The sequence below is a fragment of the Phalacrocorax carbo genome, chromosome 5, assembly GCF_963921805.1.
Source record: "Phalacrocorax carbo chromosome 5, bPhaCar2.1, whole genome shotgun sequence".
Taxonomy (NCBI): Eukaryota; Metazoa; Chordata; class Aves; order Suliformes; family Phalacrocoracidae; genus Phalacrocorax; species Phalacrocorax carbo.
The window spans coordinates 22,155,833-22,269,344 of record NC_087517.1 but is presented as its reverse complement, the minus strand read 5'-3'; the positions used below and the strand labels follow the sequence as shown (position 1 = coordinate 22,269,344).

At 38.9% G+C, this 113,512-nt stretch overlaps 1 protein-coding gene across 1 annotated transcript; it reads left to right on the top strand.

The window, feature by feature from the left end:
• The first annotated feature begins 3,726 nt into the window (after nucleotides 1-3,726).
• Nucleotides 3,727-109,213, top strand: STK39 (serine/threonine kinase 39). The gene is made up of 17 exons (XM_064451515.1): nucleotides 3,727-4,123; nucleotides 26,736-26,848; nucleotides 31,820-31,928; nucleotides 33,261-33,402; nucleotides 35,540-35,595; nucleotides 40,560-40,669; nucleotides 40,774-40,875; nucleotides 41,056-41,189; nucleotides 44,535-44,583; nucleotides 44,690-44,755; nucleotides 65,199-65,321; nucleotides 65,445-65,477; nucleotides 67,415-67,482; nucleotides 85,621-85,673; nucleotides 87,567-87,635; nucleotides 103,520-103,584; nucleotides 107,723-109,213. Exons 1-17 carry the CDS (start codon nucleotides 4,003-4,005, stop codon nucleotides 107,795-107,797), a joined length of 1,488 nt encoding a protein of 495 aa, XP_064307585.1. The 5' UTR covers nucleotides 3,727-4,002; the 3' UTR covers nucleotides 107,798-109,213.
• The last annotated feature ends 4,299 nt before the right edge of the window (nucleotides 109,214-113,512 follow it).

The following is a 113,512-nucleotide window of genomic DNA, read 5'->3' as shown; positions in this document are numbered from 1 at the left end:
TGGCATGTATTACAGCACTGACTGTACTTACCAGAAAGGCAATGGAAGTTCCTATTACAAGGACCAGTAACAGCTTGGGGTATGGCATATAAGGAAATAATTAAAAAGGCCTATTTGACTATATAACAATAAACTCTAGCTTCATGGTTACTGGTTCAACAATCATTAATATCCAGAACACAAAATCTTCCTACCTGAGTTTAATGAGTGAATTCACTGAGTGGAACAGCTTGCAATGGTTTACAAGGAGGGAGGTAAGAAAAGAGACAAAGGCATCAAGGGCTTCAACCTAGGAAAAAAATAAAAGTGGTTTGCTTTGTAAGGTCACTATGCTCTGGTAGACATTAACTTTAGTGAGACTTAGCTAGAACACAGCTGAGTGACTTCTGAATCAAAGGTTTTCCATGTATTAAGTAAGATGCTTTCTGTCATGTGAATTGCCAAAAAAGATTCTCATGTCTTCTGTGCGAGCAGAAACTAACCTAAGTTGGAAGCTTTTATGAAAGCAAGCATCCTCATGACAATAACGGGCATGCTACCTATTTAAGTCTATTCACTAGAAGAGAAAAGGAGGTTGAAAGCATTAGTCCACTCCCATTAGCACCAGCTGCTGCTGTGTCGCCTTCATATCTCATGATGTTTTTTAAAGCACAGCCACCCCTCACCGCTACCAAATTACTGACTTTCAGACCTTATGTATATAATTGCAGACAGCTGTGCTACACCATGTGATGGTCATAACTGCAATACTAGCCCAGTTTTCAGGAGAAAGGATGGTTTTACTTCACTTGTTTCCCTGAGGTAGATGTGACAGTAGAAAGAATAGTTCCTTCTCACTCTGGTTTAGTCTATGCTAGGTTATATGGCTATTTAGGTTGCATCTACTGCCTTTCTACTCAGAAAAAAGGGAGTGGGGTTGATGCTATCCCTTGTACATGCTACTGGTATATGTACCACTGCTTATGAACTCCAGTCCTCATGCTTGTCCTTGACTTTATATAGGTATGTTTATATATAAAGCTAATTGGTCTGAAATGTGATTGCAAGCACCAATATTATTCTTGTCTAAATCCATCGAACCTAGAAATGAAGTCTGAGTAATTTTGCTCTGAACTTCCTTCCCCCACCTGCAGAGGATACTGCTGGGGATTATCAAAAGATCTGAGCATTGGCTTAACTCTTCTCACAAGGTGGCCTACAAGGTTTTCAGTATTGCCAGTTTTATTTGTAGCCTAGCTATGTAAAGCCTTTTTTTTGCTTTGGAATCAATCATCTGGTGACTGGACTCAGTGACCCAGACAATCTCTTAGAGCCCTCTGTCTTCAAGCACTAGGCAAGGCCAAACCATGTTCAGACAGGGCTGTTCTGAACTGTCTTCAATTTGGAGAACAGTGATTTTAAGTGAGCCCTAGCTCTTTCTCTGGAATCTCCAAAATCTGCAGATTGCTATTCTTTTTTAATGTCTGAAAAGTTTTGTGGAAAAACCACTGCCTGTATTGCTTTGAACAGCAGACCTTTCAGTACTGCAGGGCCCTTCTCCTATGTCTCCAGCAGGGGACCTGCTTTTCAAAGGCAGCTTGGCCTACTGGCATAGACCAGCAGCCTCAAGGTCTTGCTGTTGCTTTCTTTTCTATTATCTTACCCGACTCTCAGGCTCTGATATTTTTCTGGAGTTGTACCCTGGATGCATGGAACATTTCCCACAGGTCCCACTGTTTATGAAATTGCCATCCTGTAAAGTTCTCCCCATAAAAGCTGCTCATTTCAACAAATGGCAGAGTGCAGGTACGCTCTAGAAATTCCCAAAGTTGCAGGATTAGTGGGGAAAACTGGGGCAATAATTGGGACAAAAATTACTATAATGGTATCAGATGTAAGCCAGCAGTTTAGATAATGATATAACAAGAGCATCACATACATTCATAGCTCAGGAACTAAAACCACCCCCTGCCACCACCCGCAACAACTGAGTACAGATGGAGAACTTGGCTGTTTTCCATCAACAGCGAGTAACCCATTTTTCCTGTGCTGATTGATTTGGCCTGTGCTGTTGCTGTCTTACTTTTTTTTTTTTTTTTTTCATGGTGTTGCTGGCAGAAAGGTCTCCTCTACTAACAACAAGTTTGTCTAGCCTTGGCATTAAGCTTAATACTGAATGACAATTTAATACTTCCTCTTCCAAGTCTTGCTGACCTTTAGTTTGTGGCAGATAATTTCTAATGTGTGTATATGAAAATATTTTAATCACCTAGCTTTTAAAAAACTAGATTGAGAGACACCACTAGTTAGGCACAAAAATGTGCAATATTTTTTCTACTATTAGCTTTTCTACACTGAGCTTAATAGTTGTATGTGAGAAAATGGAAATTCACTGCACAAATTACTCCACATCTGCAAGTTGCTTATACACCTTCTGATGAAACGTTAAGCAGTGGTGAGGAGTTTATGCTTCATTCAGCCTTCTCAGCAACACAGCAAAACAGAAGTAACTTGCCTTCTGTTTTGGAATAACATTCTATTAACTGAAAGTCCTCATTGAATAAGCTACACAAAAAACTTTAGTTAGCAAAAGAGGGTTATCCTGAACTGAAGTAGGACTGAATAAAGTATCTAGCAGGTTGTGCTATGTGTATCTTTTTATGACTTTAAATCACACTTCAACATACTTCCTAACAATTTGAGATTCAGTTCTGCTTTTCCATCTTTGAAAGCTTTCCTGCTTACATATTTTCATTATTAGTTCTAATTACCTTAAATTCCTGCTGTAGTAGGAAGTGAGATTTTAAAACCTATGGAAATCTTTTTGTACTACTCTTCCAAATCTCCATAAATCTTAAAATACAAAGCAATCAAAGTAGGAATAAGACTGTAGACTGCAAAAATAGCTATTTTCTAAATTATTTCATACTAAGTAAAATCTTGCTGATATTATACAGTGACAATAAGAGGGTGGAAAAACTAAAAAATTAATTCTGTACTAATACTAACAGCAAAGTTTCACCTAAATACAGATTATTATTTTTTTTAATCTCATCTTGTATAATGGCAAGTAGTAGAGAAGTTTAGTTATGATTCTTGTCTTGACCGTTTGTTTAAATCACTTGATTCTGGTTAGCCAAGGGGAACATTTCTTAACTGTGCACAGTCCTTGGTGGCACAAGCTGAGGCAATGCGGTGCAGCTCTGCTACCCTCCCTGGAAAAGGCCACTCGTGTCAAGGGGTGACTTAACCACTTTGCAGGACTGGAGCCCTCATTGCTAATGAGCACAAGTGTATTTTTCACATCCTCAAATTTAAACCCAAGTAACCTCGCAGCAGCAGCGCTCTTGGCAGGAACACTTGTACGCTTGAGAGCTGTGCTCCAGAGATGCCTGGGCGCCTATGGTACCGGCCTAACAGGTGCCTTCCCGCATCCCCGCCGAGCGATGTGGCTTTCCTTCGGGCCCTCCCCCGGCCCCCGCGCTCAGCCCGGCAGCCGCCCAGGGCCCCGCTGGCAGGGCCGTGGCCAGCACAGGCTCAGCCTGCCGCCCTTCACAGACCCCGCAGTGCCTCCAGCCGCGGGGAGCGTCACACGGCTCGGCGGGATGAGCGGGGAAGGAAGATGGCCGGAGACGCGACCCGCCGGCAGGTTACGCGGCGCTGGGGGAGGCGGCGAGCCCCCAGGGTTAGCGGTGCGACCGCCGCCTCCCGCGGGACGTCTCCGCCGGGAGCCCGCGCTTCTCCCTCAGGCGGAGGGGGACGGCCGCCGCGCTCCGCCGGCGCCGCGCACCGGCACCGGCCGAGGTCAGCCAGGCCCGGCAGCCACTCTCCCTCTCCTCTCAGCGGCGCGGGGCGAGCGACCGGGGCCGGCGGCGGCGCCCGCCTCTGCCTCCTCCCCCTCGGTGCCCTGCCTCCTCCCTCCGCCGGGCGGCCGGCTGCGCGGGGAGGGAGCGCGGCCGAAAGGTGTTGCTAGAAGGGAAGTTTAAAGAAGGTCGTCGGGTTCCTGGGCGCTCCGGCAGCATCATGGCGGAGCAGGGCGAGTCGCCGGTCCACGTCCAGCAGCCCCAGCCGGCGCCTGCGCCCGCCGCCCCAGCCGTCGGCTGGCCCATCTGCAGGGACGCCTACGAGCTGCAGGAGGTTATCGGTCAGTGGAGCTGGGGAGCGGGGAGGGCGGCGGGGGGCGCCGCAGGGCGGAGGCAGGGGATGCCGCGGTGGCCGGCCGGCTCCGGGCCTAGCGGCGCTCATCCTCCCGCAAGCTGGGGCTCGCTCACTGCGGCGGGTGCGCCCGGCACTGCAGTGGCGCCGCCGCCGGCTGCTGCAAACTTTATCCGCCCGGCAACGGGCGGGCGGCCCCGGGGGGCGGCGGCTCCTTCTAGAACCCGCCGCGCCCCGCCCGGTGCGGCCCGGCGGGTGCCGCTGCCGCCCCGCTGCCCTGCGGTGCATCGTCATCCCTTGCACCGGTGGCAGCCGCCGCCTGAGCCCTGTCTTGCTGGTTTGCGCTGGGACCCCCCGCAACTCCGCAGACGCGCTCTCTGTGCTTGTGCGTGCGTGTGTGTGAGCGTGTGCATACGTGTATGTGTCTGTGTCTGTCCGTGGATGCACACGTGTGCATGCATCCGCTTAGATTACTCTGCATTTTTCCGGTGGTTTCATGGGGGAGGTAAATCTCACCCCTAGATCTGCTACTATCGTGGTGACTTCCTTTTAATGTTTTGTTTTGTTTTGTTTTTTAACATATTTTTAAACCCCTTCCTCTTCTCCCTCGCTGGTTAATCGTGCCCCCGGGCCAGCTCCCCGCGCCGGGCGGTGGCACAGAAGGCCAGCGGGGGATTACAGCTTCGTTTCGCCCCAGCCAACCTGCTTTTGTCCCGGTTTGCCGTGTGAGGTTCAGCCCGCCTGCCGCCCATGTCCCTGTGGGTAGTGGGCTTTCTGGTGGTGCGCTTCAGCACTTTGTTCACGTGTCCAGCTAATGCAGATCAGATGTGTTCAGTCTTCATCCCCTATATTTGGATTGGATTATTTTGAATTTTACTGTGTGAAAAGGTGACTTGTTAACAGTATGTGTGATGGAAAGTTTTTTGTCTCCTGACCTAGATGTTGCTTGTTGCTAATGAACTACCTTGGGAAAACTTGCTTTTATTTGTATGTAGCATTTTAAACCTCCAGTAAATACTGCAGGTGGCAAAGGCCAGCTCTAAGACTGATTGCTGTTCCTCATGAAGGGGGCCACTTCAGTGAAAAAAAATCCAGGACTCTTGCCTGTTGATGCTGTTGGGTTATCTTCAGTATTCAGTACCCACTGCTAATCGTTGTCAGGCCGATGACAATCAGAACTACCCGTTATTGATCTGGGTTGCAAGTTGTGCGTACTTTGCTTTGTCGTTAAGCTTTTTATTTTCCACAGGCAGAAGAACAAAATAGTTGAGAAAAGTACTTCTGCCTTAAAATGGGATGGCTTTCTGTTGACCCAGGTGGTGCCTTTGTATTTCTGTTTGCATTTCCTAGGCTGTGAAAAGAGACTAAGGAGAGGTGAGGGTTCCGGTATTGGGGCCCCTGGAGGTGGCTAGCCTGGACCAGGCTGGTGCTCAGCATCAAGCGCGTGCTGCCAGCGGAGGCCCCCCGCATGGGCTTACTGGCCAGAGGACTTTGTCTTAACTCGGTCTGGGAATGGATCTAAATTAGCCAAATGGAAGTAATTCTTCTATTTTTGCTGAGGAGCAAATCCCTCTTCTAAGGTAAAAAAGGCCCCAGAGGTGTTGGATTAATCCTTGTCTAGGGTGTGATATGAGTCATCTGAGTTATTTAAATAGTAGTTATTTGCTGTTGCAGTACCTGTAGAATGCCTGGGTGAGAGTTTCATTTAGAAACTCTTTTTCATTTTTTCCTTTCCACTTTAAAAGCTTGTATCTTTTGATATGTAGAATGTATTTCTAAATGTTTATATATAAGCATACATCCATTCTTCAGGTGGATGCTAAATTGGAATAGCAAATGCCTATCTGCAGAGAAACTTTATTGCTAGTTACCTACTGGTGCTATTAAAAGTTGATATTACTTCTTTAACTAAAGTCTAGTGAGGAAATTAAGGTCAGGTTATATTGAATCAGATTCTTGGACACACTGAACTTGTCTGATTTCAACTGAACTTTTGCTAAGCTTAGGTTGCTTACGTGACTGTCTCTCAAACTCACTGAGATTTATTTTGTACCATTGACTTTAAAATCTTTTGCTTAGTCAAATATGTTTTTTTTATTAACACCTTGTATTTTTTGCCTTAACTTATAGGAGACTCACTATGAGGTTAAATTTAGTCTCAATACTATGAAAAATAATAAAAAACCAAACAAGGAGACACCACCCCACTTTCTCCAAAAAAACCCTGCTTATTTGACCAAATGTGGACATAATTTTGGAGATGTTGGACGAATGTTGTTGCTTTTAATGAACCTAGTGAGGGACTCTTAAAGCATCTTTTTATTACCTGAGGGAGGGAAGAATGATATGGTTGAACTTGCTTCAGTGGCAATTTATATTGCTTTGCATTGTGAATGTGAGTAGCTACCACTTGCTGAAACAGAGCCCTTCACCTCTGGAAAGCACTACATACCTCTCCCGGAGGAGCTGGGTAGTGTCTTTGGGACAGGTTCAGTTACAACAGCCCTTTGCCAGTTAAATGAGAAAAATAACATATTGAAGCGTCTTTGTGGACTTAGGAGGAGGAAAGATGCACAGGGGACAGTACACCAGGATGGTTTATCACAACACTTCCCAACATAATAGGCTTACTATTGTACGGTAACTAAAACACAGATGCAGAATGACTTCAATGGCCTGTTTTAGGGAGCATTTAAAAGTTTTGGTGATCATAAAATGAAAATCATTGTTAGTTGTGTGTGGGCTGTCTTCATCCTGTGGATTTAGTAGGTTGGAGAAGTTCTGCTCTTTTTCTGTGGAGAATGTGAAATTTTCTTATTGCTCATCTGTTTCTAGCCAAACGCTGTTTTGAAGACCAAGGCCACATGATGTGGTTTTCAAGTGGTACAGCTTTTTTTCCTTCTCTGTCTGTTGCTTCCTTTGTGATGGTTGGGAGATTCAAGTGCCTGTTAAAGAGAAAATACTGGCTTTAAGGAGTGCTTCTAATGAGATGTTATTCCATGTTTGCTTTATTTTTAAGGTGGATAGCCAGTTCTTTGTAAACTCTTGGTGTGTGGTTTCGTGATGCATTTAATCTACTCTAACAGGCAGCTGTTGAAAGGATCGCATTGATCTGACAAAGAACTAGTTCTTCTGCCGGGTTAGTTTTCTGTTGGATCAGGTTCCCTGTTTGGCTTGCTGCATGACTGCATGATTGATAGATTTGATGCAAGGAAGAGGCTCCTCTTATTATTGCCTATACACAAATCTTTTCTGGAGCAGGAAGAAAATGTCAACATGTAGGTTAGAGAGTTAAGAGAAGAGGAAATTCTTACATTAATTTAGATTGATATGGGCTGTCCATACACAGATCCATTTGGAAGTTAGAAGGGGATTCCTAACTTGGGACTGGAGGATCCAAAGCAACCTTCCTGTAGCAGTTACAGAGATAAGAACTGTAATTGCTATTAAGGGAGAGCCAGATTTAATTTAGTGAAGACACAGGAGGTCTCTTTCTTTGATTTTAATGCATTAGGTTAAAATGTGTAGTGGATTTTAATGTATGTACTTGGGGTTTTTTGTAAGGTGGATATGACAGATTAAAAAAAAAAGCTAATAAAAGCAATACTGTGAGAGGTTTGGGTTTATAACCAAGTATTCTGAAAAAAATAACTGAAATAGATTTCTCTGAATTTATATCACTTACATATGCAAGGCTTTTTCCTCCTCAGAAGCAATAGAAACCTTCACAGAACAAACATTTAAATGATAACATAAAAACCTGAAAATTGAGTAGTGTTAAAATTGTACCTTTCATATGAAGGTACATCACATGGACAAGACAAAGCAGCATTAGATCTAGGTGGTTTTTTGCCAGGTTTTTTTTTTGTGTGTTTGGGTTTTTTGGGGTTCTTTGGTTGTTTTGTTTTTAAAAAGATTTCTTAAATTGGTGTGAACAAGTGGTTTTGCCTTGTTGTCGGAAAACTACATTGGAGTTGATGCTCTTCTGCTAGGTGTAACTTAATGTTTGTCACCCTGCATTGATAATTGAGGAAGGAAGGTTCTGTTATGGAGTAGTGGATTATCTCATGATTAGGCTGGGTTATAGCTTTCATTATAAAATTATATTTTTATCTTGCCTGCTGCAACTGGCTTGGAAAATTAATTTGGCTAGAAAACAGCCAGAATTAATTGGAAAATAAAGGGTTACTGCTACATGATGGATTATCTATATTGGCTGCAACTAATTAAAGACGTTACCTTAGTTGAACTGAGGCTTTCATCCAGTTTTGCCTTCCTAGTGCTGAGCTCAAAAATATCTTGTGGTTTATTGCCTCATAAGGCACAGTGTTGCTAAGTCAAATGTGTTGGGATTTTGAGTAGAACAGGTTACTGTTCGAGACTGTTCTGCTGATTTTATAGTTCTTATTGTAAGCAGCCTGTGAGCCACTCTCATGTTAATGGCTCTGGGGTCTTTGTGGTGTTTCTGTGGAATGCTATTTAATTTTTTTTCCCCCTCCCTGCTGCATGTATGTCACTGGCTCTTTGTCTGACAGAGAATAGACTCTCCTATATTTGTGGTTATCAGAGATCTCTGACTCTATAGAGAGGTCTCTGATGATGATGCTCAGGGACTGATGTTCAAGTCTGTAAGCATGGTGTACACTGTTTTGAAAAGCCTCTGTACAGTTAGAGGTAAGGTTACAGTTCTGTGTTGTTCTGTTAACCAGATGCTTGTGTCTCATTCACACTTTCCAAAATTTCTTACCCCTGTGCTTAATTAGGGTTGTTTTTTTGAGTGGAAAAAAACAGTAGAGGGGCTTTCTTTTCCAGTAGCTTTTATGTATATGCTGCAAATTAGATTGGACTGTGCTCAGTGAAATACCACACCATAGCTATGGTAAACTTTGCTTTTTTCTCTTGCAGAGATTTTTTTCCAAACCCCCTGTAATTCTTGGATAAGAAGCTGCATAATTTGATCAGTAATACTTAACACTACCTAACATCTTTATACTAAAACTTTGTGTGAAAAGAAAGATGTGCCTGCCTTAATTCTGCTCCAAAGCAAATTCTATTCCTTACCAATCTTAAAAGTTACCACAGCAGCCTAAGCATATTGTACATGCACATATTAAATACAACCTTCATAACATTAATCATAACCTAATACAGCTGTAGCTTGACAGGAAGGGTTTATTATTTTGTAAATTTGTTAATTTGTTTGGGAAATAATTGGTCAAGATTTCTGTCAGCTAATAACCATTTGAAGAAACTGTAGCAGTGTTAAATCCCCATTTAGTATTTATATAAGGAGTGGCTTTTAATTCAGCTGTCAGAGTAAAGATGGTCATGGTGCAATTTAAAAATACCTTGTAGAACACTCGCAGTGCTGTGCTGCTAATGAGGCTGTGCAGAGCTCTCAGTTGTTAATTATTCGCCTTGTCTCTACATGATAGTAATAACGCTGGGGAAGGGAGCTCTGTCATGGGTTTTTTTTGAAGGAAAATGAACTTTCTGCATTAGAAATACCCAGATTGGAGACAAGGCTGTAGTTTTCATTGCTTCAAAGAGGTTAGGCTTTGTAAGTGATCCAATGATCAAACTTCGTTATATAATTCAGTGACTTTTTAAAACTTTTAACTCATGCAATTGGAATTCAGAATTGTCAGAAAGAAGAGTAATTATATTTTATAAGAACCTGAATGGTGTGAAAATAAAGATGATTATGCGCAACTTGCTTTGGGTTTGTCGTGATTGCAAATAACCAGCAAATAAAGCTTTTAAAGTTAATTTGTTAACTGGGAGGGTAAGGGAGCATGTAATCAACACATCAGGCAGTTGACTGGTGTGTAATGATAATTTACAGAAAATATGCTGTGCTTTCCTGCTCTTGGAATCTGTCTACCTCCTTTATGCTTAGCCCTTCTGTCCTTATGCTTTCTCTCTCCCTCTGTCCAAGTTCTTCCTACAAGTAAGGACCAAATTCTCAGAGACCTGTGAAGTTCTGGCTCCCCAGGAGTTGCCTGAGTGCTGGAAGAGTAGCAGTTCTGCTTGTGAGCATGTGGAAATTTGAAGGGATTGCATGATTTTGATTCTCACTAAGCCTTACAACAACAAGGCTTTGCATCTTCGAAGTGGGACCACTGCTTGTGACCAGACTTGTAAGGGTACTTTGATAGCAGGGGCCAAGCTCCGACCTGGGAGAGCAATTTTAGGTTGTATCATGTGTTGCTCTGAAACAACATTAGAACTGTTCTATTTTTTTTTTTTTTCTTTCAGTGGAGAATCACTTTCCCTTAGGTCAGAGACAAATTTGTGGTGTTCTGGTTTTTTTTTTTTTCCAGAATCTGCTTGTCAGATGGAGCTTCTCTTTGTTAGATAGAAACAAAACCACATCTGTACTGTCTGGCTTGAGAGCCAAACACTGCGAGTTCTCCATGCCAAGGAGATGTGGGTGGCTGATATAGTGGCTACATGTGTAGGTCATGTTTAATTTTTGTGTGACCCTTTGGTTCTTTCTCTGTTCCCTCTTGCCCCCTTCCAAAATATTCCAGAACTATAAGGCAGCACTAGATAGAAGCTGGTTTTGTTTCCAGCAATAATAGCAATTTTTGGCATTTAAAGAATGGACTGTAAAAACCAAGTTAAGTTAGTTACTCTTGTTAACTTCTTGGGTTTGCTGAAGTCATGGGATACTGCTAGAGTAGCAGCAGCAGAGGAGCAATCTACTTGTAGACCTTGGAAGATAAGTATGTCACTAGGAGATTACTGGTGCTCAAAATTAAAAGTGAGATTTTTTAAAAAACTTTTCTTTTGCCCCTAAAGGAAGTAACGCTTGACAGAAGTTGATACTGGTTACCGTGTGCAAATAAATAATTAGCTTTTTTGAATTAGTGGATTTTTACTTATTTCTGTCTTTTGCATCACAGCTTTCCTGGTAGGATGAAATCCTGATGGCTCTGCTTGATTTCACTGTTTCTTGCTAAGTTTGAAGGTCTTTGGGTGTGCATAAGGGTTGCACAGTTGAAGCTTGTGGGTGTAAGAATGTTATCATCCAGCAGTGGCAGAATGAAGCAATGCCGGTATGAAATCCTTGAGAGAAGAATTGGCTTTAAAACTTTTCTTCTTCCTTCTTATGTCAGTTTTCACATGCACTGTACTAGGTTCTCTGGGGTTGTGTGATCAACTCTGTAATTAGAGCAACCAGTACATGTTGAATGCTTGTCTCTTGCCTTCTTCCACAGGGTTTGGCTGCTGTCCTCCTCCCTTGCCTACCCTAGGGTCCAGTGGTGGCGATGCAGCTCTTCCTTCTCTCTGCTACTAGCTTCCTCCTGCACAGTGCTTCTGGCTGGAGACCACATGTGCCTGGGGAACTAGACACTTTCCTTTCCCCCACCCCTCCACCCCCCCCAACCCTGGGAGAGAAAACGTGGTAATGAGAAAAACTGGGGAGAGTATACATGGAGAAACAAGCAATTCCAGGATACCTGACAGTGCAGGAGCAACCTGATTTTTCCTGAAACCTCTGTCAAGTCAGAGTTACTTTATTAGAGTTGGTTGCCTTTTGGGAGAGAATAGATAGTTGGGGGATGGCAGTAAAGGGGCTGAAGCTTAGTCTTAATGGAGAAGTGTGCATTCTTCCAGGCATTTAGGTAGACTTCAGTTGACTGGTAACTGTTTTGTAGCAAGCTTCCATGGCAGTGGTGAGATGCTGACAATGCTGATGAAGGTGGTGGGTTTTTAGAGTCCCTCTGAACAATTCTCAGGTGTGATTTTCCAGGGTTGCTGTTCGTGAGAGTCCTGCAGCTTGCTCCCGAGAAAAGCTCAGTGAAAAGTTTGAACAGTGTCATTCATTCTTTAGCTGAAGTATTAAGTTTGTGGCAGTGATGGAGTTAATATTTCCAGTCCTTTGCCCTTAGGTATTTGGCTAGGTATGTGACTTTACTCAACAGTTTGGTGAAACCCCAGTATGGTAAATTAGCTGTCTCCATTAATCCTTTGTCTTTAGGTTTAACAATTCCTGAATTGTTTTATTAGCCTCTTTATTCCTGTGGTTGTCTAACTGCCTCTGAGGTATTCTGATCAGAAGTAAAATGTGAGTGAAATATGACGATGTCCTGTAAGGCTGATGTAATGATTATGTTACATAGCTTTTAAGCTGAACTGTGCTAATGCACTCAACGAGAAATGACAACTAGAAAAAGACTAGAAGTTTGAAGGTTTTCTGTGTTCCTAGTAATGCTTTCAGAAGTAGTGTGAACTTAAAACACATGATCTTGAAGGTGAAAATCGATGTTGAGTGTCTGAGGGTTTTCCTAATACCTGTAAGCAAACTATGTGCCAAGTATACCTGCTTCAGAGTAGTGGTACAAAATTAGTTAATTTAACAGACCAGAAAAATGTTGTGTATTTACTTATTGATCATGGTTTCTGTCCTGTAGGAGTAATATGGACAAGATCATAAGCTTGAGCTATTGCTTTTAGGCTTCTGAGAAGAAACACATGCAGAAGGATCACCATTCAGTTCTAAAGTTGCTTTTCACTTGTTTGCTTTGAAGACATTTTATTACAGGGACTGAATTTAAACTTATAATTTGTTCCTGTTAGTGTCTTCTGCTTCCAGCCTCTGAGCCACTTCAGACTAATAACAGGAACTTCTTTAGAATTCGATTAGAATCACCTGATGAAAATTCAGTGATAAGATAGCATTTATATTGCTCCAGCTCTTCATTGTTTCAGGAGAATCAGGATGAGAAATAGGTATGTTTTTTGTTTTTAGTGTGTGGGCCATGATGGACTCAAAATTCTAGCAGGCACCTTCTGTTGGGGTGAACTAGCTGAATGCTTTGTAGCTCAACATCACAGTATTAATTAGAGATATTCATGACAGTGCAGTAGCAATACCGCCTTTGTTTTCATAGATTGCTGTTCTTCATTCTCGGAAGAGAATGATGCACTATGTGATGACATCTGGAAGGCTTGGAAAATATTGCATTCACGGTATTAGATTGTTCCAAGTGTTTACTTTCAAACTAAATGAGAAACAATAAAATATGCCTGCTAAATCAACACCAGCATTTGTTTATAGTGCTACTTCAGAAATGAACAGTAATTCTCTCTTAATAGTTTTTTTTCTAGGCAGGAAACCTGGTTCAGCATAGAAAATCTTCAATTTATCCTACTTGTATAAGGTGAAGTGGAGTTAAGCAGAGTTCCGTGGAGTTCATATAATACCCTAGTAAGGTAACTTTTCATCCCACGATGAATACCAGGTACCAAGTTCTTGCATAGTTATGCAGACCCATTTCCAGTATGAGTTTTGCCTTCAGATACGAGGATTTGTATGCGTATTGAAAATGGTTTCTGTATTGATGATGAGACAAGGAAAATTAAATTATCACAATCCATGTTTCTTTTCTGAAAATATTTTAACTACAAATTAGATCTTGCAGTTTATCTTAGTGGGGCCATGTAGCATAATAGAGGATTTAAAGATTATAGTAGAACATGTAATAGGAAAGGTGTTTTGTTTTTATTCTGTATTTTATTAGGAAGAACTGACTCTGTATTAGAAGAGTGCTGGAGAAAGAACTCGTTTCTTTACATCTGTGAACTTTGAAGTAAATGCTTTATTTCTGAGGCAGTGTCATGTACCTGTATTTGGTATGATAAGATGGCATTGCTGTTGTAGAGCATGATTCAAATTAACTGCTAGGTTTACTTTTTTCTTCCTTAATAGAAAAAGGAAATATATTTGAATTTTTTTCCTTAGATCTTTGTGTGTAGACAGCTGTAGCTCAAAATAGCTGTTTCTTCCAGATATGTTGTTCAGAGTTTGTTACTGTAGGGCTTTTCTTCATGGTATTCTGAAAACTCCCATCTGAATGAGGTTTGAACAGGCAGGTAAGAAGGAGGTGGGAAACAGTAGAAACCTTAGCCCTGCTGGTCATGTCTCAGCCTGGACAAACTAATCCTGTTCAGGGAGTCTCTCTTAAAGATTTTCCTCAGTTTTGTACTTCAGGCGTGAGCCTGCAAAACTTCAGGGTGTCCCTGGCCACAGAAATAATTAAGGGACTGGAGCATCTTCCATTTGAGGCTGAGAGCTGGGACTATGTGGTCTGGAGAAAAGACGACACGGGGATCTTATCAATATGTACAAATGAAGAAGAGGGAAGCCAGAGTCTTCTCAGTAGTGCCTGCTGACAGAAGAGGCAGTAGACACAAACTGAAAATGACAAATCTCAACCTTAGCACAAGAAAACTTTGACTGTGAGGGTGATCAAACACTACAAGAGGTTGCCTGGAGAGTTTGGAGTCTCCATCCACAGAGGTACTCAAAACCTGTCCGGGCAACCTGCTTTAGCTGACCCTGTTGGAGCAGGGGGACTGGACTAGATGATCTCTAGCTTAATCTAAATGATCCTATGAGTCCATGGTTTGGAATAATTTTTGGTGGTATCTTTGTGTGAAACAGCAGAAAAATAGTTGGCTGGGGCTTTGTTCTTTCAAAGAGCATCTTAAATTTAGGAAGCAACTGTGACAAGAGTTCCTGCTAAAAGAAAGGCAGATTTGGAGAATATTTGTGGCTTACAAATTAGTTCCACATCGGAATTTCATTAGTGTCTCATTTGTGCCTATGTCTATAAGTTTCTGGTGAAATGGAAGCAGATAAGGGGAGTGAATCAGTTAATGTTGAGGCCTCGACAGTGTGTTTGAATTTGGAGTTTTACTTTGAACAAGATACACACTAGTCTGTGGGCCAAACATTCTAGCTGTCCTTGGTTTTTTTTGAAAATATCTGAAGACTGGTCTGAACCATTATGTCTTTCAGGGGTTAGAGCATATTTCTGCTGGAGCAGAACTTCCAGTTCAGGTTCCTCCAAAAGGAGTTTATTTTGCACGCACAAGAGCTGCTCTGCAAAGCAAACTAAAGCTCTGTGAGGAAGAACAAGGAGAGGATATTCACTTCAAAACTGCCCTGTTTGCTCTAAAGCAAAATGCATATGTACAGGTGACCAAATAGTACTAAGTGCAGGTTGGTGCTCTTTTTTGAATTTCCCTCTAACTTCAATTACGTCATCCTCTTGTTGGTTATTTTTCTGTTTCTTTCTACTCTCTTGAGATTTTTAATTTCTCGTGTGTCTGATGGGCGGCTTTGCCTGTGAGTTAAGAACTGCATCCTGATACATGTATTTCTAAATTGTATTGCTGGTCTTTTTAATACTTGAAGTATTACTGTTAAGATTTTCCTGTGAAACTCTTGTGTTGACTGTTCACTCTAGGATAAAACTGTAGACCTTTGAAACAACAAATTTGGAGACAAAATTTTTAAGGGAAGAATGGTGTCAGCTTTCCCTTTCTCTTATCTCTGGATAAGCTTCTTTGGTTTAAATGGATATTTATCACCCAATATTCTTTTGTTGTGCAGCTGACTGAATGATAAGGAAGTTTATTTTAGCAACTTTTCACATGAATGTAGAAGAAAAGCTACTTTTTTTGGTGCCTGTTTCTGAATGAAGTGTTTATGCTTCTTCAGGTCAATGAAGGAAAAATGAAATTCCCCCACTGGTATGCTTTCTGGAGGGCTAATTACAGGAGGATCTCTGATTTCCTGTAGAAACACCCTCTTCTGCAAAAGTCCTGGAGAGACTGCTTTTTCTTTTTGATAACAGATAGTTTGAAATCAGTGATTTTTTTTTTTTTAAAAGGTATTTTAAAAAGTATATTATAAGCAATAATGTAAAAAATAGACTTTTGGATTAACCTGGTAAGAATGAATTTATTATTCTCCCAAAATGTGAGCAAAATTCACCTAGTTTCATCAAACCCTGTAAAAACAGAAACCGTCAAGACCTCTTCCGCATACTTCAGGATTTGTTTTTGTTTTTGTTTTCTTTTCTCCTGTGTAACACTGTATGAATGACAAGAAAAAGTTTAAATTCAAAAGAAAAATGTGAAACCTGTTGGGTAATTGATGTAGTCTTTGACCTAACAACAGCTATTAAAACAGCAAGAAACTGTCTCTGTTTTACACGGTTCTTCTTTTGTATGGCTTTTGTTTCTGTGGATTTGATGGCAAGGTTTTGGTACAACTGTAAGTAAAAAAAAACAAAACCAACGAACAAACAAAAAAAACCCAAATAAAGAGGTTTATGTTATTACCTGAAAGTATGACCTACATTGTGAGGATGAATGGATAATAACACAACAGACTTTGTAACACATTCGTATCCTTCACTTCAGCTCTTTTTCATGACTTTTCTTGGGAAAATGCAGAATGAATAGGGATTTGTTTAATTTGTTCTCATCAGGTACAGTGCATCCACACTTATCACACGACAGCCCCAACATGACTGTACAACAGGAACTGACTCCTGTCTGCAGTGTGCCAGCCGGGTAGCTGTACTGTACATGCTGCAAGAACAGCAGAAGTGTGGGTGAAAAAGCCTGCTGCAAGTTCTTTGGCAGCTACTTTTTTTGCTGCTTCTTCCCTAATAAATTTGTGTTGTGAGTGAAGTTGGATTCTTATGTGTTTGCAGGAAGCCAGTGCAGGTCTGATTACAAACTACTGTTAACTGGAGAAGGGCTGAGGTGCTTCAGTGCTTTTCTTCCCCCTCCCCTCTTGTGAGCTACTTTAACAGATAATAATACGTCTTACATATATGCTACTATTACACTGTTACGTGTAATGGTACTCATTGTTCAATGGCACATGTATCTTCTAGACCATAAGTTTGGTGAATTCACAAGTTACTTTTCTATACTCATATGAAAGCGGGAGGCATTTTAGGCATTTGTTAGGTGAGTACAACTAAGCAACCTCTTTGCTCTCTCACCTGATACATGCTGTTTCTTGGTGGCATTGAATTCCCATTTCCTGTTCTGCAACTTTTGTAAATTAGAGTAAATTTAATGTTGAAACAGAGTGTAGTTTATTTTACTCTTACACATAATGCATTGTTTCACTTTTTTGCTTTTTAACGTGACCTCTCATTCAGAGGGGAGATCGCTCCAGATATAGAAATTGACTTTTCATGGCTAAGTTCAGTTTCATACTCTTTAGTTCATTAAGCTCTGAAAATGCAATACTTTATATTGCTTCATAATCACAACCCTGGAAAAGTGATAGTGAAGGGGATTATAAGTGGACTAGGTATATAAAGTGATAATAAGATAACCCAAGCAGGCATGAAAGCTGTGGGACTTGTGAGGAAAAGTTCTGCAAACTTGAACAGAGATCCTTTCTTTGCATTTCACATTTGATACCCATTCAAATTGATATATTGTAGGTTTTAAGTAGCATATCTTATATTTGGTGTGTTTTGCGGTCAGAACTGAATGGTTTTAGCTTGTTTACTTGTTTGTTTTGGGTTCAGCTGTATTTATTAAGTTGTCTCTGTGTGTTGGTTGTTCCGCTCCATACCCTTCTTTTTTTAGCATGCTTCAGCACAATAATTTTGCAGTGTGAGAAGTAAATTCAGCACCAGAGAATAACATCCATTTACTCCCAAGAATCTGTTAATCAAGTGTACCAGTTGTCAGCTGACACTAAGGGGACACGCAGGTTCTTTTAGTGATCCTTGGCAGAATGATGATGGCACTAAAACATAGTTAGAATTAAAGATTTATTTTTGTAACAAGATATGATTAGTATAGCACAGAACTTATTATTAGAATGGCACAGGATTTCTACAAGCATAATCAGTATAGTACAATTTATAAGTAGTGTGTAATACAGAATTTATAATATGACTTCACTTACTATTTCTAATCACCTGGATCCTCTGCAGATCAGGTCAAATCTTAGTACAGTTTGCTGTATCAGTGTAACAATCATAATCTAGATTCAAAAATCATATAAAAGCATGCAATACTCAGTCCTTGAAGAAGCAGGTGACAGTGGAGGCATCCCAGGCCACTGAGGCGTCACAGGTCTCACTGTGCAGCAGCAGTTCCTGTCCAAGTTCTCCACTTAGGACTTGTAACTGCTTGATTTTATGGACAGTGCTCTGGTGCTGGTATGCTTCCTTGTTCTGTGATGGGGTCATCACCACTGCCGGGTTGGCTGGGTGCCTGGGACCTTCAAGGCTAGTAGGAAGGGAGTAATCAGCCTGGTGCCCAGGAATCTTGAGGCCTGTAGGCAGGGGAAGAAGAAATCTGCTTGGTTCACAGGACCTTCCGGGCCTGGTAATGAGGGGAGAGGGAATGAATATGTGACCCACTCAGTCACAGAAAATGACTGCCTTATAAAACGGTGTTAGTTATGCTAACCACATTAACCACATAGCAAGGGGTACCAGTCACACCAGTCTTATCTTGACACCTCCACAGGGCAAACTCCAGTTCTGATGGCTGCAAATTCTGAAATAGTGGTGGTTGTGCATTTTTTTTACTATACGCTTTTTTCCACTTATAAATAATGCTTCTTATGGAGATATTTCAGAGGTGGAGCAGGGCAAAAGGAATGTAGTCTTGGGTAGTGTTTATAATATGGGATTTGCCTAGACAACCTAGGCTGCTTTTGTTTAGGTTTTCCTTACCTACTGTGGTGCTGACATTTCCTTGGTGTGGATTGCTAATGAATGGGGAGATGCTCTCATACCAAATCTGGAAATGTACCAGGCTCCCTGTGGGCTCCAGAACTAGCATGTGAGGAGACTAAAGGCCATGGAGGACTCAGTTAAAAGATAATTTTGCTGATGACACACACAGATGGGCACTAAACTGCCTGGACTTTGACATCACTGCACTTTCCTTTGCAACACATCTACACCTCTCTTTCAGTGTCAAGTACTGAGGTTTGTTTGGAGTATGTGCAGCTTTCTGTTCAAAGGCAGGCAAAAGGAAAAGCATTGTAGTTACTGTGTGTTCCTGATGCACTTCTAAAAGTTGATCCTCAGCTTTGTTAGCACCTTATCTTACCCAAAGGCTTGAATTTCTTTGTAGGTACCCTCTTGAAAAAAAGAGCAGGAACTTTTTTTTGTCATGTGCCTTATCTTGTTTTTGTGATTGATAGGACTAAAAGTTTTCCAGTGTTGAATTGCAGGGCTGTCAGGTAGGTTGCTAACCATGTCTCCTGCTGTGTTGACACTTTGAACACTGATCATGATAGCACAAGGGGATAAAACCATATTCTGCACTAAATATAGTATATTGAATTGGAAAACTGGTAAGGGAGCTGGGATACTGACTGTCTCACTATTGTAGCTTCAAAGGCAAGATTATGTGCAGTAAGTGACATGACCGTATGGAGTAACAGGATGTATTTCTCTAGTAGTGAGGCATGGCTTTATTTTTACCTAGCTTCAGTAGAACGTATGATCTTGATCCACTTATATGTTATTGTTTCTTCTATGTGCTTAACAAACACAGCGGCTATATTTTGGGTAATCATTTATTTTACTTGCTTCAATAAAGTTGCACTAAAAGCCTCTCTTATTAAAGTTAAAAAAAAATCTCTCAGGCTGGTGTTCAACATCAGCACTTCTTGTCACTCTCTGTTGGGAGAGCAGTGATGGGAACAGAGGGAGGGGGCAGCTGTGAGGTGGAAGGAGCTAGTGGGCATAGCCTTTGTTTTTCTTTCTTCCCTTTCCAAACCGTGTGCTTATTGCCAGGTTAACTTGAATGCCCTAAACATAGTGGTCATCCCCGGACTTTCCAATCTGATCTTAATGTGTTGATGGCATTGTACCAAGCTGACAAGTGCTAAGCTCTGTATGGCGATAGGCAGAAGTCTCCTTACCAAGAAAGTGTCTGAAAACAGAAAACCATCATAGCCTGATACTTTATTTCAAAGCTGAACACAATCACTATTAAATAAACCTATATCTAGTCTAAATATATCTGGTTTCACTTTCTAGCCAAAGATTTCTTTAATGCCTTTGTTAGTCAGAGTACAACTCTTCTAAAATTCTTTTAACTGTGATTGGTGGTGACAGCTGATTAGTCTTCAGATAAGACAGATATGTGAGAAGAGTTCCTGCAATACAGTGTGTCTGGGCTCACTGGTGGAGGGAAGACTTTTATATTCTCCATATGATTGGTACAGGTTCTTCACTTTCTTATGCAGTATTGATTTGTCTGATTTCCTGAATAATTGGTTTGTGATTGATAGTTACTTGCTGTACTCTGATGCTAGAAAACTCTGTGTTCAAGAAGGTTGGTTCCTGTTCTCACGTGCTTTGGCAGAACTTCTTTATTCCTTTCTGCAGATTTGGCAGGGAGGGAGTTGTAACATAGTACTGCCTAGCAAACTTCAAAATATTTCCTGTAATTTATCTAGCAAAAACATCTTATATAACCAGTCCTTTTACTGTTTTAGTGAGGGTGGGGGGAAATAAAGAGAATAATTCAGAAAGCCTAGTCATTCCCTCCTGCCCCTGTTTTTCTTGTGTATGGGGTTTTATTGCTGACTGTGAATCGCCCTGCCTTTTTTTTTTTCCCTTTCTGCATGAAGAATATGATGTCTGGTTAATCCTCAAGCCTGCTGTATTTTAGCCTTAGTACAGGTTATCTTAATGCTTGCATAGAAATTATCTTGTAGATTTTCTATAATGCATAATAATTTTAACATGGACATTTAGGCTATTTCTCTAGGACTTCAGTGGGAGGTATTTGTAGTCCTTTATAATCTTAGAGTTTTTTCTGGATTATTTATGCAACATGCTTTTGAATAGTAGTATGGGATAAGACAGACCTCAGAGATTTTGTGTAAGCTACTCTCCCACAAAAAGGTAAATACAACAATTGAATAACCTAGTGATTCTACAGCCATAATGGTGATGTTTTTAAATGTCTAACTGCGGAACAAAATAGTTTTGTATAGCTTCATGAATAATTAATGAGATTAATTGTTGGATGATGAAAATGCAAAAGTAGCAGTTCTATGTATAAGCATAGATTTCATAGAACACTTAGTGTCTTTTAAGAGAATTATGTCATAATCCTAATGGCTAGGATAAACAAACTAGCATCCAAGTGAGTTATAAGGGGAGAGAGAGAGAGATTTGATTCCAGCGTGAATTAAGAACACAAAGTGGGCAGGAATTAGTAGTAAATTGTATTTATGTGGTTATCCAGAAGTTCTTTAAGAACACAAGCATTTATGTCGTGTGAAGATGGAGAGAGAAATCATGAGTTCATTTTCTGTGAAGAAGTTTCAGAAAGATTTAGAGGCAAGTATGGTGGTCTAAATGAGCTTTAATGAGCTAATTATAACTTACTCTTAATCAATGGAAGTAATATGAAAGAAAATTAATAATACTGAAAGATCTCTAGAGTACTGTGGGGCAAAATCTAGAAACCAAAATAAATTAAAGGTTCTTTTCTCTGTTTCTAAACCAAAAGTGTTGCTTTGCCACCAACAAAATTGATTCTTCTGCACAATGCTGCCATGGAATATGCTGAAGTACTGATTAGTTCATAACACATACGTAGTAATGCTAGAAATATGCTGCACAATATTGCATGGAATATACAACATATTGCAACATAGCTTTCAAAGCTTGTATATAAACACAGATGCTTTGCATGTTACGTAGAAAAACCCACGTTTTGAGTGGAAACCTAAGCTAGATTGCATTGGTGCAGGCACGGTTTGTGTGCACAAGTGCATTCTGCTCTATGCAAAAGGAATCCTGCAGTTATATTACAGAATCACAGAATGGTAGGGGTTGGAAGGGACCTCTAGAGATCATCTTGTCCAACCCCCTTGCTTGAGCAGGCACACCTAGAGCAGGGGGCACAGGAATGTGTCCAGGCGGGTTTTGAATGTCTCCAGGGAAGGAGACTCCACAGCCTCCCTGACCAGCCTGTGCCACTGCTCTGGCACCCTCACAGGAAAGAAGTTTTTTCTCATATTGAGGTGGAACTTCCTGTGTTCCAACTTGTGCCCGTTGCCCCTTGTCCTGTCATTGGGCACTAATGAAGAGAGCCTAGTCCCATCGTCCTGACACCCACCCTTTAGATATTTATAGGTATTGATGAAATCCCCCCTCAGTCTTCTCTTCTCCAGGCTGAACAAACCCAAGTCTCTCAGCCTTTCCTCATAAGGGAGATGCTCCAGTCCCCTGATCATCTTGGTAGCTCTCCGCTGGACTTGCTCAAGGAGTTCCACCTCCTTCTTAAACTGGGGGGCCCAAAACTGGACACAGTACTGCAGATGTGGTCTCACCAGGGCAGAGTAGAGGGGGAGGATAACCTCCCTCGATCTGCTGGCCACACTCCTTTTAATGCATCCCAGGATACTGTTGGCCTTCTTGGCCACAAGGGCACAGTGCTGGCTCATGGTGAGCTTGTTGTCCACCAGCACTCCCAGGTCCCTCCCAACAGAGCTGCTTTCCAGTAGTTCAGCCCCCAGCCTGTACTGGTGCATGGGGTTGTTCCTCCCCAGGTGCAGGACCTTGCACTTGCTCTTGTTGAATTTCATGAGGTTCCCCTTGGTCCAGCTCTCCAGCCTGTCCAGGTCTCGCTGGATAGCAGCACAGCCTTCTGGTGTATCAGCCACTCCTCCCAGCTTGGTATCATCCACAAACTTGCTGAGGGTACACTCTCTCCTATCGTCCAGGTCATTGATGAATATGTTGAACAGAATATTGTATGTGAGCTGCATTTAAGAATTATCTAGGGGACTCTGCCCTTCAGAAATGGACTGTCTGAAAGATTAAATAAAAATACTTTCATAGCCGCTTCATCCATTTTTTCATAGATTTTATTCTATTAAGTACAGGCTTCAGCTTCTTTTACAGACAGTTATGATTTAGTCTTGGGTTTGAGGGCAACTTAGTTTGTGTGGACTAATCAGCTAAGTTTAATAGAGGGTTTCTATATGTTGCAGGAGCTTGAGGTGTGTAAAATGCAGATCGTATAGGTCAGTATGTAAGTGTTTGTATAGATTCAGGGATAAGGTATTTAGTATTCTCCAGTTATGACTGCTGTCTAACTGTTCAGACACGTAGTCAACAAGAAAACTTAACAACAAATTACATCCTCCTCTTCAGAGACTACATAGAAGAACCATGGGCTTTAGGAACCTGTCTTTTGGGTAGAATGATTTAAGGGACCTAAAGAATGCAGAAATCCTTAAAGAGGTTTTAGTTGGAATACTGTAGAGTAACACTAGGCTACTAAAAAAAGACTTGGTAAATCATTATGGGATAATGAGGTTACTGACTTTTGTTTTTGAGAAGAAAATTGATAGGAATAGTTCTAGATTTATTTTGGATACTGTTACTGTGCAGTGATGAACGAGTGGAAAGTGTCAGACCTTTAGACATAACAGGAAATAAATGAAGTGTCGCATGCTTGTATGAAGAAGGATATGTGTATGTGCGATGTGCAAGTGATATGGTCCAGCCATCTCACCTTGCTGCCTGTCTTTTTGAGACTTGACTAGTGGAGGATAGATGAAACTAAAATGTTAAAGTCAGTTGTTGATCACACTTGTTCAAAGACGATCCTTCTCTTTGCCAGCTGCAGACAGGTTCTGCAAAGGTTAAATTCCTGGGCGGGGGGCGGGGTGGGGAAGGGTGGGGAGAGAAAATACATTCATGTCAGATTTAAAGCAAGTTGAAGGAACTTACTTAGCGAAGTTTAAATCCTGGATGAGTATTTACGTTTGTGGGGTTTTTATGTGCTTTCTGTGAAGCATGTGCAAAGTGGAATGCAGAAAACTGCTTTTAGGTTATATCCTTTCAGAAGTAGTCAAGTGTGGCCATATGTAATAGCTCTTGAGAAGGTTTCTATTGCATAAACCCAAATAGTTAAAAGCAATTTTAATGGCTCTGCTGCACTGAGGGCAGGATGGTAGGGAGAGCATGATTTATAGCATGAAGGAACAGGTGGGCTGTAAGAGCATGCTTACACTGGAGAGAAGGGTGGCAGCCAAAAACATGAGGACAAGATAAAACATCCTGTCTGGGTGGTCCTGCTTCTAAGAGCTACTAGACTGGAACACTTCACATACCTACTTCTTTAGTAGACTAGAGAAGGGCATCTCTTTATTGACACAAAAGGAGTCTTCTGACCAGATGGGAGAGCTGCAGATTTTCCTTATCTTAATCCCTGGTTGTTCACCTTGTGAGCCAGAGGAGGAGAGGGGAACATCTCTTAAGAGGAAGGAGGCATATAGCCACTAAGTGCCTGGCTCCTACTTCAGTACTTGAAACTGCTTTTTGTAATGGATTTTATATGTAGGTCCCACTGAGAGTGCAGGCTGCAAAGATTGCCTGTACTATCAAAATACTGTATTGTGTAGAGTATTCGAAAGGCAGCAGAAAGAAGAAACCAAGGTAGATTGGCTTTATTCTAAACATAGAAAGCTTTTTGCGCTCTCAGTGCATCATATTCTCATGGTGAATATCCCGCTGCAAGTCACCTCTGTCTGAGGAGAAAACACATGGAAATGTACTGAAAGGCTTTTCATATAAATAAACCTCAAACTCTAGTTTATGTCCTAAAATCTCGCATCTCGTCCTCTTCCAGTAGGCAAAAGAGGAACAGATCTTCAACTTGTGCATAAGGGTAGCTCAGGATTAATTTTGTAATCAAGAGTTTTTAAAAAGTAGTAAGGACATAGCCTTTGCTTTGGGGTTTTACAGAACTTAAGCAAGTGATATAGTGGGGTGGGTCAGGGATGTGACAGGACTTTTCTTTGTAATCTGATTTTTCCAAAATGTTTTGAAGCGTTGTTTACTGTCATTTTTCTTTAGCTTGAGGAAGCAGTCAGGCTTTCATCCTGGTGTTCACTGAATAATTTTTCTGTGTGCTTTTTCTGTTTGTGCTTATGTGGCCTTTGTATATGAATCTATTTTGAAAGTGGAGATCTGGTTGATTCCTACAAGCAGATAAAACTACTGGCATAGATGAAAAAGATACATCAAGGAAAATCTTGGTCTTTGTTTCTGTATCCTTAATAGGTAAAAATTTGGTTTCTTCCCCCGGCCTCAACCTACAGTTGTCTATCCAAAGTAACAAGAGGATTTGTGTCTTGATGTCTACCAAACGGCAGTGTCATTGAAGTGATGTAGATGAGTCTTACTTGAGATGAATTGTGCTGACTTGGTGGTTCCTTCCTTGGGATGTCTTATTTAATTTCTGAAATGTCTCTTAATTCTTTTATTACTTACATTATTGGAATTTTTAAAGGCTTTGTTCTATAAGCAGACAGAACAGGCAATGTCATTATTTGTCTGTGACTGCATCCTGCAAAAACATGACTAGTTAGTCCTGGTGAGACTTTTAAAGATGAACTCAGAATTTTGTAATGAAATTCATACACTGAGTTAAAAAGATTGGTGATTTGAGTGAAAATGTCATGTGAACAAACTATACTTGAAAATAGCTAAGCAAATAGCGATTTAAAACATGGACAATAACTTTCAGTCATGTGGTATAGTCGGTGCTGTTATCAGATGTGCAGAGGGAAAAGCTCTCAATTGTTCTTAAGTCAACTGGTAACTGAATCCATGTTTGTAGAGCTTGTCAACAAAAGGCTTTTTGTTCACAATTTGTGTTCATCCAGGACATGCCAATTACTGAGCATAAATAGAACAGAGTGTATGAACAGGCCAATATGACATGTTGCTCAATTTGTGACTTAACAAAAATCCATAATTTATATTAAAATAATTAGAATTACAGGTAAAAGCTACTCGTCAGGATATTTCAGATTTCTGCATGAATGAGCACAATGTAATTACTTTGAGGAAGCACACACTGCTGTATTTGATGTGGCAGCAAGATGTGCAACCCGGGCAAAACTCTTTCTGAATATTACTTGGGATCATTTCGTTAATTTAGTGCGGCAATACTGACTGGGGCAAAGCCAGTGGGTGCTCGATAAAAGAAGCAACAAGGCCTTTTATTCCTGCTGTTTGCAAATAAAGCATACTAAAGAAAATTATTCTAATCCTTTCCCCAAAATTTGTTCAGTTCCACCAAGCTTTGTTACCAGTGTAGTTGTGTGCCAATATGTGATTTGCATGTCAAGTAAGCATGACTGACTTTCTCTGCTGGGCCACTCAGCAACATGCATCGTCTTATTGTTGGTGTGATACTTGTGCCTCCTGTGCTCTTTACAAGAATCAGCATGCTTTTTGCAGGATGTTGCCCTGATCACGATGAATGAGTAGCAACGCAGGTGAAACAGTAGAAGACACATGTATGATTTTACTGAAAATTTTGTTTGCTGCATAGTGGGAACAAAAACCTGATTAAACAGGGACTGACCCTGAAAGAACAGAAAGAAATAACATTTGATAAATCCCCGCCTCTCTGTGTAATGGTTTTGTGTTAACTGTGCAAGTCACGTTTTTGATTAAAACATGTGTCCAAAGACGGAAGTTCCCAAACCGTATGAAATGCATTGAGATGGTGGGTGTGACTTGATAAATTAGGACATCATTTTAAGTTGTTGGCTTGGGAATTTTTTGTGGTGTGGAACAGAAACTTTGAGGTTTTTCCTCTACATTTGAGGAGTGTGCAAACTGTCTTGCTAGTGGAAAGGTATGTGTGTAGAAAGCACAGAAAAAGGATAAACACCAGATTAAGTTCGTTGCCAGGTTGGTCACTGGTTTAGACTCCTGTTATACTGAGACTGTGTTCCTTTTCTGCCCCTTTTTCAGGTAGCGGTGCTACAGCAGTTGTCCAGGCAGCGCTATGCAAACCTAGGCAAGAACGTGTAGCAATAAAGCGGATCAACTTAGAAAAATGCCAGACCAGTATGGATGAATTACTTGTAAGTAAATCAGCGGGGAACATACTACACGGAGATTGTCTTCTGTTTTGATTTTGGTTTTTGCTTGGTCCAAGAGTGAGGGTTGAAATTTATGCAGGATAATAGTGAGAAAAGGATTTGAAAATAATCTGAAAGAAGTATGCCCTTCCCCTAAAAATATATTTTACTAATATGTGTTTTCTAATGCCACAAAAACAAGAAGTGCAAATTTGAATTTTGGGATAACCAACTGTTGAGAACTGTGGGAAGAACCTTACCCCTTGCTTTCTGGAGACTCGATTTTCAAGAGATTACTGCCTGTTTGTCTTTTTTCTTACTACGAAGGAAAGATACATTTTTCTTTTGTTAAACACTGATTAAAAATATAAAGGTAAAATTTAGTAGGTCTCCTTAAAATGTCTAAAGCACCAAAACATGGCAAAAACTAGTTGTTGGATCATTTTGTAATGATTACTATTGAGGGGAAAGGTAGGAATGGCTTCACTTCCATCTATACAAGGAAATTCTTGTTAAAGCTAATAACATGCATTTGTCCTATAGGCCATAACAAGCCATTTGAGGAATGCTGTTTGTTAGGTCACTGATCAGAGGAGGAAGGGACCTGTAAGAGGCCCTTTGTAAAAAGGACTGCAAGTTTTTCCTCTGCACTGGTTATGCCAATCCAGGCAAAGTTGCAAAGAACTGTTAAAAAACAAAACCTGTTGCTTTCTAATGTTTCTAGTCAGCGTATTTATATATAGGCAGCATAACAAGAGTTGAAGGATACAAAACCATTCTAAAAGTGAGAACACTCTCTTCTGTTCCACAGGTTATACTACTGCCTAGAGACTGTGGGCTTTTTCTAATGCAGAAATTCCTGCCTCTGAAGGAAATGATCTCCTCAGCAGGGAATTGCCAGTGCAAAAGATATCTTGAATTTGATACAGAGGGTATGGTCCATCCAGTTTCTTCAGATAAAATGGCTTGTTTACAGTGGAGGACCCAAAACGCTCTTCCCCTGGTGATTGATGGCATTCACCTTCAGTTTATGTAACAGCTTGTATGGGACATTGTTGTGTTTTTTAGAAGAGGACTGTGGTAGTGGAACCTACTTCTGAGGTAGTGAGACTTATGTCAACTAAAAACTCAAAATATAAATCTGAACTGTGTTTAGAAAGAGAACAGCCCAAGGTGAGATGCTGTGCATGATGTATTAACATCTACAGCCCATAAAGAATATTTCTGTAAAACCAAAAATACTAATCATTGTAGTATAACATCAAAGTCTGACAATTTTTATTTAGAATTTGAACTAATAATGGGAATTAAGAATTTAAAAGTCACAGCAAATAAAGCCAAGACAAAACTGCCAAGAAACCTGCAAGAGATAGCCACGTGGTCTAGATAAATGACTGCAGCTAGTTACCAGGTTGTACAAAGTACCTTAGCAAGTGCTTGACTATCTTTACTGCTGACATGTCTCCACTGTCTGCCAAATGAGGCAATAGGTCTTGAATTTTTAGTCCATATTGCTTCCTTTTGCCACAAAGACAAGTGTCCATACCATCTTTTTTATTTTTTAACATAAGTCAGTTGCTGCTTTTCTGTGTTCAGATTTTGTGTTTCTTTAATTTGTTGATCTGTTTCGATCTGAACATAAATTCTGGCTTTCTGAGTTCCTGGTTAGGAGGTGTTTAAAAAAAAGAAAAGTCACGTATGCTTCCTTTTATTTTTTTTACGTGCATACACACATGTGCATGCATACACAGACATAATTTATTTTTTTTTCTGTGAGGGGAAGTATATTTACTCTGACTCAGTTCTATTAGAGAGATTTTAAGATTTTGTTTATAAAATAGAGGTGCTATTCTGGAAAAGGGCATCATCAACCTTCAAAAATCCTGTTACAACTGTACTAACATTTTTATTTCAACTGATAATACTTAGAATGCTCTTGCATTTTGGGATACTGGTTTTGAATCTGCTCAGTTTTCAATCACTTGTTTTTCTGATCAAACAGTTTTCGCTGGCACAGGGATGTTCTAAAACTCTGTCTGCCCTCGGAACGTGGTGTTTTTTAAAATCCTGCTGCTGAATGCTTATGGATGGTGTGCAAAGGCACCGTTCACAAATTCTTAGCTGTGTGGCCTTCAGAGAAGTGGAAAATGCAGCAAGCCTGGTGCCCATTGTAAGCAGACTTAGGATTTGGGTCAGTGTCAGTTAAAATAGAAGGGCAATGGGGGAGGAAGTTTAAATAATACTAAGGTTATACAAACTGCCAAACTCCTGAAATTCAATACTTTGTTTCCTGCATTGTCCTGTGTTCTCACTATTGTAGGCTAAATGTAACTTAATCCTATCAGCCAAGGAAAAAGTTCCTGTCCTTAGTGTTGTCCTGACTGGATATGTTCCCCCATCCTGTTACCTCCACTTTTTTAAACCAGACAAAAAACCCAACACTACAAACCACAGAATAGTCTATAGAATAGCTTATTTGATTGAATAGATTTTCTAAACTGTTTGCATTTCTCCTCTGGATAGCCCTTCGAGGCAGGCTCTCTGGAGGGGAGCCCCTGGTGTGTTATACCCATCCCCTCAAACAGCTGTACCCAGGGTGCCCAGGGAGGAGGCTGCAGGGAAGCACCCACAGAGCTGTGGCACCTACGTGGCCACTGGCAGCTGGACCTGGCCCTGTGGGCGCTGCAGCTGAGCACCCCGCCTCGCAGTTGCTTATTAACTGTGTCACCCACCTGCCCTTAGGCTGACACGTTTTTGTGCAGCTGCTCAGTGAAACTGTATCAGGAATAATCTGGCTGAAAAGAAGTTAGTTTTTAACTTGGGCTTGGGATGAGGGAGAGACTCTAAATTTTAAGTGCCATTTTGGCTTTGGTGCTATTGAATATCTAAAGTGATGTGACAGGAAGAAGGCTCCAGGGCATTCTCCTGGACATCCTGCTGCAAGCTTTTCCTCTGGCAGTGTATTTTAAGTGAATGCTTTTCTGCCTCACCTGTGCATATCATGGGCCTCAGCCAAATAACTGAAGTTTGTGGATCCTTACCATTCTGTGTGTGATAGGGGCTCTCCAAAACTGCAAGTCTGAACTTAATACCACCTTGACTAAAATTTAATTCCTTATCTTTCATGGTGTGCTTTCTATTAATTTATTTTTGTTTTGCAAAGAATCTCTGGAAAAAGTCACCAAAGCTGAGACCCAAGATGCCTTTGGCCATGGTTACTGTGATAACTCAATTTTTGCTGGCAAGTTGATGCATGCAGACAAAATATTCAAAGCACTTTTCAGTTAAAGATTATGGAGTTTATCATGGTCGGTTAGTTACATTTCTGCATTATTAATGTGCAAGTAAAATAGATGAGGTGTATTTTTGCCCAGTAGTGGCAGGTACACTTTTTGAGCCATCATTACATTACCAGCATAGGAAAACAGTAAAACAATATAAGAAATTATATAGTAATGAAGAGTGGGAGAGTTGTGGTTAAGATTTGGTATGGATAGCTGAATTAAGAACCTGAGGCAGTAATTTGATTTGTGTTTAAGCTGACATGTCTGCTGGGAAGGGAAATCTGCCCCACATATATTTATTCTGTTTTCTACTTACTGTCTCCCAGTGGGGGAAAGCTCTTTTGCAAATTGCTTGATTAGTCAGGCTCGTTGCATGACTATCCTTCTGTGGTTCAGAGCTCAGAAGGTGCCTAGGGAGGAGGACTTTTGACAAGACTAGCTGAAGTGTGTGTCAAACTACAGCCTGACTTAATAGTCACCAACAGGCATCATAAGATTAAATCTCAGTCTTTAATACATACAATTAACTTTTTGTTTAGAAACCTGTTGTGATCTCAAGTGCATGGCAAGTAGTAATTAAAAAAACCCTTTTTCAAACACTTGCTGATTTGAGGTTAAAAGTTGAAAAAGGCATCTGTGGCAACCTTAATCAATCTAAGTGGAACTGTCATAGTGCCTGCCTTGTGCCAGTGCTGGTGAGTCAGCGTGTAGCACAGGCCCACCTGAAAGCAGTTGCTTTTCAAGGGAGGGAGGGGAGGTGGAAGAGTTTGTTTTTTAGCTGGATTGGCTCCATCACTGGCTCACCTTCCAGGAGCATGTCTGTGGGACCAGGTATGGATCAGGACTGTGTGGTCGGGGCGGAGAGGGAAAAGTAGGGATCTTCAGTAAGGCATCTTAAATTGGTGTGAGGCCAAACCCTCCAGTACAACTTTGGCAGGAAAATGAGAGCTGCTGGAAAGGTGTTACAGAACAATTATGTGAAAGACTGTATAGAATAAGGACTCTGCTTGAAATAATAGATACAAGGCAGTCATTCTTAATGTGTACAGCTGTGGCATGTCATAGATGGTGTTACTTGGTAGTGCCACGTTGTGCATCTGTTGGTGACTCTGTGCTCCTGTAGTCAGTTGTTTCCTCTGACTTTTGATCTGTAACACTGCTGTAACATTTTTCTTCTTGCGCTTCTGTTTGATTGCGTGGCTCTGGTGTGCACCTGTTCATCCCACAGTAGCCGAGCCAGTGGTGCTGTGTCCTTTGTCCGTTAGCTTCCTTCCTCCTTTCTGACCTGCTCCCATTCTACTCTTTTCATATCCCTTTTGAACAGGAAAGGCAGTAGGTTTTGATCTTTCTTTGTGTTTTGTTGTCCAGCCTGTACCCACGCCTTCAGCTCTTGGAGACTGCTCATTTTTCATTGCTCACTCTGAATTTGGGACTTCAACAGTGATTTCTTTGCTGCTCAGAAGAAAATTGATGTAGTTATGCCTGGCCAAACCTCCCTCGTGTTCTTTGCAATAATGTTTTTGTCTTGCATGTAGATCTATAGGTAAATTGAAATGTTATGGTGCCTTGATGCATATTCTGTGCATGCTTCAGTTCTGTTATACTATTTCACTTTGGAAATTAAACTTTCTCTCTATACAAGCAGAACTGATAGCTGGCTATGTTATGTTGGGCTTTGTATTTCTTACAGAAAGAAATTCAAGCAATGAGTCAATGCAATCACCCCAATGTGGTAACCTATTACACATCTTTTGTGGTGAAGGATGAACTTTGGCTCGTTATGAAGCTGTTAAGTGGGGGTAAGTTACTGGTTTTACTGGTTTAGCTGCAAGGAAATAGTATGATTTTTTTCTCGTGTACCTTCTTTGAGTTAATTGACCTAAACCAAGTGAGGAGGTGGGGAGAGAGACTACATAGGATGAATCTTGAGACATAGGCATGTTATAGCAGGAAAGTACAAGCTTAAAAAGTTTGTATATGTGTATTGATAGTACAGACTAAGAATTACTGGGATAAATTCTGTTGATCCAACTGCTGTAATTTTTAATTGTGAATCAATATATAAAATTTGCTATTAAGGCTGCATAGGGAAAACTGATGAGAATTAAGTCACTCCTGTCAGTGTGGCCTTTTGAATTTCTCCAGAATCCACTGTATTTTTGTAAAAATGCATGTATTTCTGACTTTGTAGTGAGTGTTTCTCATTCTTTATTCAAGGAAGATTCTCCCTAGGACAGACATTATACATGTTGGATTTTTTTTTTATTACTTAAACTAACCAAACACTCATTACAGTTTTTATAATGATGGTTAATGGTGTGAAAATCTTATTTGGTTCTGGGAGAGTGAAAAGGGGCTGTACTGAATATGCTTGTAGCTAAGAAAAGCAAGGCTCCAAAATAAGATGTCGTGGTCCTGGCTGCTACATCATGTTCTTCAAAATTAGTCTTCATGACAGCAGACTACTGCATCATCATGCTAGAAAGCAAAGACTGGAAGTGCTCATAAAGTAACCCCATTACGTCACATTTGGTTGAATTGTTCAGTTCAATCGAAAGCAAACATAGACCCTGAGAGAAACCAGTGATTCATGACAGGAATTTACGGTGAGCTGTTGAAAAAATGCTTGTGTAAGAAGAAAATGTTGCTTTAGATTCCTTGAAATTTATGATAACTGAAATTCAATGTCAAACTGGGTGTCACTAGGGATGTTATTCCCTGCAAACAAACGATGGCATCTCCTTCTAGTCTTGCAGCTTAATGTTTACATTGTGAACGTATGAACCATAATCTGAGCTGGATAATAAACCAAAACCTTTGCTGTTTGTGTCTGTTTAAATGTGGAATACTCCTGAATTTTTAATAAATGGTAGCTTAGCAAGCTGTTAGCAGATCTTTCTATGGATAATTGAGTGTTAGAGTATTCTTGACAAAAACCAGTGCTTTCTTTCTTTTTTGAATGAGGAAGCAGCATGCTTTATTCTGAGAGCTAGTTGCATGAGGTTTTTAGCTATATGTGCAAAGATTTAAATTACAGTAGCATAGAAAGAATGAAGAAATATAACTTTCTCAAGAATCTGATATAATAATGCTGTATATATGCTTTTTTCTTTCCTGGATCTGCAATATAGGTTCAATGCTTGATATAATAAAGTATATTGTCAACAGAGGAGAGCACAAAAATGGTGTCCTTGAAGAACCCATAATAGCAACAATTCTTAAAGAAGTTTTGGAGGGCTTAGACTATCTACATAGGAATGGGCAAATTCACAGGTAGGAGCATATACACCGGGAAAAGTATTTTCAAAGTTGTGTGTATAGTTTTTTTGATCCTGGTTAGCTGCAGTTGTTTGGCTAAGCAAACTGTATCGCCTCTTTCACATACTGTAAATGTGATCAGAAATTATCAAATGATAATACTTGGGCAGATGCTATAATCTTGACTGCAGTTTGTCAGTAATACTTAGTACTTGCCTGGTCTTTATCCTGTCTGTGTTGCTTACAGTTAGGATTGGTTTGTGCTACACTAAGTACACCAGAACTGTGGTCTATACTCCTGTGCCTCCTGGAACTCCAAATCTAGTTTATGTTACATGGTCTGTGACTTGGTTATTGTGTTGCACAGTAAACCGATAATGCTCAGGCACTGCTGTATAAATGTGATATTCCCCACCACCACTCCCAGGTATTCAGTAATATCTATTACAGTTCTACAGACCGCTCTTCTATGACTGCACGTGAAGCTGGGATTGGTACTATGAAGCTACATCTTGGTGTATATGCATCTAGTGATTGTTCTTTTCTGTATATTCTCTCTCCACTGACTTTCTCAGTGTAAACTGTGCAGATCCCCTGGGGTGATCTGTACGTACCTGCTGTAGCAATCCACAGGTTGCTTCCACTGTTGGGGTGTTGAAAATGCTGTACTCTGTCCTCCCTAATTAATTTTACTGAGGTAAATTTTCCTTTTAAGGAAGGCGCCTACAACAGGCTGTCTTGTCTGTTTCAAGCATTAGCCTTTTATAAGGTGGTCTTTTTAAACAAAAGCAGATTCTCTGAGAATGGAGGTAGTGCAGATGTAGCACAGTAATTGTTCTCTATGTGTACTTCTTATGTCTCGTCTTATAAATGAACTGCTTCCTTTTGCAGAGAGAAAATTGAGATAAATGGAGACATAAAGAACAATTATCTTGATTTCTGGTCTGGAATGCCAAAGATCTGCCAGAAACCTTAATTCATAGTCTTCTGTTAATCTGATATTGTTGCAGAAGGAACACTTACTAGCTTTTAAGGATAACAGGACCCTCTGAGGTCAGATTTGGGATTTCCCCTTTCAATTCTTAAAGAACTTCAAAAGATAAAAAGAGAGAGATCTGTTTGAAACGTCTGAGATTTCTCCTTTTTTATAACATCTAACTTGTAAACTGTGCAGTACCACCGAAGTCCTGTTTAAGACAATACAGTGTGCATTCTTTTTCCCGTATACGTTGTAGGTGAGAGCTGTGGCAGTTCAGGGAATGCTCTGTTAGGCGGTGGTTGCCAGTTGGAGACATTTCCAAAACTGTTCAGGGACTTTGTTCTGTCTTTTCAATACATTTTTGTTTATGTATAAGGGAACAGGTTATGTTACCTTTCAGTAGTAATGTGTTCATTATTTTCAGTAAATCTTGGAAAGACTGATTTGCTCAAATTCTTAATGTTTATGATACATTCTGTATGAAAGATTTATCCTGTGCATTAATAATGGAATGCACATTTCTATCAAAAAAACCCCAACCAAACAGCCAGAAATGTTCCTTTGTAACATTATGCGTTAAATGGATATAGTTGACTGTAAGCACGTGCTGAATTTTTGACAGAATCGGTGTCAAGTCACTTTTCATCATGGTACCCTATCGCAAAATATGGTTGCTGTTCCTGAACTTTAATAGCTTCATTGGGTAGAAATCTACAGTATATTTACCTTTCTTGAAGATGGGTCTCTTCTCTGAAGACATCAGAGGAGAACTTTTTTCCCACTTCTATTTTTCATTGGTAGTACAGTTGGATATGAGAAAGCATTAATTCTTGCTTTAAAGCTCTGAAAGCTCTCAATTTGTGAGATTATATTTATAAAAGGGAGTAAAAACTGTCTTTGGATGTAAATATTTCTGTTCTCAAAATCTATCCCTGAATTCTGCTCATTTTATGCCAAAGCTGAATTTGGGTCTTTATACGAGAATTTGTGAGAGTTAGAGTTTTGCACTCTGTTTTATTGTAAATCAGTTACATTTTATATTTTGTTTCCTGTTTATTTTTTAAATTTTAAAATGCTATCTTGTAAAACTAATTAGTATACAGTATTTATTTACATAAAATGTGCATATATGTACTTTCATACATAAAAGTAACCTCTGTTTGTACATTCTAGAGATTTGAAGGCTGGCAACATTCTTCTGGGTGAAGATGGCTCTGTACAAATAGCAGGTAATGGCAGTGGTAGGTTAACTGCTAAATAGAAGAAAAAGGTAATTCCAGCTGGATTAGGGGCAACAGATACAAGTTTTTCTGTTGGCTTTTAACTATTCTTTTGGAGTGCTGTAGTTATCTGGTTTCAGATTTCAGGGTTCTTGGTTAATGGACATGATTTGGAAATTATTCAGTATTTTTCTGAGTCCCATCAAATACGTAAGGAAACTTTTTAATAACCTCTTAATGTTTCCTTTTGAACCACCCGTGTACTTTAAACAGCTTGCAAATGGTACCAACTCATATTTTTGTTCAAGTTTGGTTCATTTTTTTTCTGCAAGTAATTGTAATAGTGCTTGGGGCTTCAAAATTCTGTGTGTACTGCCCTTCATGAGGACCTTGGCTATAACTTACATCTCATGAATCTCAATGAGCAGTTATCTCACTGAGAATTATTTTTGGCATTTCTACCATTTGTCTTGCAGTGGTATGGGTTGGATACAGTTTAGTATCTTAAATATCCTCTGAATGTATCTATATGCTTCCTGAGTGATAGTCCATAAGAATCGGGTGGTTTGGTTTTCATAACAGCTTAAGTACTGAAGCAAGATCCTGTATCCCATCTCTCAAGTTAGTATCAGATACCTGGGAAATAGAGTGAGCAGGTGGCGATACCTGCTGCATCTCCCAGCGTACTCCCAGGCCTTTCACAGTTTGTATATAGCTCTTGTCTGAGCGATGAAAGCTGTGTGTTTAGTAGCCCTCCCTTAGTAATAAAAATGACTATAGCCAAAAGGTCTTTTTCATATAAACAATGTTTTCAAGGTACTGTGTAAATGTATATTTTGAGGTCTTCAGTATGGCAGTGTCTGAAGTCTATGAAACTGGACAGGAAAAGATTGGCTGGCAGTTGAACAATTCACTAATTGAACCAGTTTTAAATCTTCTGTTTTGAATTCAAGACTTTTTAACTAGGTAGTCAATTTTACAGGGTTAATTTTAATAAGATAATATTTATTCATTCACTGGATTATACTTTACAGTTGTCTTCGCTTTGTATAGCACTTTGGGCAACTGCTGAGATTCTAGGTCTGTGGTGTTCCAAGTATTTTTCAGATATTCTCATACTGTAAAGGAGTAGATGTCCAACCAACTGAATTAAAAATAATGATAACAAAAAAGTTGAAACATAAAATCTCATGAGCCATCTGAAATAAAGCTGTTGACTTTATTACTTTCACACTTAATCGAATCTACTCTTCTGGTAATTGGATAACATTTAAACAAGAGCTTTGTTTGTCTCTTTCTAGTTCAACTCCAGGGCTTGGTTTCTTGACCTTTTCCTCCTTTTTTGCTGTAGGCATCTTAATGAGTTAAGGGCTTTAATTGTGCTGCTAGGGCATTCAGTGCATGTGGGGCTGAGGAAGCTCTGTGGCTGGATAGGTATGTGGAATGTGTTGTTTTGTGATGCACTATTTCAATACCAGGTTATTTCTGACCTTCAGGTGAAAAATGTAGCAGTGTCAAAACTTGCTTGTTGATGTGGGGCTGTTCTGTTTGGGACAGTTGACTGCACATTAACTAAAAGCCAATTTTGAATGTCAAAAAGGCTGAAATGAATCCTTCTTATATCTTTTTGCCTTGATAAAGTAAAATCTCCTTTCATATTTGGAGAACAGATACCTGATAATTTTGCTTCTTTTTATTTGCTAGAAAAACTTAGGTTCTTTTGACTGCTTGTTCTCCTGCACCCTAAGCTTCTATAATGAAAAGATCTATATCCATAGCGCACACTGCTAATATATATGAGGAGTAATATTTGAAGACACAGTTGTATATTAGTTTTTCTTGGTTCTAAGGGGCTGTGGCTCATTAATGAACCTTAACCCAGTTTTTCTCTGACAAACTATTCTGTGCAGATATAGAAGAACATAGATTCTTCAAAGAATCAGGATGGCTCTACAGAGACCTCTGATTATGGACTTCAGAGGTTCTGCACAGAGAATCTGCTTAGTCTTTGGGAAAGAGGAAAATACGTATCTTTTTGTTTAAATTGGGAGGCTCATTTTTAAAGTACAAAATTCCTCTGTACAGAGCAGGATACTTTTGACTTGTTCACAAATACAATGTTAAATAGTCATTGCAGTTCCTCAGCTCCAACATTCTATTTAAAACTGTTGGGTTTTTAACACCTGGTGCTTTGGGCAAACAAGATGTCTGGTGTTTCATCAGGGTTTCAGCCTTCTAAGCTTGAATTGCCTGGCAAAGGTCAAAATATCAAAGAAACCAGTAAAGGAATGGATATGTGAGATGCTGTAAGGAGCGTATAGCAAAGAGCAATCATACAGAGAGATTGGTGAAGTGTAGAAGGTATGGGCTGTATGATGTTGTTTAGTCCGTACAAGAAATGACCGTTTCAGTAAAACCTGTCAGAAAAAGAATGTATGTTTTGAGTTTTCTAGGCAGAAGATCTTGGTCTTCATTTTTGTGTGTAGGTGGCTGTGTGAACGTACCCATTGCACAAGTGTTTCTCAAGGTGTTCACTCCTGTGATAATCCATACCCACAGAAATGTTTGGAAAAGATCTGGTTAAAAATAAGCAGAGCCTATGCCTCAGATAATCAAGCTAGATGGAGGAGAAAGATTTAACGGGGACAATTGTTTGGCTGCCCAAGCTTTCCTTGGCCAGCCCTATTCTCACAGAAGCTTGATGGTTTATTTCTCTCCCAGTCTTAACTGTGACCCTACATGGGGCCTTGGCTGAGCCTTAGGCTAAAGTCTACAGTCACTGTCAAGGTGGGAAAGTTAGGGGAAAAATGTTTTTGTAGCCTGTGCCTTCCTGCAGCAGCTGCTTTGCAGCTCCACTGCCATGGAAGCAGTGGCTTTCTCTCTTTCTGAAGCCTGATCCTGACCCTAGTGAGCTTGATTTTTGGCTGAGGCTTGGCCAAGAGCCTCGGCCCTGACTGAGGTGAAAAATCTGTAAGGTACGAGATGTTTTTGCAGGCTGAGCCTTCCCTTAGTGGGCTTCTTGCAGCCCAGCTCCCTTGGAGGCCATAGGAGTCTCTCTCCTAACCCTATGCCTGACACTAACTCTGGATGTTGGCCTTGGCTGAGGTGAAGATGATGTTAGGGAATAAATGATTTATAGGCTGTGCTTATTTGGGCAGCTCTGTTTCCTTTAATTTCAAAATGCTTTTTTAATAAAGTGAAATCAGGGCTCACCATTAAATTTGGGTTTTCTTTGGTATTTGCTGTAACTTTTAGTGCCTAACACTGAATTGTTCAGCTCTTTCCTTGTAATACATTTCCCTTTCCTTTTAATGTAAACTGTTCTCAGTAATACTTTGTCTCCTATGTGGTAGGAAGCTTGCCACTGTAGGTCATGTCTTTTCTTAAATAACCTGTATTTGTGAAAGCTATGTCTGGGATGGGAAATTAAAGTCTTGTATTTATTGAGTAGCTATCAAAGTGTTCTTTCTCTCAGTAACCATACAACAGTGTTTGACTAGTATTATAGTGCAATGTTCACCATTGCCTCTTTCTCAGTGAGGTGTTGCAATGTTTCATTTTGAAGGTTATGTAGGAAGAGATTTTACTTACTTTATGGGTGTTTTTTTTTCATTGTTCTCCCTCACCCATTTATATTTGTTGTTTGTTATCCTTTTCAAAACTGATGTCATGTTAATGGGGAAGAACAGCAGTTGGGGAGCAAAGGTTAAGTCAGAATTTTAGCTGTGTATCTCGGTTCCTGAAAGGACCTGTAAACAACGGTCCAATACAATCTACTTATCTTTGGTACTAAAGGGGTATAATTTTTTTTCTTATTTATTTATCCTATTCAGCATTTCCTTATATGCAATAGTTCCTCTTCAGAAGACTGCCAGTAATACCAGCATTGATTTTTAGGGCATTAAAAACTTAGAAGCAGGTGTTTGAGGCTGTTCATGCTTTCCAGAAATACAAGCATAACCAATCTCTTTAATAACTCTAGCAATTTTGGAGGAAAAAAATGGGTTGTTTTTTTATTCATCAAGCAAGCTGCAGGGAAAACTAAAGAATATTGCTTGAAGCTTGCTTTCTTACTTGTCTACTGTATTGATGTGTGTTTTAGTGATGTAGATGATGTCCAGAATTTGAGTCTGTGATGCTTAATGATTTAGTGGAATGTAATGATAAAACTACATTTTCTGTAGTTACTGATTCCCCCTGCCCCCAACCTTAAAATCAGGGGACAATAGGAATACAATAGGAAAATAAACATTTAAGTAGTTCCATAGTAAACCATTTCATTGCAGTATAACTGGATTGTAAATAGCACAGCTTAAAATACTTTTCATATAGCTCTATTCAAAAAGACAGTGTTTCGCCATACATTGGTAATCTGCTCTTCTTTCTTCCATTTATCCCCTACCTCTCCCATACATCTGTCACTGACATGGTGACAGGTTGATAGAACACTAAGGTTTTTTTGCTGCTTTGGATTTTGGAAAAAAACTATTCATGTCACAGTCTACTATTAAACATATATTGTTGATCACTTTGCTGATTATCTTTTGTTTGTCAAATCTCCGTAAGTATTTAAGTTATACATAGTATTCCCTCTTGTTCAAATTGCATTCAAATTTAGTAGCTCTACAGAAGTAGTGCCTTACCTTTGAACAATAGCAAATGCAGACCTTTCAAACCTTAGCTCAAAGTACACATTTAAAAACATTAAGTGGCAGACGTACTGGAGTCCTTTGTAACCATATTCAGGAAGACACATACTAGAAGGTTAAACCTGAGGGTGTCCCAGCACAGATCTTCTGCACTATACCATCTATTCTGTAGCATTTCAAGAACAGCGTGTCATGAAACAAAGGTAAGCTCTGCAATGGAGAGTTTCTATAAGTAGACCTTTATGAATTGAGTTGATTTCTGAAGTGTAAAACTTTTGTTATTGGTAGTTTAACAGATTTTGACTTTTTTTCCCCCCTTCCCAGATTTTGGTGTTAGTGCATTTTTAGCAACGGGAGGTGATGTTACTCGTAACAAAGTAAGGAAAACATTTGTTGGTACTCCATGTTGGATGGCCCCTGAAGTAATGGAGCAGGTATTCCTAATGTTAAAAAAAATATTAAATATATTATTTTCAGTCTTTAATTTTTGGAACTTGAGACATCACAACCCTGTTTTTCCTTTCTGGTTGTATTCCAGGTGCGAGGTTATGACTTCAAGGCCGACATGTGGAGTTTTGGGATAACAGCTATTGAGTTAGCAACAGGAGCAGCACCTTATCACAAATACCCTCCCATGAAAGTAACAATCACTTTGTATCACTTAATGCTGTTAACTGTATTGTTAATGCTACTAGATGGTTAGCACTACTTCATTTTCAATAGCAACTCAAGATACCTAAATATATGTATTCTGTGGAATATTTCTGCATGTTTTGAATTGATTTTGCTTATGGTACCTCCTTTTTTGGGTTTACTGTAGGTGTTAATGCTGACGCTTCAGAATGACCCTCCCACTTTAGAGACAGGTGTAGAGGACAAGGAGATGATGAAAAAATATGGCAAATCCTTTAGAAAACTAATTTCATTATGCCTTCAAAAAGATCCTTCCAAAAGGTAGGTCATTATTGCCATGTACAGTGGAATTATTTTTTTAAATATACAGACTACTAAAAGTTTTATTGTTTAAATACCATCTCTAAGTGTATGATTTGAATTTTGTAAGTAGCAGCCTTCAGTCATCTTCATCTGGGGAGAAGAAATTACCTTTTAATGGCTGCTTAAGTCTTCTTCTTCTGGGTTATTAACCTAATTTGTTTTTATTTAAAGATACTGTTGAATTAAAATCTGATCAAACAAAAGGCCTTGCTCTACATCTTAATTTCTCATCTGAGATCATCTGATAAATCTTGATATTGTGTGTAACTTTAACAAGACTGTTCAGATTGATCAGACAGAACTGTTGGTAACCAAGCAAATCACTCTCTTGGCCTGATAAATAAATCAGCATAAAATTATTTAATTTTTTTCCCATTTTGTGATAAGCTTGCTATTGCCTTTTAACTTGGATATTTCCAGAGAAAATTACTTATTAAGAGTAATTATTACTTATTTTTTACTGTAAAGTTAGGGGCTCCAAGCTTGTTTAGACTTTTCCTTACGTTTTTGTAGCCAATTGCATGTCATAGTATCTTTGTGGTTTGTTCTTTCTTGCTATGTTTTGTGAATGGGATAGCCAAGGTGATAAAAATATTAAACATTTATTCCAAAACCATTGCTGAGGTCCGAAGTTCCAAGAACAATCAATTTATTTATCCTTTATTCATTTTTATGCAGATCCATTTTTGTAGGCTTCTTTTGCTGAAGAGTTGGAGGAGGCACATTCTAACTAACGCTATTTCCTAACGGTTTCCTCTCAAAAACAGTTTCAGAGCTGGTATTTCTGGGGGAAAAAAAGATTGTTCTGAGAGAGAAATTCTGATTGAGTATTGTGTGGGTCTTTTATGGAGCATACTTCACTGACGTTACGCTAGCTTAAGTCTAGGGTATTGTTGTAAGGAGTCAAGTCAAAAAGGTGACAGCCGCAATACTATAAAGCAAGTATAATTAAGAAAAAAGATCAAGTGGTAACATCTCTTTTCTTGAAATCCTTCAAATTGTTTTTTTCACTGAAGGATCATTTGTGTACTGTTTTCAGACTCCCAAACCCCTTACAACTGGTGGTCTTACTAGCAAGTCCTGATGCTTTAAGCTTAGCTCTGCAGTTTGGCTGCTTACAGATAAGAATGAAATGTGTTCTGGGTAATCAAGCTTCTTTTCATTTCCAGCCCAGCAATTTTCAGGGCAAGATTACATTGATATGAAAACATGAGAAGTAAATAGTTAAAATGGTTTTCCTTCTCTCCTTGAATACAAAGTGCTGAGTTACCTGATCTGTAGTTATGACATCAGTGTTGAAACATTAGCGTTTAATTATACTAACTTATTACACTGATATTTAAACACATGCAATGTCTTTGTACTCAGAATTGCCTTGAATTGAACAATTAGACCAGTAGACAGATGATTAGATCTGTGTGCCAGTTACTCTAACCAAGGAGCAGGTGTCCATATATTGTGGAGTCATTGCTAATTTTTATGTTTCTCCCAAGCCAGGATTTAATTTTGCATGGAGATACCTCTATAGCTGTCATGTTAATTTTAGAAGTGCCTGCTCTTTGTGGCAAATTTTAGGACTGGCATTGCACTGTTGTTGTCTCAGACGATGTTTTTTTTCTGGGGATCTGTGTGTGGGTGTTTCTCTCTCTCCCCAGTGCCAAGGATGCTGCTTACAGTCCTCAGCTGCAATTCACTGCCGCAGCCTGTATGGAAAACAGGCCCAGAAAGCATGTCCAGACCAGTTCAGAAGTGTCTGGCATAATTAATGGTAGAGGAACGGAGAACACTAGTTTGGATAAAACTTTACTAAGACTCTAGCTTTTAACTGTGCATATCCCTGTTATGATGCGTGATGGTACTGGGTCACTGAAACTTGTCTAAAGTTAAGAGTTAATCTGAGAGAATTTTAAAGCTTTGACACAGAAACTGAGTTGTTTAAAAAAACAAACAAACAAACGTTCCCCTTCCTTTTTGGTCATCCAAGGTTTATGTGTGAATTACTGCTAAACCTAGTGGTCTCCACAGTACCACTACTAAGAACTCCTTTATTGTAGAGTTTGGTGCTTTGGAAGGGAAGAAAAATAAGAGCTCCGTGGAGCTACTGTCTGTGTCTAAACTGGATGCTTCTTGTTGATGTCAGGAGTTGTTTCATTATTTCTAGCAGGAGTGAACTAATATATACATACACACTTCTTCCTACTCTTCTTCACTTACTCTTCAGATGTCTCCTCGGAGAAACAAACTAGCTCAGATTTGGGGGAGGCTGGGGTTTGAGACTGAAATTTTCCAAATTGAATCTTTCCGCTGTCTTATCTAGTTTGTCCTATATCCAACCTCTTGTTTTAATTCGAATAGCAGATATTGCTTCTGTTAATTTAGAAATTATTAATCTTGTCAATTTCGGCTTCCCTAAATTTATCTGTGTCAAAATTAGTCTTGGATAGTGGTATGGGCTCCTAATGGAAAGGGTGGAAAGAACCTGGAGGATTTTATTTCATCCCAAGAGATGTTTCACTTTCTCTCCAGAGTCTGCTTCAGTACCAGAGCCTGACTTTAGTTAGATAAGTAGCTTTTTAGATCCCTGAAGGTAGGGGACACAAATCCGGCTGTTGGAACCACTTTGGTAGCTGTGAGATCGTGATTATCTGTTGAAAACATCAAAAATATAAACTGGATGACAATGGGAAGAAAGAGACTTGAACAGAACTGCAAGTAAAAGTGGAACATCTAGTTTTGACCTTATAACTGTTGCTTTGATTTTTATTTGTCTGTTTGGTTGGAAGATGCTCCTAATGACTCTTCTTTTGGTTTATGCATCATGTTAATAGTATTGGTATAGAGTCTTGTGAATACTTGCTGACATCAATGAAGTGAAAGAATGCTGGTAGCAGGTATTGATACTACTGTTTGGAAAATGTTATTATCCTTTTATTGCTGTGGAGCAAAGTTCATTTGCATTCGTAGTCACTTGGGGAAGAACATGATACCTGACTTTTTTTTGTTTTGTTTTGTTTGTTGTAAGGGTAAAATGCACTTGTGTTAAAAGTGGGGAAAACTGGCAACTTGGAGACTGATTTTTTTTTTTTTTTTTTTTTTGGTATTCTTTTGCTGTAGGGAGGCTTAATTTTTTCATGTGTGGTAAGTGAGTACATGTGAATTAATTCAGTAGCTATTATCAGTCATTCCCCATTCATACAGTACTAATTCAAAAGTATTAGAGACGTACTATTTAACTAACGTCTTGTACTGTATTCACTGAGAGGGGTCTTTGTTTTCTGTTCTAATTTATTATTGATCTTTCAGGCCCACAGCAGCAGAACTTTTAAAATGCAAATTTTTCCAGAAAGCCAAGGTAAAACGTTTAACCCTACGAGTAAATTTTGCTCTGCCTTAAAATCTACGTGAAATTTCTTCTTCCTTTGTATTGGTTTTTAACTTGCCAAATGTTGGTTTTGCAGAATAGAGAATACCTGATTGAAAAGCTTCTCACTAGAACGCCTAATATAGCGCAAAGAGCAAAAAAGGTGAGTGTATTCACGTCTGTTTCTTGACTGGTATGCAAGAGAAAGCAGGGACTGTTCAGTTGCGTTATGTTTTAGTTGACTGACTGAGCCATTCTCCTATCCAGTCCTTCAAAGATAGTGACTGTTGAACGAATAGTTTTTCTAGCCTAGCTTTCTCCAGCAAACCCTGGGGCATTTTGACTTCCTTTCTGGCCTTGCCAAAATGATATAAGGTATTTGTCATTATACATGGTAATTTTTCCCCCCTCCCTTTTAGAAAGCTACAGGTGAAATGGTTGTGCAAATAAAGTGATCTGTAAGCATATAGGTTCATAAATTGCAGAATTCATGTCTTCATTGAATGCCTAGAGAAAGGGTGAAGATACTATAATATATAAATAAATGGTATTTATTGAGGACTATCTGGTTCTTTGGATTATTTCAAATGTGACGCCCAAATGTATGGAAGTTGGGTTCAAACTCTGCAAGAGTGCTGTTGAGTTATTCAGACCAGTGGAGCCTTATCCCACAGGTGATGGAGTTAAACCCACAGCTATGGCATATGCTGGTATTTCTGTGGTTCCTTTGGCACTTGTGTAAATGAGTTTACCACGTTGTGAGCAGCAGAACTAAAAAAAAAAAAATCTTAACAGGCAAGTATTAAAAAATTTGACGCAAGCTACTGTTCATAAAAGCTAATAAACAGGAATGAATGAGACTCCTGCTTGTTGTGTGTGAGAAATTATGGAACTCCCTTTCTCTGGTGACTTAAGTCACCATGTCTCTTCAGTATGAGGATCCTGCTCAGAGATTGAGCCTCTGCAGGTGACAGGGCAGCATGTTGAGTCCAGCTTTCTGAAAGCAGGCTTTCTGGGAGGATGTTTTGAGGAGGGCACTTCAGCAGAACAACTGTTTCAGCCTTTGCTGGCCCATCAGTTAGGTTTCAGTTACGTGGACCGGCACTTGCAAGATTTTCTGTTGTCTTTGTGAATGTTGGTTTGGCATAATTCTACAACCCAAATTGTTCCTACAGCTGGTGGCTTATACTTGGAAGAGACTGTCAGCAAGATCTGAGCGCTTTAGGTTGCTTTAATCTTCTGTTGGATGGCAGTAATTTGGGAAATCAGTGGCAATGATGGGGCTTTGTGAGAGACTGGAGTAGAAAGATGGAGGGACAGGGCTTGTGGGAGGGGTAGTCTGCTAAGCAGGTTGGCATCTGCAAGGTGCAGAGCAAGGGTAGGTGTAGTTCAGCTGTTTGGCCATGTGGTGGCAGCAATGCCCACATAAAAATAACTTGGGGTGGGGGGAAATTAGAGTAATTTCTTTTTTTCCTTTTACATCTTGGGCCTTTCAGACGTGTTTTCGATGTAATTTAGATGTGTTACAGTACCAGCTAGGTTTCTGATAACGCATGTGCCTCATGAGTCGTCTCCCAGTTGTGTCCTCAGGTCAACTTTAGAGGCTGCGTGTTAACTCATACATACATGAAGGTGTACTTACTTCTTTAAATAACTTAGCCTCTGGAATTGCAAAACTAATGCAGCGTAGCCTTCTGTACATCACCAGAAATGGTTTTCTGAATTAATTTTTAGACAATTCTTTTGAATTGGAAGAGGAGTGATTCGTAAGAAAACAAAGCTATACGGTGCTAGACACAAATTAATAGGTCTTTTAATTACAGCATAAGTAGAAAAATATTTAGGTTTTAGATAGTGAAAATGCTAAATTTATATTTTAAAAAGACACTATTAAAATTCATCAGGGATTTAAAATTTAATTAACTTGTTACAACTTTGCTTGTAGCTGCTGTTTTAAGATACCATAAAATATAAATGTGTTTTAATATTAAAACAGTGGGGTTTTATTTATAAAAGCTTGTGTAAGTAGAGTTTGGTTCAACGTTAACATGTAAAATGTCTAAGAGGACACTTGAAAGAAGTAACCCCTGTAATGGAAAGAATGTCACTAGGGCAAGAGGTGGGAAGGAGCTGGTGTCATCACTGCTTAGATTATCTGCCTTTAGCATTTGGTGTGCAATGCCTATAACTAACTAACGATCTGTAGGACTGCTGCTAGCACAGATGTCAGATCTGCCCTGCAGTTAACTTAATTTTTCTTGCATTTGCTACATGTATAATTACTTTGCCTTATTGCCCAGAACTCTATCGTCAGGTTAGTTTTAACTTTAAATTCTTTTCTCTTGACATAGTGTTCTCATGTTTTGCTTCTGCCTTTACAGCTTATACTTGGCAACTGTTTTGACTAAATATGAGTTCAGGTCTGTTTGCGAAATCCTGAAAGCAGGTGTATGTGGTCTTGTATGCCTGAGGAAAGTATTCAATGCTGTGAAGACATGCCCTGTTTTAAAACCCAATTTGATAATTAAAACACACTATGTAGGTGTTGTTAAAATACAGTTTAACATCAGAGTTGTAAACTACATCTTTGTGCACATAAACTCCTATTCCAGTGTTTCTTTATTTGCTTTTAGTTCTGCTAATTTTGAAATTGTGCCCTTCTTCCTGGCCCTATCCTAGTAATTAAGTATAACACTGAAACACTTCTGGAATTGACTTGGCCAGGAGGAATGTGTCTTGCCTCTTCCTGTGCAGAAGCTGCTTTAAGTATATACCAGTACTGATCCATAGAAATGAGCGTTACACCATGCAACTTCTTACTGGCAATTCTGCGTTTCATTAATGTGACTACTCGCTTGCGAGAGCATTGCTGGTGTCAAGAAGAAATGGAGAAAAGACGGGTGAGTGGTCTGAGTTCAGTGTGGTCTGGTAAGTGGGGATGTGCTCTGAGGCTGCACTTTTGTGGTTGATCAAAACGTCAGAGCCCTGATTGCGGCCTCTGCCTTGTTAGGTGGTGTGATGGTAGAGCAGCCTGCCGTGTCCTGCTTGGATCTGGGCTGTGTACGCCCCTGTTACACAACAGCTTAGAAGGAGTTTAGGTACCCTATTTATTAGCACGTGTTGAAGTAGTTTTAATATTGAACTGAACGCTAAGTCATTTCATTTGTGATCAGAATCTCTATATTGGAATAGAGGAAATTTAAAATACCTTCCAGAATGCCATGCTCAGTTTTGAAATCTTGTCACACTAAAAAATTAATTATAACTGTAAGTACTTTGTATGCCCAAAGGCCCTGGTTTTATAATCCTGTTTCTTTAATTTTGAAAATCTCCCGGATGACTGCAGCTTTTACAAAGTGAACAGGATAAAACATGTATCTGCATTTTATTTCATTGCTGTCTGAAGTGCTGCTAGTTAAAAAAAAAACCTGAGTAATAATTGGGCTTGAATTCTATTTTTGGGAAGGTGGTATTGTTCTGTGCTGCTAATAGAAGCTCTTTAGAGCTCAGAGTCGTACGTTACTGAGAAAAACCTATGACAGCATAAAGAGATGATTGGTGTGAGTGATACCAGTTTTAACAAAAAGTTCAGTGAAAATAGCTTTAGTGATGGGTTGGAATTCTAGCTCTGCAGTACAGCTGATTTAAGGAAATGATCATGTTACCCTATAGAAGAAATTAACAATCCCCTGCATTTAGTGAGGAAGATATCATTAGATGCCAGATTTCTTGGACAGCTCTAACAGCATGATTGCGCCTCAGCTAGATACATGTATGCAACGTTTCCTTGTTTCAAGTAATGGATTTAATCTGATAGCTACGCCTCAGCAATGATGGGTATTAGTACAGCTGCACTACAAACCTTCTGAAAGCAGAGCGCAACATAAGTTTGAGCTTAAATTATTAATAAAAATGTATATTTGTTGCTACCATTCTTTACACTTTAAGAAATGCTTATTTCATTAATGCTGATGTATAAAGGGAAGGGACACGTGCTATACTGGAACACTTTTTCTGGAAAACAGTAGCTGAACTCTAAGTATCTATTTGGCAAGACACTGTGTGAGGGAGGCCCTTCCATTGCAGAGGTTTAATTGTTCAGTTTACCCAGAACACTGCTACAAATGAAAAAAATAGTGCAACTGGTTTTATATTGTTGGGTATTACTAGAAAAAATAGAGGAGAAGTTGGCATTCAGACCACGTGGGTTTGTTTGTTTATTTTCAAGAAGTTGTTGGAAGTAAAACATAATGGAAACTTTTTCCATAAAATGTGCACTTGATAAAAATTCACATAATCAGAAGCAGTGCCTGCATTAGTGGGCAGCAGAAGTGGAGAGTGTTTTGAAGGGCAGACACATGGAGTTGCATTAGCTTTGTTTTAACATTTCAGATAAAGGAAAAAAGATTGCTCTCAGCATATCTGTCAGGTGTACTTAAATGCAGTTGTGCCATGAGATACAGGAACTTCATGCAGTATATGGATTTGTCCAAACTTTCTTTCATAGGGTGCTTTTGCCATCTGTATAGAGTTTGTGAGGTTGGATTTTGTGCTCTCTCAAATGGAGCTAATCTAGTACAGAATAGATGAACTTTAAAACAAACTGGCTGGCTCAGTTGAGTGTCTTTTCTAATTCAGATGGCTGTAAGTATCTCTACAATAACTTGTATTACTTGTTTTGGCAGGGTTTAAAAGCTCACACATGATTAATCTTAATTGTTAAAAAGTAACCCTCTCCTCTATTGGATAGTGTTTTCCAGTTCATGGGCTATCATGGGTCAACCTCAGAATTCATTTGTGCAGTGAATGAGTCACTGTCTTGTGTAACAGCATTGATCTGCTCATTAGCTAATGTTGTGTTAGTGACCTGTTAACTTGTTCAAAAATGTCTAGAATGTGGACTAACATGAGGTTGGTGTATAATGAGAACTTTTCTGATTAGACCAGTAGCTTTAAATATTTGACGTTTATCTAAGCTGTTGAAACTTCCAGTACTGGAGGGGGATTTAATTACTGTGAAATAAAAGCGTAGTGTATTCTTAAAGATGCTGTTTAAGGAGTCCTAGTTAAAGAATCAAGACAGGATGAAGGAAGTGCAGATGTGCATGATGCTGGTGGTAGATTCTTTGATCAGGAAGTAAGTCTTGGAACTAACCAGAAGATAATCCTATTTTATTGTCCTGTTTTCTAATGATTTGTTTTTCTGTCTCTTGCTGAGATGTGTGAGAAGGTGCTGGTTTTACCTGTCTGGCTTCTGAGAAAAGAAGCCACAAACACCTCACTTGCATGACATCCAAAACCAGATTGCCTCTCTTGGATTTGAAATGGTGTCCTGGGTGGAAAGTGACTCAATGGAATTACTTGTTGTTAAATCTGTTTCCAGTCTATAAGCCAAATCAGTATTTTGTCAATGCAGGCAACCACAACTGCCTTGCTAGGGTCACCTTAGTGTCACGAGGTTTCCCACTGTGCTCTCTTGAGCAGAGTGTTAGAAGCCGCCTTTCTGCCTGTTTTTTTCTCATAAAAGTAATATGGAGTTTTAGAAGCACGTGGAATGGTGTGTTATTTGTGACTTTGTATATTTTGGGGAAGTTTGTCAGGAAGGTCATGTGGGGAGATGAATTACAAAGAGGATTCTGTAAATACAAGGTGGCTCAGAAGCAGCATTGCCATCTGTTACCGTTTGCGGAAAGACTGGTGGAGTAGCTATGTGAGAATTTTTGCTTTTGTTTGGAGAAGTTAAATCTTTAGCCTTCCTAGTTCTAAAAAAAATAAATTGAAGGGAGGAAGGTAAAAAAGAGTCCAGGCTCAACACTCTGAAGAAAGCAAAAAGTAAGTTTTCCTGGTTAGACCTTGTAAAGCTTTTAGAAGTACAACATGAAAATATTGCATGCTATTTGTTTCGACACTTGCCTCCCCGCACTTGTGCTTGATACAGGTGATATTCTTTAAATTCCTGGGGAGAACTGTAAGGGAAGTACATGTGAAGCAGGATATCATTGAGACTGTGCTACCCAGTGGTATTATGGGGGATTTAATTTAGCTAAAAAGTGCTCTTGGCTCAAGAAGTTAAAATTATGGCTGGTGCTGAAAACTTCAAGGTTTTAATCAGAACAGGTAGTTTAAGGCCAGCAGAGCAGGAAGATGGACTGCAGTAGCACTAGTTCATATGTAGAGTCTGGTTTTTGTTGAGCGCTGAAAAGCAGCTCCAAAAGAAGATTATTCAAACTGTGCATCTGCAGGTAAACATAAAGTTACATAGTATGTGAACATGTCAACTGGATGACAAAGATGTGTGCATCGCAGCTGTGCTGTGTGGCAGTCATAGACAGCAGAGGGCAGCCGCATCTAAGGCACAGTGCAGTGAGCTGGGTTCAGTCCTTCGTGAACTGTAGTCGTGCAGGCTGGGAGAGCATTGCTTGCTTAGGAGTGGCTCCAGGTCTGTTATTTTAAATGCTATAGCCTAGTTGAATGCATGTGTCTTCTTGCTATCTAACTAAAGTAGAAACACTGGGGTTTTATAAAATCGGATTTTATAAAAATTGCAGGTTTATTTCATTGTGTTCATGTTCATTTGTAACTTTTTGGAGAACTGCACTCCAATTCTCATTTTGATTGCCTTAATTTTTTAAAAAATGTCTTGAATAAGCTTAGGTCTCCGTAAATTTTGTGGAATGCAGAATGTGTATTACAGTATTACAGTAATTTCTCTTATGTGGATAAATAAATGGAAACCTTGTAGAAAATAGTGAAAGAAATCAGAATTTCACCTTAAAATATGGTGCTTTCAAGCCTTTGAGCCTGAAAGTAAGTGAAAACCATGGTAAATTCTTCTTTGATTTCTACAGTAGGTAGGCTGTTTTCTAAATATTCTTTAACGTGACCATATTGCTGGCAGTGAAATCCGCCTTATAATGATTCTTCTGCTACTGAGTATTGAAAGCTCTACATGAGGCTGTATTTGTCTACTTTCTTTTCCCCTCTGGTCATTTTAAGCAAGCAGACTGCTTGGATGATAGGGAAGTGTGGTGGAACTGGAAAATGCTGATTATAAAAGGAAGATTCAGGGATCCCTCTAACAGCCTTTTAGTAGTGCTAACTACTAAACTAGCACCATCGTGATACTCATTCATCTGAGCAGCCAGGAAGGATAACCAGACCCAAAAAAGATCTGGATCTTTATATTTCTTCGTTATCTTTCAAAGTATCAAGTTACTTTGCCAATTCACTGTCTTTTTGATTGACTTCCTTTGATTCCTGCTGGTACCTTCTTGGCCTTGGCACCTTTATTTGATTGGAGGGGAGGAGGTGGCCAAGCAGGGAAGAGAAAGAAGATATAAAAGAGCCTCTCTGCATGTATGAATTAGCCATCAGGTCATCAGTCTATTTGGGATTCCTTGGTTTTGAGGTGAAGAGTTACTTATGAGAAACAATGCAACTCCTCTACACAATTAATTGAAAAGATCCTCAGCACAGGTACACATTCATACCTGAAAGGACTACTGTTAAAATGTAAATTAAAGAATTATTTGCAGTTAATAACATTCAGTAATGAAATTTACGTAGTGGAACTAATAAATGGAGAAACAGTGTCTGAAAACCAAAAATCATAGTGAACTACTAAACTTGCACATTTACCATGTTATTGGGATTTTTGCAAAACACTGCAATTTCTCAAAACAAAATCAGGTTCAAATTTTGGAGCAGAGATAATAAGTATGTTGCAGTATTTATGTAAAACCTCATGGTTTCGGAAAGCAAAATTAGGAGTACAGGGAATTACCTGCACTTACTTACAAGATGTTTATGTGACAAAATAGTGTCTCTACTTTGAGCCACTACGTTTTGCTGTCTCTAAGCAGCATTAACCCAGAAAGAAGGCTCAGTGAAAGAGCAAAAGGAGGAGGTTTTTAACAGGGAAACCTCCAGAGTTGGTGGGGAAGTTGGTACACCGAGCATTTGTATCCATTTTCCAGCATTTTCTTTAGAGATGTAATAATGTGCTCCCTCCTCCTCCTATTAATGCTATTAATGGCTTTGCTTTTACTTTTTGCTGCACTGTATTCTATTTCTAAACTGTGAGTGGCAGTCTTAATTGATGGCCCTGCCCTCAGGTGTCACACTGGTCATCATGTGAGCATCATACTGCTTGTGTTTGGCTATAAAAACAAACCAGCATCATAAATATTTAAAGCAAATGGTCTTTGGTTTTTTAAATGGATTTCTATTCTTTGTTGACTCGTGCTGTGTTATCCCTTCAAGAACCAGTAGAGAGAGCTGAAGAAGTCCTAGTCAATGCAGAATTATCAGTCTCCTTTATGCAGTACTCTTATGAAAGAAAATGTAGTGATCTTGCATTTCTTGACTTTAAGTTGATTCCATTAATGAGTGCAAGTGGTAATTTACACAAAAATGGTGGAGATTCCTGTATTTCCAATTCTTAAATGACTTAAGTGCCTTTTCAGTTTTTATAATACTTTGTGCTGCATTAAGGAAGAAACAAATATTTGCAAGTTTGCAATAGTGAGTGACTCAGATTTTCCATATTGGCTTATTTCATTGAAGGTAATTATAAATGTTCCATAAACATAACATTGCACACCTCAGAGCAAACAACACACAGCTGCTTGGAAGGGTGTGCTGGATATCTGTGAATATATATTTTAATTCTAACTGAGGTGCAGTTTAAATTTTTGAAGAAAATTATTGTGAGATCAAAGTATGATTTATGAAAGCTTGACCCTAAAGTAAATGAAATATTTTTTGCTGTTATTATAATGCGCAATTTTAAATGGGGTAACAGTTTCTTTCAGTGTCACCATGTTTTGCGGACACCATTTGCATTTGACTTGGAATTGAAGAATTCCACTGGAATTGACAGATTTTATGTTCTTGTATCTGTTTAACATATATATGCAAGAATATTCTCTGCTCTTGCTTTTAACTGACTCAGGACATACCACCTGAAGTGCTAATGACATCTCATCTCCTCCCACACCTTGGAATACTGAAATTCAAACCCTTCAGACTGAGACTTCAGGGCATGGGAGACATGTACACCAAAGAACGTGTTTGCTTCCTAGGAGCTTTCCTGTGTTCGTCGGTCAAAAAGTTCTGTTGTTTCACATAGGGAATGTACATATCAGAAATGACTGAAGATATTTTTCAGGAACTGCAAAGCCTTAAATCAGCTGTGTCCTTTCAGTCAGAAATTTGGACAAAACCTAGGCATGGCTATGCAATGTAGAGAAGCAAGAACAGTTCATTTGATGTGGAGTATAAATGGTAACTTCTGCAAATTTTCAGGATCCAGGACCACCCTTACCTATACTTCTCTGCATACATGATTTTTTTCCTCCCAGCAGAGTTTCTGTGGCATGTGGTTGTGGGCAGTGAAGTAGAGGACTTGGATCTCTTCGTACCATGAAACGGATAATGCAACAAAGCTCCACAGTTCTTGCAGAAGGAAGGGGCTTATGTTGCCCTGAATGATGGCTTGTACTTACCAATTTTTATTCTGAGATGAGAGTTTAAGATTACCGTCTGGTTTGAAAGGGCAGTTGCATTTATCCCAGAATTAGTTTCTGTGCCAGATTAAATTCTTGCTGTCAGAGCAGTGTCTTGGGCCTGCCTGTGCTTTTAAAAAGACAAACAAACCCCCAACCAACCAAAACAAAAAAACCCAAACAAACCAAAGAAGCTAACCCCTCCCATGTTCCAGCATATGAATATGACACACTTAAAGTTCTAACTTTTTTTCCGGGTAGGAGAAAAACAAAGAAAGGCTAAGAGGAAATTTTTTTCCCATTGCACTTGCAGTATGCAGAGTGGCTTAAGAGGAGGGAATGCTAACACCAAATTACTGGGTTGTTATAACACCTTTTGAGCCCTACAAAGCAGAAAGGCCAGGGTGTTGTTTTAGAAAGGTAGTGGTGCATCCCATTAATAATGATAGTGTGCATAAGTTGCGATGAGAAACAACAAGATTCCCAATTGCATAAAGCACATACAGGTCTGCAGAATTTTTGTGGCTTGCATCTGAATAAAAATGACACTTTGCATTGTAATGAACTGAGGGGAATTTAAGAATATCCAGCAGTGGAAGGATTAGGATGCTTACGTGACCTGTGAGACTGGGTTGGATGGGGACTAGCCTTCTCTTGAGGAAATGCGTCAGCTCTTGAACAAAGGATGATGTGTACATGTGGGAATTCATGCTCTGTGTTGGACCTTAGATTTTTTTTCTATTTTTGCAAAAATATGATTACAGTGTATGTGTTCTGATGCAAAAAGGCTGATGATCTTTGGCATGAAAATATGTTGTAGAAATGGACTTCTTCATGGTCTGCCTTTTACCTCAAGCACTAATCTGTGATTAGATGTGTAACTGTTCTAAGCAAAAGGCTTGTGCCATGATGGATAAATGTGATGATATGCTGATTTCTTTCATTGCGTTGCAATGCAAATAAATGCATAGGTGATAGGTATGGGGGTTGAAATTTGCTTTTGTATCTTGGGAAGTATTCAGGAAAGGTTTGCAAGAGGGCTAAAGGTAAAAATGATAAAATCTGATTGCTCTGCAGTCTTAAGATGTATATGGAAGGAACTGGTCTGGATTTTATTTTTTTTTTTGAGAGAGAGAAATACACAGAGCAAAATGTTATGTTAAAACCAAAACTCTGTTCAGTAATGTTCTATTTCTCATCATCGTTCTTCCTATGAAATAACTGGCGTGCTAACTGACATTGTAAATACTTCTCATGAAGCTGTATGAGAAGTGAGGCTCTTGGGACTTCTGATTAAAAAAAAAAAAGAAAAGAAAGAAACACGATGGGTATTGGGGATGCAAAAATTCTCACCTTGCCAATTATCAAGTAATGTTTGCACTTTTAAGAGTAATTCAGGATACCTGTTCTATAAGAACTTCTGGGATCTGTGTTGGGGGAGTCCTGTCTCCTGTAAGAACCAGTCTTGGGGAAAGTCTTAGGGAAAGGTGAAGATATACAGCATCAGTTGACTGGTCTTTCTCTTTTCTGCCCGAAAGTTAAATCTGGGCTCTTACTAGGACAGACTGCAGAAAATGAAAAAGATGAGGTGTTTAAAGAACCACCTTGTCATTCCTGCTCTCTAGGGCACGTGGGATTATGCATATCTTGAATACTGTACTAGCAGATGTAGCTGAAGGCATCAGTGGTAAAATAGAAGACAATTTTATCTCCAGAAAAAGCTAAGCTAGTTGATTTGTTGACTGCAGTATTTCCAGAAGGATGTGTTTAAAAAAAATAAACACAAAACCCCAAAAAGATATGGATTGCCTTCTGTAGATATGCAAGTGCAAAAAATGGAGAACAGCGCTGACTGGTATCTAGTTAGAAATTAATAGGGAGCAGTGTCAAGGTTCCACAAAGACTTTTGCAGGTGGGTAGGGTCTGCACATTTGCCTTGCTCTACAAATTCAGGAACAAATTACATTTGGGCTCTAAGTTACCTGTATATGGAGGATGGCAAAGCACCTCCCATGTTTCCGAAATGTTTAATGCTCGTTAGTGCCATCAATTTTGCTTACACAAATGCATCTTATTTAGCATACTTTCAGATCACCATGCTCTTTTGTGGAACAGAGTCAAAAATGGTGTTTTAAATCTACCCAGGACTCCATCCCAAATATTCTGTGGCCAGAGACTTTAATAGGAATAGCTTAAATAATTGAGATAGTGGGAAGAATCAAAATTACTAGTTCAGTCATCTTCCTGTAGAATGAGGAGAAAGACAATAGATACATAATATTACCCTTACTGAAAGAATGGATTTTTAATGTGGTCTAGATCATGTGGTGTACCCTCTATGAATTGCAGTAGTTTTATGTGTGTATGCATGGTATCCCACAGTGTGTCCTTTTTATGTTTTATTTTTTTAAAGTTAGACACTGAAATAAAATATTAAATCTGTAAGTGGGCCCAGTTCTTTGCTGTTTTGAGTAGTTGTGCATAAGGAAGTAGAAAGATCTTAATATTCCGAAAATGTTCATTCTCTTCCTTGTCACCCTACAAAAATAAACTTGTAAAGAGATTGCAGAAGCAAAAGTATCAGTGATGAATAATGGATTCTTCCTTCCCCCGTCTCTAACATCTACATATAGCAAGCACATCAGTGCTTAGAGACAACAATTTATGTTTTGCTTCCTTATGCTGTAGCCTGCTTGTCATTAGGCTTTGGGAAACGTGGGCAGCTTCTGCATTCTGATACTGGAGTTCTCTTTCTGTTAGGCTGGTTTGGACTGATCTTTGATGGACGGGATTTACAGTTGCCCTGTTCATCTGGTTAAGCAGCCATTCTGGAAAGCTGATATGTGCTATTGTTGGCTGGAAATGTTAACTTATCTGTATCCTACTTTAAAAGGGTGAGGACAAATAGTTCTGTCAGCAGCTTCATTTATTCTTAAATATTTGTGACCCTGGTGTATACTGGAATAAGCTTTAACCAGCAACAATATCTACAACAACAACATGATGCTTATTATTTTAGTGGTAGTCATGATTTTTTCTCTCACTAAATTGTCCAAGGATTCTCTGCTGCAGCGGTTGTTCATAATGTCTTTCTTCACAGCTGTGGTAATGTTGTCAGTGGCTTGTTAAATTTTTCCTCCTATAAACTGCTTTTGGTTGTAGATTAAACTGTTCTGAGTGCTTTTGTGTTGGGTGCAGTTTAAGTGCCAGTCATTCAAATTCATTTTTTATTCCCTGTGTGATCTTCTGTTTTATGTGAAATACGTTTTCTAATATGTGCTAATTTGTCTTTGTAAGGCTGAAGGCTTTCATTGTTTTCTTTATTAGCTAAAGTTATGATTCAGTTTAGGTCCTATTTTGGAAGGAGCATTTAGGTTTTTAAAACAATAAAACCCAAATTAGAATTGAGGATGTTTTAACTTGTTTCTCTTTCCCTCTGAAATATTTACTGAGATATAATCCTAGCATAAAGAACTATCAATGCTGTGTATTCTGACTAAAGCTGATGGAGAAATTGAATTTGTATAGCTACTGCATGCCATGTAAAAGAACTTCCTCGTTGTAGAGATACAAGTTTGTTTCAGTTCCATGCTCTGTCTCAGATTTGCTTTGTGGCTCTGGATAAATCACTTAATTTGTCTGCTTCTTTATTTCCTTCTGTAAAATGGGAGACTTGTAGCAGAGTATCAGGAGAAATATATAGAATACTCTCACATGTTGTAACGCTGTAATCATTGGGGTGAAATGCAAGGATGCTGCCTTTGATATCAGTCTTCTAGTAATACCTCAAATGGTAACTGGTACTGAAATTCCAAATATTTACAATATTCCACATACAGCCCCTATTGTAAATTCTTGCTAGGAGCAGTGTTAAGACTGTTGTTCTTACCTTCCATTTGCCTTTTCTTCCCTGTTCATTTGGCACTTCAGAAATTAATTTTGGTCCTAAAAGAGTACCACTCAGGATAACCCTTCTTATGCTAGCTTGTAAGAAAACTAATGAAAGGTCATTTACATTTTGGTTGAAGCAAATCAAGCTGAAGCAAACTGGATCTGAATGAGAATATGGAATTCAAACTACCTATAGCGCTAATTGCTAATGTCATTTGAGGATGAGCATCAGTTCTCGTGTTGCTGGACTCTTTTGCCAATTTCAGCACTGACACAAGAGAGACTGGGAAATTGGACTGAAGTCCACTGGCAGTTTTAGGCTTGCATATGGAGGACTGCAAGGATGCCTTGTCTCCAGCAGTCTGAATTGTGAATTTGCGGTCAATATGTCATTATGATAGAAACCATGGATGTAGTTGCCAAATTGTTTACAGTATTAAAAATCCCCCCATAGAAAGAAAAAGGGGACATAGAAAGAAGACGCTTTGACTGTTGTTAAGTAAACAGCAGGAGTTTGAGATAGCACGAATCAGGAAGAGCACAGTGCTTTGTTTGAAGGACAGTTCATATGAGGGAAATGCAGAAGAGAGGTTTACCCTCTCAAGGGTAAAGTGTCATTGAATCTCATTGAAAGCTGATAAACAGGGCATGAAGTCTGGGCTTTCTTTTGTTTCTTGATTGCATGGTGTCCTTCGAGAGCTATGCAGTACTCTTCCTAAGTTATATCTTAAAGTCTCCAAGATAAGCATGGTTTAAACTTCCTCCTTGTCTTCAGGTAATTCTTCTCCCTCCCAGGGTGGTACTGGAAGTTGGGATGAATGGTCTGTCTTGCGTACCCTTGATGTTCATTCATACGAGTTTCCTTTAGTACTTTATTCTGAGGGTAGAAAAACTCTTAGTGCCCATATTTGTGAAATGTATCTTCAGCATACATTTTGAAAACTGCTTTTGTTGAGCAGAGCTGGAAGTTGAACTCTGTCAGAAATAAAAGAGAGTCTTTAAGTGGGACTTGAGATGCCCTCTGAGATGTTCATCATGTTGCATTGTCTCTCTGAATTTGGGTAGGAATATCTTTGCTATTTGAAAATATCTTGATTATGTTATTGCTGTCTGTTTGTGTGATCTCTTCAGCTCTGCTGCTGTTTCTATCAGTTTTTCCAAGGGTTCCTGCAGTGACCCAGTGAGGCTGAGATTATTGGCAAAGCACAAATGAATACTTTGTGCAGGGGTGAACACAGCCTTCTATAACCTTCTATCAGTAGCCATCCAGTTTATTTTTTTAGATAACAGTTGAGTGTTATGTAGGCCATCAAGTCCCCATGAACTCGCCTCATCATTTCTTTGTAGTGATTTTTGTGTTGGCCCATTGCAGCGTTTTCAGTAACTCACACAAGCTGCAGCGTTTCAGAGTGTAGCTTAAGCTGCCTGCCGCCATAGGAAAGAATTTGTAAGCTTTGCCATAGGGGGCTATGGTTTGATGGGAGAAAATGGGATAGTCATTTCCCTCCCTCTCCCCTGATGGGCATACTGTAATGTTTTTTCTACAAATGCTTGACACCTGAGGCACAGATTCCTGTTGTATTGTGCAACGCAAGTGCTTAACAGGCTACAGTTCAGTACATGTATGTATATAACTACTCTTCAGCAAAATACTTCTGTGTATTGCACACCTGTGCTTGTAAATTGGAAGGAAAATCAAAATAGTAAAGTATGTGAGAATGTCATCTAGAGAAATACTGTTTCCACCCTGATGAAGATGTATTTTTAGCAGAACAATTCTGGTATTCGTGACATTCAGTGATTGCTTACCTTTGTTCCATTTTTCCTTTTTTTCTTTTCCTCTCCTCACAGACCTGTTATAATGGTCCCTAGTGTACTTGCTGGAGGTTTTTCCTGAATTGAAGGTTGTTTAGACCTGTAAGGACAAAAGGGATATAGAGCTTTACCACATTCTGTGATGAACACTTCAAGGGTAATCCAAAAGGTCGGAAAGACTTGATTGTGATGAAGTGAAAATCTTCTCAAGATTTTAGTGTAGTGACTTGGCGTACCTTTCTAAAGGTATTTTAATTCTGTTGTATTTTGTGAGATGGGGGAGAAAAGGTTAGAGCGGAAGATAACATTGCATCCCAGCAAACTAGGACTGGGGGTAGCACAAAAGGCAAGTGTTTGGTGGCCAAAGACAAGTGTTAAAGAAACAGATTCTTCATAAAGGGAGAAAATTGCTTTGATTTTATCCTGTGGTTATCAAAAGGTCTTAGGACTTTTAACATTATTTAAAGTGTGTCGTGACAAAGTAAGCATAGTATGAGAAGAGGATTACTAGAAATCGAGGGAATGCATAAAGTGCTGAAGGATTGCCTTCATGCTTACTTTTTCTTTTCTAAGCAAAGATACAACTGGTCAATGCTGGAGCTTATTGATTGGATGGATTATGACTGTTTTTAAACTCTTATAGATGATCATAATCTAATAAACTGTATGAACATTACAATGGGTGCTGACCCCTAGACCTGATTCATGTCTAATGTGGTGCTACTGTGGTCTTCAAACTCTGCAGTTGTCATTACAATGCTTAAATGCTTTTCCTAGATGTATCCCTTCTGAAAGTACAAATAATATATTGATACAAGACCAAATTAGTTTTTCCTAAAGTAAAATTGTCTTCTTTAGTTAAATATTTGATACCAGTGAAGTGTGTATCCACACTCTTACACTCTTATAGTGTTTTTCTATACTACAGTTCTGTTTCAGAACATAAAATAAGAGCATTATGCTATTTGTGGGTTGGTTTTTTTTTCCATTAAGAAAAAAGGTATTCATATGAGAAAGTAGCATATTAAAAAAGGAACTGGAAACAGGTCGTTTGATTTCCCCCCCCCATGCATACCGATGTGTAATGTTGATTGTATAAATTAATTAATGATGAAAAAGCTGCAAAGATACTTAGGAAAAGGGTATTTTTTAGTGCTGAAAAGCCAACAATATGCTTATAGTGTTTGCATGTAGGGAGGGGAAAGAAAAGGACTGAGCCTAATACTGAAAGCCTAGTATTTGGCCTGAGTAAAACAAGAAGGAATGACAAAAGATTGTGTAATAGATTTAAAGAACTTAAACTAGCATGCCCATGAAAGGGAATGGAGACAAATGTATGCTGCGTCTGGATACAATTGCTCCCGTTCATATTTACGTCTGTATCACTTTTTTGGAATTTACAATGCTTTGTTACTACAGATGATTGAGGCAACTACTGAAAATTATATTCCAGCTCCTCCTCTTTTGCCGGCTCCAGGGCTTGTACTAGCTTGCGATCAGCTAAATTAAAAAGCTGACTTGGCTGCAAGCTAACTGTGTTCCCTGTTAATTTTTCAATTGGGTTGTCTGCATAACTGTAGGAGCACAAATGAAAGGGTGAGGAGACTTAGTGTGGCAGATTGTGCACTCCAGTTGCGATGCTGCATTGTAAGGGTTTTGGAGTATCTGATTTTGAGGATCCTGCGGGATTTCTACTGCCAAAACAAGATGATCCAACTTCCTTTTCCATGCCCCTTTTGTTTCTGCCTCTTTGCTTACTGTCTTTGCTATTTGACCTCAGATGGGCATATTTAACCCACAAATCTTGCAAAAAACTTGTTTAGAAAAGGAAAAAAGACTAGTTTTTCTCCCAGGTTGGTGGGTTGAATCAGTTCACTGTACAACCAGGTGGGGGTGCTGGTGCAGCCCTGATGGATGTCTCGGGATTGTCTCTTCCCACATTAGCGAGCTAGTAGATTGTCTCAGTTTTCTTCTTAGCCCTTCAAAGTAGTTCTCTGGCTGTGCCAAATTCAAAGCCTAAAAAGTTTTAACTGTATAATGTAGGGTTTATTCCTTTACTACTTCTGGTGTATTTTTACTTTTTATTAATGTGAGTTGAATATGGTAAAATGCTAGCTGTCTCCTAAAATACTTCACATCTGTTACTACCTCTATGCATTTCAATGAATGCACTCTGGAAAAGACACTAGACAATCTGAAGAGAAGCAGCACTATACTAATATAAAGTGTGTTACGATAAGTTTCTATTACAACAGAAACTTAAGCTGATATGTTTCCATCCAATATGTGGTATTAGAGTTGTATAGGTTTATTATGAGTGAAGAGAAAATTTATTTGCAGACGTTCTGTGCTGCTCTTGCCCTGTCCTGTACCTAAGGTAAATGCCCTACCTATGTGACTGAGTCCTTCTGGCTTTAATCAGAACTGAGCCTAAGCAAAGCCACTGTTAATCAAAAATGGTGTAAATTAATTTGCTAAGTAATGCAAGCATTAAGCACACCTACCAATTAAAAAAAAAAAGTCGCAGACAGCTTCACATTTTTGAAGGTTGAATAGGTTGGATAATTTGCTATAGCTGAAATTATGATTTCTTTCCTGTGAATATGTGCTGGTGGCAGTCTGACTGAAACAGTACAAGTCTAAACTTTTGCTTTTCTGCCTTCAGACACCTTTTAAGAAAATAATTTAATATAACACGATATTTATTTTCTTTTCCTTGAGCCATTTGTTTATTGTTTATTAAAAGGCAAGCTATCTAAAAACTTGAAATGCACTCCATCTTCATCAGTAAAGCTTTCTCCTGTAACTCTCTGCCAGCATCATTAAGCTCCATTAAAATCATTCTAGTTAGAATAAGTCTTCTGTATCCATCTTCAGTTGTTGCAAAGAGATTTTGTTTAAGTGCGTAAATGTGTCTGTAAACCGTTCTATCCTAGTCTGTTTGAAAAGCATGTTTTTGGTTGTGGTTGATGTCGTCTCATATGTTTGTGTATAGCTGTTGGGAAAATGCTTGTGCTGTTAAACAAAAGCCTATGTCAGGATTTTTCCTTGAAGGATAATAAATTATATCCACAAGCACCAAGTAAATTGCCTGCTAGATTACCTTGTATCTATGCTAATCCCTGATGATGTAGACAGTAAGAGCCCACTGATTGTGCCAGGGCTGATTGCAGCTGAAAAAAAATTGCTGTGCTACTGCTTCTGTTGACTTTTGCTTGGTCCTCCCTTCCAAACACACACGAGTTTCTTTTACCAAGATTGAAGGCAGCTAGATCTAAAATTGGTGCATTAGGAGCCTACTATGGGAAACATGGAAAATACCGCAAAATTTGTCCCTCAAGTGATGGAGTAGGATATTCCCCCAGTGTCCTGCATAGGTTTCCCTTCTCATTTTCAAAGGAATACAAAATACGGAGAAACTGAGTAGGGCACTCTTATTCAGTTGTGCAGGGGAGACATGTAAGGGAGGCATATCACAAGGACTGAGGAAGGTACAGAAGTGTGCTGAGGATCTGGAAACTTCACCCTTTAGTTTAGTCTTGTATGTGCAGAAGGGAAAGGAGAGGAGCAGATGGGTGGTTTTGGGGAGTGAGGCAAGGAAGGAAGAGCGGTGGAGTGCAGACAGATGCCCAGATACCTAGTTGTGTATGCACAAGGTTTTGAAAGAAGGCTCCTAAGTTCAATTCAACTCTTGCTGTTGTGGTTTCAGGCCAGCCAGCTCCACATTGTGCTTGGTCCAAATCCAGTAGAGAAATAGCTTAAGTGCCCAGCTCTCTATGCAGAGCCACTTTGGAAAAAATTGTATTAATATCTGCATCACACAGCTCAGACTTCCAGTGTCCTATACTGTTTTCATATCACACATATTTTGCTGAAGTACTACCTGATGGGATTTAGCAGCAGCTGGAATCTGTCACATGCTGCATCTATCACTACACTGTGGTTTGCAGGGACTGGAGGGGTTTAGACCAAGGTTAACAATAGTTTACTCTTTCTGTAAGTTTCATTAGGTTGAAAAAAACTGGTGGTTTTTTTTTTGTGTGTGTGTTGGTTGTTGTTTTTTTTAACATCCCCTGTTTTGTGAGGTAGCTGTGCTGGCAGAACGGGTTTCCATCACCACCAACAACCATTAGAATGGTAGAACCAAGTTAATCAGTGCTCAGTATACTTCAGTGCAAGACATCAGAACACCACAGACAGGAATCTGTGAAAATGAAGTTTTTTGTTACTGTGGATACTGGCAAACAGGATATACAATTTTGAGCTAAGACGATCTAGTTCATAATTTTTTTAAAAAAGCTGTTTTTATTAGATGTCTTCTCCAGCAGTTGTTCGTAGTCTAAAACTGCTTCTCTGCCAAGTCAGTTCTCCCCTTTTGTATGCTGTGAACATGTAATGCTTTGTTTCTTTTGTTCTCTTACCAATGTGCAGGCTGTTTTACTGAATAACTTTTTTTCCTTCTTTATAATTCAAAAGGATACGCTTTAAGCCTTACAAATTTATAATGCTGGGGAGCTTACCTGTGTGAGCATTTGATGTTGTGCAGTGGGAACGGTGTATTGGCTCAGTAATGTGAAATAATTGGAAAAACTGATTCTAATCTAAACACCAGTGGGGCTGCTGCTTATTGTGCTGTGCTTCCAGCCATCTCATGAGTCTCATGAATGCATGCCAAGGTGTGGGAAGAATTGTTGGATGTTCTTTTGTTTTGCTCAAATAGGCTAAACATGATCCATGGAAAACAAGCCTGTTGTCAGGCTCTGAAAAAAGAGCAAGATGGCATCAGAAGAGTGTTTCATAGAGTATTTGATTTTCTGATTTAGCTGCTGAATACCCCTATTAAGCCTTGTTAGACTGTTTGATTTACAGGAGTTTGCCCAATTAGTTTGGTGTGGTGCACGCCTTTCCTACCTTCTCTGTCTGCATGCAGCTGCTTTTTTTTTTTTTTTTTTTCCTTTTTAAAATACGGGTAACTCTAAAAGTAAAGTATCATTGATGCCTTTACACATTTTAAAACTTTTTAGCAGAACAATTAAAGTTTTTAAGACTTGTGTCCCAAGAGCAACATTGGCTATGTAACTTCTGCTTCCTTGAATAGCTTCCTTTTATTTCAAGTTGTTCATAGTAAGCAGTTGTCATCTACTTGAGCTTCTTCCTAAGCAGTTGTGAAATATGCCCAATCCCCGTTTCCCCATATGAATTTAGCATAGCTTAGCTGTTCCCACTGGCTCAAGGATGACCCCTGAGGTCAGATACTATTCCAGTATGCCAATGACTCCTCCAGTAAACTAATGAAAGCAGATAGAAAAAAATAACAAGGAATTGCTGATTAACCAGAACACCAGTAAAGACTGAAGATGTCTCTGTAATGGTGAACACTTAATATTTTGGTAGGTGAGACGAGTACCAGGTTCCAGTGGTCACCTCCATAAAACAGAAGATGGGGACTGGGAATGGAGTGATGATGAAATGGATGAGAAGAGTGAGGAAGGCAAAGCTGCTGTTTCTCAGGAAAAGGTAACTTTGTGCCAAGACATTTACACTCTGCAAGATATTCTGTCTTAGTGTTAATTGTTAGTATTTCTGGATCTTTAATGCATAAGGCTACATAGCTCATATCTCATTGCATTTGTTTTCCAGTCACGAAGAGTGAAAGAAGAAGAGAACACAGAGGTAAAAATGTCTTTATAAATGTTTTTTTCTTCCAAGTGTTTGAGTGAAGGGATTTCTTGTTCATTTCTGTTGTTAAAAATGTGAATTGAGGGGGGAGTATTGTTCTGCAGCCTTGTAAAGCAAGCACTTGTGAGGATAGAGCTGTATGCAGTTGGGCCTGTAACAATTAACTTGAGCACACACTGGATAAAATGGATAGGAAATTTAAAGTCATGTTATGTTCGTGCCCAGGAGAATTGGTTAAGATAGGCAATTTGGCTGTTTTTCATGACCCTTCATAACTGGATCACAGTAACTGCTGTCTTTTTTGTCAGCGTAATGATGGCTGTTTCAGAGTAGCCAGATGATCTCCAAATAACTTTTCATTCTTAGGATTTGTAGCACAACATATAGCTTGTAATTAAAATGCTTCATCGTGTATACAGTAAAATAGTTTTTAGTACTGTGGCATAGTAGATTTATTCAGAGGAATAAATACTGTATTGAGTTTCATGGCCCTGTGCTGAGAGTGTGGGAAACTTTGCTGCTATAAATAATTGCTTAATAGGATTACTGGCTTAGAGCCAAAGTGCTCTTTTAAAAATGTCTCTTCCTTGGGTGGATGCCACTTCACCTGCAATTTTAGGTTCTCTGATTTTCATTGGTGTCATAGAAACCATCTAAAAGACTATCAGCTTCCTGCCAGGTTTAGTCCTGTTAGCTCCTGAGATGACCCCAGCATTTCCATTGCAGAGCTAGTTTACATAGTGCTTCAGCATCTGAAATGTCTTACATCAGCTAGTTACAAAAAAAACTTTCACCAGACAGTCTTCTAATGTCTTAAAAGTGGAATGTTCTGCAGTTTGTGACTCACTTTATACAGGTAACTCTCTATTATGAGTTGTTTAGTTTATGAAGGAGAAAAGGGCCTCTGCTTGAAGTCTTCTGTTGATTTTTGTTTTCCTAACTGCACCAGATGACTTGGAACTGAGACTAGTGCAGCTTGTTGCTGTTGGTATGTGCCTGTTGGTCTTTGGGCTGCATATTCCTACACACTGAAATAACAGGTCCATTGAAGATGCAGAAGTAATAGTAGTAGTTTATATGAATGGAAGGAACTTAATTGAAGCAGAAAAAAATCTACTCCCCTTGTAGTGATTACATAATCTTCCAAATATTCATTAATTTTTGTTTAAAATACACAAAATATAGATCTTGTGTAACACTTTTTTTAAAAGTAGCTTCAATGTGAAAAAGTGTTGGAAAACAATTATGAGAGATTTATCATGCAAGTCTTGATTTTGGAAGGACTTAACTATAACCTTCGACCAGGCTCCTGTGAGTGGTGACAATATGCCTAGCTGGGTATGAAATCATAGTAGGGTAGAGGACCCTTAGGTACTCTTTATGTAGGATACACTTTTGCTTGAGACTTCATATAAATGTTAGTTGAGGGCTGGGGAGGTTATCATAGTGTGAGGGAGGAGTGATAGTGTGAAAGATATCTGTATTCCTGATTTTCTTCTCTGTGAAAGACATGCTCTGAGCTGTGATGCCTGCTTTGATATGCTACTAGTTCTTTGCAGATGGGTAGATGCAAGACTTCTGTAACAACCAAAACTGTTACACAAAAATAATGTGAGTAGTAGCTTGGTATTCTCACTGTGAGCATATTATTTAATAGGCTATTGGGGCTTTGATGCAAGGTGGATTAAAAGCTCTTACTCTCAGTGCTTTAATGCAGGCCTTATCATTTGTATCTCTGTAATTGAAATATAGCAGTTTTACTGGTATCAGCTATATTTTAGACTGTTACTGGAAATGTTTAAAAGGTTTTGAGACTTAGAGGATGTGTAAAATATTCTGTGCTAACTTCAAACTGTTAGCATGGCAAGTATTTGGGGATTTTTTTTTCCTTTGGCATCCTTTATAAGACTACTTGCTCTTTTCTTTAATAGTCTCAGCCTGCTGTTACTGACGAATATAGTGAAGTTCCATGTGCTGTGAATCTTGTTTTAAGATTAAGGTAAGAGATTCTTGTATTTATTTTAGCATTCCTTTTTGGTTGGCTGTATTGTTCATGATGCCCCTCATTACTTTCATAATATTAACATAAAATAAGTGTCAACCTCTTTAATCTCCCAGAATGACCAGTATGAATAGTGTTTCTGTGACTAATTGCTGTCTTCTAATTGCTTACTGAAATAGTGTAAAATGAAAAGCAGAATATGAATGTGGCTTCAGGCTAAGTGTACCCTTCATTAAGTATTTTCTTTTTCTTTTTTTCTTTGCAATGCAGGATCACAGTGAGAGATTTTTAATGAGTTTCTTTCACACTTCAACAGTCAGCCTCTGACAGAAATAAACGGTAGCTGTATTACAAGTTGCCTACTCAAAACGTTTTTCACTGGCAAGTTTGATCAGCCACTGTGGAGAAGTGACAGATATTTTGGAAAATGGATACAAATATGTTGTCCAACTTAAATTTATACATAGTTAAAATGAGTCAGATTAGCTTTAATTAAAATCAGTTTATAATCAAGATTTAAATTGTTTAATTATGTGGTCTATTTCTTGGATGAAAGTATTTTTTCATAAGAAGCTTTGATAACTTTTCGTGTATTTACAGCCATTTTCCTTAAATCACTAATTCCATTAAAAAAAACTTACTGCCACTCACTTTAAAACTTGTTTACATCCAATTTGTATTGACAGAATATCCCTGAGAGGTTATAAACTTTCAACTACTGCTATGGGGAAAAGTTAAATGTTATGGGGGTTTTATGCTAACAAAAAGGTAAAAAGTCAAGTAGAGAAATATTTACAAAATTACAACCAGTATGTTAGAAATAGCAGATTTATGCATAACAAGTAGCTTTAGAACAGTAACATCAAAAACTGTTAGTAATCTACACAGAATGAGTGCCAGGTTCCAAAACCTATTATCTTCCCTTTTCTTTGACTACTTTTCTAGTGACAGTCTCAAAAAATTGTATGGCTGCCAAAGGTTGTTTATTGAAGGGAGGAGTAATAAATTTGATTGTGGGGAGAGAAAAGACTTAGAGATTATTTGGAATCACTTTAGTTGTCCAATTTACATAACTGCCCAGTTATGCTATCAATATTCTTTTTCATCCCTCTGCTGACACACAGGTAGATGAAACCATTCACAAAACAGACCAATTTATACTGCTATGTGGATGTACTAGTGAGGTGCTTTGAGTATTTTTAAATTATTATTAAACCTATGGAGTGATTAGCTTCTACCCAGTTACTTGCAGCATTGGCATATCCACAGGGCAAACATTTTAGTCCTGCAAGTACAGTGAAATGTCAGGGATTATGCTTGCCGTTTTCTGCAGCTCTTAAGCCAGAAGTGAAGAAAGATTGATCCTAGCAGACTTGAATTTCCAACTCTTATTTGCACGATGAACTTTTATTCTTGTTAAGATCCTCCTAATTCATGAGTGAAAAAATTCCCTCTCCCTCCCCTCCCTAAAAGCAAGGCTTTAGTAACTAGATTAATGTGTTACAATTATGAAGGTTTAGATAGTTTTTGTTAGAGAGAGAAGAAACAAGATTTTCAATTTTAGGAACCAGAAAATTTCCTTTAAACAAAACAAAATAGTCTTGAACAGTGGATACACTCTGGGGCCTGCGAACACCTTTGGTGGTATCTTGGAAGAAACAAAAATCTGATGCAGAGATTTGTGCAGCAAAGCTGACCTACTTTCAAGGGAAAAATGCTCTGCAGTGCAAACTCCTGGCCCCATGTGAGCTCTGGCTGTGTCCTGCCTCGGTGGTAGGAGGTGGGCTGAGCTATGCATCTTTGCACTGTGCGTCTCGGATTCCTTCTGATGGAAGCCTCAGTATGTGAGTAGGGTCTGAGTTAGCACATAATCAATGTGTGTATGTGGATAGTTGTGGGGAATATAGGCCTGTGGGGTGTACCAAGCAGCACTTTTCTCCTTTAGCTGGGACTCTGTGAAGTGCATATCTGAGAACAAGGGCTACAAGCTGCCTATACCTCTGCCCAGTGGTGTCGATTCAGAGTTAGTGCTTAAGCATTTCTTTATATTTGCTACTTTGAAGGCAAGAGTTATTTTGTTTATGGAACATTCACAGAAATTCAGAGCTGCCGCTGGCTGCCGTATATGTTGTGTTCAGCAAAGTACCTCTGGTGTTTGCATAGTTGTGCTTGTTCTTCACTGCTGACCCCAGGAGCAGAACAGCTGAGGCTGCTGTGAGCATGGCAGGGCTGTGCAGTCTGCTGAATACTTGTCAAGAATTACATTCAAATGTCTTGTTCTTCAGTAAATTAACAGAAACCTTATGTGCGGAAAGGAGCAGGTGGTTATTTGTTAGCTTTCCACAAAATAGTTATGTTTCTTTCATTATTGGGTTACCGGTGGGGAGTTATCTCAGCTTATTTGCCTGTCAGTGTCAGGAATCTGCCAGTATATTCTTTTAAAAGCTTTTAATCCTTGACCTTACTTGTAGGCACATTAATAGTGGTCCTGGCCTGGCAGTGAGTGGTTGCACTCAAGAGTAGAGGAATCCTGGGTTCCGTGTTTTTGCATCTAGCTCTAGCTGCAGTGAGCAAATTCAGAAAAGCCAGCTCTGGAGAAATAGCAACTATTGTATAGCCCTGCTTTATGGGCACAGGGTTAGGAGTCTTCCTCCCCAGCTCTGAAGAGTCTCAGTACTTGGACCTTACCACTCTGTTAAACAAAGACCAGGGGAGGTCTGAGGCTGGCATTCCAGTGAAGTATTGACAACCTTGTACCACACCAGGTAATGTAAGTGAAAAGCTACAGAAGTGCTGTGTTGGGAAGACAGTAGTGTTCAGAGCATTAAAGTGATAGTGCTCAAACTGTTGCTGTAATCTGTTTTGCACGAATTCCACTGTTTTTTCGGTTTTGTTAGGGGAAGGGCAGTTGTATGAGGTCCTTCATAAAAGTCTGAAAAATAAATTTCCTGTATCATAGGATGTAAACCTAGAGACCCTCAGACACTCACAGTCAGTCCTGCTGGTTACAGAGGAAGCTGTCCTCTGCATTCTAGCCCTACGCATCTGTCCTTATGCTGGGATCATTGCAGGGTGAATAAGCTTACATTTAGGGCAGCTGTATATGGAGGAAGATACTCTGGCCCCTAACTGCTCCTTTTCTTGTAATTAACTTACTGAGTAAACATTTTTTGAGCATCTGGAAGTAAAAATACTTCTAGTTTTGGCATTTGTAGTGAATAAAAGCGGTGTAGATGACTTGCTTTGTGTCACACAGCATTCCTTTGGGATTGTAAGGTAGTAAACAGCTAATATGCTCACAGGGATTTATCCACCTCCACTGCAGATTTTAAACTATTCTGTTGATGTCTTTTGGTGAATTGATCATTAAGTCATATAGTTGACAGAGACTTGAGTACATCAGAGGATTTTTATGGGATTTGTTAAAATGAACCATAAGTTGTGAACCATATTATTATGGAGCAAGTTAGCTACAGTATGAGGATAGAAACAATTTCCTTTAATGTTTCATCCACTACTATTATATAGCTTTTAAAGTATGGCTTGATATTCAGACAAACATTGTGAACATTAGATGCCAGACTTGAAGACTCAAAGCTCAGTATATCATCCAAAATGTTGGAAGCTGTTTCTTTTAAAATAATTCACTTGAGGCAATCAAATTATGTAAACTGCAGTAGCTTGATGAGTTCAGAAGACACGGGGTTTAGATGCTGAGAATTACTGTTTAAAAAAAAAATAAAAAGTTCAGTACTGATGTGGGTAAAAATGTAAATACCAGCAAAATAGAAGAGGAATTAATTGATTGGTGGGGAGGATGAGAGGGAAAGGGAAGTAAACACATCAAGAAAAGGCTCAGGAAGGACACATCTTTTCATTGCTTTCTGTTTGCTTCCCCAGAGAGGGGTTACGGGGTGAGGGGACAGCAAAAGGTAATCATCTCAGGTGGAAGGAGCCCTTCACGTGTGATGGAGACTGGTTGGGCTAGGACCTGAAGGGAGAAGGCATTTCCCCAGGGTCCTCAGGCAAGAAGGGATGGTGGAGAAAAAACTCTGATGGCACTTGCAGTCTTTGGCTGGGGAACTACCTTGCTTGCAGAGAGTTTGTCATGGAAATTGATGCAAATGTTTAGAGCCTAATGGGCAGAAACAACTTAATATGAGGCTTGGGAATGTGGGCCAAAAGGTTTGAAGAGTAGTGCCTGGAGATTTGGGACAGGGCAAAATGTAGGGAGATGGGCAACCTTCAGCGGGAGTCAGGGCAGGGGGGAATAGTAAGTGCTCCTCTGACTTGTTTGTTTTTTTTTTTCTCTTTTACAATGAGCCTATGCTACACCAAAACCCATCAAATTTTAGATTATTGTTTTGCATTTTTTCCCCTAGTAGTATGTTCCAAAGAAGGCTAATAATATTCATAAAAATTACCTTTCCCAAAGGAGGAATTCTGGCAGAAGAATCAATGCATTTCAGTAATTCTTTTACTGGATGGTCAAGTTCTGTTATTTTTCCCGAGCAGGGTTGGACTCATTCAGTAATTGAGTAGGGAATGCCAAATGAACACCAGCCTCTGTTTAGTGCAGATACCTTATTGTGGATGAGAGGCACAACTCCCGTGCTGAAATAGTCTTTAAAGAGTGCCATGGGATTCTTTATACAAGTGCTGGTATTTAACTCTGTTAGTCTGGATGGTTTCCAACTTGAGTATCTGATTTTTCTGTCCTTAACTTGTATTTAATACCTCTTTGTTTTAGTAGTTTTCTCAGTGGGACTAACTTGTGAAAATATTCTCTGTCAGAGTTGCTTCTTCAGTTGGAGGTGACATTTACAATTTATTTTCTTGCTTTTGCACTGTTGTGTCTTGGAGTATATTGCCCCAGAAGTGAAATTAGCCGCAGTGTGTTTCAGGTAATTCCATGCAAGGCTTTTGAAAGGCTTTGGTATTAAATACTTAATAGGGACTGTTAGTATTTTAAAACTCAAGTTTAATTAAGAGACTGTGCTTGGATTTTGCGATGAACTGAAAATACTGGTTCTCAGTTGTTGCTTGATCTATTGCCATGGTGTGTAACTATCACCCCGACTGAGCAATCATTATGTTGAAATGCTGATGCTTCTGTATCCTCAGCCTCACAGAGGAAGAGGAATTGGAGAGTGGGGAGGAATGGAATCTGTAATCCAAATTTTCTCCTCTGAGGCTGAGCACACCGTGTGTGTTGGCAGCGGACCCTGACAGGAACTTAGCAAAGGGAGGCAGAGTTGTGTGTGAGGCAATTGTCTGTGATTTAGCCTTCTGATGGGACTCTTTGTACTGCCAGGGAATGGGGTTGGGGAGGAACTATCACCCTTGTTATGAAATTTGCAGTCTGGCCACCAAGGTGTTACAGTTACAGGTTTAAGAAGGTCACTGTCATAGGGTTTGGCTATTTAGATTAATAACAGAGACATTTCATGTTAAATTAGGAGACTTGTTAATGGTTAATAGTTAAGAATTGCAAATTATCTGAAGCAATCTAAGATGGTTAAATTAGCTCCTGTGACAGGAAGATAATTTACTGATGGTAATTTGGAATGTCCCAGGACCTAATTTAATACAGTTCCTGTGCACTAGATGAATTAAGCTTGTGGAAGAACAAAAGGGGCAAATGGAAAAGTTTTATTTGATGCACTGGAAAATGGGATACTTCTGTTATATTATTGCATATCTTATTGAAAACAGTGTGTACAGAAAACGCTAAGGCAGAATTGTATGTAATGGCACTCTGATTGTGTTATTTACAGATAAACGTTTGTGAGTGCATTTCTTACAAAAACATTTCTTCAGCTGATATAGCTGGTTTATCACGCTTTCTGTGTCATTTGATCCTTTCTGAGGAATATATCTTCTGGGGAGCTAGACAGACAGATACAATTCAGAGTGACAAGTCCAAGAAGCAGCTAGTAGCAGGCAGTTGCCTATGCCATGCTACAGTAGGAGAGTTGTTAGGACTTAAGTGAAATGAATTTCCTCTGTGTGCCGGAACATAGGTGATGAGATATTGCTCACTAGTCTGAGCTGAAGATGAAGTGGCAATCTTCCTGCTTTCATCTAGGCTTGTTTTTTTTAACCTCACTCTTACAATATTCATGACATGTAAAGTTACAGATAAAACGTACTTGGCTGGAAGTACCTAGTGAAGCTACTCTTATGTTGTTAATATGTTGTTAAAGTTTGAGGCTTAGATTTTTAGGAGGAAAAAAAACTCTGTAAACAAGCAAACCCTAAAATCTGTTCTGGCTAGAGGTGGAATGAACTTGATAACTGGCTCAGTACCATAACCAGAGTTCTTGATTATCTCTTCCTTCCCCCCCAAGTTGTTTTGGTATCTTAAAAAACTTTTATCATTCCAGTCTCTTCTGTAAGAAGTGGGCTGATGTCTCTACTTCACCAAGGGCAGGTATTTCTTGTCCTTTTTGCTATTCAGAATGGCTTCTGTACTCCAGTGTATTTAATAACAAAATCCACAAACAAGCTCCCAGCTGTGTGGTAGGTTTACAACTAGAAAGCAACAGAACTTCTCTAAAGGCTGGGGATTGATCCAGTAACACACATCATAAACAAAACCATTTGTAGAATTCTTGAAATAAATGTACCTGTTGATTACAGTATTAAGCACTGTCCTGTATTTTATTTTGCCATCACCTCTAAGGCTTTGCCCTGGGAATCGCGGGAGGTGTGGGGACATGGTAACTGAACTGAATTTTATTTTCACAGCATGGAGACTTCATTTAAATAACCTGCTTAATCATGATTAAATCATGACTGAAATCAGTAAGCAGGAACCCTTGATTAAACTATTGATTCTAATCCTGCTCTCCATTTGTACCTCTATTATTTCCTTCAAAGCTTGCATTTTAAAAAAGGTAAATTATGCATTTCTTATTCACTACTTAAGGATGTTTTTATGCCTTGCTGTATTTTTATTGAAAATAAATTAAAGATATAAAAATCTATTTTAATTATGACCTAACTAATCGTGGATGCAATTGCTATCCCATCACTTATTAAATAGAGAACTGGTGTATTTGTTTATCAAAACAACTTTTGTATGTAAAATTGATAATTATCAAGCAGAGGCATCAATATATTGTTTCTACTTATTAAATTTAGGTTATCAAGAAGATTTGCATAGCTAAATATTTAGATGGCAAGGAATTAGGCATTTAACCTCCACAGCTGTGGTTTTAAATTAGGCAGGCAATTGCATACGGGGATGTTGCTGACACTGAAATTTTAATACTGAAATTTTAAAATCACTAGAGCTTTTTTTTATATCAATCTGAAACCCAAACACCACCCCAACCTCCTTTATGCTAAGGGAAATAGTTTAAAGCTTGAATTGACGTCAGTGTTAAAAGTAATTTTATTTGTATTATAATGTGGTGATGTAGTACATTTGGTGGGATTTAAACAATTTTAAATAATTTTGTCTAGTTTGGCTGCTTATTGTCACTTAGTGTTGTGGTTCTCTGTCTTTCCACTTTGCACTGGTAAGGGTGTTTCTGGGACTGTACTGGGTCACTATAAAGCAGTCAAGTTTTGTTTGGTTGGTTTCAGTCTTCTGACATTTTTGAGGGCAAGGCACAAGTTTAACTGAGCCCATTTCATTGATCCTGTTTTGCTCCGTAAAGCAACTGCCATTGCTGCTGTAGTGGGGCCAGTGAATGGCCACAAGAGGTGCGCTGGGACAAGAACTTAACACGTGAGCAGGCTTTGCTGGTGAAGCCTATTTATTGTAAAGCTACTTTTGAGAAAGTTTGGTCCATGGCAGGAAAACTAGATGAAACCTTTGAAGATTTTAAAACAAAGCTTAGACTTTTTGCCATGCTTCCCACTCTTACTGATAAGCTAGTGGGGAACCATGAATTTTATATAGAAGTTATGCAGATTGTCATAATTTTATGGTGTCTCAGATGTCTTTCTGGTTTATCTGTGAGTCTCCTTTGGTTGTGATAGTAACGTACTGCTAGATCATCAGGAGTGAAAAATTCTGAGCCAATGGCATTGAAAGGATGCACACTTCCAGGGTGTTTTTTATTCAACATGTTTAAAACACTTTTTGCTTTGGATAAGGCAAAAGGTTTCTCTGAGCCTTGTTTTCAAAGCCTGTTTTGTGCACTTGGGGTCTTAATGCCTCTAACAAAAAATACATATTCCTGTAGAACTTACTGCAAGTCTTTTTGTCTTGCTTTTTATAAATGAAATCACTTTGCTAGAGCTCTGTTCTGAAGTACCCCTAGCCTACTGGCAATGATCTGCTTTTCACACTTTCTGATTTAAAGAACTGAAATTTTGCTTCAAGCATTTTGGCCACTTAGCAATGCTGTACTTGGAGAATTTGTCACTGGACTAACAGGTTATAATCTCTCTTCTTGTACACCAGGCATGTAGAAGCACACAAAGTAAGCCTTTGTGTGTTTAATCTGTTACTTGCTCTGGTGTCTCTTATCAGTCAGGCAGATGGTGTATCACTTCAGTCATGCAGCTAATACAGGTTTGACTTCCTTAAACTGTGATCTAATCAATAATGTTTGGTATCAAGACATTCGGAGGGGGCAGGTTAAACTATTGGCAAATCCAAGAAAAGCAACTGCAACCAGTGTGTTGTAATGGTTAATAAAGTGATCAGATTATGTGCATGGCAGTTGTCCTCTCTGTTATTGAAATGCTCCCACTGAATACAGGGTGATTGTTTTTTAACATGATTGATGTTATCTTTACTCAACTCCAGTTCTTCCTAGGAACAAGTCAGTTTTAGATCACTTCTGGTTTTGACTAAGCATTGAGATTTTACCACATTAATAAATTCTCAGTATAACTGCACACTGCCCTTAATTGTATTTCAAGTACATGTTAAAAATATTGATGCTTTTCACAAGTTAAATCTTTACTGCTGCTTTTAAAAAAATCTTTGTGCTAATTCAGGAAAAAAATTTAGTGAAAAATCTTATGATTGATATTGCTTGCTCTGCAGCAACAGAACTGATAGCTCTTTGTCTAAGTTGCTTCTACCTGCTGATATATGAGAGCAGGTAAGAAGTGTGAGCCTCAAAAAAAAAAAAAAATGCAACTGAATACTGCTTTTCACTGTCTATGCAGAGAAATGGGTCGCTGAGAACTGAGGTAAAAAAAATATTGTTTATTCCATAGTTTGCTGTTTGACTTAGCTGGGAATGAATCATAGGATCATAGAATTGCTAAGGTTGGGAAAGACCCCTAAGATCGAGTCCAACCGCTAACCTGTCACTGCCAAGTCCACCACTAAACCATATCCTCAAGCACCACGTCTACCCTTCTTTTAAATACCTCCAGGGATGGAGACTCAACCACCTCCCTGGGCTGCCTGTTCCAATGCCTGACAACCCTTTCAGTGAAGAATTTTTTCCTAATATCCAACCTAAACTTCCCCTGGAGCAGCTTGAGGCCATTTCCTCTCATCCTATTGCTTGTTACTAGGGAGAAGAGACCAACCCTTGCCTCGCTACAGCCTCCTTTCAGGTAGTTGTAGAGAGCGATAAGGTCTTCCCTCAGCCTCCTCTTCTCCAGACTAAACAACCCCAGCTCCCTCAGCCTCTCCTCATTAGACTTGTTCTCTAGACCCTTCAACAACTTTGTTGCCCTGTTTTGGTCATGCTCCAGCACCTCCATGTCCTTCCTGTACTGAGGGGCCCAAAACTGAACACAATATTCAAGGTGCAGCCTCACCAGTGCCGAGTACAGGGGCACTATCACCTCCCTGCTCCTGCTGGCCACACTATTCCTGATACAAGCCAGGATGGCTTGTTGGCCTTCTTGGCCACCAGAGCACACTGCTGGCTCATGTTCAGGCGGCTGTTAACCAACACCCCCAGGTCCTTTTCCTCCAGGCAGCTCTCCAGCCACTCCTCCCCAAGCCTGTAGCTTTGCATGGGGTTGTTGTGACCCAAGTGCAGGACCCGGCACTTGGCCTTGTTGAATCTCGTACCGTTGGCCCTGGCCCATTGATCCAGCCTGTCCGGGTACCTCTGTAGGGCCTTCCTGCTCTCCAGCAGATCGACACTTCCACCCAGCTTGGTGTCATCTGCAAACTTACTGAGGGTGCACTCAATCCCCTCATCCAGATCATCAATGAAGATACTGAACAGGACCGGCCCCAACACTGAGCCCTGGGGAACACCACTCGTGAGTGGCTGCCTACTGGATTTGACTCCATTCACCACCACTCTCTGGGCTCGGCCGTCCGGCCAGTTTTTACCCAAATGAAGGGCTTATAATATTCTTTTGATTTAGCTTTTGGCATCAGCAGCTGGAGAAAGAGAGAAGACCCTATTTAAAAGCATGTTCAGGCATAGATATATCTAAAATGTCTCTAATTCTAACACTGCTGTGTCAAGGAATGGAGACTTGGGGCTGTAAACCAGTGGATGGAGAAGAAGGAATTAATGTTTCATATATTGCTTCTAAAATTATAAACATGGTTATGCATACTTGCCTGGTGCCTTGTGTGTATCAGCTAGTTTTTCTGTGTTTCTGTATTGCACGAGTTGTGCATTTTCTGAGTTTTGCTCTCATATCCCATCCATTCTTACTAGAATGAAGGCACTCTACTTTCTTTGAAGTCTTAAGCAACTCGGCAATGTCAGCTACGGAGAGAAATGTTGTAAAGTCCTTTCCTGCTGGAGGAGCTGTCTGCTACCCTGGACAGTGTTCTTGGCGATCTAACTGTGACCGTAACAATTCACTTGGTGGCTGCTTTTTGTAATTTTCACTTGCCTTTTCTGTATGGTAGATAGCATACAGATGGTAAATCTTTAACAGGTAACTGCTGTCTCATTCCAACAGCTTAGCCAAATGACAGTGTTTGGTTGTGATGTTGGCTGTTTCTCAGTCTTGAAAGCATCATTTGGCTGTGTTTTGCCATTAGCATTGCTGCTGCCTCTTGAAGTGTAGTGATTAACAAGTTTGTTCCATCTTTTCAGGGCTCTGCTCTTTGCCTAAGAACATGTAAGGATTAAATGGTAGTGGCAGTGTTCTCTATATTTAACTTTTGAGTCCTATAACTTGATCTTGAAGCATCATATGCTAAACATATTTTCTTCTTCCAGTAATGTATATGGAGGGGGATAAGTTGTAAATCCATGGAGTTTTTTCACAACCACTGAAGTAAGTGGTAAAGTTTTAACGGACTTCAAAGAACTGTGTATTTTAGGACTACATTTTACTAATACAGAGAGATTTTAGTCCCATTCTACTTGGTGGCAATCTGCAAGCAGGGCAGACTTCATATTTTGCTCCTACCAAAAGTTAACAGAAACACCCTTCCAATCTAGAATTGACCTGAAGCCATTAAAAATAAATTGAGAAGAACCATCTCTCTCCACAGCGCTGAACAGACGTGATCTGCTCTTGACAGTAGGGTAATATATAATGCTGGAGCCTGGATATTGATTGGTAAATGACAACTGAGCATGGAAGTATTAGAGAGAAAGGGATTTATGTAAACATGTGGTGAATCCTCAGGAGGCTAATGCTTCTTTACAGTAAATGCTCTTTTCTGTTGTGTGTACATGATCCCACAGGAGCTTTAAAGTTCTGATTCACAAAATTACTTTAATAAACAGATTTTCTCGTATTACTGCTTTGGTTCTGCTGCATGCAAGGTACCATGACTTCAGAAGAAAAAAAAGAGGGGAAGGGGAAGGGAAGAAGTTGGCTGTGATTTCTGTAGGGGTAGGAGAGGATTCTTGTTTTCCCTGCCCTAGCTGAGTGGATAAATTCCCACAGCTGAAGCATATGAAAATTGCAAGGCAAGGAAATTAAAGGGACAGAATATTTAGATACCAGGCCAAACCTCAAATTTGGGACCAATGGATACATTCACTTTCAAAGATTCTTCTCCCGCATTCTCTTTGCAATACTGAAAGTAAAGCAACGGTTTGCATTTCACTGTTTTGTGTGTATTAACTGTGTTCCGTAAAGACAGTTGAAACAGTTTTAACCAATCAAAATGAGATTAGAAACAGGTACTACATGTCTTCAGTATGGGCTATCTAATAGACCATACTTAAAAAGGGATACTGCATCACTTAATCAGGATTTTCCTTGAGTCAAGCTCTGTAGCTGGCCACAAAGTAAATTCTGTTGTTAAAAACCAAATAAACGAACAAAAAAACCACCAAAACCAGAAAACCCATAAGAAAAAAAGCAAACCAAAACAAACCCGGTACATTATTGCCCCCAGAGAAAGTAAACTCACAGTTGTTTTCATGGAGTGGTGCTGTCTCCATCTCTTTCATTGCCACTGCGACCAGTTTTCTCCATGTGTAACACAGGACATTGACTGAAAAATACAGTACTTGTGGAATAAACTAATGCTGTAAAAGCTAGGTTACAAAGGGAGCCATGTTTTTTGTGTGTGTGTTTTGTTAAAGCACACTGACACAGATTTGGCCAGTGTCACTAGTCCCTGATGGTGAGGGAAATTCTCTTTTGGTGGGAATAGGGCTTGTAGGAGCATGGGGAGGGAAAAGGCTGGTTGGTGAAGGGTGCCATGTGTTATGGTGTCAGTCATAATTAAGTTTCTACAGTTTTAGTTGAAGACTAATTTCTATTTCTGGTTTCAGAGGAGAATACATATTCTGCTGTTGTCTCTTCCACTAGCCAGACTTGTTAGGTTTTGACAAAACTAGCCATGGAAAAACTTTTCCATTTTAGGGAATGCACACTTGATGCAGATTTTTTTAAATAGGTAGATCAGTTTAGTTGCTGAGTTATAGCTAGTCATGATTTGAAAAGTAGATGGAAGAAATAAGTGCTGTTCTGACTTTTGTCTGAGAATGGTTTCTTGCTTATGATCTGGTTAATTGGTCCATCGCCCTCCTCAGTGCTGGTCGGGCCCTGAAAGTGCAGGGAGTGTCCCTTTTACCAGGTGACCTGTTCTTTACAAATGGTACAGGCACTCTGGCCTCTTAATTACCTCCGCGCATCAGCAAACCAAGGACCCTTGCCTGGGCAGAGCTTTTATTTTGTTGACCATACCATAAAGCATTGGTTTGGGGGGTTTTTTAAATGTTTTCACTTACTTCTCCTTGACTGGCAATGTCCTCCAAGTTCAGCTGGAGCTCAGGAGAAAGAGGATGAAAGAAGGAAGATACATATAGATACATCTTCCTTCTTCTATCTATCTATATAGATAGAAGATACATATAGAGAGAGGTGGATATAGATATATATTTTCTATCCTATATTTAAATTATTTAATTTTAATTATGCAGAAATATGAAAAAATAAGTGGAAAAGAAGGTAGAATATCCCCTGGGCAGAGCTGCAGCATCTGTATGTTGGAGTCTGTTAAAATGCGTTCAGTGGTGGGGAAATGGTCTAATAAGAGTGAATACTCATTGCTCCAGGAGACCTCTGACTTTAGCTGCTTCTACTTGTCAGTCCATAAAAATAGTAGAGAATATTTCTGTGCCTTGTTAGGACTTGATAACCATAATATAGAAAAGTGATATACTAATCAAAAGAATGGTTAGCATCCAAGATTAATAACTTTGGTGTAGAGCAGTGTACTTTTACATATGCAAGTGGACAAGAATGGGGATGATGAGAACTAAGATTTTGGATTGGTTTTCCATTGGAGGGCTGGGAAAGGATGATTAAACAGTTGAATTAAGAAGTAGCATTTGATTAAGAAAATAAACGAAGTTCTACGGAAGGGGGTGTATTTGTGAAATGTCAGTGGAAGTAAGAGACCGTTGATTGAGAGCATGGATGTCTACAGTGCCTGTAGTGTAGCCTGGACAGGGCTCACTGTCCACATGACGTAGCAGTGGAACTCGTGGTGATGGGGGAGTTCCTGTGGCTTATGGTTTCTGACTCCATCTGAAAGAAGAGAATTAAAAAAAATCAGGGAATCTTGTTTCTGCTGTAACTAATCAAAAGCCATCAATGATACAGTTTCCATGCAATGTATGTGTACTCTGTACTTCTTCACAAGTCAGCTTTGTTAATTACCATTCCCTTATCACCTGTGTGCTTGGACACTCAACTGCATATGTCACTCTTTGTAAACCATGTGTGGCGATTGAGTAGCTGAAGTCTGAAAATTCAGCAAGTGATGCAGAGACAAAACTTGTGTGTCCTTACACGCGTGCACACTCCCTTTTTGAGAATTCTTTTCTTATTTTGGGAAGGAAGAATATACAGTTACTTAGCTGTGGTAAGATGTATCTTATCCAGGAATGCAGACTCTCCCTAAGGACTGTATGGAAGATGCTGAAGCTTGTGTGAAATAGGAGCTGACATTTCAGATAACTATGCATAAGAAGTGGTGGATAAATTTGTGTGTGGGGGGAAAAAGTAAGAGTAAAAAAGAATTAAAATCTGCTGCTTGATACATAATCAAGCTATCACAGCATGATTTAGACCTTAATTCCAAGACATCTAATTTTCCTGAATCTCACTTTCATAATAGACATTCTGCGTTCTAAGGACAAAAGAAATAATGACATATAATGTCTCCAATTGATGGTTGCATCATTACACAAACGTGATTTCCTATTTTAGTTCAACAATGTAGATCTTTTATCAAGCATGTGGAACATAACGTAATTCCTGCTATAGTCAATTAACTGTCATTAGGTAATTATCTGAAAGGCTTTGTCTCTAAATGCGAATGCCTGGAATCTCTTTCATGTCTTAGGATTTTTTTTGGTAGAACCAAGTCAATCTGAACAGCTGCATAATTTGTTTATTCTCTAATCCTGATTTTTGTAAACATCAACATTGTTCTGCAAATCATTTCCTTCAAAACAGAGCATCTTTGTTTCATATCCTAATGACAGGATGGTCTAAGTTCATGGACAAGGGGCTAAGTGATGAAGTTGGCCCCTGTGCTTTTTATGGTTCTTTGAGGAAGCATTGTTCCCTAGAAAATCAGATCTGGCAATCTTAGTGTGCATGTTAAGTGGTCCGGATGAAAAAACCAAAAAGATGGCAAAATATGCTTTCATAGAGTGTAAAATTCTAAATTCTGAAATTACTTTGCAAGAAAGATGGCTGCCAAAAAATCTTAGCATGGCATGCTTTGGTGTCACCCTTATTCAGAGCTGTTCTGTGGAATTCCTGCTGTTGGAGGTGACTGCATAATGAGAAGCAACCTGCAGGAAATTAATAAACTGCAGTGTGCTAAAATGCACAGAAGTATTTAAAATTTACTGCTTTTTAAAAGAGATGGGCTGTTTTTATCCATGACAATCAAGGTATGTTAGTCTGTAATGGCATAGAGCAAGAAGCAAATAAGAGGTTTTATAAGATGTGGCAAAAAGGTCTGAGTTTGCATTTTAAAATAGAAATAACTTCTTCACAAATGCATTAGAGAAACTAGGGGCCATTAAGAAATGATTAAGAAGATAAAATTATTAATCACAAAGATAGGATTTGAAGAAAGACACTATTTCTGTTTAGCAGAAATAAAGTCTGTGTGTGCTGCTGCATGGTAAGAGTGTAACGGATGTAAGTAAAAAGAGAACAAATGAAACGTTGCTTGGAAACTCTTCTGACAAGTAAATCAACAAGTCCAAACAGTTGTCACCAAAGTGTATCAAGGGAACTAGCAAACTAATTTGCAGTAACAGTGACACTAACTAGAACCAGAGAAGTGTCTGAAGACTGGAGAAGAGCATAACAGCTTTAAGGGGAGAAGTTGAGTGCATCTTCTATTCGGTGGAATATATAATGGAATAAATAATTTATGGAAATCAATAAATGTCTGGAAGGTAATGGAACTGTAAGCAAAAGCACTTACAGGCTTCTATCAAATTAATCTTGCCAAACTTCCTTTCTTTTTCTTGCCTGAATAGTAGTGTACCGTTGAAGAGAAAGCAACGGTGTCCTAAGTTCAGAATAGTTCAGAGTATAACAATTCCAGAAAGGAAAGTTGGGTGCCTGAATACACATCAGCCTTCCTTGAATTTTCACCTTCACTTAAACAGATTTGACTCGTTAACTTTCTATTTGGGACATTCTGCAATTTGGAGACAAAGTAAAATAGACCCAGTTTGCATCCTCCTCAAGGAAAGACTCTGTATCAGGAGCAGCTGGTCTTTCACATAGCTGAATCAGTCTGTTAGGAAGCTGGTAATTTTCATGAGAGTTTATAATTACTTTGTGCCTTTTTATATGGTGGATGTTCTACTCATGGGAGGTCTGTGGAAAGATACAATCTGAGAGCGTGTTGTATTAGTTTCTAGATGGATAACGGTAAGAGTGCAAAATCTATAGACTTCTCATCTGGTTTTAGTGTTTGACTGTGGAAAAAGATAGGCAGGCTGGACAAATTCAGTATAGATGCTAATAAGCAAAACTTTCTGGTAAGATAAAGTTTTTATTCCCTTGATTTGCTTCTTCAAAAGTCTGCAGGAAATGAGTACCTAAGTCTGAGCTGCATCCCATATTCAGTCAAAACATATCTTATTTGAGAAGAATGCTAAATTTGTGTGCAACTTCCCTTTTTCAGAAAGTGGCAGTTTTAACAAGCTTGTTATAGATAATAAATTTCAGCAAAAGGAGGTGGGTTGTTGAAAGGGAACTCAGAGGTGGGTCATATGTTGATTTTTGGTTTTTGTTTTTAAACAGAAAGCCATCCAGGTTTTTCTAGGAGGGGGGGAAAAGAAAAAATTGGAATTCCTACTAATTCTCTAGTGCAAACAGTGTAATATTCCATGTAATGGCAGCAGATTTCTAGAACAGAAGTAAATGAACCTCATAAATCTGTACCTGGCTAGCTGCGTTATCTGCACCTTTGTATTAGTGGTCTTAAACACCCTGAGTTTTTTATTTAGAGTAGATTTTGGGAACCTGAAACTCCTTCAGCTTTGAAGCATTCAGTATATTCAGTAAATGAGTACTTTCTATTTTAAGCACTGCATGTGGCATACTTATTTTTTAGCATTTGCTATTTTGCTTTTGTCTGTGGTGCCAATCATTTTGGTTTTTGTGTTCCTGCATGTTGCTGCTGTTTGACTCTAATATTTTTATAAGTATTTAGCAAGTGATAATAGCTGTAAGTCACAGCTGAGTATGCCTGCCTATTGGATTTAGTTTTCCCACAGCAAGACTTCATGGCCTGGTACGCTGAAATATGAGCTTGCATACAGTTTCCTTGCTGAGGAGAAGAATAATGGACTGCAAAACACATTCTGTTGCTATTAGCTTTTCAAGTGGATTGAGCTACTCATTGGAAAAAGAGTGTGCTACAGCAATTAAGTTCATCCCTATGCTCAGTCGGCTTGCCATTTCCAAAAATGAGATGGATGTCTCTTTTGCAAAGAGAGTAATGTTTTATTGATGGTAGAAATTATTAACTAAAACTGAAGCTGGAAACGTGCAAGGAATGGAGGTTTGGAGCACAGTATGAGACTGTAAGGGAATTCTTTAACATAGGTATTAAGTCCCTTACAACTGTGTTATACACTGAACTGGTCAAAGCACTCTTCGTGGCAAATGGGAAGGGAGAAAACCTTTGGCTTTCACACCCTGCTGCTTATTTTATTTGTAGGTGAAACCTCACTGCTGAGACAGTGGTGGTCAGTGAAAGAATTTACTAATTTCAAAACACCTTTATAAACACTGTGCATCAAACACTGCTTTTCAGTCTTTAATGTTTGCTAGATACTTTGTCTCTTAAACGAGCATCTCTGCATACATGTGAACTCAGGAAGGGAGCTTTAAGTCCAAGTGGATGTTTTGTTACTCTTGGAGAAGGGGTAATGCGTGGATTCAGACTATGCTGAACTAGTAGAATCAGTATGGCAGATTGTCTTTTGAAGATGAAAAGGAAAAATATTTATCAGAAGACCTTGTTTTATTGTTTAGGTTACTGAAGGCATTTTTCAGCTTAAACATATCTTCCTGTTAGCTTTCCCAAAAATACTGCCATGAAAATGTAGTGGGGGTCTCTACAGTCCAGGTGCTTTGGGAGAGGAGTGTTTTTCAAGTTGAAGAAATTGACATTGCAAAAATTCAGTTGTCAAAGCCATAGGTATTATTTGAGTGTAGGAACTGAATAGTTGTTCTGTTCTTCATTACATTTTAATGTATGCATTGAATGTTTTTCAGGAACTCCAGGAAAGAACTTAATGACATACGGTTTGAGTTTACTCCAGGCAGAGGTAAGGCTCCTTCAATTGGATTATTCTCTAATTGCTCAAAATGGTGTTTCAAAAATTGATTGCTGCTTATGGTTAATACAAACTACTTCTCTGGAATGTTTCCTACTGCGCAGAGCTTTATATTGAACTTCACTTGAACAAGAGTAGCAGATGTATGTGAATCCTAGTGGCATGGTTGCATAATATATAGTATATATTAGAAGAATTAATCTACAGTATAATTTATTGATTTCATGTCTTATTGAAATGATCTATGCGATATATAAGATCTTGCATATTTACAGCTTTGGAATTTCCATTTTCACATTTGGAAAACATGGTAGGAAATGGAATATAGTAGCTGTAAAGATATATGTGGTGATGGTGGTAATATTTGAGTTCCTTTCCCCTTTGTAATAAAAGAAGTTATGTTAGCAACTGTGAAGTGCACACTGCTTTTCAAATGCTGTCTTCAACTGAAAGTTGAGTTGTATCTCTAGCTTTGGTATCATTACCAGAAAAATTCTGGCATTGAAACTTTAAACTCTACTGCATGCTTGTAGAACTGTATTGGCTTTCCAGTGCTAAGAGTTAAAAGAACTCATAAAACTTACTTTTCTTTGAAAAAAATGAAGAATTACTGTGATAAAACATACAGGAGGCTGATATGTTGAGTAAGAAGGTATCATCCTTGTTACATAGCAACCCTTTGAATTATGAACACATTTCATCTTTCTCAGAAGTCGGTATTTACTATATTTAGAATAGCCTTCAAAGAGCTTCCACCTAAAAATTAATCCAGATTGGAAAAGGTGTCTCTTTTCCTGTAAATCATAGTATCTTTCATGTGCAGTAGTTTTCTGCACAGATATACTCTCTGTTGTCTACCTGCATTTCACGTTGATTTTGGCAATGGGTAATAACAAAAGAGATCTCTTCCTTAATTGGGCACAGAGCATCCTGGTTTAGTCACTTGTCAAAAGAATTACTTAAATACTCTTTAAGCAGTTACATAAGCCATTCAGGAATTCTTACTTGGTCAAAAAGTAGAGGATACAGCACAGTAAAGTACACCAGGACTGTCACTGAGGCAGCCGAAGGCCGCTGTGATTCTCATCTTCAGAGCTCTCCAGAAATTGCAGCTAGCTCAGCTGTATGGTTTTTCACCTTTGTGTTTCATGAGGAAATGATGCAACTGTGTAACTGCCTCAAAGCATGCGCTCCATGCAGATATTTGTTGTTGAGGCCATATTACAGTTGAGACTTAGCTGGAATTTAGGCTTGTTCCTGCTGTTTCCTCCTCCTTAACTTTAAGCCTTCTAAAGTCCTGATCCAGGAGTAAGTACTAGTCACAGGGACTTAGAAACTAACCCATTTGGGTACAGCAGTACAGCAATTGATGCAAAATCAATCCAAAGCTCTGAATTTCCTGGGTCACAGTACTTAAAAGCTATTTTAAGCCTGAAGCTCAAAATGACTGTTCATGTAACTCCTTTGTCCCACAGGTAACGAACAAGAAAGCCTATACAGCATGTCTCTAGATATGCAGAACAATGGAGGGGATAAACAGTGAAAAAAACACCAAAATGTAGTTTATTTTCTTGATTGTGAAGCTACTGAACTTGTGAACTGTGTAGGAGTATGCATTTAGATAATAAAGGAGAATTGCTAGTGGCCAGGAAAGGTCTGTAGGATGTTTGCAATGAATCAAATCATCACCTCATGCAATTTGCTGTGCAGAGGCTGATAAGATAATTATCTTTTTTCCTCCTAAGTAAAGTTAATTTTGAATTGAAGCCTGCCTCCATGGGTGTTTTGGAACTAAAATATATTTTTGTTAAATTGCATTGGATGACTGATAGTTTTTGTTGTTTTTGTGGGCTCTCATACTTGTTCATCTCACCTTTTGGACAGACACAGCAGATGGCGTTTCTCAGGAGCTGTTCTCTGCAGGCCTGGTTGATGGCCATGATGTAGTTATAGGTAAATTACATTTTTGTTTGCAATTACACTCTTGTGACAAGTTTGTGTTAAATGGATATGAAAAAATGTTTTCTCTAATGCTGGTTTTCACAAAATCCTTTTTGTCCTGATTTTACTTTCATGTATGCATAGTTCAATCAACAAGCCAATTTTGATACCAGTCCAAGGGTTGCTTTTGGAAGTCAGAACTCTTTAGTGGTTTGAGAGTGATGATATAATATAGATCTCCTGAAGGATTGTTTAGAATTCAATGATTGATTATTTTTGTACTAATCTAATTTTTTTTTGTTTAACAATAAAATGATTTTTCAGAGGATTTTGCAAAGTGTGCTTTGGCAGCTCTGAAGTAAGTAAGTATTCTGCCTGGGTTCATGGAAATAGAAACAAGCCAGAATTCAGCATTCAGCATCTATGGGAATTGCACCTAGAGATCTTACTTCTATGGTAAATAAAAAAGATAATCAGCAATGTGTTCTGGCTGCTGAGAGGAAATATGCTTCTCTATTTTTCTATTCTGTGCTTCAGTAACTTTTTTTTTTTTAATGAAATTCAGTGTCTGGCAAAGATGATTAATTTGGAAGTGCTTGTTTCCCTGCAGTTCCTTCTCTTCCTCTGGTTGCTCAAGACCACTAGATATATAGGTACCAAACTCAGAGGGGTGCTAGTAGATACTAAATATGTGAGAACTGGATCAAGGGATATTAGCAAATCAATCTTTGTGTTGTCATCAAAGAAGTTCATATCGATTGGTTTGGATATCATTACCAAACTCCTCAACAATAGAAGCGTGTTTTAGAAATCCATAAGTTCATGTGACTTGCCTGAAAGATTATCTAAATATGTTCTCAGTGCGTTTGTAGGGTAGCTAAAGTATTTCAGAGAGAAGCCAATTATTTTTGCCTTTCTATGTTCAAAAATATAGGTTGATGCTAGCTGATCTAAGAAACAAAAGCCCTACCTATGCTTTTATTTTAACTTCTAAAGAAAAAAGTATTTAGGGGAGGTTTGCAGATGGTACAGGCTAGCAGGCACTCTTCTCTTGAAGTCAATTCTGCTGCGCTGTTACTATAAGGATTCAGGGGAGGGGTGTGGCTTGGCCTTAGTTTGTTGCCTTTTAAACATCCAATATGAAAAATGTCATCAGTATACTGTTAATGATATTTTTGTTAGAATTTTCATTGCTACAAGATGCCTTGCTTCATTTAGAAATAATAAATAAATATTTTTTTTTTCTGGCTAAGAGAAGTATTTTTATGTGTTGGCTATTGCATATGCCTGGACAGTCAGCTAGCACTCTGTTGCATAGCAGTCAGAGTCACGGCTGTGACCCAGTGAGGCCCCTTTTCCCTTCTTCACGCTTCCCTTTTCCCCTCTTTGCGCTTCCCTTTTCCCTTTGCTGCAAAGTTCTCTTCTAATGCAAAGTGCCAGTACTTCTGTGGAAATGGCACCATGAATAGGATTTATCGTCTTTCAGGGGGAGAGATGGGGGAAAGGCAAATGAAGATAAACATATCTCATTACTTTAGTGATGGGACTTTGGTCCTTGAAGAGGCATGAATATTTAAATAAGTAAAGTTTTCCCTAACAGGCTTGGCTAGAGACATTGTCTAGTTAATAATAAAAGTTTATTTCCTTGCTTAGTTCCTGCTTTGAATTGCATCCAACTTTCGTTTTTAGCACTATGATGATGGTCCTTTCTGTTCTTTCCTGTTTATCTTTTTATTGTGGTATTAAAAAAAAAGTAAGGCAATCAAATTTCTTGTATGTAACAAAAGCATTCAACTTCAGTTTAATTGATTATAATCAACTTATATGTTAATTTTTCTGCGATGTAACTCACCTCAAGTTCCATGGGCACAAATTCTTGTATGACTTTGGATTATAATTTTCACTTGTGTCTGCTTCACCCATGAAGTTGTTCAAGATTTCAAATATAATATTATAATATGTTTGGACATAGTTATCTTCCTAGAAAATGACTTTAGATTTCATGTTTTACTGAAAGACAAGTTCTGCTAAATGTGATTTTTTTTAATTAAAAAAAATAAAAATTTGGACTTAAGTTAGAATACATTTGTGATTTGCTTTGGGGAAACTGGCTAAGTGTTGCATGGGCATGGAATAAAACAATTTGCATGCAAGCAGATTATTGTAAATTTCAGAATTTCACTGTAGCAGTGCAGTCCTAGGAAATAATTCAGTCCCTTAGTTTAAAGCAACAGGCCATAGAAGAGAGCAGATGGTGTGGAAAATGTAAATCTGCTTACAAAACTAATTTTCTGTGTAAAATGATTTTGCCACCTTGTTCACTCAAAATTAAAATGTTTAAAATCTTCCTATATAGGAAGAGGGGAATAGTATAGAAGAGCTTGGTTAACCTTCTTCACCAGAAGAATAGATTCCATTAGCTTCCAGATTGAAAGCAACTGATAAATTACCTTTCACTTTTCAGCTGAAGCATGCAGAAATTCCGCCTCTGTAACATGAATGAAAACTAAGTTCTGAGATAGTCTCATAAAAGTTGTTCCTGTAGTTTCTTTTAATGGATGTTGGAACATGTAGAGGCTGGGAGAAAAAAAAGAAAGGTGAAAATACCTGTGCTTATGTTGAACTCAAGAGTTCGTTGGCATAAGAGCTGATTTTCTGAAAGGATGCTTGAATAGGAGTCAGCAAGAGCTGTTGTAGAAAGTACAGCCGTGGCATACGTGAGCTGAAGCTGTTAGTAGGGACCAGCTGATGTGTAAGTTCTATAGAATTTTCTGCTAAGAATCAACACAATTCACCTTTTGAGTCTTGCTGGATTTGCTTCACTTAACACAGGCTGCCCAGGAAGATTTCCATTCTGATAAGCAATAAGTTCAGCTACCTGTTCTGCAGAGAAGAAAAAATCCCATCTTGCATGTTCAGTTCTGGCTACGATTGACTGGCTTCTGTTCTCATTGATAGTAGCGTTGTTTCACAGGAGGTCCCTAGATCAAAGGAATCAGTGCAGAGAATTTTGTTTAAAAGCAGACTAGGAGTTTGCATTTGCAGAGGGGAATGAATCTTGGAGCTTATATGTAGGCTTTGGTATCTAGCTGATGAGGTATTTTTATGCAGTACCAAAATAGCTATGTGAAATCATATGAAAGATCTGGAATATTTTCAAAATGCATTTTGAGATGAAATATGTCTCTGTGTGTATGTGCAATATATGTGTATTACCTACTAAACATTCATCTAGTAACGCTTTATTAGATTTTTGATACCATAAAGGAAACTCGTATCAGCAGTCAGTTCTGTTGAAAATCAGGTAGTTGAAGTCCTACTTCACTGTTGTATACAATGTGCATATAATCTCAGCAAAGTCTTAGGCTGTAGTTAATCTTCTAGAGGCCTTGCTTAAATTTCAGAACCTAAAGGTATATTTACAGTTACTAAATTTCAGTGTATATGTATAAACAAATACTTCCATTCCTGAATACTGCTTAAATAAAAGCCTTGATATCCATGCCATCAAGAAATGTGCAGTTGCTCTTTATTAATGTACCTTTATAGTAGGTATTTTTGTCAAGAAGTGCCTGTGAATGCCTTGAGCATCATGGAAGATGTACCTTCACTTTTAAATACACCAGACATAACTACTGGTAAATGGATATATGTCTTTGGTGCTGGAGCCAGACCCAAGTGTCCGCTTAGTAAGCAGAGGAACAGCTTTTAGTCAGTTAAAACATAAGCTTCTTGCTGAAATGCTTAATGTGTTTAGAAGAACCAGCTGAAACCCAAATAGATAATATTTTGAAAGTAGCAAGCTTTTTCATCAACATCTTGAATATTTTCATCAATATCTGGAATATTTTCTTAGAAGTGTGAATACAATAGATGCCATAATAGTTTGGCTAAGGGTTTTGGGGTGGTAGGATTCTTGGTTTTATGGTGGTGTTGGGTTTTTTTTTAGTGGGGGTGGGGGGTGGGGCGGAATAGCCATTTTATTCAGTGCAGTTACTGTGGTAAGTAGACAGGACTTTAAATGGCATCTAGAATAAGAAAAAATCATGGCTGTGGACAGGTTATTTGGCCATGAGTGCAGAGAACAAGTATCTGACCAAATTCAGAATGACATTATTTCAATGCATGTTAAACAGTTATATATATGGTTCCCAATTAATCACAGTATTAAAGCATTTGAAATTGAAACAGTTGATTGTCTTACAGTATTATGTCTGCTGATGCTGAAGGTACTTTCATACTGAAATGGAAAAATGAAAAAGCAGAAGCCCGGTTTGTTAGAATACTGTCTGTAACAACGTCTTAACTCACAGTGGCACTGATAATGCTATTCACAGAAAAGCCACAGAGTTACACAATGAATATTCTTGTGCTTTCCTTGGTTTTACTCTGAATTTGCTTATACCTAGTTTACTTTGCTATCTTGTTAGATTAATCATCTTTGAAGCTGAATGAAGTGATGCCTTTTGTTCAACTAAATCTGGCTTATCATCTTTCTGTAATCGGAAAATGGGACAGTGCTGCACGAGCAGAAAACATTGCATTCATTTATGTCCTCAAAGAGCAGTAATGTTGCTATGGGTAGGTGACTTGGATAGCACTACCATTTGAAGGCAGCATAGGTTTCTCATTTAAGATCAATTATGTTTTGAAATGCACTGATTCTTGTAATCTTTGAGGGAGATTACTAGAAGCTTTGTTTTTTCTTGTGTCTGTTTATTCATGTGGTCCAAACTGAGTGAAATAACTGAATTTTTGGTTAAGTGTATCATGTTCTTATATGTTCCAAAGCTCAATGTACCCATAAACTTTCTAATGAGAAAATGCCTTTATAGATCCTAAGAATTAATTTCAAAAGATAGACAAAATTCTTTGTGTTTATTTTTTGTGTTATCCAGAAAGGAAACTTACAGATTTAATGAAAACCTGACTTATTTTAAAGCATTTTGTAGAAACTCTTGTGCCTTCAGCATGCACACATAACTCCGTATCTCTTTAGCAAGATATGCACATGCATTACAGATCGGAGAATATCTCTATAATCCCCAGGGTTTAACTAAGGACTTAAATATTTCAACACATCTGGCCCATTGAGAGCTAATGCATTGAAGGGTGACTCATAACAACTAGACTGCCGGGAGTTCTGGAAGCTTGAGGTACACCCGCAGGTAATCAAGCTTTGCATCTAATTGCGCTTTCAAAGTTATTTTAGCTGTATGTTTTGTACAGAAAAGTGCACTTGAGAAAGTATGTTGTGTGAAACTGGCTGGTTTCATGCAAGATTCCACCTTGCTGAATTTCAATGTGATGGAAACATGGAGGTTCAAGGTAAAAATAAACAGTATTGTTTAGGTGAATAATCACTGCTGCTGTAATGGTGGTTGTGGCAGAACTATAAATATGTGATGTAAGAAGTTCTCCAAGTGTGCACATTATCCTTTACACATATTTGTGTATTCACGTATCATAGTAAATGTCCTTATCTTACAGCCATGATCAAGTAAATAATAATTTTAGTTACTTTAAGAGGAAAAAAAAAAAAGGTGGAATTAGCAGTTGCCTTCAAAGACAGTTCCTTTTTTCAGCATGCAGACCACCAGTTCCTACTTAGCTGTGTAAATGAGGAATAAATCCATCTGTTTATTAGTGGGATTAGTTTGGGTTTTGCCTGATACAGTACGTGATAAACTTGTAGGCCTGAAGTGTGTTCCCTGCTCTCATAGGTCTGAATTGTAGTTTTGGGGTCTTTCCTTTCTAGTTAAAACAAAAAAAAAACCAAACCACCAAAAAAAACCCCACCCAAAACAAACCCCACACCAAAACCTCCCAAAACAAAAAACACCTCCCAAAAAAAAACCAAATAAAACCCCTGTGAATTTGAATCAGAAGTTGCAAAGACAGCAATATAAGTAATTTCTTCTTTTCAACAGTAATTTAGTGGCTTTAATTTGTTTCCTTGGCATTCACTTCTCTGCAAGTGGTTAGTATGTCAAAATAAGGATTTATTGAGGCTTTTCAAACTAGTAGTCTGTATCAGAACCTAACACCTGCAAGTCAGGGAGTCTTTTCTAAATATATTTTTCATTGTTTCAAGTTTCAGATCTAAGGTATTGAAGTAGCCTGGCTGCTATTTCATCTTCTTAATAGTTTTGTCAGAACAATATCTATAATTCATAGCAGAACTCAGGACAGGAGCAGTTCTGAAGATCTGATGGGGAGAAGAGATTACCAAGTAATAGTATGCATAGCAGAATGTGACCTGCCTTATTTCTGCATAGACCTACATTTCAACTCTAATCTAGCTTGATGAAGGTATTTGTTAGAGCTGCCTTCAATATCTTGATGACTCTCAAGCTGTTGTCAAACCTTTGAAAGCTAGCACTTGCTTTCTACATTCAGTCGCTGGCAAACAATTTTTTCAACTTTGTGCTTTGACTCATTCTTCTGTATAGAGAATTTATGAGCACAATTTAGTGTAATATCTCAGGCTTGTTAAATATCCCTACTAGCAATGTTGGGCAGCAGGTCTAAATTTTTATTTTAAATGTTCGTTTGAGACTCAACTGAGTTTTAGAATGCTCAGGATCTTCAAAATGCTTTTCTCAAAATGAAGGGGAAATTGTGAAATCTGTATATACTCCCCCCTTATCTTCCTGGATAATCTACCCCATTAGACACATGCAGAATCAAGGTCTGAAATAGCTAAGCATTTAAGTATCCAAATATATTCTACTTACCTTTTCATAACACTTTGCTTTAAATATGCGGTGGTTTGCCTAAGTGTTCTTCACACACTCTGGGGAAAAAAAAAAATCAATCTGAAATATCAACCTTCTATTTTTTCATAAGTTTCTGGGAAAAGGTACAATTTGCCAGTTATATTAATGTTTTAGTTTAATCAATAAAAGCAGTTTTTGCAATTTCAGTGGGTGGTTTTTTTTCCCTCACAGATTGTAGAATGTAAACCATTACCTTGGGATCAGATATCCATACTAAATAATTGAGAATTTGGGAGTTTAATCATGTGTTATTGGAATTGAAGTAGGTAGATTTCTAGCACTAACTTACTTCATTTTCCACTTTGATACAGTGCTCCTGTTTCATAAAATAGACTGCTTCTGTTGGGTGGGAATTTTTCCATCAGCTACCTAAAGACAAATGAAACCTTGTATACTTCATCACTCCTTGGTTTTCCAGTTTTTGTCTGTGACCCCTGGGTATTAATACCCTGTGTTAATGGATCTTAATGTGAAGTAATTTGAGGTCTACTATTACTCCATAAACTCTTTTTTTACTTTTTCGCTTTGAGCAAGGATAAATATTTAAAGTCTTTGTCTGTAGAGGTCAGTCAGGAATATGTGTCCCTGATGTCTCTCTCATGCCTTTGCCTATTCCACTCTTGAATAACGTAGCATAATTGGGTTAGTTGTTAAAGCTTTGGTCCCACTTTCTTCCTCCCTTCCCCCAACGCCCTCTTTTTTTTTTTGAAGAAGAAGAAGATACCCTGATGCCAAACTAATAGTAAATGTCCTTAAACATGTCTAAAAAGACGTGAACTAGCCTAAACCTTGGTTGTCTGTATAGAAGAAACTAATTAATACCCAAGTAAAATCAGCACAGATTTTGGTACTCGCTAGGGGTAGTACAACCTGTGTCTGAGTATTCTGTCCATAATTTGAAGTATTGCTTGCCTCCTTTCTTTACTATTGCTGTATGTTGGGCCACTTTTCAGGAGGTGAGGATGTCTTTATTTGGTACAGTTCTTCTTCATGTCTGGTACTTCATGCACACATGAAACAGCATACATTCAGGCCTCAAGTGGTTTTAATAATTACTTTAAGCTGTGGGAATTGGACTGTGAAATTTTAGTCCTGTTCATAAGCATGCTGTAGGAGACCTTTTTCAGTCTCCCAGTGTTCCTTTCAAGGGGGAACTGCTTTGGTGTTCTGTTGTCCTGTAGCTGTTCTCTTCAAGCTGTGTTTTCTGATTGTGAGGCTTCAAATCAAGGTGTTGGATATTAAAGTATTAAATGTTGAAATGGAGATGGTTTCCACTGTATTTATCTATATCTACGTATTCAGCAGTCTACTTTGAGTATTCAAACAAATTTGTGAGCCTTAATCTTCCTTTGATAAATTCCTAATGACATCCTCTTCATAAATAATAGATTTCTAAATGTTTTTAATGTTACTGCCTTATCGGTGTCCAATAGCTTCCTCAGAAGAGAAGCCAGGCTTGCTGTTGATCTTTCTATTTTATTTCTTTCTTATAAGGATCATGTCTAGCTCCTTGCAGTCTTCTAGCAATAAACACTTGTTAGTTAGCTGTCACAGATCTCAAAACACTTTTGTGTTTCCCTTGCTACTGTTCTCAAGCAACATAAACAAAAAGGATTTTATGACTAGCATTCTGAATGGGTGAGCTAATGAAATCACGCTACACTTAAAAGATGTTTTTGACCTTGCATTGAAAAGCCTTTTAGTCTTTCATGTAGACAGTTCATGAGCTATTAGGTAATATTAGATAATAAGAAGAAACTCAGAGATCTGGAGGAATTGTTACCAAAAGCTCAAAAGGATGATTGCTTTGATTTTTTGCATAATATACTATTAATCTAGTGCTATCTATGTTTTAAAACTTAGTTTTGACTTTGTTATGAATTTGCAAATGCATGAAAACCACTGTGTAATATGAAATATAAATGAATATATATATTGCAATGAACCTCTTGCAATATGTGAAACTGCCTCAAGAGCATGCATAATAAATTCAGGCCTTTGGAGGAAAGCCCTACCAGCAGCTGAATTTTCAGGAGTGATAATTCCATTGAAAAGTATTCCCTGTCACTCAGGCATTGTGCTTCCTAAGACCCATACAGAAGAATACAGCATTAATCCTCAAATCAGCAGACTCCCAAGGCTGTTAATTATGTAGAACTCCATGTATCAGATGAAAATTGTGAAATAACTGCCTATGGTTGGGGTAATATTTGAAACAATCAGCAGGAAAGCAAATAAATCCGTGGAGGTTTGAGTTTGGCCTTTCTCATGGCAATACCGTTGATGAAGTAGGGAGCAGTAGAAGGTGGCTATTGCTTAGAGACTGAGTTTTGGGCTACATTAAAAATATTTCACTTTTCACTAATTTAAAATATTTTTCATTTTCTCAGAGCTTGTAATTTTTCAAGGGTTTTTTTGTGACAGTAATCTTGTGCCTGAATAACGTTTTCCCTTTCCTCATATCTGAATTTCAGGATTACAATATGCAAGAGCTTTGCAAACTGTTGAACCTAAACGTACTGTCAGAGGTTCCCCATCCACTCTTTTCAAAATGGAAAAGCAGATGAATTATTATTCTTTTGAGAGGACCCCAGAAATATCATTTCAAGCTTTAGATTCTGCTTGTGTCTGTGTTTATGCCAGATGGCTCCGGCTCAGTTGACTGGGTTGGCATCGTACTGGAAATAGTTCTACTGTACTTCATATAGCTTTATTTACTGTCTCATTAATTTCAACTTTTCCAGAAGTTTCCCATTTTCAGAAGCCATTACAGTTAGGTTTCATGCTGTGTTAAGAATTTTAAATAACCAGGCAGAGTCCTGTCACATTACAGGAGCAAAACAGCTGTTTGAGACTGTCAAAGTATGGTTATTCTCTTATATTTATTTGTGATCTTGAAGATGACCTTTTTTGTTCAGTTACCTCAGCTTATAATGATCACTTACTTGAAAATTATTGGCCAAAATTGTCATATAGCAAAGAGTGATTTGTAGGATAGTCTATGTAAATATGCATACTAGAGGACTGTAGTTATGTGGCATTTTTTTATTTATGACTGTGGTGCGTTGAGCCTGGCTGAATGCAGGGTGCCCACCAAAGCTGCTCTGTCACTCCCCCATCTCAGCTGCACAGGGGAGAGCAAATATAACAAAAGACTTCTGGGTCAAGATAAGGACAGGGAGGGATCACTCAGCAGTTACCCTCACAGGAAAACCAGACTTGACTTGGGGAAAATTAGTGTAATTTATTAACAATCAAAGCAGAGTAGGGTAATGAGAAATAAAACCAAATCTTAAAACTCTTTTCTCCCACCCCTCCCTTCTTCCTGGGCTTAACTTCACTCCTGATTTTTCTCTACTTCCTTGCCCCAGCAGTGCAGGGGGACAGGGAATGGCAGTTGTGACCAGTTCATCACATGTTGTTTCTGCTGCTCCTTCCTCCTCAGGAGGAGTCATCCTCACACTCTTCCCCTGCTCCAGTGTGGGGTCCCTCCCATGGGAGACAGTCCTCCATGCGCTTCTCCAACGTGGGTCCTTCCCATGGGCTACAGTTGTTCACAAACTGCTCCGGCGTGGGTCCCTTCCAAGGGCTGCAGTCCTTCAGGAGCAGACTGCTCCAGCGTGGGTCCCCCACAGGGTCAGAAGTCCTGCCAGCAAACCTGCTCCAGTGTGGGCTCCTCCCTCCATGGGTCCACAGGTCCTGCCAGGAGCCTGCTCCAGCGTGGGCTTCCCACAGGGTCACAGCTTCCTTCAGGCATCCACCTGCTCTGGTGTGGGGTCCTCCATGGGCTGCAGGTGGATATCTGCTCCACCGTTAACCTCCATGGGCTGCAGGGGCACAGCCTGCCTCACCATGGTCTTCACCATGGACTGCAGGGGAATCTCTGCTCTGGCACCCAGAGCACCTCCTCCCCTTCCTTCTTCGCTGACCTGGGTGTCTACAGGGTTTTTCTTCTCATATTCTCACTCCTCTCTCCAGCTGCAATTGTGCAGGGTTTTTTTTCCCCTGTTTTATTTTTTTGTTTCCCCTTCTTAAATATGTTATCCCAGAGGCGCTACCACTGTCACTGATGAGCTCAACCTTGGCTGGCGGCGGGTCCGTCTTGGAGCCAGCTGGCACTGGCTCGGTCAGACGTGGGGGAAGCTTCTGGCAGATTCTCACAGGAGCCACCCCGTAGCCCCCGGCTATCAAAACCTTGCCATGCAAACCCAATACAATTACACCTGCAATTAGCAGCCCGTGTTGTGTATATTTATATGCTGGGTTTGACCTTTTATTTTATTGCATGTTCTGCAAGTGCAGACACTTACTTTGACAAAGTGGCACAACAGTTTGTCACTGAGTTAAAACCTGCAAAAAAAACCTGGAATGATTTGTGGTACGTAGGTTGATTATGTCCTTCACAAACCTTCTGAAGAAGGTCAAATGGCGCCTCATTTATTGTTGTGAACAGCAAAAGCCTATTGTGCTAACTGCTCTGCTGCTAACATTTGAAGGGGGCTTTTGCTCCAAGGCATGATTTGAAGTATACTCTGTTTACTTGGTTACTGCTGGCAAAGGTTTTTCCATCACCATCACTTAATTTTTTCCTGCAGTTATCTTGTTCATGTTTCTTCTCCTGACTTTTATAAGAGTATGGACATAACATCTTGAGAAAACACTCTGCAAAATGAAGTTGAGTCTAGCATATCCAGGCCTTGTAGAAACAGTGAATTCCCAACAGGATTTGAAATTGTCAGTTAGTGCTGCTTGCAGTCAAACTAATCTACTATGAATTTCAGAAGTACAACATCCAAGGCATGACTTCAGAGTACTTCAAAGAAAAATGGCTTTGTCAATAGGAACTGTAGTATACTTAACTTAGAGATAAGGTGTAAAGTAGAATCCAGAGACGTATTTTACAATGCTCTCCACTTTTCCAAATAATTTAAGTATCAGCGAAGTATTTCCTCTACAAACTCCTAACGTGAAACTCCTTTTCACTTGAGGAAGAGCATTACTGTACTAAATTGACTTTGTTCACTGACTTGCAATAGAAAAATTGTTGGGTGCTTGGGGTAGGGAGAGGTGATGAGAGCCGGATGGCTGTTTTCCTCCCTAGTGTTTGCAGATGTGGTTGGGTTCATCTGCATTTAGAAACTTCAGGCTCATTTTTTGTATTTAAGCCAAATCAAAACTTTTGTGCATGAACTGTACTAGGAGGGCTAGTGAGTCTCGACCTACTAAATCATTTTGCTTGATGAAAAGAGCTTAAATTCAGTAGCTGGGGAGATGTTTATCAGTAAAGCTTAATAGCAGTTCACTTAAAAGTATTCTTTTTCTTTCTTGCCTGATGCAATCAGTAATTCTGAATAGGGCTGAACAGTAGCAGCAACTGCTTGTATGTGAGAACGTTGATTACTGTTGTGAGCATATGGCTGCCTGAATTTCTGAGTGTCTTTCAGGAGACTTTGCATACTTAGCGGTCCAAGCTGTTTAGGTTTGGTAATAGTCCTAAATCTTTAGAAGTATATTTGTAAGAATGGTAAGTTAGTTATATTTAATGCAACTGATAGCTTAATTAAACTGCATATAAAGTAGGATGAGTATTCCACTCTAGAGTCTGTTGTTCTACTTGTAATTTTGAGGATGTCTTTACAGTAGTTAAGATGGGATCCCCAGACTTTCTGGAGAAATAATTGGAAGGCACTGCAGGCTGTCTTTCAGGAATGACTTAAAATTCCTTGGATGGCTTCTGCTGCCTGTGCTGCAGGGTCTATTTTTAAAGGAGTTTAATGAAACTAGAGATACCACGGACATCTGCAGTTCATGGGTTACTGCTGGTTTTCCTGGCTGATTATATCAGGCCCCAAAAGATTCCAGTTACCAGTTGAGCCCAGATCTTCAAGGTGCAAACAGACATGCCCAGTGCTATGTGCTTACTGAGGTCCTAGAACCTTTGGCTAACACTAGGGTGAAAAGGGTAATGATTGTTTCATCCCTAAAAAAAAGGAACCGTATTTTAAGTAGTTTACTGAAATGCAGACTTAGGTATCCAAATTCAGACAGTTGCCTCTCATTGTTGGCCTTGCAGTCTAAATGTGGACAAGACCTAGCAAAACAAAAGGAGATAGAAAAACAAAAAAGATACCAACAGGACTGTATGGTTTTGCTAGGTAATTACGCACACATCTGATTTTTAATTGATGTTAATTACTTATGCTTTCAGATGTTGCGGAAAGAGCAGGCCTTTGGGGGGATTTGCATTCATGGTGGCTTGATTGAATGGGATTAATGACATGATTTTGTCAAAATCATTTTTATTGCCGTTCTGTAATGACCAGAAAATGTAAAACACAGAGTACCAAAAGTCACCGGTGAGACACTAATCTTACTTGAAAGATGCTGGATGTGTGCAATTGAAAATGAAAAGATGTCTCTGTAGGAAGCTGCAGGTTTGACTATTTTTTATGTAAACTTGTGTTCTATTATTCTGCACTCTTTGCAGGTCTGCTTTCTCATTTTCAAGTGTAGCCTGAAAACGTGTGGCATTACTCGCTTAAATCTTCCTAATCTTCTGTTTGATTAAACATGTCCCACTCTAGTTATGGCCCATCAGAGAAGCAAAAATAAGGCATATTTCATATGCTTGCTTCAGATGTTTCTCTACCATTTTATATGTAAAAGTTTCTGGCTTGTGTTCCTATTAAAAGTAAAGACAAGTGAACAAATAAAAGTGTGTCCCTGTAGCCTTTTGATGAGCACTGTTTTTCGAAAAGCAGTTTTCCTGAAGAATGATGTCCATCTAAAATGTTATAGTAACTTTGCCTAAGGGCAGCTGGAAGTTTTTACATTCAGGCAAAATAGCCAAGCAGCATGCTAACTTGCTTTAGTTGTTTTACAGCTGCTCAACATTAAATGAAAGACTGCCCTTCCTGAAGACAAGCACGCATTTGAAGCTCATCTTTTTGTAACATTTTATAATAGTTGAAGTTAGAAATCTTTGGATTTAGGACACAACTTCTATCTGGTTTTGTAGCACTGTGTCTGCATTTCAGTGAAGCCAGCTAACACTAGCTGGATAATGTGTTCTTTCTATTTTTATTTTTTTTTAAGACATGTTTTACAGGGATTTGGATAAGCCAGAGCTGCTTTTGAGTGCATGATCCTATTTTATAGATTTTTAAGACATAAAAAATGGAAGCTCTTCTATCCTAGCTTCAGGAGATCTAAGGCTGAACACTCCTTTTTGCCTACATATGAGGTTCTAAGCATTAATTGTAATGATACATTAGATACATTTATAATACTAATTACAGATAGATTATCTGTATTTGCATGTATTTTATCAGGTAGGGAGTTATTGCAATAAAATTGACTTATTGATTGTGGAAGTGAATTGTGTCATTAAAATAAAAACTGTTTGTAATGACTAGAATAAAGAAGATTATGAATAATGAAGCTTTAAAAATGGAAAGGCTTACTATTGTAGTGCCTGTAGTTGAGTTCATTTAACTGTGAAGGTTAATTTTTTTTTCTTTCCAAAAAGTGTTCTCTACAAAATGTACCTTGTGGTTGCTTTTAAGGCTTGTTTTTTAGCTTCAAATACCCTTTCATCCCTGGTCAAATTTATTACAGGTATATAAACAATCCTTAGTGCCATGTCAGTGGTATAAAGAAAACGAGACCCCAAAAAATTTAATTTGCATTTAACAGTGGTAGATTGACCTGAAAGTTTTCTTCTCTAAATTCCCTTGCCAAATACTATTCTTCCCCTTGTGAGGCTAATTTCTGTTAGTACACAGTGAATCGTATATGATCAGGCACGGTAGGAGTGAAAATTTTATCATTGTCATTTTAGAAGATGGAGGAAGTAGGTACCTGAGTTTGTAGCAGTAGGACATGCCGCATGCAAATGTTTGCTGTGTATCTTCCACCTTATGAAGTCTGTGGAAAGTATTATTTATGGAGAACATCGGGTTTGTTGCTTCTCTGCCTTATGGTACTTACCTACTCAGTGTACTAAGAAATGTCTGCTACTTAATACCTGTTTATTTCCTTTTTAAAGTCTTGTCTGAACAGCTCTGCCGAGTGAGGAGTCTTTATGTCATGCTGATGTCCTGTTGATGACATCTTGTGCTCATAAGTCAGTCTTGAGCAAAGGCTCTCAATGATTCGGTCTGAGTTATCTCAGGATCTATGACTCTGCAAAGCTGGGGAACAAGTTTAGTAAACGTACAAAGCTGAAAGCGGCCAACCCGTGGGCAAGATTAGTGGTAGCAATATTGTAAAAAATAGACCAATTAAAAGTGTGACTTAGGTGTTTTGATAGAAAAACAGTTTATTATCTTCCTGCCTCTTCCTCTGTTTTCAAGGAGTAAATTATTCCCTTCCTGCTACTTCTGTTAGGGCATACAGCTTCCTTCTCCAGACACTTGGGCTCTGTAGATCTAGTTAAACTGTTTATTGCAGTTATATCACAAATCCCAGTCATGCTTACTCAGAGAGAGTAGTTTGAAGATCAGCTCCTTTTCCATCACTCTCTTATTTCTGCTCATTTTTCTTCTAGTGAGCCATAACAGCTCACCAAGAGTCTGTGTGGGTACTAATGCCAGCCCAAAAAAGGGACAGAGGCACACACACAAAGCCAGGACAAGCAGAAGTTAGAGGGGACAGTGAGCTCAGCCTTCTCCTAGAAGCTTGTGCTGATGGTGGCCCTGGCTATAGCAGAAACATGACATAAATCATGACAGCCGTCAGCTTATCCTTGGCTGCATGACTCTTCCATTTTCCTTGCATTTATATTTGTGTGATTGCTAACCGTTTATAGAAGAGCCTAAGCTGAAAATTAGTAGTTATTTTTTTCTGTCATTTGGTTTTCAGGCAGATTTTTCCCCTGAACCAGTTCACATAGTCACAAAGTATCAGTGACTGCAAAAGAAAGGAGGCAGTATTTATGGCAGCCCAACTGCCCTCTCACTTTCAAATGACAGCTAGAGAGTGATTAAATGATTCAAGTGGCAATTTACAGACATATATGTGTGTAGAATTAAGTAGAAGATTCACAATGAGGCTTCATGTCATGCTGAATGCGATTTTCTGTAAATCATTATTTTTTTCCCATACTTTATTTCACAGTTGCTGCTAATTTACAGAAGATAGTAGATGATCCAAAGGCCTTGAAAACATTGACTTTTAAGTTGGTAAGTAAAAGCATGAAGGGAAGAAACAAATGAATTATCACAATATTCACACACGGTCTGGATTTTATCTCTTTTACAGCTATTTTGCTGAATAAATGTGTTGACAGGTAAGATGATTGAAATTGCCATGTGTGAAAGAGAAAAACCTAAACTCTATTTTGACAGGACATTAGGGATACGTAGCTCCTACACAGCTCCATAACTGTGTAGGGAGAAGGAGGTTCATTCACATGAGTTCTGAGGAAGTCTGAGGTTAGGTGAGAATCTGCAGGGACAAAACCCCTGGGAAGAATTGCAGAAACAGGTAAAGCAGAGAAAACTGTAGTTGTTAGGTTAACTCACCTCCATCCCTGCTCCCTCAGCTCTGCGCTGGCTGAAGTGTCCTCTGCTAATGGATACTTTGTTCCAATCCGTTTTTTTCCAGCACCTGCCACCATTTTTCTTGTGTGCAGGTCACCTTCTCTTCTGCTTGCTTCTCCTTAATTCTTCTCTTCAGCCTTCTTTCAGTCAACCATCCACACCTACAAATTGATCTTGCTCCCACTGTATTTCATTAGTGTTTTTCCCTCCCCACCTCTTCTGTATATACAACATGAGACCCTGATTTTAGGCCTGGGACTGTTGTCTGTGCTGCATTTTGTGCCCCTGACCAAGGGTCCTAATTTTGGTCTATTTTGATGCTATCATGATAGATCTAATTTAATAACTTCACATTGCAACAGCTTAATTCAGAATTGATGTGCTGTATTTTTTTTTATTTCTTGCTAAAATTAAGTTGAAAAATTTACATACCTAAAGCTATTGAAGGGTTAGCTATGTAAATACTAAACTCTAACCAATTAGCTTTCAGCACCCCTTGCTGAGAGTGACTCAGCCACGTATGAAAGACGAGACTGAATGGCTGTTAGATAAGTAGGTCTCCAGAATCACAGCTTTGTTTATGAAAGCAGCTGCTTCAGATGGGCTGTAGAGAGCCATTTTTAGAGAATTAGTGACCTAGCTGATGATAATGTATTGATTCAGGTTTGTTCTTTGCATGTCATTTTTAAAATATAGATTTGAGTAGTTCTAACTGACCAAATCTTTTGGACTCATATTATCTCTGCAGTCCAGTTAAGTCACCAGAACTTACACATTTCTTCTGAGAACGCTATGGGGTGGGGGAATAAGGACATGTAACTCAAATTGGTTTGTTTCTGTGGCCCTTACTATCTAAATATAGCTTAAAGGCTGATGCTTCTGTTTTTGCAGCTGATCTGTGTTCTTGCTGTCTGAACACTTGACTTAGCTTTATTGTGTAGTCAGTGGCATCTCACCAAGAGCATTTAGATACATAGATAGCCCAGAGGCTCTGTAGAAGTCTGGGTTTCTAGTTTACTCACTTAAAATAGAGGCTTGAGATTCCAAAATGTAATACCCCATAGTATCCAGTTAATGTTTATATACGTTGAAAAGAAATCCACTTGAAAATTTAGGTTGCGGTACTTCTGTGATTCAGTTGGATTTATTGCTGGGGTACAGTCAATGTCACACAGTATTTCAGATACCAGTGAGTGAATGCTGTTACAATCCTACTCCTTACCATAATCAGAGTTAACAGACAATCCAAAATCAATGTTTTTCTCCCTTCTCAAGGAAAAGTTCCATTGGCTAGGTAACAATTTCTGAGGTTAACTTTTAACCGAAGTTTCTTCCTGCTATTTTTAACCTAGGTTTCCTGCATTAGTTCCCAACTTCCTGGGAAAAGAACATAACCACAAGTAGTATCCTAACTTATTCTTATCCTTGGATTAATGCAGTATATGTTCCGTTTCTGCCTGTTTCTATATTGTGTAGTGGAGTTCCTAAATGAATTGTTGCCTAGGAGAACTCTGTCATTTGTTTGTATGAACTCCTGAGTCTTTGTTACCCCTTAGCAAGGTCTCACTGAATTTGAAAGCACTTGTATACAACTTGATTAGAACACATTTTGTTGGTCAATATTTCATGGGGATTGAAAGTCTAAATGTAGCTAATCCTATATGCATTCAGAGAATTAAATTGAAAAGTGCTTTTTAGTTTAGGATTAGTTACTACTATTTGTGGACAAAGAATCTGGTTAGTATTTCACTGCTTGCAGATTGCTTTTGCTGGTATTTTGCTGGTATCTAATATTTCTATTCAAACAGCAAGCATTTTCATCTTTGGGGAAAAAAGAACAACAACTTATATCTTAACTGTTTTTGTCTTTAATTATTGCCAAAATGGTAAAGAAATTTATTACAGTGAGGTGTCTGGGTGAATCTGTCTTTAAGGTTGGATCTCTCTCTTGCATATTTTTTTTAACAGTGCATCTTTGATCTTACAATGATGTCATTCTACAGAACATACATGGTATTAAACCTCCTTTAGTTGTCTTCACTAACACAGAATGATGACTTTCCTGCAGTATCCAGCTGTCCACACTTTGGGAAGGAGGCTGCTTTAATACACAAGTAATCTTGGCAACACTCAAGGAAACACACATTATTGCGCAGCATAATTTGCATTTTATGTAAGGATTTTTCATATGAAAAAGGGAGGAAGCAACCATTAATGAAAGAATGCATTCAGTCACTAAACAATGAATTGCAAATACTAAGAGCTTTTCTTGTATATTGCAGTTTATGTATAGTAGTGGTACTTACGCTAAGCATAAAATATAAGCTAATAGGTTCCAGGTGCATTAAAAATTAGCCAATACTTATTGATAACGAAGGCATTTAAAAATTTCTATGCATCTAGATACATTACTTAGCATGGCTTTGAGGAGACTGATAGCTAGCTAGAGCATAGAATTATGTTAATGATATTAGCTCTTTTTATCATTATATTTTAAGTACAAAATTCAAACTCAATTTATTTAGTAACTTCCCAATCCAAAAACCATTGAGATATCTTAAGAGTAACCAATGGTGATGATCTCAGATCTTTAACTTGCTGCTTCAGTAGAATAAGAACTGAGAAATAGCCTCTGAAGAAAGAACTGTTCTCTCTCTCTGATCAAAGTAAATTTGAAGGAGTAGCCTGATGCTTCTACAAGTGTTGAGTGAGTTTATTTTTGGTCATGAAAACTCAATGTATAATGTAACTCGGTGCACCTTGTGTGCACAATCTGAGAGCTCTTTTCTTTGTATTGCATATACACAAACCAGTTCTACTAAAGGGTTCAACTGCTACTAATGCATAAAAGGAGCATTTTTATAGGGTGAACCAATTGTTCTGACTTTTTTGGGGGTGATATGCCAAAGAGTCTGAAGGCATCTATCATAAGTAATTTACCATTACATGCTGTTCATCCAATTGTAATATTATTTTGATTTATCTACCACACAGGTGAAGAATGCACAAAAAATCCCTGTTTAAAATATCGTCACTTCTGTCCTACAGAAGCAAATTTTGTATTTGAAAATCAAAATGTAAAAATATTTTGCCTACAGCGTGTGTGATTTTTTTTTTTTTTTTAAAGCAGACCTAAAATAACAGTTCAGTCCTTAGCAAGGTAGTTTCATAGTCTTACTGTTATTTTTGAAAAAGATTACTTGTGCCAGTGTGTGCTGTGACAGACCTTACTGAAGAATCTCAACTATACCATTTTAAGTACTAGATTGTATTGACATAAAGGAGCTGTCCTTTTGCAAATGTTAGTATTTACTCTTCTTAGACTGCTTCAATCTCTTGTTTAAAAATTCAGTGGATTACTATTCCAAACAGACTTGATAGCTGGACTCATGAAACATTAGGTGTCTACAGCACAACGGTAAAAGCTGGATTCTGTACGTCTGGGTTATTTGCTCTTTGTGAGTGAAAACAGCATGCTTGCATGAAAAAGCAAATTTGTCTCCACTCTGGACAGTTTGGGTTAAAGAATTTGGGTCTTTAAGTGTTCATTTCCCAGTATTTTTTTCATAATTTTTAATATTGATTAAAAGTTTGCTAAAATTAAGGATGCATTTGGCTAACACTGACAGAGGATACATCAAGCAGTCTGAAAGCTTTCCTTCAAGTAAGCTTTTGCTTACATGTTTGCTGACTAGGCGATATGGGGGAAATTTATAGCCTGGCTGTCAAATCCTTCTTTGTAGCGTGGTATACTAAACATTTCTGTTTGTACTTGCAGGCCTCTGGCTGTGATGGCACTGAGATTCCTGATGAAGTGAAACTGATTGGGTTTGCTCAGTTAAGTGTCAGCTGATGTCTGTCCCTTGACCCCAAGCTGAATTGTGAGATTGCGAAGAGGCCGGCTTAGATGCAAAGGAAAATTAATGCACCACACACTGAATTCTGCTTCATTCTCTCGCAATTCACAAAGTCAGAACAAGCAAAGCCCACAGCTACACCGCTGCTGCTAACATTCAAAATGCTACTAAATGTCTCTTAGCAATTGATTTGGATTACCCCTAAGTGACAAGCCTGTGGAAATGCACTCAGGTGGCTGTATTTATTGGTTACAAAAGGAATTTTCTATCAAGCTTACTTCTTTCATAAACTTTGAGTGATACTATTTTACCTGTACTTGTGGTTGATAATACTGCCTCTGTTCTGGTATATTAAGAAATTAACATAAATATGAAAGTTAAGAATTATTAGCCAAACTTGAATTCTAGTTTTAAAACCAACTGTGAATTTTATTTTTCATATATTTATGCATTACACATCCTAGTAATAAGAAAATGATTTTACTTGATTATGTGCTATTTGCAGTTAATCTCCCGTTACTTAAAAAAGTTTCAGGTATATCTTTGAAGCATTTGGTAACTTCTAGGGTTGGTTGTTTTTTTTTTTAAAAAAATAATTAATTAGGCATTAGCAAGCTTTTGTTGGTTGTGTGTCTAAAAAACCAGTCCACAAACTGATTGTTAAGGGAGTGGGAGGTGCCTTGCAGACATTAATGTTTTAAGAATGTGCCTGAGGCTGCTTAAATAAATAATCTCAATTTTCTAGAAGTACCATACATATGGTACTATATATATAAATATATATCGTTATCTGAGCAAGGAGGGGAAATATAGTAGCAAAGGCATTAGAGAATTTTGACTATGCTTTATTGGGGAGTCTATGAGCTAGAACTACTTTGAACTATTGTTAAGGTAGACTGCTTACTGTGTCCATCTCTGATCCAACTTATCCTTAATGATAGAAACTGGTTTCATACAGGTGATAAAAACTTGAAGAACAGAACTGAAGCTTTACTTGAAGTTCTGCAAAATACCAAGGTGGAGTGAAAATAATAGGGCTTTGTGCAATGATCAAGTAAAACTCTGTTACAAAGAAAACACTTTTGACCCAAGTAGTCTTATGCTTAACCTGTGGCATAGATGTTATGGAGCTAGTGAACCTTAGAAAGGCTTTCAAATTTGGAGATATGTTTCTCAGAGGTTACAACTTAATCTACTTCCTAGCTAATCCTAGATAATCGGCAGCTCTTTAATGTACTGAAAATGGCAAATATATATTATTAAAAGAAGTTATTTATAATGCCTTGTCATAATCGTTGAGGTGTTCCAGAGCCATTTACATACGACTCAATGTAATCCCATCCCATCCAACTGTTTACATGATGATTACTCCAAGATGACTGCAAAGTTTAAAAAAATAAAAGTGTATTGCACAAACAGATTTGTTTTTTGAATTTCCATGCACTGCGTCTGTTTCGACGGCTGCGTAGCAGGGAGATGTTATGTTTGCTGCCCTTACTTAGTTTAGGAGCGGCGCTTGCACAAGGGACCTGGTTCCTTGCATTGGGGAGGCAAAGGGGAGAAAACACTGCTTTCTTGCTCATGGAAGAGAGTTGCTCTTGACCGCTTGCTTTCCAGTGCTTTGCATAAGGCATTTTTAAGACTCCTAAGGTGTTTGTACCTCAGGAAACCATTTGGACGTGTATGCCTGTGGGATGCTGGTTTGTTTCTGTGGGAAGAGGGTGAGAGCAGGACTGGAGGTGACCCCTGCTGCCCCTGGCCCTGGTGTGAGGCTGGTGGCCGCAGCTGAGGCTCGTTGTGGCAGGTCAGGCCCAATTTGGGTGATTGGTGCCTCAGCTGGTTCGTGGGGGAGTCCCAGCCCTGGGGGTGGGTTTTGGCAGCATGCTAGGGGCGGGGTGCTGCACTGTGGGGTGGAAGGGCCCTGTGCTCTGGTGGGGCCTGGCCTGCAGCCTGCTGAAGGCAGCAAGCAAAAATGGTAAGTGTCCCTTTCCTCAGTGACAAAAATGGTGCATCCTTCCTTAGCTTTGGGGTGTCTTTGCAGGGATGGGTGTGGCATTATTGAGAACCTGCTCGGTATCTCTTCCACATCAACGGTATCTTACCTCAGGGCCCCGTAACTGGCTGTTTATCTCTTGCCTTGCTTTGGTTAATGCTTTCCCTTGGTCAGCTTGTGCATGCTTTGTGCCTGGCTCCCCGGGCCGGGGACTTGTGGCAGCCACCCCCAGCAGCATGGCAAAGGCTGTGCCTCCAGGTACCCGCCAGCCTGCAGCCAGGGAGCCTCGGCTGTGCTGGGTGGGATCAGAGGGCACTGCATGGCGTCTGATCTGGGGGGCAGGCTGCAATTTGGCAGCTAATTATTCATTAGCAACCTTTGTGTTGGTGTAGGAGTAAATTAAAGGGTACCTTAAATGTGCATCTACCAGTGAAACAGTCAGTGCAGTGGGGCGGCTACTGAACAGGACCTGAAGGACTTAAGTTCAGAGCATTGCTGTAAGATTACTTTTGTTAGGTATGTTAATGTATGCTTCTCCAAATGATGCACCAGTCTTGACTAATCCACCTGCAAAGTAGTTAGTTAGTTAGCTTTCTTTTTTCAGGCAAAGAAATGAACATTCAGGGAAGCTTGTTGTTTTCACAGATCTGTAAAAAGTGGGAATATATAACTGGATGAAAATAGTGTTCCACTCGCTATACACCTCCCCCAAGGCTGGGGAAAAGGTGTAGGGGTATGAGTAGCAACTGTCAAAAGTGCTCATCTCCTGTACTGGTTGGGGCTGCAGAAGGTATCTAAAAAAAGAAAAATGTAATACTTGAATTGAAGCAGTCAGCAGTATTGTACCAAGATAAAGCTGTAACAGTTGTTGCTCACTTGCAGTCTGATGCAGAAACATGCCAATGCTTCACTGAGCTTCCCCTTGGTTCAGTGAGACAGCAAATTCATGCAGCAGTGTTACTTATTGCAGCTGTGGGATTTTGGTTTTTGCGCTTTTTTCCCTGCTGCTAAGGTATTGTGAATAAATACAGTATAAGCAAAATGAGTTCAGAAGGACAATAACCTGAAAGAGAAGGTAGTTAAAACTTTAGTGTCTGTTAAAAATGAAGTTTATAAGTAGTTTATTCTCACAGCTATATAGAGGTGAAAAAAAGCTAAAAATATACAGTATGTTGCAGTAGAAAGTGTGCAAGTCATGTTAGAGTAGAAAGAGACACCAAATGTAGTAGGAATTTGTATCCTGAATACTGTATTCACATCCTCTGAACAACAAGAGGAAAGAGAAAACCAGCAACCATTAATTTATTCCTGTTTACACAAAAAGCATTTAGGAGATGTGTATGGTTCTTGTGCGTATGCCATGACTTGCCCCAAAGCAGTTGTGGTGCTTCTGTTAGAAAGGTGTTGCTGGACATTACCTTGGGCCTGTTGCTGGCTGGAGCACCTGGCTGTGTTTAGAAGAAGAGGCCTCTAATTAATGAGGTGAAGCTGGAACAGGTGTCTCTGAGGCCAGGAAAATAGGGCTTAATTAGATGGTTCTAAAAATATAGTCAGCTGTAGTGATGGTTATATGCCAGTGCTTGCAGCTGGGCACTTGGGGCTCTGTGGGCTGATGAATGTCAATGTACATGGAGCCAGCCCTGCCAGTGCACTTCACTTCAGCGTGCTGAAAGTAGCTCTGTGCGGTGGACTGAGATGGAAATCAGTTGATAAAACACAATTCTGTAATTTATTATTTTCAAAGTGTTAAAAAGGATGACTATAAACAGAGAATTTAGCTTAGCATAAAATCGGGTCTGGAGAACAACTGGTTTGTGCATGTGGGAGAGGAGGGATGTTTCCAGCCTTTTATCTCCTGGGGCTCCAGTGTGGGCTTCAGGCCAGGAAAGCTGCCTCCCACTCTGGCAACGTATGCTTTTCATGCCAAGAGAGCAGGAGCGTATGCCTCTTCCTTCTGACAAGGGCTGACCTCAGATATTCCCACCAACACTTAGAGCTGCATTCAAACTGCAATGCAGCTAGCTATTTGGAATAAATATTTTGGCTTTCTAGAAATACTATCCTATGTGCTACCACAATTTCTTCTATAGATCTCCCTGCCCCAGAGCACACTTCTACTTTGTGTGTGGAGGTGGAAGGGGGAGCATGGAAATAAGCCAGGAAACATCATTGAATTTTCTCTCCCCCACGTTCTCTCCTGAGATAAAGATGAATGTGTGCCTTTTCAGCCAGCTTAGTCTAATTTAAAATCCTCAATTTGGGGTCCTCCAGAGCAGTCCTATAAAATTTGATTGTGGGGCATCCCTTCAGAATGTTTTTAAACACCATTACTTCTTTGAGAGGGAACACTGTGGTGCAGCTTGGAAGTGGTGCCGCCTCCCCCTCATGCTTTTCTTAATCAGAGATTTGTTTTCCTTTTCACCACCTACGTCTGCATAATGATGTTGGATGGTGAGATTGGCCTGTGCCTGAAATCAATTAGCTCTGATGATGAATCTGACACAGGCCTAAAACACTTCTAATTGAGTGCATTGAAAATGCTGATTTTTGTTTAGCAGGCAGCAGAGGATGCCTTCCCTGTCCCCCTGCAGTGTATTTTCAAAGCAGAAAAAAAAAAAAAAAGAGACCTTGTTGATAACAGATAGCAGTTGGTATATTTTTTCCTCTGGATCAATTGCAATATAAGTTTATTCAGTGAATTGCTGATGGTTTTTCAACCGCATCAAGTGGGCAGCCTTTCCACCCTCTTGCAATGTACTTATGCGTGTGCATGCACTAAGAATGCTAATTACTCTAAAATGAGAAGTTGGACAAGTAGCAGGAGCCTGCATCTTCAAGTTCCCTGTGCATGTGCTCTGCTAATGAGCTGATGGAGCAGCTGGATTTACTCAAACCACAAAAACTCCAACAAAGTCTGTTTTACTTGTGTGTTATTACACAATGGTCCAACTGATGAAATATCCAGGCGTATTAGTTGAGCATTGTGACATTTTAGTTACTTGTTTTCCCTCAGTGACTAAGATTAACATCACAGTGTGCATACAGATGTGGGTATATAGCTGCTTTATGATTGTTAGATTGATGCTCGTCAAGCTGCTTACAGAGTCATTGAAATCTGAGATGTTGAACTGAAGTCAGTAGTTGTGAAGTTGTCTGTGTCCAGTACTGTTCAGAACATGGGTACTGGTGGATCAATGAGCAATTACAGGGACTTGGAAGAGTGTATGGTAAGAAGGAGAAATATTTAATTTTCACTGCATAAACCAATAGGGAGGCAATCTTGTCCTTCTCAGGACATGAATATTCGTCATCTAATTTTCAAATGTGAATTTGAAAGGCTATGCTTGTTTATTGTCTCAGTAGGGTGTAGAAAATCACTTACGCAAGTGGATGCATTTATGTAGAACAGCCATGAGAAATAGAATTGGAGTAGTTGGAAAATACATGCTTTTTTTGTTTGTTTTTTTCCCCCCATAGGTACACATTTTAAGATTTAATGAAAACTAGCTATCTTTCAAATATGGAACTTTTTTTTTTCCTTGTGGAAAGAAACTAAATGGCTATTTGGTTCTTTTTCATCCATGTAATAATTCAGATTCATTAAGGAAAGGTGCTGCTCATGCATAGGAGTGCAGGGGTTCTTTAGATTTATTTTGAGCAAAAAGCTTTTCTAGCTTTGTTGAGTTTACTCTGCATCTGTAAACCCTGTAGATCTAGC

Coding starts and splice junctions, on each gene's coding strand:
- STK39 (XM_064451515.1), top strand. CDS start 4,003: ATGGCGGAGCAGGGCGAGTCGCCGGTCCACGTCCAGCAGCCCCAGCCG. Junction 35,596..40,559: donor TGGCTCTGTACAAATAGCAG/GTAATGGCAGTG, acceptor CCCCCTTCCCAG/ATTTTGGTGTTAGTGCATTT. Junction 85,674..87,566: donor TGAGTTTACTCCAGGCAGAG/GTAAGGCTCCTT, acceptor CCTTTTGGACAG/ACACAGCAGATGGCGTTTCT.